The sequence below is a fragment of the Anabrus simplex genome, chromosome 8 (assembly GCF_040414725.1).
Source record: "Anabrus simplex isolate iqAnaSimp1 chromosome 8, ASM4041472v1, whole genome shotgun sequence".
In the NCBI taxonomy this organism is placed as follows: domain Eukaryota; kingdom Metazoa; phylum Arthropoda; class Insecta; order Orthoptera; family Tettigoniidae; genus Anabrus; species Anabrus simplex.
The window spans coordinates 38,994,049-39,109,837 of NC_090272.1; the positions used below are offsets into that span (position 1 = coordinate 38,994,049).

At 38.7% G+C, this 115,789-nt stretch overlaps 1 protein-coding gene across 1 annotated transcript; it reads right to left on the minus strand.

The window, feature by feature from the left end:
• Positions 1–4,022: 4,022 nt before the first annotated feature.
• On the minus strand, positions 4,023–115,453 carry Cul4 (cullin 4). The gene is made up of 14 exons (XM_067152114.2): positions 115,066–115,453; positions 85,675–85,848; positions 81,055–81,244; positions 77,943–78,131; positions 77,723–77,869; positions 68,238–68,424; positions 56,480–56,672; positions 39,347–39,483; positions 28,038–28,202; positions 23,697–23,930; positions 19,231–19,338; positions 17,886–18,056; positions 13,358–13,510; positions 4,023–5,586 (listed from the first exon to the last, which is right to left on the minus strand). Exons 1-14 carry the CDS (start codon positions 115,331–115,333, stop codon positions 5,491–5,493), a joined length of 2,412 nt encoding a protein of 803 aa, XP_067008215.1. The 5' UTR covers positions 115,334–115,453; the 3' UTR covers positions 4,023–5,490.
• Positions 115,454–115,789: the final 336 nt, after the last annotated feature.

Sequence of the window (115,789 nt, forward strand, 5' to 3'; positions counted from 1 at the left end):
GAAAGCAGTGGGAATTCCAGGAATCCAATGGCTCTACAGACTGCTCAACAAGATATGGGAGGAAAATACTATTCCAGAGGACTGGAAGATGGGCATCATTGTACCTCTGTTCAAGAAAGGAAGCCGATGAAAATGTACTAATTACCGTGGTATCACACTACTGTCTCGTGTCCTGAAAATATTGGAAAAAATAAGAGAGACCAGAATCACAGATATTGTTGAACCAGTTTTGGAAGAAGAGCAGTATAGTTTCAGATCAGGAAGGTCAACTACAGACCTTATATTTGCAATTAGGATGCTAATGGAAAAATACTGGGAGAAGAACAAGCCCTTAATTCTAATATTTTTGGACATTGAGAAAGCATACGACAGTGTACCAAGGGAAAGAATTTGGCAATGCACGAAAGAACTTCAAGTGCGAGACAGCCTCATAGACAAAGTGAAAATGTTGTATAGTGGAAATAGAAGCTGTATTCAAGTAGGATGTGGTTTGTCAGAGTGGTTTGAAACAAAGAGAGGAGTGCAGCAGGGCAGCTCATTGTCACACTTCTATTTATTATTGTAATGGATGTAGTAATGAAATCTATCAAAAGGAAAGAACATGGAGATATCAAAGCCTTCACATTTGCAGATGATGTTGCGATCTGGAGTGACTCAGAAGAAGAATTGGGAGAGAGAATGCAAAGCTGGAATGAGGAGTTTAAGAAATATGGTTTAAACATCAGCAAGACCAAGACGGTGGTGATGAAAGTGTATGGGGAAGGAGCAGAACCAATAGTCATGTTAAATGAAGCCCAACTGGACAGCGTTCCAGTTTTCAAATACTTGGGTAGCATTATATCAAATGACAACCTAGCAAAACAAGAGGTGAACAATCGAATCAATAAGGCAACACAATTTTACCACCAGGTAAGACACCTGCTGTGGGATGAGCAAATACCCATGAAAACAAAAATGACATTGTACAAGTCCTATTATACACCAATTCTGACATACAGTCTCGAAACCACAACACTGACCAATAGAGATAATTCCGGACTTCAGGCAGCTAAAATGAAATTCCTATGCACTATGGTCCAGAAAACCAGGAAAGACAATATTAGGAATGAGAAAATTAGAGAAGAAGTAGGAATAGATGATTCTCTCCTCAATAAGATTCAGATATCAAGACCGAAGTGGTTTGGTCACATGAAGAGGATGCCAGTAAACAGAACTGCAAGGAAGGAATTTGACAGAAAAGTAGAAGGAAGACGACTGGTTGGAAGGCCACGAAGGAAATGGATAGATTTAGTTAAGAACGATGTACTGCTGAGAGGTCATGATTGGGACAAGTTGGCGGAGGAAGAATGGTACAAGGACAGGATGAGATGCACATATACCACACCCGGGAAACTGGAGATGGTTTAGGATGATGATGTGTGTTTTCCAAGGTATTTGAAAAGTTTAAACTGAGAATCGATGATGATGCTTGGTGTTTTAAGGGGCCTAACATCGAAGGTCATCGACCCCAAAACAGAGAAATTTTTTTTTTGCTAGTTGCTTTACGTTGCACCGACACAGATAGGTCTTATGGCGACGATGGGATAGGAAAGGCCTAGGAGTGGGAAGGAAGCGGCCGTGGCCTTAATTAAGGTACAGCCCCAGCATTTGCCTGGTGTGAAAATGGGAAACCACGGAAAACCATCTTCAGGGCTGCCGACAGTGGGGTTCGAACCTACTATCTCCCGAATACTGGATACTGGCCGCACTTAAGCGACTGCAGCTATCGAGCTCAGTAAAACTGAGAATCAAGGTGATTGCATGCATTAATGGGTCTTAGAAGTGCCATGGCGGGAAATCGTACAAGTATAGTCACTGTACTTTTGTAATGTGGACGGAAGCAGGAGACTTTCTCCCTTCATAAGCCGCAATATTTTAAGGGCATTGGGTACTTTCCATGCAAGCACAAGGCATCTAAAATGCATACAGTACAGTAATCCATTGAATAAAGCATTTGCACAGGAGAGCCAGTAAAGATTTCTCCTCGTCTTTGAATCGTGTTTTCTTTCTTTTCATTTCATTGCGTGACGTTATGTTTGCCGGTGAGTTATCCAAGTGCATTATTTGAATACTGTAAATGCACCTTGTCAGATACATTTTCGGAAATAGTTTGTTTTCCATGGCATTTGAGAGCTTTAAACTGTGAGTCAAGGTTAATTGCATGCAGTAACGGTTCTTAGAATATATTGTGACGCCACAAGGGTTGGCATTTCCGAAGTACGTGTTGGCGGTTAATTTGAAATCACGTAATTTAAAGTCCGATTTTTGCGTCCCAACGACTTTGAATTAATGAGGTTTTACTGTATATTAGAAATGTTTGCGAAAATAATAACTGGTTCGATAAAAAGCAGTTCGGTTTTAGGAAAGGCCACTGAAGCTCAACTTGTAGGATTCCAGCAAGATATAGCAGATATCTTGGATTCAGGAGGTCAAATGGACTATTTCGCGATTGACCTGTCTAAAGCATTTGATAGGGTGGATCATGGGAGACTACTGGCAAAAATAAGTGCAATTGGACTAGACAAAAGAGTGACTGAATGGGTTGCTATATTTCTAGAAAATAGATCTCAGAGAATTAGAGTAGGCGAAGCTTTATCTGACCCTGTAATAATTAAGAAGGGAATTCCTCAGGGTAGTATTACTGGACCTTTATGCTTTCTTATATATATAAATGATATGAGTAAAGAAGTGGAATCAGAGATAAGGCTTTTTGCAGATGATGTTATTCTGTATAGAGTAATAAATGTTACAAGTCAGGTTGCGAGTTTCACAAATAGGAAAAGTCCTCTCAGTTTTAATTACGGCATTGATGGGGTGAAAGTTCCTTTTGGGGATCATTGTAAGTACCTAGGTGTTAATATAAGGAAAGATCTTCATTGGGGTAATCACATAAATGGGATTGTAAATAAAGGGTACAGATCTCTGCACATAGTTATGAGGGTATTTAGGGGTTGTACTAAGGATGTAAAGGAGAGGGCATATAAGTCTCTGGTAAGGCTCCAACTAGTGTATGGGACCCTCAAGACTTACTGGATTCAAGAACTGGAATATTCCAAAGAAAAGCAGCTTGATTTGTTCTGAGTGATTTCCAACAAAAGAGTAGCGTTACAAAAATGTTGCAAAGTTTGGGCTGAGAAGAACTGGGAGAAAGAAGACGAGCTGCTTAGCTAAGTGGTATGTAATACCAATATAAATGGTCCATTATTGGACATTATAAATTTTCCAGCTAACTCATTCCTGGTTGCCAGCGTTTTGCCCCAGTATGCTAAGTTGGGCTCATCAGTTGGTAAACAGCACACCCACCAATATGGTGGTATGTTCCGAGCTGTCAGCGAAGAGACAACGTGGAATGACATTAGTAGACAAATAAGTTTGAGTGGAGTCTTTAAAAGTAGGAAAGATCACAACATGAAGATAAAGTTGGAATTCAAATGGACAAATATTCATTTATAGGAAGGGGAGTCAGGGATTGGAGTAACTTACCAAGGGAGATGTTCAATACATTTCCAATTTCTTTGCAATAATTTAAGAAAAGCCTAGGAAAACAACAGATAGGCCTAAATGCTGATCAGTATCGTCTGACTGATACAACATTATGACCCAAAAGTAAGGCACTTATTTTTGCTATTGTTAATTCATCTGGCTGGTTGAAATGATAATTCTCTTGTGTTCCTTGATGCTAGTCCCAATGGACCAGCTTATTTGGTTAATGTGCAGCAAGTACAGAGAGTTTTGTACAATCCAGGGTGTAATAGTGGAGGATAATTTGTCTTTATTTATAGCTCAATGATGACCAATTTTTGTGACAGTATAAAAAACAGCTTTTATATCATGCTTGCAGAGGATCTTCTGAATCTTCTGCATCAGCAGAATATTCAACAACTTTAACACGTTAGAAGAGCCTTGACAAGTTCCTCTTCTTTTCAAATAATCAACAATTGTTAAGGGATACTGTGTAACTAGTTATTCTACTTTGCAAGGAATTCACAGAAAACACAAGAACTCTTTATTTTGTTGCACAGGGTTTTAACAGCAGCATCAACTAATGAAGTGTATACAAAAACTGCATTTTTTACATCATCAGCTCTTCAGTCCCATCCACATCTTATATACAGAAACAAGAGTGTAAAAAGAGTTCACAAGTCCTATTTACAGAAACTATTCAGGGTCACAGCTGTAATGTGATTTTTCCTGTCCAGCCACAACTAAAAGCAGCATGGGATCTATTGTGGCAGATGGGTAACTGTACACCAACTTATGAGATATCCCTCAAGTTGGAGAACAAACAATGGCTTAGTTTTGGCAGAATAATATCACAGTTTGCCCACTATCTTCTGAATGACTCGCACAAATGATCCCTTCAGAAAAGTTGCAAAGAAATCAAATTTAATGAAAGGAAGAAAAGAAGGATTACCTGAAACTTTTGCTAAGTTCTCCAGGTGTTAATCACTGAATGCCAGAATTATTAAGAAAGAGGCAGGCACAACAGACACATTATCAACATGGAAAAGGAGAAAGTTTCATCAAAGTGAACACAGCATGAATTAGCACGCTCAAATTGATGGCTCTTCTTCAGAATATACTGTTTAAACCAGTCCTTCTGCCCTTTCCACCTTGACATCATCTCAGTAGCGAAGCTTTATATGAATACAGCTTTCTATTCAACAAGCATTAAGATGAAGGGATTCATTTTAGAGCTTAATAAACATGGCAAACATCGGAAATGAGCAATTTCTGCCCAACTTTCTTGTTTCTCCTCCCTGAACGAATATCTTGCGTTTAGTGGACATACAGACTTTCCTTCCTCCCTGTTCGAGGTAGAAGATAAGGTGGTAAACAAGGAAGCAAAAAAGTTGTCTCCACCTAATGTTCTCCCTTTTACTGAATCCAGTCTAAAATATATTATACCGCTTGGTTGTCCTCTTTAATATAATCTTATTTGCAAAATAAATTATATCATATCCAGGTAAATAAAGAGAAATATCTCCAGATTTACAAATAAATAAAATCCAACACAATGTCTCATTCAGTGTTCCAGTAGCAGAAGTAACAACAATCTGGCGAGCATTGTTCATTATCATCTGCTCGTAGTTCTTGTTGGCTTTCTCATAAACTTGGTGATAACTTACAAATCTTTACCAGATTTATAAGTTCTACTTCTGTTTATTCAATATATATTTTTTATTATATATATTTAAAATGTATTTTTTAAGTCTACACCACTTGCACACACTACACGTGTATGTGGGGTGGCGAAATATTCTTTAATAGAATCCAAAAACCTTGCTGACGCACAACGTTTCTTCACACTCAACACACATTCACACACTTTTAATTTGAGCACTCAAAACACTATAATCTGTTTTCGTTTAATATTTACGACACAGTAATTTCTTCAGTCACTTTCAAGAAAATAGTAAAGTCGATCTCTTTTCCTACATAATTATTGTCTTAAGCAACGTAGTTATACTGATTAGGGTTGTCTTTATCGCGTTCCATATAATCCCTATCGATGAGCGATTCGATCCTCTTCTTCAGATCAGCAGGCTAGAAAGCAACAAAACAGCATTTGTAAGTAAAGTTGCTGAAAAAGCATACTTCAATAAAGGTAATCTTCATTATATAATAACATGGGTAAGTAATACTTTACAAAATCAAGCAAAAATTATCTTGTCATTATCTGATATTCAATAAAACAGTTAGGAAGTTAAGTTGGTTGAATTCATCAACCTTTAAGCTACTTTCGTTAAGGAGTGTGCTATAATGCTGTAACAGGACACCCAACTCACCTGATGTTCATTTTATAAATAATAATAATAAAATCCTGAGAAAGATTCTTGGACCAATCAAAGAAAATGGTGAGTACAGGAGACGACACAACAGCGATCTGTACCAGCATATGGAGAGGATAACGAACACGATTCGGAAAAGGAGGATTAATTTTTATGGCCATATGGCACGCATGAGCACACAGAGACAAACCAATAGGATCTTTTCCTACTTTCTTAACAAGAAAACCAAGGGACCCTGGTTTATCGAAGTTGAAAAAGACCTTCAAGAAATAGGAATCACACTTGAAGACATCCAGAAACGTGCTCCTCTCCAGAAAAAGCTCCAGGGATACAAGAGGTTCCAAGAAAGGCCAAAGTTGAAAACAGGCAAGAAGTGGACTGATGAAAGGAAGGAGGCTCACAGAACGAGAATGCGTGAGTACTGGGGAAGAATTAAAGCTCAAGGATGCAAACGGTTGAAATAACGTGGTCCACAGCAGGCCGAAACGAAGAAAGAAGAAAGAAGGAGTATAATAATAATAATAATAATAATAATAATAATAATAATAATAATAATAATAATAATAATAATAATAATAATAATAATAACAATAATAATATTAATCGTATGGCCTCAGCTACCGTGTGCAGACATTTCGATTTGACGCCATATGGCTGTCTGCTCGTCAATTTCAACGTTCGGTTTTACTCTATGCCCACTAGATGGCAGACCGAGTAAACCGAAACTCTCTTGGGCGTCTATGGCTGAGATTTTATGAATTTTGTTGGGTAAATACCAAATGTATCACCAGAGATCTTTTACATGCCGACATCATACAACATGGAGTGTCGAATAGACTTTTTTCCGCCCTTCAAAATTCCGACTACCACTACCGGGTTTGAACCCGCTATCTTGGGATCCGGAGGCCGACACTCTACCACAGAGTATTCTCTATAGAAGCTAAGAATAAAAGGGAATAATCTTGGAATCTCTAAAAATATGATCACACATGCCTATAATGGAAAAATTATCTGAAAATTGAAACTGATTTTTACAGTCTGGTATGGGAAATTCAACAAAAATAATTAGAACATTCAAACTTTTACTTAAAAATGAAAAGTATTAAAAAGCAAAATTTTAAGCGGATCCATTTAATTAGTTTTATACAAACGGGGCAATTTTTTCTTTCCTATGGAAGTTACTATATATAAACTTTTTGGCAAAAATAGAATGGAAAGTTCAACTGTAATCAATGGTTATTGGAGCAAAGTTGCCCATGGTGGTACTTATACAGTGCTACCATTTTATGAGGAAACATTGGATCATTCTGGCCATCTTCTGGCTCTCTCGACTGCTGCATGGGAAACCACATATAACTTAAGCCAGAACAAAAAATACATACAAAAATCTTCCTCGTCTGATTCTTGTGAACTTGAGAAATGTTACAACAGGAATGAAACACCTTGAGAACACACAAATTATAAATGGAAGAGATATGGATCACCAGCCAGGCAAGACCCATTTGAATTCACCTGGAAGCGCACCGATTAGCTAACTTCAGCAGTTGATAAAATAATGCTGTGAGGTATCAAATTATTTATCAGTATGACCGGCGCTCTCCTGCTCGTATGGCTGGTTCACGTAGTTTCCAACCACTCTGTATACATATTGTACCTGTAATGCCTGTGGATAAACTATAAACCTGAAGGATTTTAGTTAATAGTTGAGCGAGCAACATTCGTGCAGAGCTGACACATCCAACTCACTTCCAGCACTTATTCATCAATTTATATGATTAAAATGCCTTTATGAAACAAGATTTACATTAACAACTGGTATATTAGTGCGGTAGACTGACAATCAATCAAGAGGGTTGGGGTGTAAGTCATGGCGACTATTTTTTGCGCATGAATGCAGGATCTACCAGATAAATGGAAATATACAGATGGGAGTAGGGAGCATAACGTGTGGAATGTTTACCAGGTGTAGGATATAAAGTGAAGAAACTGGCAGCCATTAAATCCTTGTGCTACGTAACATTTATTCTGAGAGAGTAGAGTAACCTTCATGGTAAACCCTCAGAGTAGTCGCCTAGAGTGTCCACAACACGTTGCCGACGATACCAGTCACTTCACCATGGGTGAGGGAGGATGAAGGGTTCTTCGTGGTTTCACCTATGCAATGGGGCATGGCTAAGGGTGTTCCCAGGGAGCGAGGCATGTGCTGTGAATGACTGGTTTGCTTAAAGCGAGAATGAGTTATCAGGGAAGAGAAAATTAATTTTATAGATTTAATGTAAATAAGAATTGATAAGGGAAATGAAGCTGATTTCTTGCAATAAGTGGTATGTTCCGAGCTGTCAGTGGAGAGATGGCATGAAATGACGTGTAGACGAGTAAGTTTCAGTGGTATCTTTAAAAGTAGAAAAGATCACAATATGAAGATAAAGCTCGAATTCAAGAGGACAAATTGAGGTAAATATTAGTTTATAGGAAGGGGAGTTAGGGATTGGGATAACTTACCAAGGGAGATGTTCAATAACTTTCCAATTTCTTTGCAATCATTTAAGAAAAGGCTAGGAAAACAACAGATAAGGAATCTGCCTCCTCGGCGACTGCCTTAAATGCAGATCAGTAGTGATTAACTGAGATTATGGTGGAACAATTTCTTGTTTCAACTAGTTACAAGAGCCACTAAAATAAATCTGCTTTCTCACCAAAGGGTTTTTCAGAAGAATATATACCTTTGGTTCAAATTCCTTCCCATGGTTTATCATTTTTAAATCCAATGCTAGTAAAAAATGAGTGGTTAAATAATTACTGTGGAATTTTGTTTCGCAGACTGTGATGATGTAGCTTTCCATGCCACCTTATTCTGTGCTAATCTCTTCAGAACTATTGCATACCACATCTACCCTTATCTCTTTGCCATATTCATGGCTTGGTCATCCCTTACCATTCTTACTCCTAAACTTATCTAAAAAAAAAACCAATCTAAACCATCTCCTGATGGGTCTTATCAGCCTATGTTTTCTTCAGGTAAAATAGTTCTCACAACTTCTCTTAATTTGATATCGTATCCACCCATCTCACCTTCAGCATTCTCCTGTAATATCACATCACAAAAGCTCATATTCTCTATCCTGCGCTTATTTTTCACTTCCCTACAATGGCATGCTTCATAAAAAGTGTTCAGAAATATCCATAATAGAGGTGGGCAATTTTTTTGTTTTTTTCTTAAGGAAGGCTTTCCATGCTTTACAGTACATTCTGCTAACTTCTGCCTGCATAGGCTACGATACTGCCCAAGTAACAATATTCATCCATTTCCTTTAAGTCTCTACTTTGATATTTCTTCATTACCCGACTTAATTAAATTGCACTACTCTTTCTCCAAGACCACACAATTCAGGAATACCACCACATTTCAGCAGACTCAGCTAAATTGACAATATCATCTTGAAAATAACTGATTCCTGTTTGAAATATATCTTAGATTTCCTTCACTCACTGTTGTATGTAGACATATCAACACTCTTTCATATCCTTCCATTCTTTTTACTACAGTTTGATTTTCACATAGAGTTTTGATAACCCTTCCTTTTTCCTCTGCATCTGATCCTAATCACCTTCATAATCTCAAACAGTTTAAACCAATCATTGTCATCAGATCCACAAAACAAATCTGGAGTTTACCAAGATTAGATGCAGTGATGGTATAACTTCATACACTTCTTTGGAAACCAATCTAATTTTCTCAAAATTCAGCAACGGCCTTTCCATCCTTTTAAAAATAATTTGTGTAAAAGGCACTAACTAAATGTGCAGATGTTTTAACACCCGTGAACACAAGGGGATAAAAATGTTCTTCTTCTCACACGTCTTGCATACTAAATGAGCCGTTCCAGTTTCTCCCAATGCAGCAAGTAATTCTATGTGTCTGGTTCCTACTTTAGGTCCCTCCAAACTCTTGTCAATTTCTGACTTCAAATTGGGTTTCCCAGTCTTGTCAACACCAACAGCCTTTTCCAAAATGTTGCTACTGCGTCTTTTTCTTCCCCTCCTCCTCCTTGGATGGACGTAAATGTGTCCCGATTGTGGGCAGCCCTGAGTATCACTTAAGGTTAGTTTTAACCAAAATATTAAAATTGTACAAACTTAATTCACGTACATTAAGTACGCACCAGGGATGTTCAGAGAAATCATTGTCATGTACAATGTCTTAGTAAAACTCCCCCACTATGTTGGTTACAACTTTGGCAGAGGTTTATTTTACCATCTGTCATCAAATCACTGTCAATACAAATCTATCTTTTCAGCTTGGATCTTAATGAAGAATTTTTGGTTAACAACTGTTACAAATTCTAATGTGGTTTGGGAATAAGAATGGAAAACAGACTGACACGAGTTATTGTTGACAACAACAAATTTCTGTCACTTTTGTTAATGTAATGGTACTGAGAATTGCATGATATGCATTTAACTACACTTAAAGAAAGTAACATTTACAGAATGCAATACAATAATTAGTGTATCTCGTCAATATTAGCTTTCCTTCATGCATAAATTAGGAGTATTAAAATATGTAATTAGATTAAATCTGTGCTGTACTTGCATCTGCTATTTCCTACATGATCTCACTCTTCATCTATTGTGGTTATCTCACCTTGAGCAATTCATTATTTTCTTTCTGTACAACTTATCCCCATCCCATCTACCCGTTTTATTTCCTTTCAACGTCAATCAACTTTTAATGACCACCAAATCTGTTCCAGGGAAGATCTTGCATTCTTTCTCAATCTCTGCCAAACCATACTTAGGTCTATTTGATAACTTGTCTATAAGAATTAATTGATAGACAGTGCAGATTTTGCATCTCAGTCAATCATGACCAAAAGATTTTAGTCACTTTTTACATACTGTACTTTGTACCAGACCATTTATTTTTTCACAATCTCTTCATCATGTGTTAAACTAGTGGCCATACTACTGTGGTGGACATCAGCTTGGTGACTATCTTAAAAAAAAAATCTTTACTGATCATTACGGTACTATAATTTGTAAGTTACCTGATGCCTTCATTTCTTAATAATAATTAGATCACAGTATCTCTCTGCCAAGCATTTGAAGTATTTATTACAGCAAGAGGGGCAAGGAGGTATGAATGGTCCCTGAACGCACAGTAGGAAGGCTAATGCGGACAGGAAAACTGGCCACAATTTTGTCATTCAAATAAGCAATTTATCTTTGACAGGTATTGTGTACGTGCGAGAGTTGCGACAGTAATAACTGTGTCAGCGTTATTGTTTGCATACTGTTATAACAGAAGCCGGAAAAATCAAACACAGCCTAGTGTAGGTTTAGTTAAAGATGGATGTGTTAAATGTATCATTGGTTAAATGTTTTATTTTTGCTTGGAGGGATGGGTAAAGCAATATGTTCAGGTATGAAGGTTATCTCACTTATTCATAGCATCACCAATTCACAATCATTGACTAGTTTGCACAACGTTAACAATACTATACATATATGTGCATGATTTAAAGTGATTGGAAGAATATGAGGCTGTTCTTGTACAACGGAACATGTCGTTTAACAGTGTGTATTTTACAGGTGTGTTATAGTGTTAAGTTTATGTGTGTTATAATTTGAGCTTTTGACAGACTGAACAGTTTTAACCCATTCGCGTCATATGATGAGCTGTGGTCGCGTCCGGTGTTTTGGCGCATGAATCAAATGGCAAGCTTGGCTTGCAATGACACAGAACCTCGCTTACCTTCGTACATTAGATTCCCTATGCAATATAATTTCTAACAATACACACAGTAGGGACTTAGAGGCATATACTGTTGATAAACAATGCTGTCTGTATTTTTGTGTGAATAACAGTTGTTAAAGTTAACTGTTGAATAACAGTTTATTTTCATTGGTATTCGGTATTCATTATGCAGTAGAACCAGTTTTGCGGTAATGTCAATGAGAAATTGAAAGCGCTCGTAGACACTGTTTCAGATGGCAATTACAGCAATAATGACGTTTTGTAAAATGAATCCCAGTTCGAGGATAGTGATAGCAACAGTGAGAGTTACTGAAGTGAGCATAATATTGAAGAAAATGGGAGTGAAAGTTCCATGAAAGGTTCTTCCAAATGCATGGCTGGTGACACAAAGAACCGTAGTGATTGGAAATGGAGAAGAAAGACTATAATCCTGATATATATATATATATATATATCCATTTCGTGGATTCAGCGGCATTTCAGAAATACATTACTTATGAAAAATGTATAGTCTGCCCACCATCTGAAATTGCGATTCGCTCTTTTAGAAATTATTTCAAATGAAATATTTGTGCCATAGCCAGCAGTCACTCCAGGAATGAAGAATGGGTAAGTATAACCTTCAATAGCATGAAAGCGAAATTTAAGTGAATTATCTGGATTAATTTTTATTTTACGCATGTTTTTGTGTGACAGGTACGCTCAAACTACGGGCAGGCAAATTAAATCTGATTCCACAGCCAACAATCTGACCATTTATTGTGACTTGAATGGAAAACTGGTGGGAAAATTCGCTTAACTCGCTGAACAGACTATAACTCCATCTGACCAATATAATAAAAAGTAGTGTCGGCCGTACATTCAGTTTTTGTCTCAGTTTTGAGAGGGTCAACAGTGTACATGATGTGGATGCGATATCCATCATTTTATAAAGTTTTGTCTGTTCGTCACTTGTTGGGTTGGATAAACAAAAGGCGACTAGCTCATTATTCATGACGCTTGCCGATATTAAAGCAGACACATCCAGAATTTCCCTGCACTTTGTTTTATCTCAATCCGTTAAGTAGGAGCTGAGAAATAACCTTGTTAACCTCAAGAATACCCCCCTCTCAGCCAGAGAGAAGAAACAATGAGTCAGTGACTTTTCTGTGGGGTAAAGGTCCACTGTTAATTTCTTAGTACAATAGCCGGTGTGTTTTGTATTTTCTTGCATTCTGCTTGCTCTGCAGAATCCAAAATCTTATGAAGTACCCTATTCTAGCATCAGATATGTTGTTTTGAGATCTCAATTTTAAAGGTGTACCTTGTGAAAGGCCAAAAAAAAAAGTTTCTTCCCAATTGTGGTGTTATATGTTCATCGTTTCTCTACACTCCTACTCTCTTCTTTCTGAAAATATTGAACTTCTATCAACAAACCAACATGCTCCAATATTACTAAAAATATTCTGAATGCATTCTGATACAGTTTCCAGTGTTTATCAGATAGCAAAGAAATTAATTTTCATGCATGAGAAACCATGGACAAAATCTAGTTTATCAAAAAATTAACTCTTGTAATTCTGGTACAAGGAATCAGAAGATTAAATCATTTGGAACAAGCTAGTAAAGAAGGTTTGTATATTTTTCTATTTTTGAAGCACACTTTGCTTCCATAATACCACTACACTTAATCACTGAATAGTCTTGGCAAATATTTCCTGGTCTAACAGCTGCCATGGTTTCAAACTAAATTAGAGTACAATGCCTTTCAGCTCAAAATGATACCTACCTTGACTGGAAACTTCAGTTGGTTGTATAATTCACTAATGAGCAAGTTATGAGTCAGTGTTTTCCTCATCTTCATGATGCGAACAATGGCAGCATCAATTTGGTACTGCCGATCCTGGAAAACTCTTTCCTCAGTAGCTTTCTGTTCTTCAGTCTGCAATTAAATGGTAAGTAATTATTTCTTTCATTCTGAGCCTTTGAATGATCCTTAACAGTACTGACAACACACTTTAAAATTATACATTTGCAGTGGAATCTTGTAAGCACATTTCTGAAAGGACTAAAAAATTAAACAAACAACTGAAAAAAAAAGAGAGAAGCAACGTCTACAATTTAGTTTTTAGCCTGGTGATGAGATAAAAAATATTCATTGATTTAACTACACTACAATATGGCTGAGACCATTATTTGTCAATACTGCCATATCATCAAAGCCCGACACAAATGGCTGAACAGCATTCATTGCTCCTATGGCATCTGACAGCGCAGGCCCAGTGTTGATTCCGTTCCTATCTCTCTGTCATCACTTTCCTCTTTCAGCTTATCAGAAGTATGCTGACCAAGGATTTCATCATCGTTAGTGAACAATACAGTGGAACCTCAATTCTCCGTTTTTGGAGGGACCGTGAAAATAAAACATACAACACGGGAAAACTGAAAATCTGGGAATGAATGAAAACCATCAACAATTTGGCTAAACATCACAAAAATGAAATATGTGCAATTACAATCCTACAAAAAACTACTAAATCTAACCAAACTACAGCCCCAATGGGCCTTTGCTTGCCAAGCGACCGCTGCTCAGCCCGAAGGCCTGCAGATTACGAGGCGACGCATGGCCAGTGTGACAAATCCTCTCTGCCGATATTCATGGTTCTCTAGACTGGGGCCGCCATCTCACTATCAGACAGCTCCTCAACTAAAGGTAATCGTGTAGGCTGAGTGGACCTGGAAATAGCCCTTATATATCTAACTGAAAATGTCTGACTTGGCCGGGAATCGAACCAGGACCCTCCGGATGAGAGACAGGCAACTTAGACCGCGAAACCGCATGAACCTTTTTACTGCTGAGTTTTGATGACCAGGGACGAGTATTTTGAAGGAAGAAGCACTTTCATAGACACCTATTTACTGATACTATTAACAGAATGCATATCGTCCCCTTAGCCCCGCAACCCAATACGGTCAGATGCCCTTCCCGATGCAAACTTCAGTTGAGAAGATAATAAATATGAAATTAATGACGACGAATGAAACTGGGTAAGGAAGTGGAAGGAATCGGCTGTGGCTTATGAATAAGAACTGTCCCGGCATTTGCTTGGGAGTGCAACAGAGAAACCACAAAAAGAAAACTTCCCGAGGACAGCTGACAGTGTGGTTCGAACCTACTCGCCTGCCGAAGGTAGAGCTTGGCACCATAGATGTAGCATGTTAATACGCGCGGCTACTCTGCTCGGTGGTACCGTTACTGAAATATAATATAAAACTGTTGATCCAAGAACTGGTATTATCAAAATCATTTACATTTGGGGAAAAAATAATTTACCTGAGGAAGGGGTGACAATTCCGCATGAGATTCATCATTATTATTTTGTCTCGCACTTTCTTGTAGTTCAATATCGCCACTTAGATATTCTCCATCTTCATTATCAAAATATAACTCTCCAGAATCACTATTTACGAGGAAACATTCAATTTCTTTGTCAGAAAGAGATGAATGTCTACTTCAAGACGCCACGAGGCTACATGTAAGCGGAAAAGATGTTCCACTCCAACGAAGCTGAAATAACACCAGATCGCTTTCAAAACACGCGAAATGGAGTAGTATATCTTCTCTGAGCATTTTCCCGGAATCTCAAAGCATGACACTACATCGCGTTCATTTGTGAGATCAAATTCTGAAATGTCGCCATCTACCTTTGCAGTTGCAATGTTGTTCCCATATAGACTTTTCAGTAATGATATTAGATGTTGTGGAATGCCAAATTCACCACGAACCTGCCAAAGTTTATTCCAGACAACACAATCAAAAGCTTTCTTGTAGTCAAGGAAGCATATCAGCACAGGAACACAGAACTTACGAGATTTTTCAATTATTTGCCTCATATTAAAAATCTGTTCCCATGTTCCTTTTCCTGCAACAAATCCTGTTTGCTCAATGGATATGTGAGGCGTTATGTAAGACTTGAGGCGCTGGCAATAAAATCTTACTTGCATGAGATATCAGAGCAATTGTACGATAGTTGGAACATTTCCCGACTGACCCTTTCTTGTGCAAGGGGATTAAGATAGAGCTTGTCCAATATTTTGGCCATTCTCTCATTCTCCATATCCTATTACACAATGAGTGCATCACATACAAGCCATCTTCACCCATTTCTTTAAGCATCTCTCCAGAAATAACATCCAGTCCAGGGGATTTGTTTCTTTTCCAATGGTTAATGGCGTTCTTGATTTCGCTTTGTAGAATGGAAGGTTCCAATACCACTCCTGTAGACACACATCAATGCAGCAAACTTTCCTGTTAATTTTTATTCTTTCCGTCGAAATTCGGCACTATCTGGGTGATAGCATACATAACCTAAACAATGGCAGTTTACAGCTGTTTAAATAAATGTAGAGAACAAGCATGAAATATACTTAAAAATAAGGGTCTGGCTTTCAACAGCCGCAGTTATCAAAAGAATGCTTCCAGTCACTCTGGTATTACCTTCGGAAGTGCAACTCACAACATTAGCGTATGTTATCAGCTTGTGGTTTGGCACGTTTTCTACAGCACGGTTTTATTCGGAAGGAGTGGCTTCTGCTACACATACACCAACTGGGAATATCAAAGAAAGAGTGTCTCCAGGAACCATTTGGGAAGAGATTCACACAGTTTGGAGTCTAAAAATAGTTTTGTTCCAAACTATAAAAGGTTAAAAAAAAAAACGGGACTTCGAATGCTCTCAACTGCAGTGCATGGCTGACGAGATGGCAGTGAAGATGACGTCACTTGGAATGACGACATGCCGGTAGCATTTAAATCTAAGAATTTCATTTTTGTCCGTATTGAACTGAGAATGGAAGATAGGAAAACTTAAAAGGGTCCACCTAGCAGAGAAGTTGGTGGTGCAAGACGATAATTCAAATGAAAGCAGTGATCAGGTTTACTCAGGTTTACTGTGTGGTAGGCCTACTGCTCAAATGACAGAGACAAATGACTGGCCATTAAGTTCTTTTGTATCAATATTGCATAATATGATAATACGATGCCCTTATCCCTTTTCTCTATGGGGTCGAGTATGAAGCGAGACGAATCTTCGAAGCAAGTTTTGGTGACCGTATGCCCTTCCTGATGTCAAACGCTTCAGAAGAATTAATGAGATGAAATGAATGACGTGATATAAGTAAAACTGACTATATTTACTTTACATGTAGGCCTAAAAGTCGTGCTCACAATTTACTGCCTTTTTACATTTAGAAATTCTGCCTTCCAACAAAGTAGCCAGAATGTTTATATGTATAATTTATAGCACTTTATAGCCTAGAACGTCATGCATTCACTGTACAAAATTATTTGAGGTTATCGCATATTGGACCCCCTTTACTTTTTCTTTGGCTGTGGAAGTGGGGGAAAAAAAAAAAAAGGAAGGGGTTTGATACAGGAGTAAATACGGTAAATAAGTATGTGTGTGCTTTAATCAGTTCAATAAAACAGCGAGCGTTTTATTTGTAACGAAAGTGTTCACAGAACCTGACTATTAAAGTACCTAGGTTCATATCATCATCAGCTGTATCTCGAGTCCCTATTGTATGCCAGCACAACTGGATGTGGAAGGAACAAGATTACTTTCACTAGGTACTTGCTTCATCACTAATATCCAATTCACCATCACTTGAACAGCTTCTCAAATGAAAATCCAGATAGGAATTTTAAACCGTTCCAAGTGATGGATGGTCTGATATACAGTCTACAAAATCCTCCCAAAGTTGGTGTATTCAGGGATGACATTTTTTTTTTGCCACGGGCTTTACGTCGCACCGACACAGATAGGTCTTATGGCGACGATGGGATAGAATAGGCCTAGGAGTTGGGAGGAAGCAGCTGTGGCCTTAATTAAGGCACAGCCCCAGCATTTGCCTGGTGTGAAAACGGGAAACCACGGAAAACCATTTTCAGGGCTGCCGACAGTGGGATTCGAACCTACTATCTCCCGGATGCAAGCTCACAGCCGCGCACCTCTACGAGCACGGCCAGGATGACATTTTTACCAGTCAACACGGCATAACATAGTTCGCGCCTGACCACCAGTGCATCTTAAGAAACTCAAAAGAACTAAGGAATGTAAATCGAAACGGACACTGTTTTATATTAGCTGATCTCTAACTTCAATTAATATCTCATCACAGCAGAGTTATGAAGACATTAGAGTAACTTTTACATAGACAAGGGAAATTCATACCATTCCTGACATTAAGTGAATTTCTCCAAATTCCTTTCAGTTAGTCTACTTAAAAGAAAAAAGTACCTCAGAGAGGATACTGACCGTTTCTTTCAGTTGAATCTGGTTGATCTTGATGCGGAACAATTTGTTGGCAAAATCCTTATTGAACTGGAATCTATCATTATCTTCAACATCACGACCTCTAGGCGTTTTTTGAAGAACTCTAGCTTTGCCACATGCAAGGGATTGCAGAGTTCGACGTAGTTCACCATCCTAGAAAATATACATATAAAGCATAGCCATTACAAATATAAAGTAAACAACACAATAATAGAGGTTTCTTCTTTATACCATATTTATTCACCTGTAACACCAACTTTTTCCTCCTAATTTTCAAATTCAAAAATAGGGGAGGGTATAACAGATGAAAAATCACACAATATAGGTTATGTTGCACGGTTTAAAAGCAGACAAAGGAACATCTAACACTATAAGTCAACACACAAAATCTAAAGTTTACGTATACAAAAGCTTTGATTCACCCACGTCCTGCATTACCAAAGCTGACAGGTCACATGGCTAAACACTGCGTTCACGCCACAGTGTTGTGCGGAATTTAAGACTGCATAGTGTTGCAATGTGCAAAGTCTTGCGAGAAAGCAGTGAAATTTGATCACGTTATTGGTATCGTGATGGAAGCCGCTGTAACAGTAATATTCTCCTCTGCAAACTTAGTTTATTTTTTAGCATAAAGAGTTCTGACCAACATCTACTTGCTTTAAAATCCTTCCCCACAATACCAACACAATGTGTAATTTCACATGCTATCATTTACAGCGTTGCTGTCTCTTGCTTCTCTAACCCACTTCAGAACTTCTAAGCCCATATTTTCGTATTTTCCTTTCTTCACACCGCAGGAGTAAGATTTTTCTTTCCTCCCAATAATGTCTCTTTGGTTAAGCAAATAAGGAATCATACACAGCTACACATCATATTTATAACTCACCACTCCGACTGCATTTTCTGCAACATATTCTACTACATTCAACTTGAAGGATATCGTACAAAGTGTTCTCTTGCTTGTTTTCACTCCTGCTTATGTTCTGCACGCTTTCTAATTACACACTATACGTGACTGCATGGAACATGGTGCTTGGAAGCTGGAAGGGCATTGAGAAATCTAGGGAAAGGGGCAAGAGTTGCCACGGCCAATGCATAGTTGGTGCAGAAGCGTAGGTTTTACCATTAACTGGAATGCTGCACTTACTGCCTGGTCACTTAACAGATTTTTTTTTGTGGTGATTCTCCCCTCCCCAATCAAAGTTGGGAAGTGTTATACAGCGAATATTAGATAACTTCCAAAATTCTACGAGTTCAAATAGCATACAATGCTAAAAACTGATAAGTTCAAAAAGAACACTACAAGAAATATGAGAATGAAGTATACCTCAATGCAAGTGGTTGCTTTTATCTCCTCAAATGACAGATCATCTGTCTCGTTGAACAGTAATAGAACTAAAGCTTGAAACAGGGACACCATCAGTTCTTTATTACCCTGCAAGAAAGAATGCATGGAAAGTATTACTATATACACATGTTGAAACATTATCAGTAAAAAATTGTGTTACAAGGCTGCAATACGACTAGTCCCTTTCAGAAATGTTTAAGGAAAGTGAATTCAGACTGAAATGTCAAATGGTGGTAAAGTGCAAATTAATGATCATTAATTCCAGTTACATCTCAGTTGTCCAACAAATACAGTGGAACCTCGATTAATAGTCTGCAGAACCAGCGCTCATAATTTGCAGTCCTGAGAACACATCGAATACAATCTGGGTTTAAAACAAAACTATTTCTTGCTCCTTGATATATCGTTTTCCCCGGATCTATCGTTCGTTCATTTCGCTCCCAACGAAGTCTAAACCCTGATCAATCGTCATATTGATATACACACTCACCTGTTCCGTCCCCCACTAGTGGTATCAGTTGTAGTGGTAGACCTGGAGTTATCCTGTATCCATTAAGCATGAATCGGTTAATGAGAAGTTACTCGTTACATATTGGATTGCCTTCCGGGAAATTGCACATGATGTTTAATTGGCTACCGTAAATTTTACTCAACTGCACACTATGGCTTTAAGTTCTGAATGTGTACGGAGTAAGCTGAATGTTCAGTTCATTCATATTAACAGGCTGAAGCTGCTGTGCGCTCTCCAGTAACCTTTGGCTTACTTCACCGTCAGTGGCTAAGGTCAAGTGTAAAGTTCAAGCCTCCAGCTGCAGTATCCAAAGCAAGCGAGGTCAGGGATGTAGCTTGTGTTCTTACAGTACTTCACTCTACATGTTCATTTGACGTGTACAGCTGTTACTGAATTATCATATTTCGTGGATTTTCTGCGTAATTCAAAATAATAGAACATTTTAAGCAAGTCAGAACCTTGAAAGGAAGGTCAGATAAATTCTTCCGAAAAATAGATATTGCTAACTGATTGGGTTTAGCACCATCAAAATTAAATTCCACTGCGAGCATAAAAGGAGAAATACGTCACCAAACGAAAAACATGGAATGTCCATGAAGAAAAGGAAGACTGGGTAAGACTACATACAGAGAGTTGGTTGCTGTATCTTTTGCCTTGTATCAACAAGCCCTAGCGGGCATTCATGTGGATGGCAGCCTCTTACGAGAGAAAGCCCTCAAGGGCACAGAAAGAGTGAACATGAGGTATTTTTCAGTTCCTACTGGTTGGATTTCGCGCTTCAAGGAGCGGCATAGGCTAGTGTATGTGTAAGAAGGTAGCAGGTGAGAGTTCTGCTATAGATATGTCAGGTACGGAATTGTGGCTGGCACTGTTCGAGACATTTGCAACATAGATGAAACTTATCCTTTTGTCTTGCCGACCATACACTAGACATCAGAGGAGAATCATGTGATGGTGGGAAAAGAATGAACAATCACATCACTCTTCTTTTGTTTCTAACAGTGATGGACCCGATAAGCATGTGCCTATGAGGAACGTGCAAGTCATGACGTTCAGAGCGTTCCAGCTGACTTCCCTGAGTTACCGTGCAGGCTAGCGTTGCGAGTTCCTAATGTAAATAGTGAGCAGGGAGCGATAATCAAGGGCCTTTTTCCTTTATGATGGATTTAATGTGTGAATTTTACACCCAAAAGTGAATCAAATAATACCATAAAAGAGCACACTATTACAAATGATACCATAGGTGTTAAACAGGTTTGATTTCTTTTTTCTTTAAAAAAATACAATTTACTTTATGTCGCACCAACACAGGTAGGTCTTATGGCGACAATGGGATAAGACAGGGCTAGGATCGGGAAGGAAGCGACCGTGGCCGTAATGAAGGTATAGTTAAAAGGTATGATCAAATGTTCCACCTTTACAATACTAACATTTTTTAAATTTAATTATTTAAATAACATTTAAAAAATAACTGAACATGTTTCATCTATCTTGTAGAAATCATCAGCCGAAAAATTTAAAGATTAAGGACAAAGGACAAAGACAAAAACAGATTAAAAATAATTCGGAATGCCGAATGCATCAGTTAAAATGTTGAAGAATATGCTAGAATGATCTGAGCACAACACTTGAATACTGTTAAAAGTACAAACTACAGAGGAATTACCCTGCTACCACAATGCCTCAAAATATTGGAAAAGATCATAGTGAAGAGATTAAGAACAAGGAAAGAAATCAGTTTGAAGAGGAACAACAACACGGCTTCAGAGGCAACAGAAGAACAATAGACCTAATTTTTGCTGTTAGACAACTAAAGGAAAAGTACTGGAAAATAGGGAAAGATCTGATAGTAGTGTTCCTAGACATAGAAAAAGCCTATGACGGTGCTCCAAGGAGCAAAATAAGGGAATCTGTGCATAAACTAAGGGCTCCAAGTTCTCTAATTCGTAAGATCCAATTGCTATATGAAAACTGTGAAAGTAGTGTTCAAATAGGGAATGGCAGACCTGAATGGTTCCAAACAAAGAGACGTGTACAACAAGGCAGTGTACTATCTCCACTATTTTTCCTTGCACTCATGGATGTAATCATTAAAGAAATTAAAGCTGCAGAATCTGGAGATTTGAATGCATTAGCATTTGCAGATGATGTTGCCATTTGGGGAGAAACAGAGCAAAAGTCCAAAGGAAATTTGATTGCTGGGTCAACAAATTTAAGGAATATAAGTTAATTGTGAGTAAGAAGAAAATAGTAGCAATGAAACTGAGTAGGACACCCACTGAATGTGATCTTAAACTTCATGGAGAAAGAAATGAATGTATAGAAAGCTTCAGCTATCTTGGAAGTATTATATCGAACCTGAGGAGTGCCAAATTGGAAATCCAGAAGAGTGTAAAAAAGCCACGTTCTTCTATCAGGTACGAAATCTACTGTGGGACAAAGCAGTTCCCGTAAAAGCCAAACAAACAATGTTCAAATCTTACCTCCTGCCAATCATGACATATGGGTTGGAGACCTGTGTGTTATTGAAAAGAGACATCAGCAAACTGCAAGCATGTGAAATGAAATTTTTATGACCTGCTATGCAAAAAACAATAAGACAGAATTAGAAATGACTGCATTAGAAATGACATGCAAGTGACCTGTACGATGGAAGAAAGACTATGTATTGCACTGTTGAAATGGTTTGGGCATATGCAAAGGATAGAAGAGACTAAAACCCCTAGACAATACTTGGAAATTGCAGTACCTGGAAGGAGACCTGTTGGACGTCCCAGAAGAAGGTGGCTGGACCAAATAAATGGAGACCTTATTGAGAAAGGAACAACACTGCAGAATGTGAAAGGAGGGGAACTCTATGACAGGAACCGATGGAGGCATATTGTTCACAAAAGTCCTACCTGGCCTGCTGGAAGAATACCCAGATGATGATGAATAATAATGTTACTGGTTTTACACTCCCACCAACTACTTTTACGATTTTCGGAGACTCCGAGGTGTCGGAATTTTGTCCCACAGGAGTATCTTAACATGCCAGTAAATCTACCGACACGAAGCTGATGTATTTGAGCACTTTCAGAAGGCCAGCGCTCTACTGCGCTCATCCCAGCATTTTGAGGGTCCAAGCAGCTTCTGGGCTGAAGACTTAACATGCACCAGAAATGAACGAAAGGACAGAGATTTCTGTGAGGCCAATGGAGAAAAGGCTATGTAGTTATCTAAAATATATTTCAAACTAAAGAGGAATTAATTGAAAGAACGGACAAGCAGAAGGCAAGTGAAGGAATAGTATCAGTCTCAACAATAAATGGATATGCCAACAATGCGAGTGCATGTGTTCTAATCCCAGGCTTTTGGATATGATTCATTAGCCGTGATTATGGGCGGGTTGTGAACCTTCTTTCTGCGCATCTCTTTGGTCATTGAGTCACTTACTTCTTGCCTCAAGAGATCAATACATGTGTGTGTTTCTCTATCCAGTGTTGTGACTGCATGTTGTGTAGTATAATGTACAGTAGTGTGATAATGAGGTAGGGAGAAGGTGAAACATGATGTTGGCACTTAGCCTACTCCTGTAAAAAAAATACGAAGGGTTCTGCTCAAGGCTTAATTATGTCCAACCAATGGATGAATCACCAACAGCGTCCTTACTCCTTATGAGCACTGCGAAGAGGATTGGACTTGAATCCAGGCTTTTGGCATGTAATCTATCCTGCCAGCAAACATTCATGAGAATTTTTTTTTCAACTAATGGGACTCAAACTGGCAAGCCGCAATGTCAGACCATAAAGAAGTGACAAACAACCATGGCCACGAGAAGAGCTTGTGTACACCAATGTCATAATAATACTGTATTGCTACTTGATATTAGGTCAACCAACTTAAAGTAATGTAAATTGAAATCATGATCTGAACAGGCTGAACAAATCCTTACCTGCGAGAAGGAGGCCTTGAGAACACAGTGTCCTAACGTTGGCTGCCATTGGAGCTTGCGGCCGCTATGTTTACCTAAATAAAACTTTTTGAAGATGTTTTGGTACTGAACCATCTCCAGCGGTAAGTTCACTTCCATTACAGGATATGTGGGCCAATATCCCATGGTGAGGACATTCACAGTCAGGTCAATACTCGAAAGGTGCAGCGACGGGTACCGAATGTTGCCCATGTGCTGTCAAATAAACAAACTATACAGTACAAGTTTTATACATGGGAGCAACATGTGCCCTATTCCATTCCATTCCACTCACAAGATTACTGAAAGTAATAACTGAGGAACCAAACTTATTCAAGTCATAAATGTGTCCTCCAAAATGTAATTCCAAATACCAACACTTCCTTTTGTTTGTGACCTTTACTGCAGGCTTTTAAAATAGCAGCAACATTATTTATTTATTTATTTTATGCCTTTGTATGTGGCGAAGTTAGGGCTCACGGCCCTCTCACACTTAACCACAACATACAGTATATAGCCACATAATTTGGGAAAATAACACTTAACGGTCTCTAGAAACTACCTAAATTAATGGAGTAAAACTGTATTATAATTGTTTTGTTAATTATTAATGTAACCTATGAACATCACCTAACAATAGCTCTAAATAACAATAGCTCTAAATCATACTTGCTCTCATTCACACTAACATTCATACAAGCTGCTCACGTATTTAAGAGGAAAACTTGACAAGACCGTTTAAATGAGGCTATTGAAGTGCTATTACATATACTGACAAGGAGAAGTATTCCATAGTTCCATAACCTTGCCCCAGACACCTGCAATGAGTGGCTGTGTATATATATGAATGATTAACAGATATCATAAGGGTAGAAGTTGTTCTTGTATTATGTCCATGGATAGATGAGAGGAAGTTAAAATAAGAGGATAGGTATGCAGGTGTAGATTAATTCAGAAGTCGAAAAATCAGTGTCGCAGTATGTACGTTTCTTAGTTTATCGATTTTCAGCCAGGATAGTTTCTCATAATAAGGGGAAAATGTATCCTAAAGTTCAAAGAAAATATAAATCATATGGAAGAGTTCATTGCCCTCTGAAGTTCCATTATTTGTCCTACAGTTGCATCGGTTAGTACAGCATCACAGTAATAAATGATTGGAAAAATGAGAGTTTGAATAAGTTTTATTTTCATACTATGTGGAAGAATGGACTGTTTCATTTTTGCGGGGTGAAGAGATGCATATACATTTCTGCAGACACTTATGCGGTCATTTCAGTTTAATACGTCATTCATGACAACGCCTAGGTTTTTAACAGACTTCTGAAAAGGTATAGCTTCACCACAGAACATCAGAGTAGGCAGTTGTATGAATTGTAGTGTATTTAAAAGCCTAGACTGTCTCCTTATGGTTACTTGCATTTTCTTTGGATTAATTAGTAGGCAGTTCTCTTTTGCATACGAGCTAATTTAATTTAAAGTCAAGTTCATCTGGTGGATTGCACTGTCAATGCCTGAGACTTTAAGGTGCGAGTATATCTGAAGATCGTCAGCATAAAGGTGATAGTTGCAGTCATTCAAATGAGTAGAAATGTCATTAATATAGATTAAGAATAAAAGAGGCCCAAGAACAGACCATTGGGGAATGCCATGTAGTTTAGCCCTCTATTCTGTAGTCATCGTGTCTGATACAAATCACTGTCTATTTATGAGATATGAGCCCAAGAGCTGAATAGCAGAATGATCCAAGTGAAGTTTTTATAACTTAGCTAACAATATGTCTATATTTACAGTGTCAAATGCACTACTGAAGTCTAGAAGGATAAGTACAGTCAGTTTTTGTTTGTCCATTGCCCATCTAATGTCCTCCATAATTTTGATTAGTGTTTTTTTTTTTTGCTAGTTGGTTTATGTCGCACCGACACAGATAGGTCTTATGGCAACGATGGAACGGGAAAGGGCTAGGAGTAGCGGCCGTGGCCTTACTTAAGGTACAGCGTTTGCCTGGTGTGAAAATGGGAAACCACGGAAAACCATTTTCAGGGCTGCCGACGGTGGGGTGTTCGAACCTACTATCTCCCGAATACTGGATACTGGCCGCACTTAAGCGACTGCAGCTATCGAGCTCGGTAATTTGATTAGTGTAACTGCAGTACCGTGTCCTTTCTTATGGCCAGACTGTAGAGGATCAAGTACAAAATCAAGTAAAGTACAGTAACCTCTTTTCAAACAACCTCCTCAGGACACTTTGACAGGCTACAGTTAACTAGGTTTCTCCTTCAAAGAGAACACGTTTCTGAACCGAATGAGGTTAGCATTTTGTATTAGCTGTCTTCCTGTTCTACCAATTTTCACGTTATGTTTTGTGTGTAATTTAATATTGACTTGGAAGACTACAATACTGTCTACTTCAAAGAGGAATATTAAATCATAAAACTTTCAACTGTCTGACGATCAGTTTCCTTACCTCACACAACTGAACAAACCAATGTTATACAGAGTTCCCAAAAATGTGGCAAGCAAACAGGTACACTCCAAAACAACATAAAATGTTCCTATAAACGTACGTCCTATAGTCGATCGTTTACGAGATATGTTTGTTTATATTATCAGCTGGAATGGAGGGGATATTTCACATTAATTTTGAAGTCAAGAAATTTTGTCTTATGGTATCATTTCATTTACCACCTTTTCGATAAGAGTTTGATGAGTGTGTATTCCTCTAAGGACAAAATAATATAAGATTCTCTTGTTGATAACATCATGCACTGTTCCCAACACGACTCAAAACTACACTGTTCAGTAGCCGAAAATCCATCAAACTTGCGACAAATTTTGAACACTTTTACACAAAAAAATGGCTACAGCTACTCGAAGTGGAGCAATTACTAATAATTCCAATCAGCTCTACAAGAAGTGCCTGTAAAGAAAGCAGTAAGCAGCTAGGGAAGGCAAGCAATGTGTCAATGCCGAGAAAAAATTTACTAAGTGGTTGTACGCGGAGTGTGTGGGATCGATGTAGTGACAGTTAAAACTGGAGATGATAGCATACAGTCTCTACAAGACATATTTATCGTTAAAAGCATACAGTCTCTACACAACATATTTATCTTTAAAAGGAGTTGAGCAAGGAGAAGAGAGTGATGGAAAAACAGAGGCGACCAGAAAAGGCATTAGGAAACTCTTTTGAAACTAGAAGTGAATACGACAGCAAAACAGCAGCAAGATATTGTGCTATGCACAGGCCAAATACACTCAGTCAAGAGTCAACAAATGCATGCTGGATATAGTGCAGAAATTGGGTCTGGTGCTACACGATGTGCAGGATGAGTCATCACCTCCCATGTCCCCAATCAACAACGCTGTGAAACTTGGCCCATGGAGTGAGGAGAAATTCATGGAACAATGTCGCGTGAAGAAGAGCCCCTCTATATGCCATCTTGCTCTACCCAGGGACAACGTAATCGGCAAAATCGAGATCCTGTCACCCGAGAAGAGGAAGTTACTTGCACAAGCTAGGAACATCCAGAGGGAGAAAAAAATTCAAATTTCTTTGGGAAAGAAAGGATTTGATAAAATTATACATAAGTCTGGGCTCTAAGGTAATTGAAATTAAATTGTATGATGATTTCAGTGAACTGTAAAATGAAGAAGACTGTCAGATTCAGAGTTTATTACAGAATGTAAGGAGACTGAGAACCAAATTGAACTCTTTAAATGAGAAATTTTTAAATTTTATTATGATGTAATCATGTTAGGGGAAACCCCTGTCCTGCTGAGAATATTTATCTAGTAGTGATGTCTACAGACTGAACAGATGTGACAGGGCAACAAGATGGGAGGAGGGGTACTTACAGCAGTTAAAAGCAGATTTACTGTACAAAAGGCTGAGCGAATAAGGGCAAGGTTCGAGTGTGTCTTAGTGATACATCTATCTGAGAAGGAGAGGAAGAGGAAGAGGGACAACAACAACTACTATAACTATTATTTTCAAGGCTAGGGGTGGGCGGCAACATTTCCATTAACTGTGGAGTGCGTATGACAGTTCTGAAACTAAACATAAGTTGGTGGAGAGGAGTACTGAAATCTAGGCCTGGTTTTTATGAACAGCTCTGTTGTACATACTGCACAACCTGTAGTAGTAGTAGTAGTAGTAGTAGTAGTAGTAGTAGTAGTCTCGGCTACTATGTACAAACATTTTAATTTGATGCCACCTGGCTGCTTGCTTGTCAATTTTGACGTTCCATCTTACTCCAGGCCTACGAACAATGATCTGCAGTACAAATATTAAAATATAAATGAGAGATCAACCTCTGAACTACTTACTTGTTTAAAGGCTATATTGATGTCCTTGCTGAGTTCCATGTCTTTGAACATACCCTCCAGTTTGGACGTAAATCCACCACCACATTCTTGCTTCAACTTCGACAGCATACTCTTTTCTGCATCAACACTGGCTGACTTTCCAACCAACAGACGCTTGGCCAAATCCTGTAGGAGGAATTAAAACAAAAATGGGATTGCTACATTTTTTTTTTACAGTACATTCATAAACCTCTGAACAAATATAATTGTGGAGTTCTTGCACGGCAAATGATGACGATGATGATGTTATTATTATTATTATTAATAATAGCAGCAGCAGCTCCTTCTGTGGATAAGTAGTTTAGTTTCGGCCACCAGATCCTAAGAAAGCGGGTTAAAACCCAGCAGAGGTAGTCAGATTTTTGAAGGGCGGAAGAAAGTCCATTCAACACTCCATGTCGTACAACGTCGGCATGTAGAAAATCTGGTGTTTATCCAACAAAATTAATTAAAATTTAATTAAAATTAAAATGCACCCAAGAGAGATTCGGTTTATTCTGCCATCTAGTAGGTCTAAAGTAAAACAGAATTTTGAAATCAACGAACATGCTTGCATATAATGATTATTAACTCACCTACCATGTGCAGATATTTTAATTTGATGCCATCTATGCTGCCTGTGCGCCAATTTTGATGTTTTATTTTACTCTACCAGATGACAGAATAAACAGGATTTCTTGTTGGTTGATCTAAGGCCGAGTTTTAATTAATTACGTCAGGTAAACACTGGACATATCACTAGAGATACCTTTTGTGGCATATCATTACAAACTAGTCCCTTCAATTCTAACACACCAGGGTGTTCCACACCAGCAGTACACACAAAAGAACATACTGCATTGTAACTACAAAGCCACTGCATTAAAAACTTGTGAACTGAAACAGCACGTACAGATGGCTCAAAGACCAAACACATACAGTAATGACAGAACTCCTCACATGTAAACAGAATCTCGGGAATAAATAAGAAGAGGGAATGTCCATACCAAATTAAACACACAGTAGCAATGACTGTTTTGAAACTATTTTTATATCAGTGATCTTCATATTGTTATGTGCACTTCCCTTAGAGACTCAAGCGAGTAAACTTAGCTTTCGATTTCTTCAACTAGTGATATTATAGGAACAGAGCTCGAAATACTATCACAGTCGTCGTGAACGTGCCTGCTACAAATTGCAGAATGACCATTCTACAGGAAGGGCTCTAGAAAGACTCAAGTCCAAATCTTCTGTACCTTGCAGTGTGAAAGTGAAATGTACAAAGAGAGATGGAATGAAGCAGATATCCCACAATATAATTTTGGTATTTTAAATGTTCTTCAAAGTGTACAATTGATGAATACCATGTTGGTGCTGTATTGACTTTCAATAATAAAGTAATTATTCCTTCAAATGGAATGTTATATATTTTCCACCATTCAATACTTAAAAACATAAATACAGTACATTAGTACATGTTTTGGTCAATGTGAACTTCTTCAGCTAATGAATTTAATATATATTAAAAAGATTCTGAGAATGGTCTTTCATCATTAATGAAATTAAAATATTCTTAAAAAAAAAAAAAAAAAGTAATAATAAAATAGATGGATCTGAAGAGATGTTCAATATGATATTCCTTAGAAAGGGAAACATGCCTTTTAAGTGGTCTTTTGAAGTTTATTACAAAATGCAAGACTGCTTAACAAATGTGTTGTTGGGTTAAGGTGATTAAATACTGGGTGGAAAGAGGGGTGAAGTAGGAGGGATCGTGTTCTATTAAGTAATACAATCACTGGAAATTATGTTAAATAGATCTTCAAAAAAGGATATTGGTGTGTTCAGTAGTAGATCAGTTAATTTTTTTAAATTTTATACCTTTCAGGCCATTATACATTTAATCTGCAGCACTGTTCACAGGGTTACTACCACAACAGCAACTTCTTCCAAGTCATGGAGTTCGATTAGAAAATCAGGAAAGCCCTAAACAGACTTCAAACAGGAGTGAGAAGATGCAGAGGAAATTCGCAGAAATGGGGATATCTGGGAGAAACCTACACTATGAGCTATTTTATTCAATGTTCTTTGGCTCCTGTGACCTGCACACAGGAAGATGTGGTTCTGTAAGCAGTACAGTACTGGACCAACGTAGTGTGACTCATGAGTTTTACTGTTGAATTTGTATTATACTATGTATTTTAATGTTATACAGAAAATGTTCCTTTTTTTAATGTTTCCATACTGCAGCAGTGTTCTGATGCAAATAACTAATAAATAAATTAATTTAAAAAACACATAGTAACTCAGCAAGGGGGGGGGGGGGCAGGGGGGGAGGAGGGGGGATATAAAACATTTACTATATTTGTTTACCTTAGACTAGTGGTACCTCACAAAGTTTGGTGACAGTGGTTCACATTATATTTAATTTTTAAAATTTATAACATTATTATAGCAATTTTTTCAATGGCTATTAATTCATTTCAAGATAATATAACCATGAAATCAGACCATAAGGATAAAATAAACACTTAACTAAACCCGAAAGGTGGAAGTCGATGGTGCTGCAGCTGAATATTTATTATGTAAATAAACTTGAGGCTTGAACACCTGCACTTTACAAAACAATTTGCCTTTACAAAATCGGTCCTGTGAAATTAAGAAGAGCTTTGATTTTAAGTTTCTTCCTAATGTAGTTTCCTGGAGAACACTAACACTGTGACCACATTTATAAAACACATGTTTTAGGCTATTACGTTTAGAAACGAATGTAAAACACATTAACAATAACACCAGTTTTCACCAGGAAACAGGAATCTGTTCCACAGGAAAGCAACCTTTTCACTAGTGAGAACAATTTTCTTAGAAATACATCAGCGAATTCTCCTTCCACAGCGTGAGTGATAGAGACAGGAAGTACATGATCTTTCATATAAACTAAGACCGAATGCACGGTGTTTGTACTCTACGCTACGGCAGCTGCCACGGCTCAACTTATGTTGCGCGCGGCCGCCCTGCTTTAAGCATGCACACAATCTTATATGACATCTTACCTGATAAAAGACGCTGGAAGTGTTGTCTTTTCTGGGTTATACAGGCATTGCAACTGTGAGCCACAGTCTGGCTGATGCGAGCAAGTTCTTTCACTGTAATGTTTCTGATTTTATTCGTAATGTTTTCTTTCAGTTCCTCCAATGTGTGAGGATTTGTTCAATACATATTTTCTCTCAGTTTGCCCACAAGTAAAAATCACACACTGTTAGATCTAGAGAACGAGGGAGAAATAGACCAGCACTGATCACACAGTGTGCCAACACTTCCGAGATTGTAAGAAGGGAATCTTCTGCTGTATGAACAGGGACTGAATCTTGTTGAAACCACCCACTATTTTTCTTCTTTCATTAACTGATGGAAGAACGGTGTCAAAATGACATATTGGTACCTCCCTGCATTTACTATTGTCTCAAAAAACAGGCCCAATTATTCGTCTTGCACTAACAGCACACAAAACACCAATCTTCGTATCATAATGAGGGACTGTTCACACAACCATGAAGATGAAACCAGGACTTCTACATATGAGAATACAGTGTTGCAATGATAACTGTCTCACCATGTTAACAGCTGAGATTCAGACTGGCGACTGATACTTGCACGGTCAAGAACTATGCGCGTGCCTCCTTACTGCAGCTTAAGCCTCAGAGAGTAAAAATGCTGCTTCAACGGTCTTAATTTTTGTACATGTGACCCAACTTGCTGTGACAATTTCAGCATATATTTTAAACACTCTTTCCCTATACCTCTCAACACTATTTAAAAATATTTCGCTGGTTTACGTTGGAGAATGAACCACTCAGCTGGGCTTTCTATAGTTCCCTCCTGTCCTAAGCCAACAAAGCCGAAAAACCAGAGATATCTTTCCTGATTTTACTATTGAGAAAATAATAATCCGGAAAGTAAGTTGCTTCTTAATGAGAACGGGTCCTGTGAAACACTGAACCTGATGAGAAGCCGCACCTGCCTCAGACATACATGTGTGTATTAAAAAGGGGTTTCTGAAGACTTCTGTGTGGAGTGTGTTGGTAAAGAAGAAGAAATGCCACAGCTACGTTGTGCAGCCATTTAAAAAAATATGTCAACTGACTGACCGACTGCCTGCTCATCAATTTCGATATTCTGTTTTACTCTAAGACTTCCAGAGGGCAGAGTAAACAAACTCTCTTGGGTGACTTTGGCTGAGTTTTTAAGTACTGTAATTTTGTTGACCAAAGGTGTCACCGGAGATATTTTACATGCCAACATCGTACAACAGGGAGTGTCAAATGGACATTTTTCCATCAGTCAAAAATTTGTTTGCTGAGCCGACACACTAGCACTGATCCATAGAGGAAGCTAGTATATGCAACAGAAGTGATGGGTGACTGGTTCAGAAAGAGATAGAAACCTCTGAAATGTGGTGAGGTGGTAATTACTGTTAAGAGGAAGTACAACTAGGCAACTGTCATATATATAACACTAGAAAGAGAGAAAAAATGGAAAGTAAAAATGAAAGTAAAAGGAAAGAAAAATGAAAGTATCGGCCAAAGAAAGACAAGAGCCATGAAGAGCATGAAAATGAAAGGTTCCCTAGGTGTCAAATGCTCTAATACCGCCGGGGATGGGGAAAAAAACAAAACAAAACAAAAAAAAAACCTCAGCTAAGGGCCCTGTAGTCGCCAAGCCATGTTCCTAAGTTGAGAGCCCCCGGGGCTCCTTTTAGTCGCCTCTAAAGACAGACAAGGGCTACCGTGGGTATTATTCTACCGCCACCACCTACAGGGAGATGAAATGATTTCCTCTCCTTGGACTGACTCCCTTTCTAAATTCCTCTTTGCTTTCCTTTACTACCTGTTCTATATAAACATTGAAAAGGAGGGAGGACAAACTGCAGTCTTGCCTCACTCCTTTCTGGATTGCTGCTTATTTTTCAAAGCCCTCTATTCTTACCACTGCAAAATCATTTTTATATAGATTGTAGATAATTCTTCGTTCTTGGTATCTGATCCCAATCGCCTTCAGAATCTCAAATAGCTTGGGAACGCCAGGTACACGGGCTTGTCCTTCTTAATTCGATCCTCTAAGATCAGACTTTATGTCATGATTGCTTCAAGTGTTCCTACATTACTTCTGAAGCCAAACAAATCTTCTCCCAACTCAGTTTCAACCTTTCTTTCCATTCTTCTGTAAATAATGTTTGTTGAAGTTTGCAAGCGTGAGATACTAAATTAATGGTGCAGTAATTTTCACACTTGTCAGCACCAGCATTCTTCAGAATAGGTATAATAACATTCTGCCGAAGATCAGATGGTACTTCTCCTGTCTCATATTTCTTACATGTTAAATGAAATAACCTTGCCATGCTGGTTTCTCTTTAGGCAGTCAGTAATTCAATGGGAATGCCATCAATTCCAGGTGCCTTGTTCCTACTTAGGTCTCTCCCAGCTCTGAAGAATTCTGACCTCAACATTAGATCTCCCATTTCATCAGCATCCATAGCCTGTTCTTGTTCCAGAACCAAATCATCCATGTCTTTAACTTCATAAACCTGTTGGATATGTTCCTGCCATGTTTGTGCTTTCTCTTCTTTCCCCAGAAGTGGTTTTCCATCTGAGCTCTTAATATTCATACACCTAAATTTCCTTTCTCCAAAGGTTTCCTTGATTTTCCTGTATGCATGCAGCATCTGCCTTTCCTAGGACCATACTACCTTCAACATTTTTGCACTTCTCCTTCAGTAATTCTAACTAAGCTTACTTGCACTTCCTATCCACTTCATTCATTAATCGCCTGCATTCTTTTCGGCCCTCTTCTTCTTCTTTTTTTTTTTTTTTTGCATTACTGTACTTTTGTAGTTCATCGATCAGGTTTAGTATCACCCGAGTTATCCATTGATTCTTTGTTGCTCCTTCCTTTCTTCCTAACATTCCTTCAGCAGACCTAGTGACCTCATTCAAGACTGTCCATTCTTCCTCTATTGTGTTTCCTTTAACCTTTTCATTTAATCCTTGTGCAACATATTCCTTGAAACAGTCTCTCACACTTTCTTTCAAATTTTCTACATCCCATCACCTTGCATTCCTTCCTTTCTTTAATTTCTTCAACTTCAGATGACATTTCATGACCAACAAGTTGTGATCAGAGTCCACGTCTGCTCCTGGGAAGGTTTTGCAATGCAGCACCTGGTTTCTGAATCTCCACCTAATCATACTGAAGTCTATTTGATACCTTCTAGTGTCTCCAGGTCTTTTCCAAGAATACAGCCGTCGTTTGTGGTGTTTGAACCAAGTATTAGCAAGGACTAAATTATGATCAGTACAGAATTCAACCAGCCGACTTCCTCTTTCATTCCTTTGTCCCATTCCGAATTCTCCTACTGTATTACCTTCTCTCCCTTGGCCTAGCACTGCATTCCAGTCTCCCATCAGAATTAGATTCTCATCACCTTTTATATATTGTATTAAATCTTCTAACTCTTCATACGTTCTTTCGATTTCCTCGTCATCTGCTGAACTAGTAGGCGTATAGACCTGCAATATTGTGGTGGGCATTGGCTTGGTGTCTATCTTGACACCAACAATCCTTTCACTGTGCTGGTCATAGTAGCTTACCTCCTGCCCTATTTTCTTATTCATTTCTCCAGCTTGTTCTATCTGCCGCCAATGCTTTCACCTCGCTCCATGTCTTGTTAACTTCAGCAATCAACTTATCTATGGTTCTCTTCCAGGTAATCCTCGGTCTGCCTTGCCTGCCTTGTGGATTCCGGATTCCAACTCAATGCCTGCCTTGTGATACTCTCTTATGGTCTTCTCAGGGTGAGTCCAACCCATCTCCATTTTCTTCTCATTATCTGTTCCTGTATGGGACTTTGACTTGTGGCCTCCCAAAGGTCTTTGTTTGAGATAGTTTCTGGCCACAATATTCTCATAATGTACCTCAAACACCGATTTATAAAAGTCTGTAACCTTGTGTTAATGTCTTTGGTCACTTTCCAGGTCTCACTTCCATATAGTAACACAGATTTAACATTTGAGTTGAATATCCTTAGCTTCGTTTTTATACGAATGTGAGGGGATCTCCATATTGGTTGTAACTGTGCAAAAGCTCCTTTGGCTTTATTTATACGACTCACCACACCTCTAAAAGCACCTCCATCCTGGCTTACCATGCTTCCTAAGTAGCAAAATTCCTATACTCTCTATATCCATTCCATCTAGAGTCAAGTTGCAATTGTTACGATGGTTCATGCGCATTTCTTTAGTCTTTTTGTTATTAATCTTTAAGCCTACTTCTTTAGCTTCTATTTTTAAGTCATTCAGTTTGATTTCCATGTCCCGAAAACATTCTGCAAGAAGACAGAGATCATCCACATAATCCAGTTCTTCCAATCGGTTATTTAATCTCCACTGAATGCCACGCTTTCTATTCGTTGCCTCTCTCAGCATACAATCCAGTGTCATGATAAACAAGATTGGCGACAGTAGACATCCTTGTCTTTCTCCAGATTTTACAACAAAAGGTTCAGACAGCTTCCCTTTATGTTCTACTTGACAAGTATATCCATCATACATTGCCTGTGTAAGACGGACTATCTTTTGTGGAATTCCAAACTTTTCCATAACCTTCCACATTTTCCTCCGGTTGACAGAGTCAAAGGCCTTTTCAAAATCAATGAAAAGTATATACAGAGATGTCCTGATACTCAGCAAATTGTTCAACAATTAGCCTTGGTGTGTTAATCTGATCCACAGTAGACCGACCGACCTCTGAAACCTGCCTGTTCTTGACGTAGTCTCCTGTCAACGGCTATGTTTATTCTGTTCAGTATGACTCTTCAAATCACTTTTCCCCCATATGAGAGCAACGTTATTCCCCTCCAGTTATTGCAATCTGAGAGGTCACCCTTCTTCGGTACCTTGATGAGGACACCCTTCTTCCACTCCTCAGGGAGGTGTTCTTCGTTCCATATTAGTGTTAGAAGTGGCTCCATGATTTCCGCTGTTAAATCTGGATCTACCTTTAGGGCTTCTGGGATAATGTTATCTACACCGGGTGCTTTGCCACTCTTCATTTGTTTCACTGCTTGTGCAATCTCTTGTCGTGTTGGTGGTTCTACCGAGATGTCTGGATCCCCCAAAATGGTTTCAACTTCTTCAGTTCTCGATTCCTCACCAAGATCATTGAGTACTTCCATGAAGTGATGTCTCCGTCTTTCCAATTGTTGTGTCTCAGATGTCAAGGCTACTCCGTTTGCATCTCCGACTGGTTTCTGCCCTGAAAAGTTCCTCCTCGAAAGCTTTCTCGTAATGGCATATACTTCTTTGCTGTTGCCAACTCTTGCTGCTTCTTCTGCTTGTACGAACATTTAAGGACTAAATTTTCTGAAGATCTTGGTGCAAAATTTTACGTTTTATAAAAGAATGTATTGTGTAATTGTGTTTTAAAATTGAATGCAAATTGTGAGGCAATGTGCACTACCACGTGTCGTTTTCTTGAGGATTAAATAGTATTACATAACGAAAAGTTCTTGAACTTCACCTGCGGAAATCTGGTGAATTGTAATTGGTCATAATAAGGACTGTTTTAATTGGTGAATGTGGGTGTTTGGAGTAATGCGATTGGTCTCCTGTGATCGCTAGATTTCAGGCTTAGGGCTCCTCGTGACAGCGAGGCAACTGTCCGCATCTTTTGAATACTGATCACCTTAGCAGCCAGACGCGGTCTGCGTCCGTCCCGTCTCGGGACTCCAGCCTTCTGAGGTTGCCAGTCTCTCATGGTAAGCGCTATTTTCTGATGGTTGATTTAATTTAAATTCTTTCTTCTGTTTCGGCCTTTGTTTGATTTAAGTAACTTGCATGGTAATGTAACTTTTAATTTTGCATATCGGAGTTTCTCCCTAGAATTCCACATCCGCCAATTTTGGTTCTCTGAATGATTATGCCTCGATAGACAGTCCTAGCATCTTTGTTTGCGGAAGCAATTCCTTGCAGGCTTAGTGTTTGTAATTTAATGCAAATTTAACTTTCTCTCTTGAATAGCGATATTGTATGTCATATTAAAATCTTTATTTCGTTTGAGGTTGCCTCCATTCATTCTGTGTCAACTTGTATGTTAAATTCCTATCGTCTGAAGAGCCTGATCAGATTATGGTTTGTGTTTTATAAATTTATTTAAACATCCTTCGATTTAAGTGTTCTTAATTCTCATCTGCTATATCATTTGTTGTTTTGTTTCATTTTATTTTGTTAATGATTAATAGATTACTCGAGGGTGATTATCGAGAACCTTTTCTTCCCCCATAACGTCATATTTTCCCACGGACCTCAGCAGGGCTCCCGCCACTTCCACATCCTGTCCGTAGTTGTCGTTTTGAACTTCCTGTAAATTTTACCTCGCGTATGGTTTGGATTTTTGTATATTTATAAGTTAACAATTTTATTACCATCATTTTATCTACTACGATGAAATGCCCCGCTGCTACGGTGAGTATCATTACAAGGCCATATCAGTCAATCATCTAGAGTGCTGCCCTTGTAAGGTCTGAAAGGCTGCTACACCCGCCTTTTGATGAACCATTCGTTAGTCTGGTCTCTCGACAGATACTCATCCGATATGGTTGTACTTGCGGCTCGGCTATCTGCTTCCGTGGGACGCGCAAGCCTCCCCACCCCGGCAAGGTCACATGATTCGCAAGTACTTCAAATCTCTGTATGCAGCAAGATCTTGTAAACAACTAATATCAAACTTTTTGATATGTCTAACTTCTTTAACAAGGAAAAACACAGATCACAACCAAGTCAAATTCGACTAAAACAGGGTCAATTTTGTCAAGTGTGTCAACATTTTACAGTCTACAATAGCCCTGAAATCCACTGCACATACAGTAGTCTGCTGTGGGAAGTAATTTATTACCAGTAAATGGAATAGTGATAACAGTATCATATTTTGTTAATTTTTATCTTGACCACATAATGGACTAAATGTCCGGCTCCATGGCTAAATGGTTAGCGTGCTGGCCTTTGGTCACAGGGGTCTCGGGTTGGACTCCTGGCAGGGTCAGGAATTTTAACCATCATTGGTTAATTTCGCTGGCACAGGGGCTAGGTGTATGTGTTGTCTTCATCAATTTTTCATCCTCATCACGGTGCGCAGGTCGCCTAAGGGAGTCAAATCGAAAGACCTGCACCTGGCGAGCCGAACATGTCCTCGGACACTCCCGGCATTAAAAGCCATATGCCATTTCATTTCAATGGACAAACTGACATTCTGCAGTCCAAGAATGAGAGAATACAGACACTGTATTATAAAACAGAAGTAAGGAGGATATAAAATGCAGACTAGCACAAGCAAGGAAGAGCTTTCTTAAGAAAAGAAATTTGCTCACTTCAAACATTGATATAGGAATTAGAAAGATGTTTTTGAAGACTTTCGTGTGGAGCGTGGCATTGTATGGAAGTGAAACATGGACAATAACTAGCTTAGAAAGAAAGAGAATAGAAGCTTTTGAAATGTGGTGTTACAGAAGAATGCTGAAGGTGAGATGGATGGATCGAATCACGAATGAAGAGATACTGAATCGAATTGGTGAGAGGAGATCGATTTGGCTAAATTTGACGAGAAGAAAAGATAGAATGATAGGACACATGTTAAGACACCCAGGACTTGTTCAGTTGGTTTTTGAAGGAAGTGTAGGTGGTAAGAACGGTAGGGGTAGACCAAGGTATGAATATGACAAGCAGATTAGAGCACATGTAGGATGCAATAGTTATGTAGAAATGAAAAGGTTAGCACAAGATAGGGTGGCATGGAGGGCTGCATCAAACCAGTCTGTGGACTGATGACTCAAACAACAACATTATAAAACAGACAGGAACAAGATAGTATAAATACCAGTTTGTGATGAGGGAGAAACAGAAAGAAAACACGTAAGGACAAGGACAACCTCTACATCTTCATACAACGCCGCCTTCAAATAGATAGGCTCTCTGCATATCAACCCATTTCTTCTAAATCCATCTCTTCTCATCTCCGACGAGTTTGTTTCTGCTTTCCAACTTCATCCGGAGGGCAAGCTTCAACAATCATTGCAGGTCATCTTGATGTGGAAAGTGCAGCATAAGAGGAAAGCCCAAAAAAACACAGGAAAAAGGAAGAAACACAAAGATAAGTGAATGAAGGTATTAAAAGACTAGGAACATAGGACAAACATAAAAGGAGAGAAGGGACCCAATGCAGGCATTGTTATATTTATCACTTACCTTCTTATAGAATGCTTCAAATACATCCTTCCCATGAATAAATCGAAACAGGACCATAATTTTATCCAATAGCCTTTCGAGTTCTTCTTCCGTTGATTCTTTGTTACCTGCTCTCAATTTAGAATCGACAAATTTTGCTGTAAAAAGACAATGCAATTAAACTTACAGGTGCTTAAAATCTCTGTAGGCAGCAAGATCTTGTAAACAACAAATAAAATAGCTGCCAACTTTTAGAAATCAAAAATAGGAAGATTTTTTAATTTTTGGATTTCACCACATATATTGCGCCACGGGCTAAGTGAAAAAAAGGACATGATAAAAGGCATGTACATATCTACAGTTACAATGTGAATTGACCATTACATTTAAAATCTTAAACTAAAAGCAAAACAAAAATGGTTACAAGAAAATGTACCTAATCACTCATTTATGACACAATAATAATAATAATAATAATAATAATAATAATAATAATAATAATAATAATAATAATAATACAGTCGAACCTCAATATCTCGAACCTCCATTACTCGAATTTTCAGTATTTTGAAGTAACATAAATTTTCCAACCGTTTGTCCTATTCTTCACGTGTATTTATTTCTCTATTACTCGAAATTCGGTTACACGAATTTCTCGAAGCAAACATTTCCTCCCTTGAAGCAAAAAAATACTCTGTAACTCAAATTTCCTGCAACATTAACTGTGCAATATGGCATTTGTGGTCTGTGAGGAACAGTTAACAAATAAAGAACGGGTTACAGAGAAGCTGGGAATTAATATGACGGGAACCGAAGAACTCGAACTTCCAGTGATCAGAAAATCGGCAAAGCCTCACTGTTTCTCGGGTATCAATTAATTACCGGTCACATACGAAAGCAAGCCCAGAAGTCGCGGATGACAAGCTCCGTTTACGAAACTCGGCTGCGTAGTATTGATGAGAAGTTTCAACGTGAAGGGAGGAAAGGTTAACCGCAACAAACAGAAGAGACTAACTGATTTTTTTCCAAAGGTGTTTCTTGTTTCACTACTGTATGTACTGTATCCTGTCTTCCAAAAAGTTACCGTACTATAATAAGTGTTATAATTAAAGCGATGGGGTAAAATAATGTATTCAGTGAAAGCCCATAGATAATTATGATTCAATTATGTGCTATATATACACGCTCAAAAACGGTATTCTTTATATCTTGACATTTCGATAACTCGAAATAAACTTTATCTCCCGAGGTGATTCGAGATATCGAGGTTCCAACTGTATTTATATCACACCGACACACGCAACAAAACGCATAATAGTTTCCTGTATTAGACTGTAAAATGAATGGAAGTTTAATTTTATAGGTATCTCTGAACACATGGAGATAAGGTTCGTTATGTTTTTTGGCCATAACGTGAAGAGAAAATACCAGAAACTGTCACCGACACAATTCCCTGCAATACATTCAACTCATTAAAATTATGAAGCAAGAATAAACAAAAATGCACTGAAATACGCGAAATTACCACATACAAAACAGATCGGTATGTCCCATACAATATTAACATATGACTTTGACATGGGGAAGAGCACAAAACCGCTAGAAAAAATATGAGGCCTACAACTCCAACGAAATTACGCACAGAAATGATGTTAACAGTGCGCAAACCACACAATAAAAAACTCATTCTTTCGTCCTGAATAACTGAGTCGCTAGCGTGCGCTAACTTCTCTTGCTTGCAGGACGATTGCCGTCCCGAATCCCCAGCCGTAAAACACACATGCTGCTGTAGCGAGCAGGAAACACGATACACGAAGGTGACAGACGATACACTCGCGAAATAAAGCATCAAATAAATACACTTGAAAATGAGTTTGCGTAAATTACACAAGCACATAAGAATTTATCCTAGGGGAAGAGTATTGACCATACTGGAGGTTATATTGGTCAAAAATAGGAAAATTAAAAATAAATCAGAAAATCGGAAGATGAGTCAAAAAACGGGAAGTTTCCGGGTAAATCGGAAGGGTTGGCAGGTATGCATTCCGTATAAGCTGCTATGGAGTCTCTCTAGAACATTTTTCTATCTCAAAGAAACGTTGCAGTATTTTGGTACTGTATCTACAGTAGTCAACTGCCAAGCGGAGTGGGTGCACATGTGCAGCTATCTACCTGAGCTCTGCATTCCGCAGATGAGTGGGCTCGAACCCCACCATCAGCTGCCCTGGGATGTTTTTCTATCATTTCCCATTTTCACTTCCAGGCAAATGCTGGGAGACTTCCTATTCATATGCCACAGCCAATTCTTTCCTCTCTTTACCCAACTTCATTCACCATAATTTGTTTCATCTTCATTAGATCATCAAATGAGGTTGGTGACAGGAAGGATAACCAGCCACAAAAACATGTCCTAATTTCATCTTACCTAATCCCCAACCCCATATCAGGAAACGGTACTAGAAGGCAGATATACACACATGTATGGTACAGTGAAACTTAGTTAAAACATTTCTGCAGGGGATAAGGAAAAAGAACGTGTTAAGCGAGAAAACGTACTAATGAATATACGAATAAAAACTATCCAACAGGTATATGGAAACACTAACGGTTTTTTTTCGACATGAGGGCATTTTACGTCGTGTATCCGTGGGTACACTGAAATCTATAGGTCTATCTACCATTTCTAAAAATGAGAGGAAAGTATTAAAAGGTGTGAAAAAAAAAAAGAGAGAACAAATATGAAAACGTGTGCACAGGGCCAACAAAAATATCGAAATATTATTGCAGATCACGCTCTTTCTAAAACAAGTAGAATCCTTTTATTTCAGAGCACTGGGTTATTTAACATTTTCTGTTCACGCTCATAGACAACGAACTGGAGGTTACATTCGACCATGTGCAACTGCGATCTGCGAGGAAATTTTGGCCGCCATTTTGAATCAAACGAAACTTTGGCCAACTTGAGTAATCGAGTCGAAACTTGAAGGTGCAAGTTCCAACATTGGCGACCTCTGCGCACTTATGTCAGTCCACTTTCTGACAGATTTTAATTTTGACTTCATGATTAAGGAATTCACAATATTTTCCGTAACCATAACTGTGCTATCACAAGACAAATGTGCACTACGCTAGTCAATTTCACACGATTATGTTCCTAATCCAGATATAGGCTACCGTATCACGCGACAAATAATAACCACACAAACAGGCTCACTCTGCTATTCAGCGATCTCACTGTTAACCGGCAAGCAAAACCGAACATTCCCCAAAAGTGCAACTTATCATTTGAAGTTGAGGAAGGCCTTTTCCTGAGTTGGAAATAACGTTGGACCAATGACCTAGATGTTAGGCCCCATTAAATAAGAAGCAACACATGGAAATAACATTTCTTTCACAAGGGATGTCAGAATAACATTTTCAGGTCTAGGAAAAATGTTATTTATCTAAGCAGCAATAGCGAAAATTTGTGACATGATAAGCGAGGTATTTTCATGTAGATTTAATAAGATGAGTATCAGGACTTTAAATTTACGTGATAAGCGGGAAAACGCATTAATGAGGAACGTACTAACGAGGTTTCATTGTCCTTAATTGTTTCCAAAAGGACGATCGGCCCAATTTAATGTCATGAAGTGAAATTTTATGTGCTAATCTAGAAATATAACAGTTTTCGAGTCAGTCAAAATACAAAACATAACACTTTGAACAAACTAACATACCTGTAAAAAAAAAAAAGCTAATCATTACTTCAATATACAACTCTCTGTTCAATTGGAACTCGCAATACAACTTGTATTGTGATTCATACTGAACCTGGAGAATGTTCAGTACAGAATATTCAAAGTTTGCAAGCCTTCTCCTACGTATGAACTCTGTGCTTATGTCCTTTCTTTCTCTTACTTTTCTGGCCTAAATTTTAATGTTCAGTTTGGTACTCCAACAACCAAGAATTAACGTGCAGATTTCCTCCACACTGAATACACTGGCCTAATAGACTGTCCTCCACTTGGTACGCCGGTCAACAATGACCCTGTATGATAGTAGTCAAAGGATATACACACAGTACTGCTGTACGTTCTATAATAATAACAATGTTATTTGCTTTACGTCCCACCAACTACTTTCACGGTTTTCGGAGACGCCGAGGTGCCGGAATATAGTCCCGCAGGAGTTCTTTTTATGTGCCAGTAAATTTAACGACACAAGGCTGAGGTATTTGAGCAACTTCAAATACTACCGGACTGAGCCAGGATTGAACCTGCCAAGTTGGAGTCAGAAGGCCAGCACCTCAACTGTCTGAGCCACTCAGCCAGGCACCGTACGGGCTGCCAGTAATTTCAATGTGTATAATTACTAAATAAAACGCTGCAAATCCATTATCATTTCATTTTCTATTTCCAGCTTCCTGGGTCGGGTTGTGAATCAAGGACCTCCATCGCTGCCTGTCTCTCCACCACTCTTCTCCTCTTTTCAAGTACATCTTCTGGTTTTCCTCCCGTCTTCTCTATGCACTTCCACACTGAAGTGCACTGAATCTGTCCACCTCTTTCGGGGTCTTCCTTGTGGTCTCTTTTCTGTTCACTTCTCTGAAAAAGCTTTTTTTGGCACTCTCTCTTCTCCCATTCTCATCATAGACTCATACCACTTTAGCTTTGTTGTTTCTATCCTGTCTTGAAGTTTCAAGATTCCTGTCCTTTTCCTTATCTCTTCATTTCTAATTCTATCCTTTCTGGTCATGCCCTCGATACCTTTTCAGAATTTCATCTCCGCTGCCTGTATTCTACTCTCCTCTCATTTTGTTGTAGTCCATGATCCAGCTGCATAGGTTAGTATAGGTTCATAGTAGGTTGAATATAATACTTTTTTACATTTCTTTGGGACATTTTGGTTCCACAAAATACCCCTTACACTCTGGTAGAAGATAGATAGATAGATAAAGCCTTTATTTTCTGCGGCGAAGTTAGGGCTCTTGGCCCTTTCTTACACTTAACCAAGCTGTATGCTTGTTGTATTCTTTATCCAATTTCCTCAGTAATCTTTCCATCTTCTGTGATCACACTTTCCAAGAACTTGAAACTTTTAACCACTTCCAGAATTTTATCATTCAGTTTTATCTTTCCTCTTCCTTCCTTCCCCTTATCATCACTATTGGTTTACTTTTCTCTGTGCTTACTTTCATCCCAAATTTTTCTCTCTTGATTCCATACATCTACTAGTTTTTGCACTTCCGTTTCATCATCACCCCATATCACTATATCTGTAAACAACATGGCTTTTGTTGCCTGTCTTCCCAATCTCATCCAAATCCATTAACGTACATATATTCTGAAAAAACACAAAAAAAGCTACAGAATGAACATACTCTTATTCAAAATGATCATCATGTGCCGCAACACTGCGGCGAAGACGTTGAGGTCACTTATTAATAGTTGCACGAATCGTGTCCAGTGGAATTTTTTTTTAAAGCTGACGCGATTGATTTTTTTTAACATCTCAATATCGCAGTGCTGTTTTTGACGTGTTATTGCCTTGAGCTTCTGCCACAGAGACTAATCCAATGGATTGAGGTCTGGACTTCCACTAGGCCAGTCAGTAGCAACCTTGGTTGGCAACCACTGCTGCATCGTTTTGCTTTGTGTAGAGAAGGGCTATCCTGCCGAAGAATCAACAATTTCCCTTCAAACAGCTTCGAATTGATATGTGGCATCACCTTTTCCAACGATGTCTGGCAGACAGCTGTTTACTCCACCTTCGCAAAAATGCACCTCCGATGTTCCCTGCCAGGAAACCACTCACCATACTATGACAGAAGCAGGCTGATGTCCGCAATGCACACATGGCACTTCCTCTCTTGCTTCTTTGGAGGACCGTGTGTACACACGATCATTTTGCTTGTTAACGGCTCTTTCCTTCAAAATACGCAACATAGTTCGTGGAGATATATTCATTTTCATGAAACAAAACTGTTTGCTTATGCAAAGGATTGTGTCAAATCCTTGCACAAAAATCTAAACAACAACTTTTCTGCGTACACACCTATGAAGGCCCAATCTGACGCGATCAACAGTTGCACCCATTTGTTTAAACCATGCTATTGTCCGAAACATAAATCGTTCATTGATTCATTGCAGAAAAAATATCTTAGCTCGCTTTACGCAACGAAATAACACCAATATAGCGATACGATTCTCATGCAGACCCCAGCCCATCTTTTATGTTGCCTGCTTTTGGCACACAGCAAGCCGGTTACTGGCGGAGTCGTGAAGATGACCTTGTGGACGATGACATATAGCGCTGCCATGCTGCTCCATAGACAATTACAATACTACAGCGCATTTAGATTTTACTGACAGAACTTATGGCAGTACTGTATATAAGTCAGAATTAGGCTCGTAGCTAGATTGTACTACAGGGTGGCGCATAAAATGATGCGATATTTTGTTGTTGAATAAAAATCTTATTGCGAATACCTTAAAAAAAAAAAAAACCCACAAACTACACACATTCGAAAATTGTTCTAACTCAACACATGCTCAATATGGCCACCATTTCGATTTCTAACTTCATTCAAGCGAACACTGATGTAAATGATTACCCTATAGCCCATGTCTTCTGTGATTTCACTGCAAGAATAAAGCTTCTGAGCTCCATTAGATCTCGCAAACATTTTTGAAAAATATTTTCCTTTATGTACCCCCAAAGAATAAAGACAGATAAGTTGAGATCTGAACTACTGGGGAACCAAATTTGCCTGTCCTTGGAACAACCTAGAAACGTGTGAAATGACCAGTATATTGTAACGTTCATGCACGAAATCCAACACAATGTTCACAGTGTCAGGCCTTGCTCCATCTTGCATGAACCACTGTGTACTGAAGAGCAATGCAGAGGCAAGAAGTTGTTGAACAAAGTTTGTGTGGAGTATGCTCTAGTAATGCTCGCTGTTCACAATTTCTTCAAATAAAAAGGGTCAGATAAATAAGAGACTTGAAGCTACATACTGCAATCTCCTTAGAGCATGATGTTTATTTTCATGAAGCACTTGTGGATACAACCATACCACAGTAGAAATGAAAATGCGTCTCACAAGAAAGCCAAAGTAAGAATTTGTGAGCAAATATTAGCCTCCGACACTTGTGTTCATCAGTGAACTTATAAACAGGGGTCATCTTGTATGGCTACATATGCACGTCATCTATAAGAATCCGTTAAACGGAGCGTCTAGTATATTCCCAGTTGTACTGCTGCCTTTCTGTGTGACTTGCCAGGGTTCCTCTGTACAGCAACCAGTACTGCATCAATATTCTCTAGAGAACAAACAGGCTTCGGACGATGTTGCTTCAGTTCAATGCTGTTCCTTCCTGTACTAATTTCACATACAGCTTTTGAATGGTTTTGTTGCAAGGTGTCCCTTGTGTATTAAACTGTTTTGTCATAAATGCCTCTAAGTCACAACAATGCTTTTCAATCTATGAAAGAGTAACAAAAGTGCTGATCATTGCTGTGTCATAAGACTTCCCTAATAAGTAGAGTTTGTGGTTTTTAGCATTTGTGATAAATGCAAAATATGTTACAACATTTCAGTGTATGTGCCTCCACCTTATATGACCCCTACGAGTGGTTTTTAGCGATTTCGAATTAGCGATTAGATGTGATAATGGTTCAAAATGCAAAATAGATGCAAAATTCTCGGTTTTATCCAAGGTAAACACATATCTTTTTAAAAACAATGCATTTTCCCTTAAAAATAAGATATATGTGGTTATTTATTTTAGTGGAAAGAATTATTACAGCGCGTAAATCTTTCAATGTGTGGACTATCTTTCCACGGCCAAAGAGCGATGCAAAGAACGACCAATCACACAGCTTAATACAATGCGCGCGGTGATGCCTACTCGATTCATAGTTTGCGATTCAAAGGTTGCCAATATGAATTTCGAAGATAACCGAGGTCTACCGATTCAGCACTAGGGAACCCAGATATCACTTTCAAGCACACGCGTTCATTCACTTTGTGTTGACTCTTCATCATATTTGGTTATTCTTGACACAGGTGCTGAGTAGTAGCTCTGTTTTAAAGTACGCTAGCGATTTATTGTCTGTTAGCCATGGGTAGAAACGAAGTTACGATCAGTGTGCCGAGAGTTACAAGTCGGAGATATATTGATGTGCCGACCTGCAATCAAAGAAGTGAATGGAAGAAGAAAGATGTTTTGGATAAACAATACAAGAGCAAAGCCCATATGCTACTAAAGGAGCAATTTTTTCCTCAACCAGCATGTCAACAGCGTGGCGTCAAGTGTCAAGCTACAATAGTAGAAATGGACAGAAAGGCAAAACAAGCAAAATGCGAGAAACGTTCACTGAGATACTGTGAAGATGTGCCTGCAGATATACCCATCCACAAGCTGGACCATCCTGTTTTCCAAGACTACCTTGAAAAGTAAGTGTTGATTTCAGAGATATTTTTGGGCATTATTTATATTTGTGTTTAAAACACAGACACAGACACTTTCAAAAGTGAAAAATCAGGAGAAATTTTGCAGCGAATCGCAACGTATTACGACACGTACCATGTAGTCATGCAGAACATGTACAAATTCATTATAATTCAATACATTAACAATTCCATTTGCCCACATATATATATTTTTCATCATTTACATGTGAATACTAAATACTGGATATACCTGAACTGTAAGAACATGCGACTTCTCATCCTTCAACATGGCAATCCCATTACGACTAACTGTTGTTCAACACACCAGCAGCTGACTTAGCCCCCTTCAGAAACTCAGAACTAAATTTTTGCTCAAAGCACTTGCCTTGCTGAACTGATTTCAAGGTTAAAAGTTTCTCCAAAGTTTGTTCAGACAGCAAGGATCGGAACTGTGTTTTCGTCTTTGTGACTCTGCTAAAAATCCTTTCACATTCTGCACTACTATGTGGAATTGATAAAATAGCAAGCATCACCTTAGAAAGTCTGTCATATTTAAGTACACCATCAGCTGATTTCATCTGACCTTCCAATGCCCATTGAACATCAATTCTTCCTTTTGCAGGGTCTGTTTCTTCAAGCTGAAAGTTACAGAACTGGGAGTGCAGAATATCAGTTTCTTTATCCAAATGTTCCATTTCACTAGTCAAAATGTTCGGACACTTGTTAATGAAAAATCTAAGGCTAGAAAATGATGCCTTACTTATAGCAGAAATATTTGCAAGTTCTGCATTAATTAATTAAAACTTCATCTTTGAATGGATATTTGTGTACCATGTAGTCACACAATGAACAGAAACACTTTCTAACAGACAAATAATATGCGCTTTTCCTCAGACTTCAAGGTGTTCACTAAAACAAACGCAGAGTTCCCCATCATCAGATCACAATCATCCTTTTGATTTGCTGGAGTATGATAATCTACATTAAGAAGAGAGAAGGATCTTTTAATAACATCTGGTTTCACAAACCTTGTCATCACATTCTTCAATAGTTCCTCCAAAACTGACCTCAATAAGTGGATGTGCGGCATACTTGACTGAAGAGCTACGTTTGGATTCTCAAAGATATCCATAAAACTTGAGGGGAAAAGGCAAAAAGATTTATGTAAATTTGATGAAAGGAACATGAAAAGTCGTTCTTCATGTGACAACGCATGGCTCTTAGTGTCATAAGTAGTTTCATTTTTTTTAGTGAAACTGATGACTGGGTTTTCCTTTTAACTGAGGAGTGAGGTGAAATGTTATGACAATCCTTAACCTTTTCAGACAAGACACATCTGCACTTAAACTGTGCTTAGGAATTTTGTAAGTCTTCAAAGTTCCCATCTGAGAATCCTTACTCACAATTTTGCTCCTGAATAATGTAATCAAAGGGTCCCACTGAAGCAAAATCCTATCCAAACACCTTCTTAGTGATAACCATCGAGTAGGCACATACTTCAGAATTTTCCTTATCTCTGTGTTGTGTAAAGTCTGAAATTCTCTTAACTTTTCTTTCTTCTTTGCACTTCTTTCCAGATAATAAAATATATCGATTATACTTTCAACTACATTTACGGGCAAGCATGCCACACCCTTCTCGGCAGCAAGATTAATTAGGTGACAAGAGCAGCCTACGATGATTATGTTACTATTTTCCCGTTTCAAACATCCTGCCACACCATTATTTAATCCTACCATTACTGGAGCATTATCAGCACCAAGAGCTAGGCAGTTTTTTAATGGAATGCAGAACTCCCGAAAAGTTGAAAGCAAAAGATTGGCAATGGTAGCTCCAGTAGCATCCCCTTCTAAATTCAGCACAGAGAGTAGACAACTCTGAATTTCATTGAGTTCAGGCCTAAAAAATGTTACAACAATGGGATATATCTTCAAGTCGCTTTTATTACTACAATCAGTAGCAACAGAAAATGCATTCACCTGCAAAATTGATACAATTTTCGCCCTTTCTTCCATGCACATTTCTGTAATGATAGCTGCTGTTTCGTTCTAGCACACCCATATTGTTTAGCGATTTCCAAATCGGGAAACATTTTGCGAAACAAAGGTCGCGTGATCGGCACAATTTACAGGCAGGTTATGTTTTACTATAAATGATGTAAATAACGCCTCGGCATTCGTCACAGGATTTTCATCTTGGTTTTTACATGAAAAGTTCAGTTTCTGGTTTCTTTCTACACACTGGACACACTCCTTATGTTTTTTCGTTTGCATATGCTCGAGTATATCGCATTTCCTGCCATGCGCAACTGAAAAATCACACCTACATATAGTACAGAATGTAAACGTTGGTCCCTTTCTGGATTCACTCAAACACGGAAACTCTTCCCTATAAGTACTTTTAAACACTGCATCATATTTCTTTTTTTGACATTTTGGCCAAAACAAATATTAAGGCACAACACGAGCACTTCTGCAGGTCTTGCCCTGGGTAGAACGACTATGGTGAGCTACTTCTGAGATTAGGTTACTCCAAAGAGAATGTTACTCGCTTGACTCGCTTGCAAAGAGAATGACTATTATAGACAAAAGAGCAGCACATGACTGGCCAATGTGCCCCGTACTGCCATCTGGTATCATTATTAGAACTATCGACCAGCCATACTCAGCCATATATCCATAGAACGAGGAAATACGCGGGAGTTTAAAATAAAACAAAAATTACAGATATTGCTCTGAAAATCGGGAGATCGGACCCAGCGATCGGGAGGAATGATGAAAAATCGGGACTCTCCCGTTCCAATCGGGAGACTTGGCAAGTCTGAAAACATATTTACACCATCTTGAGTGGTATAGCCTACCTGACTGCGAAATATTCATAAACTAGCCTATATTCCTCATCTTCCCCCTCCCCCACAAAGACAACCACGTGGATGGTTGTTTTGAAGTATTACGACTGCTATACAGCCTTGTTGAATTTTAGGTTAAGTAAACTTCCTACCAAAAACCACGTAGATGCACGTTTCCGAGTATGACGATTTCACGTGGAATTTTAGATTAGGTTATTCAAACTTTCAACCAAAAAAAAAAAAAAAACAAACAAACAAACTTGGATGGACGTTATATTAAAATATTACAATTTCATAGACCATCTAGGATGTAAAATAATAGCTTGTTTTCATGTACATAAATGGAAGTTTATAGGGAAAAGCTTTAAAACTCATTCAGTGATTCGCTACGCCAGCACTAAACCAACTCTTAAGTATTTGTCCTTACCTCTAAACTTTGTTGTTATTATTATTATTATTATTATTATTATTATTAGCATGTTTAACGAAATTATTGGCCCCATAGGTATGTCCCAGGATCAGGAGATCCGCCTCAAGTCAGTGCCCTTAGCAGAGATTATGTTCCACATTGCGGAGATTCAGCAAGGGCAGAAGCGAATGCTGCATTGGACGGGAAGCCCATTGTAGTAACTGAAGATGAGACGTCGGACAGCCGAGGCAGATGTGCCTTTGCTGTTCTATTCGGGACGATCACACCAACTGCAGAACAACAAGTTTATTTGGCAAGCTGTTCATTTTTGGATGCTGTCAACGGGACATCATGCAGCCGAACCATCATTGATGCTCTCAAAGACTATAATACTGATTATGAAAAAGTGCTGGGTTTAGTGTCAGATTCTGCCAGATATATGGATACACGTTTCCAGGCATTACAGACGATTATTGGAGACCATCTTCTTCACTTCCAGTACTTTGCACATAAGTTGTATCTTGTGGGGGATGTTATTCTCAAGGAAATGTCACAGTTGAACAATTTGGTTTCAAAACTTACGATGGCTTTTCTCCACTGTAGGAAGTTGAAGAACTCCTATCTTAATTTTTTGCAAGGTAATTTCCCCGATTTGAATGCACTGTTGATCCCAGCTCCTGTCATCACCCGATGGAACTCTTGGTTTCGCTCAGTCCAGTATCTTGACAAGTACTTCACACCCCTGGTAGAGTTCTTTAGCTCTCTTGATGAGAATTCCCTAAATAGCAGTGGCCATTCAGTGTTAGATATGTTTAGAGATCAGGATATGCTTCCGTTGCTAGAAGTTCAGATAAAGTTTGTTTCACAGATATCTGTAAAAATTAATGCAGCACTCACAGTAATGGAGGGATCCTACCTGTATGCTCACAAGCTGTGGAATGATCTTACTACTATTTGTGGAGAACTGAAGAGATGTGCTAACGGATGGTTTCCATTGGAAACAAGTGATCTGCTAGAGAGTTGCAGAAACAATACGAAGGAAGAGGAAATCAAGGTGCAATTTAAGCAGTGTTTGCTTAAATGCATAACTAAGCTCTCGAAGCACATGGGCATGAGTGATACTAACGTGTTTTCCAAAGTGTGCAATTTATTTAATCCTGCAGTTGCAGGGCAAAATAATGCTCTGGAACCCAAATCACTTGCGTCTTTGAAGTGTAAGTTGCCACTGTTTTTAGAAGTGTCACTGTTGATCAGTTTGTCGAGGACTGCGAGGCATATCACCAACAGATGCTGCAGAACATTAGAATGGACAAAAACACTGACACTCTTCAAATGTTGATGGTACTTAATTTAACACGTTCCCTGTGGCAGTGAATTTCGATGACTTAATGTTACGTCGTATCGGCCCACTGGTGACCCGACGCTGCCTTTAGTTATCGGTTCGGGTCACCGGTGACCTGACAAATTTGACTGTTTACTCCCTAGTATGAAATCCTAAACAATGTATGTGCACTTGCTGTGTGCATTATTGTTGAGGAGACATTCCAACGTATTTACCTGTGCGACAGTGTTCCGATCCAACAATTGTGTGAAACAGAAATGACCCCGGAAATAATTGTTAGATTCTCATTCATTGATCTGTTTTTATGGGAATATGAGAGGCCTATGTTAATTATTTCCATATTATGCATAGTAAAAAAAAGTAATATCACAAAAGAGAAAGGATATAAATTCAGAACAATATTTACTAGACACAAAAACAATCCCAGCTATTTACAGTAAAAACGGAACAAAAATATAACATCATTTGCCAATACTTTTCAGAAAAGTCATCAAGTAAAATTAAGATCTGATTTCCAGACGAGATACAACACAAACACTGTCACCGTTGCGTTTTACACGTTCACTGGCACTTTTTCACGTGAGTTTCAATGAAGCACTCAATACACATTTTTGGTGCTCCTGGACACTGCACAGAATGTCGCCACCTTCTTTGTTTTGTTGTCGGTAGTTTTCTTACCATGCTGTGCAAATATCTCCTTGTAACACACTGTGCAATATCGCCGCATTTTTCTGGCTGGTCCTTCCAGTTTACCCAGTGTGTGCGCCCTGTTCCTTGTTGGAGGTGTACAAGATGTAGCAGTCCTGTACTGACAGAGAGAAGGCAAGAGATTCCTTAAAATGACAATTTTTTTTTTTCCTCCCCAGAACTGCACTTGCAAGGTAGGATCCATGCATTTACAACTGTAATACCCAGGAGAAGTTCAATGGCAAATTCCCTCCACCATTTTACACCCTTTCTCCATGGGGTGTAATATGACGGCATTTGATCACCAAGATCAACACCCTTTTTGATCTTCTTGTAGCGCAACACACATTTCAGCTTCAAAATTGGATCTCCTTTCCTGTTCCTTTTTCCGGTGTCTTCCAGAATATCACCATGATCTGGTACAGTGGATATCATCAAAACTCTCCTCTTATCCATCCAGTTAATTATTTTGACCCCCTTTTCATTCTCTGCTCCACAAATTTCCCCCCTTTGAAGACGCTTATTAACCACATCTTTGGGGAGACCGCTCTCATTAGGTCGAATTGTTCCACAGAGAAGTGTTTGCTTGTCCAATAGATTCTGTGCCAATTGAACACTTGTATAAAAATTGTCGGCGAACAAGATGCGACCTTTTCCCAACAATGGCTCACAATGTTCATGACGACCGCTTCAGCGTGACCTGTCCCTTGCAGCTTATCATCTTTCCCTTGATAAACTCTTACTGCAAATGTATACCCATCTTCCGTGCACACTTTATATAGTTTAATTCCATACTTAGGTGATTTGTTCGGAATATATTGCCTGAAAAGCAATCTTCCCCTCCATGGCACCATAGACTCATCTATTACAACATTTTTCCCAGGGTGAAGCTTCCACGGTGTGAAGAATTATTTAGTTTAATTTCCAGGTTGAACCGTGTTGTAGTTGTCTGTACATCACGTACAGTTTGCCGACGTTTCAAACACATTGCAGTATTCTTTGTCAAGGCGACTGAAATACCCCTACTCGGTCTGATGGGAGACCGATTACCTCGGATCGAGTAGGGGTATTTCAGTCGCCTTGACAAAGAATACAGCAATGTATTCGAAACGTCGGCAAACTGTACGTGATGTACAGACAACTACAACACTGTTCAACCTGGAAATTAAACTAAATAATTTTTCCCAGAGGTTAAAGCATTCTGAAAATTTTTCTGAAACAGGTCTACTAGAGGTTGCACTTTATACAATCTTTCATTTCTCTCCCTAGGGGTTTCATTATCACACAAATGCTAACAGGAGAGCAAATCTAAGAAGCAATCACGAGTCATAGTGGCTTTTATTACCTTATTCTCATGTAAAGAGTTCTTCGACCAATAAAGTGCCAGTTCAGGGACATAATTTAACCCCGTAACAAGTAATATCCCCAAACACTTGGCCATTTCTTCCTCAGTGGTATCAATCCATTTGGATAACCGCCTCCCTTTCTTTTGTGGACACTTTTCTAACTTTTGTGAAGCAAGTTCTGTTTGTTTCAGTTACCATAGTCTGCATAATTTGCTGTGTTACAAACATGTTATAAATATCAGAAGGGCTATCAAAATTAGTCACAATGTTCACTTCTGTGTCATCATAGAAAATGGGTATGCCAATGTCATGTCCCCCTACAGGACCCCACCTTGGCACATGTCATTACTTACATCGCCATTACCAACAATCTGACTTGGAGAGTTATCACTTAGCGTTTCGTCCCCATAAATAGCTGACCCACATGCTTCAGAGTCACTGTCTGTGTCAGACGACGAGTCACTATCTTGGAGGTTGTACGTAGGGTCATCATCAGATACAGGAGAGAAATCAGTCACTGTCATCACTTTGTTCCAAATAATGAACAATTCGTCCGGGACCCAGTGCTGTCCTAACGCTCTTTCTTATCCGTGCCACCAGTGTGTCAGAATGTGAAGGCTCCATGCCTAAAAAAAGGACGTGAAATTGCTTGTAAATATTATCTATGGAAGATAATAAATATGTCAATAACTACTCCAATAACCTCTATTCGCTTACCTAAGAGCAATGTAGAAAGCAGATATCAGAAGGGTGGTACTCCTTAAACAACAATCTACCATCTGCGGGCAGCAACACTCTAGGCTTCATTCACTGTAACCGCACTAAGCAATTCCCGTGTAAAAATATAGGTCAGACAACAATCGGGACTCAGGGTGACCCGAAGCGATATGAATGGAAGAAGAAAAAAACTTTGTTCGGGTCACCGGTGGCCCGATCAAAACTAACAGTATGCCTCGATCCTTTACTTCAATTGAAACACTATGTTGCCATTAGTTAATGGAAATTCGTAACTAGGACGTAGTTACTTCGCAATTTTGGGAAGTTCGCACCGACGGATAAGAGTAACGTTTTGGGGCACATCGTGACCTGAACTGCATGGAACATGTTAAAGTTTCCTTCCTTTGCCTCGGTAGCACTGCAGTGCATTGTGGGCCCCTAAGAACAGTGTCGATGTAGAGAGGTTTTTTAGCAAGTACAACATGATTGTAACTGATAGGCGGTCTTGAATGAAGGACGACACCATTCAAACAATTGGCATGTTGTACTTCAATCATCATTGAAATTCTTCTTCCTTGTAGGTCTGTGGTACTGTAATAGATGAATACATTCAGAACAGCATTTTTCACTTTGAAATTGTGTTGTAAATTTGTAAATATGCATATTTGTGCATATGTGTGTGTAAATAATTCTTGCAATCTTATGCTGACGTTTGTCTTAATTTCCATAGTGTATTCAAAACTGCACGACTAGCAATTTGTGATTAAACAGTATGATTTTACTCCCAACTGTTGTGTGCAATTTTGCAAATTATGCCTATTTTTAACAAATTTGCTATAAAACACTAAATTTGAGAAGTATAGATGCTAAAAAACGCTAACTTTGAAAATAAAAACGCTAAATGTCCGATTTTTAAATGCTATAAACCACGAACTCTACTTATAAGCCATGTTGAAAACACTAGTTCTCTAGTAATGGTATAATGAATAATGCGTCATTTGTTTTTCCACATTATGGTACTGTTGAGGTATGCAATGGGATATCTCTTGCGACTGATAAATTATACAACTGGTGAATTATTTTTTGCGCCACCCTGTACAACTAAGTTGTTATGATGATGATTATGACTTTTCAAAAGAAAAGTTATATGTCCAGAGTCAGGTCAAACCATTTTAACAAATTAAGGATGACAATTTCTAAAACCTTAAGAGACATTATCAGCTGCCACCACAGACTGATGTTCCCTGAATCATAATTATAAATACTTCAGACAATACTTTCATATTCTATAATCCTTAGGCTTAATAACTTCCTGGTTTCAACAATGGTGGTGATAATGACAAAGAAGAAATATGGAAAACTAACCTATAAGTTCAGCTGGTTTATTGGCTCGTTGGTTAACAAAATGCTCAAATGCTTCTTTCAGACTGTTGGCAAACTTCTCATTTCGCTGGAAGCAGTTACACACAATGTTGTCCATTTTATCCTTGAAGTCTAGCAGTTCCTGTACCATAGTTTTGTCCTTCTCAGGATCAATGACTATTGTACGACCTTTTTTCTGAACATAAAACAAAGCAAAAGATTAAACTCACAGTTCAAAATCTTAGGAAGAAATAAAATATTTCATAAGAACAAAATTCAAACTCAGAATATCACCATACTGCAATGACCTATATAAAAAAACAATGTCTTCAAATGCCAATTTCAAAACCATACTTCTCTTACACGTGCAAGTCCTACTGTTCCAGCTAGCAGTGTACTCAGCGATATATGTATGAAGGGAGTTCAATATATAATTCAACAAATTTTCTTTTCAAAGCAGGTTGGTTTTATTGATGATTCAAATACACCAAATTATTCCCCAATACTTTTGCTACAATACCCTATTTTTCAACACTATCTCCGTTCAATGCTATGGCCTTACGCCAACGTAATATGGGGCCCTGTATGCCTGCGTGGTACCACTCGCATGGCCGACGTCGGAGTCAACGTCGTGCTGAATCAATAACTTCCCCATCATCCAAAATGTGCTTCCCATGGAGTGCAACCTTCACTGGGCCAAACAAATGGAAGTCAGAAGGCGCGAGATCTGGGCTGTAGCGTGGATGAGGAAAACAGTCCACTGAAGTTTTGCGAGCTCCTGTCAGGTACGCAGACTTGTGTACGGTCTTGTGTTGTCATGGAGAAGGCTCACCGTGCCTTTGTCCACTGCCAGGTCTCTGTAAACATTCTGCAAGTGCTTACGAATCTCTGAGATGCTCTGTTTTTCCGCCAAAAGAAACTCAATAACCTCTCTGTTTGGTATGCACCTCCGTTACAGATGCCATTCTGAAGGCGCTGCCACCTATTGGAAATTAATGAAACCCTACGAGACGAAGCAGGAATATTCAAAGATGTCTTAACAAAATTCCGATTTTTTAAAAATCCAAAATTGGCTGAGAAATAAAATGTGTTGCATTATATATTGAACGCCCCTCATAAAATAAAATCAACAGCTGCATAATGAATCAAAAATCAACTCCTTCACTGATGGTAGCACTTACAAGAATAACATGCAAGTTTATTTTAAGGTTTAACTTTCCATGTTCTTGTAAAATAAGTAGCGATTTTCAGGTTCATGCATATGATATGCGGTCATGCACGGCATACAGAAAACAGAAGTTAGGAAAGTTGCTGTCTATTCATGTTCCTTGTTATTCCTGTACTATGAGTTACAGCACACCGCACATATATAAGAGATGCTAATTTGCTTTTGTTCCACAAATGTTTGCAGCCACTAAAGAGTCGTTATTTCTCAAGAATGTCGTCACCATGTGCTTTTTTTAAAAACCCTTCTTTCAAAGTTATTTGTATTCACAAACAATAAATATTCAGCTTTTGGTATCAATTCATGCACAGTGGCTGGTAGAGCTTTACATGGTACTGGGCGGTGACATCACAGCCTGCTGCTTACGTCACAAGAAGTTTTACTCGTCTTGCGGAAAGACACTTTTAAATATTTTTTTAATGATAGAAATCAAGGTAACTTATCACAATGCAATGCGTTTCCTTACTATTTCACTGGTGTACTTTTCAAAAAAGGTATTTTGGAAAATTACACATGTTCCCTATTGAACAAGAGTACTCCTAAGTAAGTCCATCTGAAAGAAGAAGAAACTATCCGTTCCACTTTATTCTTACATGTGCACAATTTATTACATCTAAAATACCAGAAAAGCAGCTGTGTTCTCCCCAGAAATTTTTGTCGGCCAGGTAGCAGGAATGAGTAACCAGGCGGGGAATACTAAGTAAAAAATTAATGTGATAAAATTTCGATTTATTCCCTTCAGGACATTAACAATTGTATCAGACAGGTAAACTAATTGGAAAAATGAACTATTTTAGTGTTTTAACACAAAAAAACATAACAGAGTATTTTGAACTTCTAGTTCTACTGCTCGTTCATAATCATGTAATCATGGACCACCTACTGTTTGAATGTGCTGCACTTGAAAGAAAGCATGACTTGAACTCTCATTTAAATTATTGCAACATTGCATTATCAAAACCCCTGTATCATTTGTTTAAGAAGCCATGCTGTTACAAATATTTTATTAATGTCATCCACTTCATTTTCTGTCGATTAGATTCATGAATTCATTTTCATTGTAAAACTGAATATGTATTTTAACTATAACCCTAGTATACTATGTAAAATAGGGTTCCAAACTGCTCTGGATATTCAATAATAATAATAATAATAATAATAATAATAATAATAATAATAATAATAATAATAATAATATCGGGGCTTACCACTCTGTTGCTGTCAAGTGCTATACGGGTTTATGATGTCTTGCAGAATCGAGTGCTCGCATGGGATTCCTCACTAGTACAGACACCGCTCGCACACGACACTACGTGATAGTCAAGTTAGAAACTTAAACTCCGATAAAATTGATGCAATTATGCTGACAATAATGAAGATTTATCATTGAATAAAGAAATTTACAGTATTTAGATTTTAATCTGGAGCATCCAATGACTCAAATATGTATTAATATTATGTAACTAGCACATATGTAGGTTATGTTAGCCGGGTGGTCTCTGAAAACGGCAGGGCCATTAAAAAGGTCCTAGGGAGACCACTGAGCAGTATATATCATAGAAGTCGCAGATAATCCGTTGACTTTCTTCCACTATCAAAGGGTAGAGAAAGGTCCACCAACGGTATTGAAGAGGTGGACCTTTCTCTACCCTTTGAGAGTGATCAACTGCCAATACAGACCCTAATGGAATTCATAACTTATGACTTTCTTTCAGTCAAGGAAATGTTACATACCTCCACCTCATGAATGCTATTTCTGTACAAACTCTACTAACAATTCTACTAACTGTAGCTTTGTAACATTGTCTGAAACTATTACATGAAAAGGATCAGCGACATAAAATCTTAAAAGCTATCCGTACCTGCAGCGTGGGAGAAAGAGGTAAGTTCCTCATTCAAATTGAACCAACTACCTTACTAACAACTGTTTTCTATAATCTGTATCTTAGTAGAAATTTTGAATCCATCAGATTTTTCAAAATCATTGCAATGCAAAACCTTCTTCTATCAGGAATATTGTTTTTTTTTCCTACAAGTTGCTTTACGCCACACCGACACAGATAGGTCTTATAGCGACGATGGGATAGGAAAGAGAGAGGAGTGGGAAGGAAGCAGCCGTGGCCTTAAATAAGGTACAGCCCCAGCATTGCCTGATGTGAAAATGGGAAACCATCTTCAGGGCTGCCGACGGAGTTTGAACTCATCTCCCAAATACTGGATATTGGCCGCAATTAAGCGACTGCAGCTATCGAGCTCGGTAAAGGAATACAGTAGAACCTCGATAATTCAAAACCAGTTAATTCAAAATCTCGCCTAATTCAAAGAAGCTTTCGTTCCTGGAAACATGAGCTACGGTTTTGCATGTTGTTTAATTCGAAATACGGATAATTCGTCATTCGAAGTACAAATTCAGACTTTTAATTCGAAACTGCCTTTACATTTTAAAACAATATCATGTTACAGAGTAATTTAAATTAAAAATTTATCCCCTTCATGATAGAACGCATCTTCTGGAACGTGCAGGAGTAGTTTTCCGCACTTTCACTCACTTTGGTGTGTCTATAGTGTGCTTCATAACTGCTAAGTTCGAGTGAAATCATAATTATTTTGTATTCAGAGTTTTAAGGAACGCCGAAATATCACGTTGCAAGCAGTGTGCTGAGAAACAGAATCCACGATGCCGACAGTTGACGAAGAAGCGTGGCTCATATAATCAATTTTATACGCACCGAACCAAATTGTTACCGGTAATGGTGATGAAACTAAATTGCTTTCTTTTAATGCCAAGCCCAAACTGTCTTATGGTTTTAAAGGAGGAAGTGCCAGCTGGGAAATCATACAAGGAGGGGACATCATTGTACTGTGTTACGATGCACATGGAAGCGAGAGAATTCCTCCCCTTATCATAGGAAAGTTTGATAAGCCACAATGTTAGGCACTTTCCATGCAAAAACAAATCATCTAAAAAAATGCAAACAGTACAGTAATCCAAAAAAATAATGCATTTGAACAGGGAAGCCAACATCATTTATCCTCAACTTTGTATCGTGTGGTTTTTCTTTTGTTACGTGTTAATGTTTGTCAGTGATTTATCCAAGTGCATTATTTGAGCAATGTAAATGCAATTTGTTGGATACATTTCGGAAATAGTTTTTTCCATGGCATTTGAAAGGTTTAAACCGTGAATCAAGGTGATTGCATGCATTAATGGGTCTTAGAATACTTTGTGACGCGGCAAGTATTGGCATTTCTGAATTATGACACGAGTGCCATGGCAGGAAATCATATAAGGATAGAGTGACTGTATTTACCATATTTTGTTGTAATGCAGATGGAAACGGGAGACTTTCTCCCCTCGTTGTAGGAAAGTTCGATGTTTTAAGGGCATCGGGTACTTTCTGTGTATGTACAGGGCATCTGAAATGCATACAGTACAGTAATCCAATGAATACAGCTCTTGAACATGGGAGCCAGCATGGATTTCTCCTCGTCTTTGAATGGTTTTCTTTTTACGTTGCGCGAGGTTATGTATGTCGGTGAGTTATCCAAGTGCATTATTTGAATGCACCTTGTTGGATACATTTTGAAAATTGTTCTTTTCTATGGCATTTGAAAGCTTTAAACTGTGCATCAAGATTAACTGCATGCAGTAACAGGCCTTAGAATATTTTCTGACACGACAAGGGTTGGCATTTCTGAATTGCGAGCTGGCGGTTAATTCGAAATCACGTAATTCGAAGTTCGATTGTTGAGTCCCAACGACTTTGTATTAATGAGGTTTTACTGTATTGTCCAGAAGATCAAAATACAGCAATTTCACATCCAAACTGAGATTCAGAGCAGCCATTTCGGAAAAGTTAGTAAATGTTACACACTTAACATAGAGGAACAGGAATGTTAACACTTACGAGGTCAAAGGCGAATTTCGATTTCATTTTTAAATATTCGTGAAGATTCTTTTAAGCTGAAACAGGTAGTGGGGGATCTAGCCTTTTCTGAAGTTGATTTAAAGGTTCCATTTTCATTTTAGGCTGTTATTATGATAGTCACCATTCCCTAAGGCATTTTAGACTTACTGCCAGCAGGTAATCATGCCGCTCCTAATTTGGAGAACAGACACCTTTTGCAGCCACCCCTGACCTGGGGTTAGACACTAGCTGATCAGTTACAGTGTCATTTTCTACGCTGAGGGAACCATCATCCAACCTAAGGAAAATCATCCGCCGTTGGATCACCTCAGGGGACTGAAATTTACTGTCACCCGACACTCGGCATTGAGATGCTGGCTATGTGCTCTACTCATTACCATAGCAGGGTAAGCAGTCACACAGAAGCCTAAATATTGTTTAGTAAATACATATCTTTCAAAGAAAATGTGGTCATTATAAATTTTCTCCATATTTTGTCTCATAAAACTTGGGTGCATACCTTATGCGAGGGGGCGCAGTATGCGAGCAAATACAGCCTACATGCCAAAGGGATGTGGCAAGGCCACATCATATCAATCAATAGACCTTTGCCTATGAAAGCGGACGGCTGTGGGTTCAGATCCCATCAGCATCCAGTGTTATATACTTAATACCCACTTTGAATAATTTCAAGTTACAGAAGAGCAAACGAGGAAGAAGCTAGCTCATACCAATAGGGAGTGATTGAGAATTTGATGATGATGCTTGTTGTTTAAAGGGGCCTAACATCGAGGTCATCGGGCCCTAATGGTATGAAATGAGATGAAATATGGAATGACAAATTAAAAGTCCAAAATCCTCCACTGACCAGATTTCAAAACATGAGGACGAAGAATGAATGGATGGATATGAATTTAAAACAATCAGTGGATCCAACCCACAATGCCTCACATTCACAGAGACAGACGTAAAACTGACAAAGGGACTGCTTCCATAGCACAATACTGAATCGATGTTTCTTGTAGCCTAAAGGAGTCCAAAATCCAAGTCATCGGGTCCTCATAATGGTACTTATTGCTAGGAAAGTAGAACCACGGTATTTGTCATGTTGCGGTACTAATGAAAAATAGCAAAGACTCACGCAACGCTGTTAGTGCTGTGTGTGTGTGTGCTCCCAGTTTTCGATCATTAGCAAGTGTAATAAAGGCGTAATTCGTTACGAAAATAGTGAATTTCAACTTTAAAAAGTGTGCGTTACTTACTTCACATCATCACTCTGTGCTGTACAGTTGATTTTTGCAAATATAAACAAAATTTAAGTATGGGAAGAGACAAGAGGAATGCGGCCAGCCGGGGAACCAGGACCGAAACGGGACCTTTAGCCGGCAGCGGAAGTGAGGCGACCCTAGCGGACAGCATTGTTCAGCAGGTAAGAGAAGCCCTACAGTCGAAATACATTCTCTCGGCTATCGTTGAGGCAATAACTGAAAGTGTCACAAAGGCCGTGGCTGAACAACTTAAGGCCACCCTGGACTTCAACACTGAGATTATCAATGAACTTAAAATTGATATTAAAAATAGGGAAATTGAACTGAAAGCAGTGCAGGATGAACTCAAAAGGAGTACTGATGCTTTGGAGCAATATCAACGTAGAGGAAGTGTGCGTGTGTTCGGAATTCCCGAATCACCTAATGAGAATACGGACGAACTTTCAGTCAGGTTGTTTAAAGATAAACTTGGCCTTGACATTGCCGTGCAGGATATTGATAGGTCTCACTGAGTTGGCAGGCTGGGGCTGGGAGTGAAACACCCTATAATAGTGAAATTCGTAAGCTATAGGAAAAGGGAGGAAGTCTTCCGTAACAAGCGCAGGTTAGCAGGCACTGGAATCACTATCAGGGAGGACTTGACTGCGGCTCGCACTCTCATATTAAAGGCGGCTGTAGATAAATTTGGAGTGAGAAATGTCTAGACCATACAGGGACGCATTGTTGTAAAAAGAGGGGAAACCAGACACAACATAACAACAATGGATGAACTGAACGCTCTCAAATAAATGAGCAATACCATAGTGTAGTATCTCACCATGTGTATGTAGATTCTACTGTGAAATAGCTTTCTAGTTCCTCAACTATTTCTTCATTTGTAACAAATTCGTTAAAATAGTCGTATAGCATTCACCAGTTCTACCCACACGTACAAACTCTTTCTCTTCTACTTATTTCGGAAATTCTCGCCGGCAGGTACACTTAAAGCCTGGAGCACAGCACCTTAGCTAAACGCTACTCTAGACTAACTCTTCAACTGTATATTAGTGTAATTTTATTAGTATCCTTATTTAATTATTATTATTATTATTATTATTATTATTATTATTACTTATTTTTCTATTGAAATGTTCAAACATATGCTATGTGAATTTAATTATCTGCGTGTGTCTGTCAGTGTGTGTGTGCTATCAGTGTTTGTTCCAGGAATGAGTCACCTACTCTTTAAACATGTCAGCAGCTGGTGTCCTTAAAACTACTGTTACGGTAGATGAGGCATTCCTGAGTGTCATTGATCCGAGTGTATTCCAAGACGAAAATAACCCTCGTGTACCTTCACCAACTGTCCCCAACCCTCAACCTACTGAACTGTTATTGAAACAATCTCTGTCTCAGTTCTTGCGAAGTCTACAGTGTTGCCATATCAATTCTCTCTCACTCCCCAGTCACATAGATGAAGTTCGTTCGATAATATCAACCTGTAACATGCATATTATGTGTATTACTGAAACCTGGTTATCCGATAAAATTAGCTCTAACCTTGTAAATCTAGAAGGATATACTCTCTATCGGCATGATCGCACTGCCAGACGTGGTGGAGGTGCAGCAGTTTATTGTAGAGATATATTAAATGTAGAATAATTATCAGATCATCATCTGGCATCACTCCACATACAGAATATATGTTTGCTGAGACCATAATTAACCGTCAAAAAGTATTGGTAGGAGTTGTCTATAAACCACCGAATGTTACTAATATCTCTGACCTTGAATCTGACCTTCTCAAACTAGTACCAACCTACGAGCATATACTACTTCTTGGTGACTTTAACTCAAATATCTTAGTCCTGACTGGCAAATCAGAACGAATCAGCAACCTACTTACCTCCGTCGACATGACGATCTTATCGCTTGATGCAACGAATCATGTTCATACACTTAAATACACAAGCCATACTGGAATTGACCTCCTAGTTACAAATAACCCGCATAAAGTTCTGAAGTACGGTCAATTTCCTGTACCTGACATATCAACTCATGACTTAATTTACCTGTGCTACTCTCTACGTGTACCAAAATACAGAGCTAAATACATTAGTTATAGGGATCTGAAAAATATCGATCTACAACAACTCCAAAATGATGCGTACAGTTTACCTTGGGAAGATATAAAGCAGGTGCAGGACACAGACATGAAAGTGAGAAGATTTAACTCTCTACTCATAGGACTATATGACAAACATGCTTCAGTTAGGCAAGCTAGAGTCACTCGCTCGCCTGCACCTTGGTTAACAAGCGATATAAAAGCAACAATGGCTCGCCGTGACGCAATGTTCCGCCGATACAAGGAAACAAATAATGAATTAGATTTCGAACAGTATCGTCTTTTACGTAACAGAACAAAGCAATTAATTCACAATAGCAAATTTAATCACATTAAAAATGTAACACGGAACTTAAATGCACGTGAAACCTGGAATGAACTTCGAGCTATGGGTGTTGGAAAATGCAAAGAGCCACATATGCCAACTATATCTCTCGATACACTTAACTCTCACTTCGTAACTAACCCAATAAAGGAATCTCAACCTCAAAATCATATCAATCTAAATAAAATAATCAGTGACCTTACAGAAAACGAAAATAATTTCTCTTTTCACTCTGTCAGTGTAAATGATGTAAAGCGTATTTTAAATTCAGTTAAGTCACAAGCTAAAGGAGCAGATAACATCCCAATAGGCTTTATAAAAAACATTATTGGCGCGGTCCTACCAATTATTACCCACATTGTAAACCACTGTCTCACCACCGGGACGTTTCCAACTGCATGGAAGGATGCTCTAGTAACCCCAATATTAAAGCATACCAGTACCACAGCAAATGCGCCATCTGATTACCGGCCTATTTCGATTCTTCCCCCCCTCTCGAAAGTTCTTGAACGAGTTGTACACGAGCAGCTAGTAGAATTCTTAACCAGACATTCTCTTTTTGACCCATTGCAATCTGGCTTCAGAAAGGGACACAGTACTACGACTGCACTTCTTCGGGTAACAGATGACATCTAGCAATGGACAAACGGCAGGTAACGATACTGACACTCCTTGACTTTAGTAGTGCGTTCGACACGGTAAATATAGACATACTATTATCCAAGCTACGCTCTCTGCATATCAGCCCGATAGGCCTTAATTTTTTTAAGTCGTACCTTACAAATCGTCGCCAGTGCGTAGTGGTAAACAATCAAAGATCCCAATGGGCTGTAAAATCATCCGGTGTCCCTCAAGGGTCTGTTCTAGGGCCCTTACTGTTCGTCTTGCATATTAATGACATATCTTCCACACTTCAGTATTGCAACTACCACTTATATGCTGATGATATGCAGATATACAAACACACCACTACAAACAATTTACATGAAACAGTTCAGCACATTAATTCGGATATTGAAAGGCTTACCGCCTATGCTAAAAACAACCACTTACTCATAAATCCTCGTAAAACACAAAGTATTATCATAGGAAACTCTAAATTATTACATGTAATAAGCAATATCAATCCTCCTCCAATCATAATCAATGACATTGCTGTACCGCACCTTAAAAATGTAACTAATCTTGGAATCTCCATCAATGAGAATCTGACCTGGAATGAACACGTAACAAATGTATGTAGAAAGGTTCATGCAGCTCTATATCCCCTGAAACGTCACAAGAATTCTTTTCCTCAAAAACTTAAATTAAAATTAATCCAAGCACTACTATTCCCAATTTTAGACTACTGTGATACAGTACTAGTCAATCTAAATGCTGAACAAGCTTTGAGACTTCAGCGAGCACAAAACTCATGCATACGCTATGCCTTCCAACTGCGACATGACACTCATGTTACACCATATTTCGAAACATTGGAATGGCTACGCATAAATGAATGAAGGAATTATCACCTAATGACACTTGTTTACCAAGTGCTCTCGACGAACACTCCTACTTACCTCTCTTCTAATTTTCGTTTCCTTTCCTCATTCCATGAAATTAGTACCCGTTCTGGTTCCTTACTTGAAATTCCACTAAGTCGAACGAATTCCTACAATCATTCCTTTTTAGTTACCGCATCGAGACTCTGGAATACACTCCCAATGGACATTCGGCACCTTACTTCCTCTCATAAATTCAAATCTGCCTGCAGAAAGTTTTTCCTGGTAACATAAAACTGAGTTGTGTGAGTCATTGTGTGTATGTTGTGTGAATGGGTTTTCTTCATTTTATTATTATTATTATTATTATTAATATTGTTGTTATTATTATTATTATTATTATTATTATTATTATTATTATTATTAGTAATTATCACATTAATTGCTGTACTGATATGTAGGCCTAACTTACCGGTAGTCTTAGAATTATCTGTCTGTAGTATTATTTCTTTTTAGAATTTCTATGTCTTACTTTTATGTTTACATTTTTAAATTCTGTTTATAGTGGTTAAGTGTAAGAGAGGGCCGTGAGCCCTAACTTCGCCACAAATGTAAGTCAGGAATAAATAAATAAATAAATAAATAAAAATATTACGGTACTACTCACACGTAATGAAATTCACACATGTAATATAGACCTAAGGTGTTTCGCACATTGCGGTGCCATTTACAGGCAACCCACACCTATGATGTTCATCACATACATGTACTAACCACAGAGACTTGCACTATCCTGTGGTGTTCCTCATATAGTGGGAATTAATCATAGGCAAGCCAGAACCATGCTGTCGCTCCTAAAGTGGTACTAATCACAGGTATTGTCAAAGCCGGCAACGCACTCTGTTGCTACTAATCACAAACCTATTGTGTACCTAACATAGTGGTACTACGCACAAGTATAAGCGACCCATGGTTTTCCTTGCATGGTGGTACTAATCACAAGTAGTTTCATGGTTCTAATACAATCATCCCTTGGTCGCCCCTTTTCGTAAACTCTTACGATAGACAGAGGATACTGTGAATGTATTCTTCGTCTGCGTCTCCCAACTACAGAAGGTTGTGTGTTTGGTCCGCGAGGGGTATTTTATTTTCTTCAAGTCCGCCGGCAAGCTGGTTAGGACCCCCCTATCCACCACATGGGCGTGCCACATGGGAGTATTGTCTCTCCCCCTGCTACGCCAGCGTAGTAGGTTCGTGGGATTGAGAATTTAGAAAATTAGCTGTGTTAGAATTATTTCACAAGCAATATGTTAGGAAGTCGTGGGGGGGTCTATGATAAATTACTGTATATTCTGTATAATAGCTCACAATCAGGACAAGTAGTTACCAAATGGAAGCTTCTACTTTTTTCAAAAATAGCTGAAATCAATAAGAAGTGAACACTGACCTTGATAAACGTGTTGAAATGTAGACAGAGTTCGACCAAGCCATTCTTGACTCTGGTAAAGAGACTGTAGAGTAGCGTGAGGTCAGTCACTCTGTTCTCCTCCAGCAAGCCCTCCAGCCCCTTGTGTAGTATACTACTCAGGTGTTCAGACAACAGCTGCTTCTCTACCGTGTGGATGAGCTGCCATCTGGAAAAACAGATCATCACTTCAACTTTTTTTCATATTAAAATACTTTGGTTTCTGAAAGGTATCTCTTTTACTGTACTTGGGCTCCCAATAACCATAGCACGTGTCAGCCCAAGTATGACTTTGGACGTGTATTGCTTTGCATTTACAGTTTCGTTTGCAGTCTAATATGGCTAGAATGCCATCTATTGCATACTGTTGGAATCAGGAAGAAATACTATTGCAACAGTGCTGCTCCAGTTTTCCATCTTCCTTATATGATATAACAGAAGACAAACATTACTAACCACTGTTTCTTTACACTGTGGCTTCCTCATCATGTGGTACAATGCGTTCCTCATTAAGAAGTTTTCATGCTTAGAACATTGTAAATTTGAAGTTCTGATTCGCACATCATATTAAAACTATATAAAAACGCCTTACGTATCGCGTCACGAATTTTCATTATTACTGCTTAGTACAATCACATTTTACCCAGCCCTGAAAATGTTATTCGTCATTCCTTGTGAACAGAACGTGATTTCCTGCTTGCCACAGGAAACAGGTCAGCGATAATGGGAAAAGGCCCCGAATTGCTGAACTTCACAGGGTAAACTGCACCTTCGGGGAGCAAACCGTTAGCCTCAAGGAAGTTCAGTTTTGCTTGTTGGTTAGCAATGGCATTGCTGGATAACCTGCTTGTGCTTGTATTTCGATTGCCAGTTAGAAGTCAGACTACGCTGAGTCGTACAGTGAATATTTGTTACGTGAGAGCCTACCTACGGTTTAGGAACATAATCATGAGAAGGTGACTAGTGTGGTGTATGAAATTGCTCATTAATAAAGTCAAAATTAAAGTCCTTCAGTAAGTGGATAGGCATCCACATCTTAAGCACGCAGAGTTGGCGCGAATTCACACCTTCAATTCGAGTCCTTCGGAACCAACTACTAGTATTGCCGAAGTGTTTTCATGTTCAAGATGGCGACTAAAGTCATTCCAAATGAAGAATCATACAATTGTCCTGTATTGGCTTTACAGTAAAGAAAAATATGTAATTTCAGCCAAAAAACATGTATCTTTAATGTGTTTTTAATCAACATTTAATGTACTGACGAAGGTGGACTACCGAAATCATTCCCTCGCACATGGTAGTGTGTAACCTCCGAATAATTCATGGTCAAAGAGTGTGACCAGGGAACAATGTTTAATAACCCACTTTCCTGAAATAAAACATTTTAACATTACTTTGTTTAAAGTGGCTTCAGTAATATGTTTATACTTTTATAGGCCCCAATGTAAATGTTTTTATATTTGCTGCCTCATTTTTTCACACCTTTTATTACAGTTATTTTATAAGCTCCAGTAGAAAAAAAAATTATATTTCTTCTCTTGTGTTTTTCACAACCTTTAATACTGTGCCAAGAGATAGATGCAAAAATACTCCATCCATCAAGAAATGGCAACAGATGAAAAACTATCAGTAGCTAACAAGACAACACCTTCCTTCCTTTAGTATCATTTCTCACTCTTTAAACAACTGCCGAGGATTTTAAGTGATGTCTGATTGCCAGAATTTGGCCCAGCAAGTCTACCGACAGTGGTCTCTCCCATTTAAGCACTCCAAACACCAACTGATTATGTCGAGATATGGCTGGCTGGTTTGTACGGGAAGGAGACGATTTGATGATTCACAATGTAGCCTCTATCATAGAAAATTTAAAGCAGGGCATTAGAGAGATGTGTAGGCCATCACGTGTTGGCACTTTGTTCTTGAGCGGACTGACAGACATACGCAACATCGGAACGGTCGCCAGTCAATGTGGAGTTCAACACTGACCCATCCTGATCTATATCAGCACAGGGCTGGAGGAAAGAGGACATGAGTAATATTATGCGACTCTTCACAATATCTTTTACTTCTACTTCAGTTGTTATTCTCATACTCTCCCTTTTGCTTCCACTTTCAGATCCTGGCTATACTTATATTCCCCGTGAAGAAATGCAACGGATTTTTCAAAACTTCACTCCATTTCCAAGAGCATGACAACAGAACAACATCTAACTGTCTTCAAAAAAAAAAAAATTTAAGTATTTCCTCCAGTCAACCAATATTATATTAAATATGGTTGGACCCACACTTACAACTAAATTTGTCCAAGTTTGAATCTATGTACATTTTTAACATAGATTTCCATTGTATTTTACCTTGAAGTTTTTATGTATCACTGTTTTTGTTATATGTCTTTCTCCTTAATGTTATATTAGCTGACTAGCTGATGTACCCGTGCTTCGCTACGGGATTCTCAGAAAGACTGACTTGGTGGTTTTCCTAACTGAATTCAACATAGGTCATTACAAAAACGTCAGTAGGAATGTAGCGATTGAAAGCAATGTTATCATATAAAATACTCGATCAAATGATAAACCGCACATTTTCTCCCTTTCAACGAACAGTACTACGGTGCCGATCTAACAGTCCAAATTTCCAGAGCTGGAGCAATCAGGTCGCAGACTGCCATGAACACTCCTCTGTCATTATTCCATTAAATATGCACGCTGCTTATTCCAATCAGTGTCTCAGAGTAGGGATTGAATAGCTCGAATGCTATGATGCTATTTTCTTTTGCTTTACGTTGCACCGACGCAGATATGTCTCATGGCGACGATGGGTTAGGTGAGGCCTAGTAAGTGGAAGGAAGCGGTTGTGGCCTTAATTAAGGTAAGTCCCGACATTTGCCTGGTGTAAAAATGGGAAACCATGGAAACCATTTTCAGGGCTGCCGACAGTGGGGCCCGAACCCACTATTTCCCTATTACTGGATACTGGTGAATGCTATATTTGAACCAGTGTGTTACGTACCTGCAGTATCAGAAAATGTATGAACCAGAGGAATGGCATGCTAAAGAAGAAAGTTTCCCAACTCCCCAGCTATTTCCCGCCAATGTTCAGTCAGGCTGTTATACTCGGTACGCAGTAGTAATCCCATCTATCGGAGTTGAGCGGCACCATAAGAAACGAAGAACATCACAACAAACAATGGTCAATGTAAAGTAATTGTTGATCAGTGTTAAGCGCTCTGGATATTGTAGGCCTTCTGAAATACCACTCTCATCATAGTCGCTACAGTAAAACTGAATGAAACATAAATGATCGGAAATTGTACTGTCTATAACTTTTGTTATGTAGTACCGTACTTTTCTATAGTACCAATAACATAGGTACCAGTATTTAAAATTAATTTTAGGCGCCTTCCCCTAAACTACCATTTCATCTTGGGAAAATAAAATTATTTACAGCCTAGACTGTAGTTTCTTATCCCCGACTCTATATAGCGGTTTTCATTAAATTCTGTTAACCCATTTTCTCGTGGCTCGGCGTTGATATGGACTTAGCAACAAAAATACAAATTCATTAATATCTGTGTTATCAGAGCCGGTACGGTAAAAATGTATAAGATATAAATGACTGGAAATTGAATTATATATAACTTTAGTTATATAGTATTTATCGATAGGACCGCTAATAATATAAATATTCGATAATTAAATTTAAGGCCTTCCCCTAAACTACCATTTCACTCAGCGTGAATAAAATGATTTATAGCCTAGATTGTGACCGCTAATAATATAAATATTCGATAATTAAATTTAAGGCCTTCCCCTAAACTACCATTTCACTCAGCGTGAATAAAATGATTTATAGCCTAGATTGTAGCGGCTCATCCCCCGACTTTACATTCCGATTTTCATTAAATTCTCTTCAGCCGTTTTCTCGTGATGCGTGTACATACATACATACATACATACATACATACATACATACATACATACATACAGACAGACAGACATTACGGAAAAGTAAAAAATGCATTTTCTTGTTACTGTGGACATGACCAATACAGAAATACCATTCTTTTCTAATTCTGAGCAATGTACAGACAAAACTCTTATTTTATATATATAGATGATAACCTCTAGGCTAGGTCGAAACATGTCCTATATAGCATTTTAAAAACTATGTAGCTTTCTAACAGACCATTTATGAAATGGCAAACGTGCATTGAACAGGTGGACTTTATACAATTAAATTCTTTTAGAATTTCATCTTAGATATTTAAAATCAATACGGAACCAGGATGAAGTTCATTACTTGTAAATTGCTGTACGCCATACTGACACAGATAGGTCTTCCTACTGCGAAACTGGACATTCCAAATATTGGATAACAGGAGCCGGTAAGAAATAACACTGCACTAGTTCAGTGAGAGAATCAGCGCAGAAGTGACTATTGACTCTCTATTCCAGTATGGTACAAACATATTTTACAAGTGTTTCGGGTATGAGACATGCATTTCCTGCGATCTCAAAATTGTTTGTTAGTCCACAGTGAACAAGTATTTGAGTAATAACTGCATCATGTAAACTCGCGGTGATCAGTTATGCCGAAACATTTGGGAATAGGGCAGCTGGCCGCAAGTATTGTGTGTCTGAATTCAACATGTGCTACCGCGGTAACACAGAAGTGCAGTTCAAGCGACCAACAAGTCTCGGAAAGCATGTCACGGACAAAAAAGTGGCAAATTTCCACAACTAGAGGATCTGCTAAAATATATGATTTTGTTACGCAACGTTGGATATGCCGTTTCTCACGAAATGCTGTGTTTTAAAGGACTAGAAATAGGTGCAGCACATGGAATCAGCGTCTCGGATTTGAAGGTTAGCTGCGGCTGGATGATTAATTTTATGAAGAGAAATGGACTTTCTCTTCGACGAAGAACATTATGCAAAAAAAAACGGAATGATTTCAACCAAAAAGTAATTGATTTTCATTGCTTTATGATTGAAAAGCATAAACTGAAGGAATATTTGATCTCCCAAACAGGAACCGCAAGTCAAACGCCAATTAGTTTCCATGTGGCACAAAGTCAAACAATCTATAAGAAAGGGACATTGAGTGTTATCGTACGCACTACCAGAAGCAAAAGACAACGATGTACTGCAATGCTTGCTGTAACAGCTGATGGCAGAAAGCTTGCACCTTTCGTTCTTCTAAAACAAAAAACAATCCCTAAAGTAAAATTTCCGCAAGGGATTCACGTTCATATCCAAGAAAAAGGGTGATGGATATGAATGGTTTGGGGAATCTAGCAGAGTCCCTCCTTCGATGCCCGGCCCTTCCCATGCTGGACAGTTTTCTTTCCTTTTTTGCTAGAAAGTCATTATTATGTACTTACATGAATTGTACTTCTATCAGTTCATGTTTATTTCACTTAAGGTCGTATTGTCAGCTAGTAATGGGAAGAATGTTTTCCAGTGTCGGTATGTCAAACCCAAGTGTCCAACTTACCTGATGTACCCTATTTGACTTTTCAGAAAAATCTCAAGCCTGAATTTGACGCCAAATGTCGATAACCGCAATGAGTTGAACCAATTGTGTTTATATTATATGTGATGTATCTTTTAAATGTAAACAAGCAGTAAATCATTTTTAAATACAGTAGAAGTCCGTTATAGCGAGAATTCATAACAGCGAAAAATTTACTCGCTATAGTGGATAGTCGTTATACCCGATTTTTGAATAAAAGTCGGAGGAACCCCCATACACATTAAAATCAGTATGAAAAGGCAATCACTTTGTTCAAAACATGCGTTTCCGCAGATGATATCCACACTACGGCTTACTTGTTTCTTATTTTTCGTGAAAGTGCGAGTTTAATTTCATTCTGAAATAGTACCGTATTTCTCTGAATCCAAGTCGAACACCACTTTTTCTTTCAAAAATGTAAATCAGGCTCAAAAAGGGCTTTGTAAAATCACTTTGTTGTACACTACGCATTTTAGACGCCGAACATTGGCTTTCGTTATGCTGTTTTGTTTTGTTTTTTTCGGCTGCACAATTATTCTTTATTTATGCGGGTTTAATGACCATTAACTTAAAATTGGCATCGTAATACCGAAGAGAACCCGTTGAAAATTTGCCGGCAATGCCTATTCCATGCATCTCTACAATACGACGATCCACCAGGAAAATATTCTCGCTGCCTATAAAACTGTTACTTTTATTCAGCATCAGATATAACCGGCAACCACTACGCGCACGTCCACTTGCCGGGTTCGGCCAACTTCAGCGGCCAATGGTGTATAGGCCTAATCACGGACGCTGAAGGTCAAGGAAAGAGTTTACTGCGCCACGGTATGGCCATTCTGCACTTGAGTTTTCGTGCACATATCTCACAATTTCATCTTCGACTTCTTTAAAGCGTCCTGGTCGCATTTTTTTAGCTATCTTTGTCTTCACGCTAACGTCAAATAATGGCTTTAGTTAGGCCTATGCACAATTATTCTACATTTTCAAATGTTTAGCAACCATTAACTTAAAATTGGCCTCATAATATTGACGAGAACCCGTTGTTAATTTGCCAGCAATACCTGTTCCACATATCTTTACAAAACTACTATCCATCACAAAAATGTTCCTGCTGTCTATAAAAATTTTACCAAGCGTCAGGTACAGTAGACACGTTATAACTCTGCGACTGAGTAGCCGTGGCCTTTCTAAGAATTCGAAGGCTCGCAGTTTTGATGCCATTCTGCAGATTTGAGAAACGTTTCTGTAGAAGCTAATAGAATATCATTCTCTCTTCACTATTTCCCAAGATCCAGAGGCGATCGTTTATTGCGCAAGTGTTTTGTGTATACGTGCGGGTTCGAGAGTGAAAAGAAGCAGCGTGGTTACCGCAGTAGTTTGCCAGTGGTATTCGTTACTGTTAGGCCAGGAATGCAAGACAACCCTTGATTTTTTCGCATGAAATTTGGAGAAAAAAACTACTTCTTGGAAATACGGTATCACTCAGAGGCTTCTGTGGCAAACATTTCAGGCGTTGCCTAACTGTATATGTATCATGAAAACATATTTGTAATGCATGTAGAGAAATTATAACCTCCTCGCTAAAAATTTACATGAGAATAGTCTTTCCGAAATGTAACTAGACGCGAGAAAATATGAACTATCCTCTGAAATCAGTGATGTACTCTGCCAAAATCTAAGGTGTATCACATTCTTACCTAACTTCAGCCTTTATTTTTAACGAGTTAACAACTGCTATCAGCCACGTTATTTACGCATAAATTACGAAAACGTGTTATCCTCTTTCATTTCGAATTTTCTTTAGATTCGTACAGCAGTCGACGGGTATTGCTAATCGACTCCAACGTCGCCTTCGAATTTTGACGAGAGAGCTCGCAAATGCACATAGTGAGAAAACTATAGCTTACGGTACCGAAGATTATTGATCGCATTTTGTGGCAAACATTTCAGTTTTCTTATTCAAACAGCGTCACCTATCCTAACTTATGATAAAAACCCGCTTCAAGCGTCAGTATTTAACCAGATGCGAGAAAATATAAACTAAACTCTGAAATTATTTATGCACTCTGCCATATCTCGAGGTTATCCCATTTTTGCTTAATTGCAGTATTTAGCATTAAAATTAAGCAATCGTTTATTCAGCCTTTATTTTTAACGAGTTAACAGTTATCAGCCACGTTAATTACGTATTTATTACGAAAATGTCCTCTTTCATTTCAAATTTTCTTTACGGAACAGCAGTCGACGGGTATTACTAATCGACCCCGACATTGCCTTAGAATTACATGTAATAAATATCATTTTGATCCATATTGATGATATTTGATTAGAATAATAACAGTAAGTTATTTATTAAATTGACCACCTAATCAATACAATAAGTCATTGTCTTGGATGATTTACATTGATCTATTAACTAAAACAAAAGTAATATTTAGGAAATAATGTTGAAGGTTGGTCAGGAGATCACTAAATTCCTTTTCAGGAGACAAAAGATGAAAGTCATAGGCATATGGTAGAAATGTAGAACACATTGATGAGAAGATAAAAAGTTGTAAATTAAAGGTTGAAGAACAGTGTTAAAATTGGACCTCTGTGGACCATCTCAATTTGAAGTGATGTTAAAATGTTGTGAAGAATATGAGTTTATGACAGTTGAATCAATTGACGAGGTGAAGGTAGTTTGTATGTTATGAATCAAGTGTATTGACAACTCATATTTTTTAATAAATATGACTGATCATCATTGTCATCAGAGTCTAATTGTAACTGCCAATCTGTCAACTTAATTTTTAGCAATCTTACTACTTGTTCATCACAGTCTGTTGCTTTGTCCATTTTACTTATAGCAACTTTTATGTCAATAATTTTAATACTTTCACCTTTGTAATTCTTCACATTGTAAAAAATTTTTTTTAAACCAACAATGTTATTTTGAATGAATGTTAATTTTAGTTTAAGCCTGTTCAAGACTCTTTAAATCAATTTCATCTTATATGTTATTTCAAGTGCTTATTTTTATTTCGAGGTTAAGACTATGGCTGATAATGCCTTCATACTAGGCAAAACATGTACCATTTTTAGTTAATAGATCAATGTAAATCATCCAAGAAAATGACTTATTGTATTGATTACGTGGTCAATTTAATAAATAACTTACTGTTATTATTCTAATTAATTGCCTTAGAATGTCAACGAGAGAACTTGCTAGCAGAAACAGCGAGGAAACGATACCGAAGGTATTCGATCCCTTGTAACATAATCGCTGAGGTGCATAAATATTGGTAACGGGGGGGGGGGAAATTGCACGCTTTAGCGCTCGCAATAACGGATGCGTCATTGGTAGCAGTGGTAGGGATCTCGCTGTAACCGAAGGATAATACACAGTTTAATATAGGAATTTTGAAGGGACAGCAAAGAAATTGGCATTATATCGGAGGTCTCGTTATAAGCCGTACTCGCTATAGTGGATTTCTACTGTATCTGAATTCCTTGAATAATTTACGCATCCAAAGTTCTCGCCTGTATTTTTCGTCAAAAAAGTGTGTTAATTACGAGAGAAAACATGGTAACAGCAATGACAATAGGCGAGTTGTACCAGAGTGGTGGGATATTAGCAATGATGAAAGAGTTAAAAAAAAAAAAAAAAAGTAATTGAGCAAAGACGTTAAAAAGTCCACCAAGGATCACAAGGGCAAAATATGGATGGATTTCATTATATATTGCATTTTATGACTTCAAATACATAAACATCAACTTTTTATAACTTTATTTCTAATTCCTTAGATAAATTATGCTGTTAAGTGTTCTCGTGCTATAGAAATACTGCAGCAAAAGAGCAATTTAAACAAAAATTTCCTCACTTCAGTCTCCTAGCATATTTTTTACTCAAGACAATTTCTATGTGACAAATTACATCACCAAATGTCGGTAATAAAAGAAATACTAACTTGGTGGATGGGTCGAGATAGTGAATGAGTCTCTCGGATTCTTCGTTGAGCCTCTTATCGACATGAGCGAGGTACTCGGGAACGTCAAGTTCCTGCATAAGCCTCTGTCCTTCAGCTGCGTATAACCTTTCAGTAGCCTCCAAGAACCTAAATAGCAGAAGAGGTTTTAGTAGAAATTCTACATGATGCAATACAAATACTATAAATAGAATCTACTCACTTGGTTTCAAAGGCTTCCTGGTAGATTTGCAGATCTGACAACATCCTCAGTAAGGATTTCAACAATGACTTATCTACCGTGTCTCCTTGTCTCTCCTTCTCAATGAGCATGAGCAAGCCTTCCACTGTTCTTGTCTGGACCAGAGTATTGAGAACTATGTGTTGGCGGAAGAGGTCCAGCCCCATATCCCTGAACAAACAAACAGCAGAGTATTACCAGGACCGGAAGGTAATAAGTCATTAAATTCTAAGACCATACTGAAAATTATGAATAACTGTATTTGTTGCAAAATTAATGACCGTATGCATGTTTCCACTAAATTTGAATCAATCTCAATATAAAAAATTTAAACTTCAACAAAACTTCCATCTCCTTAGCATAACAGTTTGCACTAATAGCTGCAGTCTTCACAGGCCCGCGTTTGATTCCTGGTATTGCCAGAAATTTAAGATTGGCAGGAGGGCTGGTATGCGGTTAAAAAGGTACACTGTAACTTCCGTTTTGCTTACCCGTCAATAACCACAATTCACTTACATAATCATGTCAAAATAATTAGCACACAGAACAGTATATCGTCGCTGCCGGCACAAAACCTCCTACGTGAAATATTTTGGCTTAGAACTTTGGCCAGTAAGGTTCTGTCATCTAAGGTGCAATATTGTGTGAATATTGTCAAGGCATTCTCCATTCTCGCTCTTCAGGATGTATGTGCTATTGCTCCTCCACCTCCTCAGGTGCAAGAGCAAGGAAGAACACATCATCAGTATTACACCAGACACAAGACTGTGAAAGAATGACAGAAGTTACTGTTCCAAAGGAAAGCAGGCTTAATAAGAATTGACAACTAGGAACTAGGAGGTTTTGTCCCGGCTACGACGATATATTATAGAACAAGTGTACACCTGCCCTGTGGTTACTTAGTAGTAGTAATAGTAGTACTAGCATACTAGCAATATGTGTGCCATGCATAGACCAATGTTACGCGTAGCTTGCTGAGCTGGGCAGTCTAATGCAAGTTGCTGCTTGTGCTTCTCAGCTGCCGCATACAAAGTGAAACAATAGGGCTATGCCAGATAGGTGTTATTAAACTTAATTTTTAATGGAAATGAACATAAAACTTTTATTCCATTCACCCCAACTAGAGCATATATTAAACAATGCAGTTATCTCTGCATTAAATGATGTTCCAGAACGTGTAAATTAGCTTGCTTGTAGGGTGTCAGTGTAGACCTTTGTGCATTTTCAAAGATATTATGTGTTTTGAAATGTTATGAGAGAATTCAAATGTTACTGCTTCGTTACTGGTTGTCGGGAGTCATGAACAAATGGCAATAGACCCGGTCGCTCGTATACTAAGTTACCTAATGTACAGTATGTGTAGTCAATAAAAGTTACATCCTTGACTGGAAGATTATGGGCCGTGATCCATTAATCTGCACTGTGACCTTGAGGACACCTTTGTACTTAGATATTCTTCAATAACTTCAGTATTGTCTAGCTACAGCATACTGCACACCACTATGTGCATATTCCTTGCATTATTCATCGGAAGAATGTTACTTTAAAAACGCCCATCTAGCTGTAGCCTTATCCTTCCATGAATGCATATTTCACAAAAATGATATAGAAAACACATAAAATTTAATAATTTCGGCAGGATAATTATGCAAATTTGTATTTTTACCCGGGAATATTATGCAAGGGGGTTAACACAGTACCTGACATGCTTTTAATTTCAGCAGGTAGGGAATTCAAGATGCAGTTTGGAGAGCCAAAAAATAACTGGCTATAGTTGGCTGTTACATTACAAGATATTAGAATCATTCCGTATTGATGGTTTTCACTTGACAAAGGAAACCTAATATGTCCTGCTATTCAATACATACACATCTCCATCATTAGATGGAGTAATAATATTCATACATGTTTCAACTTGTCTGAGCCATCTTCAGTGAAAAAATGTTAAAGTTATTACATAATTGATGCTAAAAAATGTGTTAAAACATAATGAAGAAAAGAATGAAAACAAATGAGACATGATGCAATTAAAAAAATAAGTGATTATGGCGAGGCTGTGGACCTCTTAGTCTAAAACTTGCAGTGCGTTACAGTTAAAAAACTAGGACGAATTCATTGTACTAAAATTTAAAATGACAGTCTGCCTTCGTTGAGTCACCATCACAAATGGTTAAGAAGGCAGCAAAAACTTGAGACTATGTTCAAGAAGAAAACAAATGCCAGGTAAAATGTATGCAACACATAGTGGAAACCGCCAATGAAGTTCAAATCCTCTCATCCTCACAAACACAGCTGAGCCAACATTAGACATGATCAGTGAGAACGGGACCGCTAAATTTGAGAAGGTCAGGCCATTCGAGAGGGCAACTATTTATTTTTTATTTTTTGCCAGTTGCTTTACATCGCACCGACTCAGATAGGTTTTATTGCGACGGTGGGACAGGGAAGGGCTAGGAGTGGGAAGGAAGCGGCCGTGGCCTTAATTAAGGTACAGCCCCAGCATTTGCCTGGTGTGAAAATGGGAAACCACGGAAAACCATTTTCAGGGCTGCCGACAGTGGGGTTCGAACCTACTATCTCCCGAATACTGGATACTGGCCGCACTTAAGCGACTGCAGCTATCGAGCTCGATGGGCAACTATTTAATAAATTTGAACTTCATTGGCAGTTTCCACTAAGTGCCACATACATTTTACTTGGCACTTGATTTCTTCTCAAACATAGTTTCTCAAGTTTTCGCTGGCCTCTTAACTATTTGTGATGGTGACTCAACGAAGACAGACTGTCATTTTAAATTTTAGTACAGTAAATTCGTCCCTTAAACGTAACCATGTGAATTCAGAGAACGTTTGGGAGATATGACTGAACAATTACTGTCTCCTTTGAAGAACACTCCTATTTATTCTATTAACACAATGCTCCTAATGCCGCTTCCACTGATCAGGTTAGTTCAATTCCTTGTAAGCTCTGGGATAAGTGGTATTGAAAGTTCCTTCGAAGTCCATCCCATGGATGCTTTCACCTTCTACTATTCTGTCCACATGGAACACACACAAATGCCCTCCAAGAAACATAAAAGTATTACAATACTTACCAGATAGAATGTATGGTAGGATTTTGAAGAACGTACGTCCGATCAAGGAAGAGAAATATGCCCCGAACCATTATCATTTGCTGACAATGAGACTGCCAACATTCATTCATTTTTTTTAAGAATATATGTCGATCCATGGACTCGGCCAGAAACTGCTCAATATTTGACTTAACATGCTTCTCAGTCAAACCTGTAAACAGAAAGGACATTGACAGTACATAATTCTTAATTTACATGACATACCTCAAGAAACACATTAATCATCATCATCATCATCATCATCATCATCATCATCATAACCACCTCTACTGTTCATCTGATTTTCTACTTTCACCTACTCCATTTGGCCAGCCACCTCCTTTGGGCCTGATACCTTTCACAAAGCTCCAGAGAGCCACTCTTTAACATCTCACTCTTATTTCAGTCAAGATTTACCCCTGAGAACCTATCAAGAACACTTCCCTGGTCTCCTGAATGCAATAAAATAATGGTGCAATGATACTATACTGTATACATTGACTGGATGTTTATTTGTGACTATATGTAGTAAGTTGTAATCATTCCCATTTCTACAATTTCTTTCATTCTGATAATACTGTGATGTGACATACACTAAACACAGAAATGTATTTTCTTAATTCTCATTTTTCGATTTCTAGTTCTGTCCCATCTTGTTTTAAACGCACTCCACTTTGCAGTCTACTACTGATTTACCCTGACATAGTATACAGGACCCACTGTGAGTAGCGGTGGTAGAATGCATCAACTGTAGTCCCTGCTTGTCACAAGAGGCGATTACGAACTGATCTTTCCGCTTTCCTGTCCGACCTCTCAAGGTCTCTTCAGACCTTGGTAACATTAGGTTTGTGAGGCCTAGGGAGACTCTCCATTTTTTCTCTGATTAGTGCACATCCTCTAAAAAACAAAGACCACCACCAGATGGAACCTTTTGATAAAAAACTGTCCTCTTCCACATTGTGTTTGTGAACTGACCAAGAAACACATTATATGTACATTATGGACTGTTATGCCTTTCAACATTCAGTCTGCAAGCCTCTGTGAATTTACAAAATGCTCTTGATCCTCTATTTGAAACTAGCTCACTGCATTAGCTTAGTTGCAACTTGATTCACTCTCACTTACTATACTATCATCCTGGAAGAATACACATCCTAAATACTTGAAAGGATGTGCCTGTTCCAGCTTTGCATTTCCAACCTGACATTCAATTCTCTTAAGTTTTTACCACTAACTTCACTTTAGTCTTGGAAGGCTAGTTTTCACATCATACTCATTGCACCTATTTTAAAGTTCCAAGATATCGTACTGCAGGCTTTCAATACAATGTGCCATTAAAACCAAGTCGTCAGCACAGACCAAACTGCTTAGTACATTTCCACCTAACTGAATCCCTCTTTGCCACTTTATACCTTTCAGTAGATGATCCATGTTAATTATTAACAACAAAGGTGAAAGATTAATTAATGTTATAACCAAGCAAGTTGGCCATGCAGTTAGGGTCGTACAGGTGAGAGCTTGCAATCGGGAGACAGTGGATTTGAATCCTACCGTCGGCAGCCCTGAAGGTGATTTTACATGGTTTCCCATTTTCACACCAGGCAAGAGCTGGGGCTGTACCTTAATTAACCTTTACCACTCGTCTGTCGGGTGAGGCCCGACATTACGATATTCCCGTTCCGGACGCATGGAATTTTATCGCCCACCACTCGTCTGCCGACTCTTAGCCGACAAAATACACGATGATATACTCTACTGCCAATTTTTGGTTCCGCGTGGAACTTTGTAGAATCCAGATACTATTCGACAGTCAGTCAAAAATCCATTATTTAGATGGCAGTGTAGCCGTCAGCTGTCAAATTACGCACATGAAAGCTCGAGCGATAATAAACAAATATGGCTGCCATGTGCTCTTCTAGTCATATGTATGTTGCATATGTCAGGCAACACACAAAACCTCAGTATTTTCGCACCTCTGCTCCTAATGAATATATCTAATAGCATTTCACGATGCCTAAAAGTGAACTGACAATGGTCGGTTTGTGTACCGTAACCCAACATGTACCTGATGCTGACAGCTGGCACAATTATAAATCAAAAGATTCGGATTTCAAGAAATTGCTGTTTACAGTGGTTTCAGCCTACAAACTACCGCGAGGTATGAAAACAGAGACTGAATATCGTTTTTCAATTGCTTTTTTAGCGATAATTTGTACACTAAATTATTAACGAAACCAATCGGTATGCGATAACGGTAATATTAATAATAATAATAAAAATGCAAAATAATTCGTCTTAAATTCCACATATTGCTTTTATTTGCTCCAGTATAGCTTGCTGTAAACGTGTATAGCCTAACTACATCATTTAAAACCAACTGCTATCTCCAAAATCGTAAAAGATTAATACAGGTCATATAAGACAAAAATGTACATTTAAAATACGAGTAGTAGAGGCAACGCAGAGAACTTTAATTCGAGGGGTAAGGGTTAAGGTCATGGCTGCTACCTTCCCAATCCTAGTCCTTTCCCACCCTTCCACCGCTGAAAACCTTTTATGTATTAGTGCGATGTTAAACAAGTAGGGGAAAACAATTCATGTTATTGGCTTTATGTCCCACTACCTACCTTTTTCGGTTTTCGGAGACGCCGAGGTGCTAGAATTTAGTTCTACATGCTAGTGAATCTACAGTTATGAGACTAACATATTTGATTGAGCACCTTCAAATACCACTGGACTGAGTCAGGATCAAACCTGCCAAGTTAGGGTCAGAAGGCCAGCGCCTCAACAGTTTGGAGTCACTCAGCCTGGTGAAGGTGGAAGTTACAGCCTTGTCTAATCCTTGTAAGTACCTTGAACCAAGAACTCATAAATGTGTTTGACAGCTTCTAATAACGTACCCTTAATCCCTAAGTGAAGCCAACATCTTTTCCTTCGGTATTCTGTCATATGCCCTCTCTAGATCAACAAAACATAAATATAACTGCCTATTCCCATACTGACAATTTGATCCTGACAGTCCCTCTGTGGTTTTCATTCAACTTACTCTCAAGCACTGATTGCACCTTCCCTTCCAAAATGCCAGTGAACACCTTACCTGGTATACTGATCAATGAAATACCTTCATAGTTGCTGTAATCCTCTTTTTAATAATATGAGTAAAACAATGAACTGGGCAAAAAATTTTAACGCCTCGATACTTGGTTTGTGAATCAGCCTTCATTCTGACACTCATTAAACTTATTACAGCCTGATGTGAAGTTTGTAAAAAACAAACAACACAGAGACCAGTTCAGTCCCAAGATAGTTACATAGTTTAATAGATGATCAAATCAAATCCTATTATTCTCAAACCAGAAGGGACAGCCTTCTCTTATTCAGTAGGAAATGAGAGAGTATGATCCCAGCCACCATAGGTATCTGCTCAGTCTTTGACCAAAAACCTCCACTTCAGATTAATCAGTCCGCTGTATGCCAAGATATAGTATTCCACAGTTTACTTTGTCTATTTTCAAGTTCAGTTCTCAACTAAGAGACTAGTAGCATCCCAACAGTTCCGCCATGCGTCACTAAAGTTGCAAAGCAGGGAAACTAGGTACGACGTATTTTCTCACTGAACCAGACAAATTTCAGAATGTCAAACCATTAAAATGTACACACCATCAGATCTACAAGTTATACCTTCACATTGTTTACCACAAGAACTGACTGAATAAGTAATTACATTAGTATAGCTCATAACTCAGTCACTTTCACACTGCCCAAGTGAATGATCAAAGAATATATTTCACCAGATATTCTTAGTACAGGATTTCTGACTGCCGCCTTTTCCATGAACATACCAGACTTCTTTGGACTGTATGAACTATTGAAGTATGACTATACTTTAGGTGCAGTGTTCTGTTTAATCATCAGTAACAGAAACAGGACAGGAAAGTTACTAGCTTCCGCTAGTACAACCAGTCTTTCACATAAGTGTGATGTGATGTGCTCTCAGTGGATTGCTTCATATTCACTTCCTAGGTACTCTGTCCGACTGGGAAGTTGGGTCAATATTTGGAACTGGATCTATTACACAGATGCACTTCATTATGCACTTTCAATTAAGCTATAACTAGACTGTATGAAAAGTCTAGAATAATCAATCACATAAATAATTGGTCCTCAAAATTAAGGCCATCACTTTCAATTACTTTAATCCAAGCTAGTTCACTGCAGATTAGATGACAGTTGTTGATTTCGTAAATACCTACAAATCCCTCAAAAATTTTCCAAATTCAAAGTCAGCAGCGATCAACCAGCAACCCTACTTTTGCTTGCAGAAATAATTTGCAAAAGCTAAATTCAAACGAGCACACCATTTCAGAATTATGAATGAATCATGCTTACAGAACAGTCTAACAAGCTAGGCAAAATAGATCCTTAGTGTAGCACTTGAAATCTTATCATTATTCAATACCTCAAGAACGAAGAGCAATGTAGAAATAACAAAGAGAAAAATGAAAATTCCAGCTAAGCAAGTAAACATTCAATGATGATTACATTCCAACTGATGTTCCAACAAAATTAGGCATACCATTTTCTATTTCAGGTTTTACTTACTAGTAAGGTTGGCATACAAGGTAGCAGCCATTTTGTGGCTGCACATATTCTGAACAGCCTGGTAAAGCTCTTCTCGACCATAACGAATTGATTTAGAAGTCTGGATGGCAATAACGGCTTCTTTCAATTTCTCCCACGTCTCCTCCTGGTAGTTATCTGGTAATTTAGGTTTTTCTGAAACGTTTAAAAAATTAAACACACACTGCAACACCCTAGATGCAACGTTACACTTACAGTACATTGCTGAGAACAGGGTGCATATATGACATGACAGGTACATACATCTCATTATATAGACTGTTATGCCATGCAGCATTCAGTCTTCAAGACTTTGTGAACAAATTAATTGCCTCTGCAATCTCCATTTGCAACTAACTCTGTGGCTTTGATTAGTTCCACACCTCTTATCAGTAAATTATTAAAAGGAGACATCATTGCTTGGTCTCCCTCCACTTCTCTTACCCTCCACAGCTGAGACCATTATTCCCCTAGGTAACCCATCCTCCTCCATTCAACTCACATGACCTCACCACCAAAGCCACTTTATGTGAAAAGTTTATTCCTTAGCCCTCATTTCCTCATCCTGGGTACCCTCCTAACATCACTAACATCTGTTTGTACCAGGAATCATTTTCACACCGTTCAGGGCTGTTATTTCCAACTTATGAGATATCTTGACTCCAACCAGCTTTCATTCCCATACAGCAGTCAGTCTGAAAACAAGCCAATGTGAAGATAGTTTCATCCGAGAACTAACTTCTTTCTTACACAATACCACTGATTAAAAATGTGAGCCTACTAGATTAGTTTTGCTGAACTCGATTCAATTTCACTCAGTACAATGCCATCATCCAGAGAGAATATACATTCCAAGTATGGTCTACTTAAAATGATCCACTTGTTCAGTTTGTATTCCTGACCTGACATTCAATTTTCTTAGGTTTCTTCCCCACTAACATTTTAGTTTTAGAAATGTTCATTTGACAGCATCAACTATTTCTTGTACAAAACTTTTTTACATCTGCAATAATCATAAACAAGTCAAGCATTGTGTTTTCGGTGAGGAGAAATTTGAAGATTAGGTCAGATATTAAACTCCTTGAAGATCATGTTAATAATAAAGCATAAACACTGGGCATGAGTAGTAACTCTCAATGTGAGAATACTATCAACATCATTGAATGGGACCAGAACTTAACGCCAGTGTTAATCTATCTGTGTCAGTGCGATGTAAAGCAAATTTTAAGAAAAGGATCAACTGTATGTGTGTCTTGGTGTGCAGTATAATCTTGTGAAGTCCAAGTGGAGTATTATGTCAGTTTGAGCACCTTCTTATTACTGCAAGTCTTATCCAACATTAATAATTTCTTGATGTGTCTATCCAGCCTTTCAGAGATCCATAATTAACAACCTTCTAAAATCACTATACTTAATAACAAGGTACTCAAACTGACATAACACACTGCTTGGACTTCACAAGATTATATACTGCACACCAAAACAATATTCCGCTTGATTTTTTAAAAACAATTTGCTTTACATCGCATCTATATAGATAGGTCTTATGGTGACGATGGGATAGGAAAGGGCTACACTAGAAGTGGTAAGGAAGAAGTCGTGGCCTAAATAGAGGTACAGCATGTGCTTGTGTGAAAATGGGAAACCACAGAAAACCATCTTCAGGGCTGCCGACAGTGGAGTTCAAACCCACTATTACCTGAATGCAAGCTCACAGCTGTAATAAAATTACTGAGATAGTTTTGGATCTCATCATTACGTACAACATTATTACAAGTGCATTTACACTACATTCATTAAAAAACAAGCTTGTAGCTTCACGTGACAGTTGATAACTTAATCATAATAGCTGTGGAACCTGCAGATATCCATGAAATCCAAACATTAGGGGCATACCTCAGTCCACTCGAAGTAGCCACAAGTTTGGCAGTTCAGGTGTCTTTATTTAAGAGAGCCAGGACTATGGGAAAATAGTCGCTAAGTATCACTGCATGGTAATAAGCACAACACTAAAGACACAAATGAATGTATGAGAGTTTGTAGGTTACCCTAAGTTGAGCAAGCAGAGATGCAGAAGGCTGATCAAACTCTTCAGTTTCTTTCATCCACTTCAGCTGGTCCTTAGTTTCTAAAGACTAAGCTAGCCACATAAGATAAAATCAATCACAACAGTGTTATTTCAATACCAATTGTCACTGTCAAAATGGAGATTATACACACATTATGCATGTACAAAGATGGAGATTATCCTCCATGTTCTTCCTGGCAGAGGGAGCAGTAGTGGTTAACTTTACAGATGGAGAGTTACCCAATTAGTATGGTACACCAGAGTCTTGTTCAACTATGGGAGACACTCATTCAACTGTGATAGGGAAGGTTCCTTGCAGTGACACTTTTCTGTACTACTAGTAAATCCTTTCCTTCTGGTAAATCAGACTGCCTTCTCCAGTACTGAAGGTTGGCCGCAATCACAGCAAAGTCAGTATGATATTCGGCTGTCATCAGTGTACTCGAATCTACTCCTGTCCAATTCTGTCAGTTTGTCAGCCAAGAGGGTTTCCTTCGACTGTGACCTCTACGTCCATCAATTTTAACCAGCATGATCAACTTAAATAGGTTTTCCTTTTCATTTCTCATAATATGCCTTTTCTTGATTGTACACAACATTCGTTCCCTCCTTATGCGTCCACCGTCCACTCACTAGAACAAATTGTGGATGCAGGACGAAGTGTGCAGACCTTTGAGAATCTGGAAGTGTTAGCTATTCAAAGAAAGGCTTGTATTGTTTGGACGTATCATTTATGGCGATAAGCAAATCTGATCTAATTCAAAATGTCTCTGGAAAAAAAAACCTCACAAGCACCTTGCTAGTTGACAGGCAAGCCTTGGCTATCACTGGAGTTGTCCCCTTCCTTCACCACTCCTTGCTGGACTATTCGTAGTGCTGTATACAAGTTTCATCACAGCTGACAAGGTGATTAAAAAATGCATCCCCCTTCATCTGCAAACCTTGCTAAGTGCCTTTCACTAACCGGCAGATGTTTCAACTTCTGTTCTTCAGTCAAAAGTCGAAAAACCCACCGGGAGCACAATTTACGGTAGCCTTTCTTCGTGGAGATTGCTTCACAGTTCCCATAACTTAATCCAACCAGAGAAGCAATTTCAGAAACTGTGAAATGACCGTCGCCTTCAATTCAGATCTCAAATTGCATTAATGTTCTCCTTTGTAATGCCTGTCCGTGGACAATGATCATGGCTGACCTCAATCCATTCATCATTAAGGATTTTTTTTGATTTGTTATGCCCAACTAAGGAGCGCGTGTGAACTTATTTAGCACAACATTTCTTCTTGTCTTCCCAAAATTTCTTCATCCTTTTGCTGAGTTTTTTATTTGTGTTCTTCTGTCCATCCTGTAGCTTGTATTTTAGGTTGATTAGCAAATATGTGTTTATGAGATTTCTGAATTTTTCTGTTTTGCACGATTTCTTCATTTATACCGATTTCCCAAAGATATTTGTTTATTTCTGTAAGCCAGTTGTTGTGATTTTTTAGAGATACTGCGAGATTTAGTATTTTCTTTGTTAACCTACTGTTATCCATCCTGATCAGGTGACCATAGAATTTTTTAATCTTCTTTTTCTAATGGTGTCTGTGATTTTTTCTGTTACTTGATAGATTTCCTGTGATTTCCTTTTCATCCAAATGCCATTTTCACATTTATGTCCTAGAATTTTCCTGAGAATTTTCCTCTCTTGTTTTTTGATGCTTTTAAATTGTGATCTGCCACCAAGTATCAGAGTTTCTGATGCATAAAGGGCTTCTGGTTTGACAACTGTGTTGTAGTGTCGTAATTTTGTGTTTTGGGATATAGATTTTTTGTTGTATCTACTCCAGATAATTTTGTATGCTTTTTGTAATTTTGTAATTCTTTCTTTCTTTGCTTGCTGATTTATCCTGTTTGGTTGTATAATTTTGCCTAGGTATTTGAATTTATCTACTTGGGAGATTTTCCCATATCTAGTGATAGAGGATGGTTGTTAATTCCTGATTTTGTACCTTCCATATACTTTGTCTTTTCGTATGAAATTTGCAGACCTGTTTTTGCTGCTATTTCATGAAGTTTTTCTACGGACTGGAGTACTTCCTGTCTGTTGTTGGTTGATGATGATGATGATGATGCTTGTTGTTTAAAGGGGCCTAACATCGAGGTCATCGGCCCCTAATGGTACGAAATGAAATAACAAAAAATTTAAATTCATCCACTGACCGAAATAAAATAAAAAATGTCATGAAGAATGAATGGATGGACATGAACCCTACAAAAAAACAAAAACAAACAAACAAAAACAGTGGATCAGACTCAAAAAGAAGGTAGTTAATTAGAGTATTACTGACCAAAGGACCATTTATAAAGCACAATGATGCTTGATGTCTGAAGGGGTGCCAAATTCATGTCTAAGGCCCCACAGAATGGTACATGTCGCGAGTAAAGTAGAACCATGGTATTTGTCATTTTGGGGTACTGATCAAAAGTAACGAAGACTCACGGTGGTCCACACAAGATGGTACTACTCACAAGTATTGCAATTCGTACAGGGAACGCAGACCTATGGTGTTTCTCACACAATGGCACCATTCATAGCCAACGCAAACCAGTAAGGTTCCTCACCAAGGTGTATTAGTCACGGGCGTCGGTATTCCCGTGGTGTTCCTCACATAGTGTGTACCAATCACAGGCAATGCTGACCCCCAGTGCCGCTCATATAGTGGTACAACTCACAGGCTACGCCCAGACTCGCGGTGTTGCCCACATGGATACAACGCACGGGTACTGGAATCCACCAGGCCAGGCTTTTTACTGCAACTAATCACAAACGTATTTCGTACTAATTTAGTGATACTACTCGCAAGTACATGCAACCCATGGAGTTCCCCGCATGATGGTATGAATCAAGAGTAGTTTCATGGTTCTAATTCAATCATCCCTTGGTCGTCCCTTGTCACCTCTTACGACAGGCAGGGGATACCGCGGGTGTATTCTACATGTGCGTCCCCCACCCGCAGGGGGTAGTGTGTTTGGTCCGCGAGAGGTATTTTATTTCCCTCAAGTCCGCCAGCAAGCCGGTTAGGACCCCCCTATCCGCCACCTGGGAGTATCACCTCTCCCCATGCTACGCCTGCGTAGCAGGTTCGTGGTCTGTTGTTGGAGAGGATTGCCAAGTCATCTGCAAAGGCGAGGCAATCAAGGTGAATTTTGTTTTTGAGAAGTCTACCAATAATGATCCCTTCAGTTTCATTTTTCAATTCTCAAACCACTTTTCCAGAACTAGACTGAAAAGTAGTGGTGATAATCCATCGCCTTGTCTGATCCCTCAAGAAGTAAGTATAAATAACCACCTAATCGATACTTTATTAATGCCTCAGGCAAAATTGAATAAAATTAAAACTTACAGGACATGTTTCGACCACTTAGTGGTCCTCTTCAGCTGTATAAATAAAGAACTGAAAAGAAAAACATTGACAATAAGCACAAATAAAAGTTCTTTGGAGACTCCTTTGATAAAAATGGAGGTCATCAGAATAGGTCATCTTGCCTCTCGTTCTTGTTTGGAAAAGATGTTGTAATTTCAAATGGTTCTGAAATTTAAAATTTAACTTTTGCTTTTGTGCCTGTTCGAGTTTGCTTGATCCATTCCCTTGTTTTTCTATCGACTTGAAATTCCTTGAGTATGTTGAACAGAGTCTGCTGGTCTATTGAATCATGAGCTTTTTGAAGTCAACAAAGGTAACTGTTTGTTTTTTTATATTATTATTATTATTTTCCTATTATGAAAAATATCAGAAACTGTGTTATGCAGACCTACGCAGGAAATTGATTATGGATTTAATACAAAAGTTCAGAACATTTTCCCTTTCCCTACAACTGCTTTTACTTAATTCTTTTTTTTTAAATCACACAATTTATGATTTACAGGCCAAAGCCTGCACTTATCAACCTTTTAAGTGCTGAGTTACCAGTTGACTTTTTGGTACCTCAGTGCTGAGTTCTTTTCTTCCTATGCAAAAATTTTTGTAGATGCCTCAATTTTTTACTTATCAGCGGGGTGATTAGCTTAAAATGTTTACAAATGTTGGTTCTTTATAAATCGAAATGCAAACGGAAAATCCTATTCTTATGTTCAATATCGTTTTGAGAGAAACAACATTACACTTTTGGTGCCCATGAGTACATCGCATGTATACACAGTAATGAGCCCAAAATAAAATGGTTTCTTAAAATCTGTAGGCAACTAATACATGTAATGCCATACAAGTCCATAAGTTTATATTTTACAATAATTTCTAAACCTGGAATGTGATAAGAGTTTATGTTTTCCACCGGTTGTTTGTTATACCAATATGTTCAACCAGCTGCACCAACTCCACTGGCACAAAAGTTTTAGAAAAATCAGTGATTTCGGGGTTGTCATCAAACACTACTTGGCTAACAGAGTCTGTCACAGTTACTTGAAAGTATGGTGCAGAAAAGTCATTTGTCCACCACGAAAATGGTGATGAAATAGCTTTTAAACTCACTTTATTTAGAAGGAGGCTCTGTTTCTTTCTCACTTAAAATATTTTCAGCACTCTCTCTATCACTCTCACTTTCAAAATCGCTTAACAATTCATTAAAATTATCAACTTCATCCTCACTTTCCGCTGTGGTTAATAACTGAAAGATTTCTTGATCCGAAATAACATCACTGCAAGAGCAACTGTAGCTTGTTGTTCCACCATGTTTTTTTACATCATAGATGAATTCCGCAGACGTCTAGAAAAAGCTCTGTAAGTTACTTCCCTAAGCTATAAGCCGTGATCAATTAGTTCTACATAATGTCCAACAGACGGCAGAACATGCCCGAGATCGAATCGGCACTCGAGAGTGAACTGGGAAACTCAAAGAAAAGTTCTCGTGCACCGCCTATAGACGGGCGTAGCACTCATCGGGTTAAAACATGAATAATAACAAAGGACACGTGTACAACCACTAACACACAAACACAGTACCACAGATTCATGGCACTTTTGACTACATGTGACTATGGAATGATTCGTTCTCGATTCTTCCACCAAGGGCTCTGCTGCTGTAACAGATAAGTACCAACTGCATTATGCACGCCAACTATCCACTATCGGTAGTGCAAAGTCTCTTGTTCATTGATGGTCCTGTGCAGAGAAAAATATAATATATATTCTCTTTGGTCTCGCGGTTATTTATTTTCAAGAAGATCATGGCGTGGCTTTAAGCTTGTTCAGTGATGTCATGTCATATGTATGAAAAAAAAAAACAAACAAAAAAACGGAAAATGAGACTTTTTCGGGGAACTAAAACTTAGGCGCCAGTAGCAAAAAGATGGTCGCCACGGATCTCTGCACCCCTGGGCTAGATCAAGTTTCTTACTTTAATTTCACGGTTTCAAGTCTCATACGTGCTTTTGTTAATACAGTACCTAGTCTAGCCATAAATACTGTCAGAAACTCTTGACTTGGATTGTAGAAGTGGTTTTCCAGTTAGCAAGCAACCCGTGCACTGAAGATGCGTCTTGACCAGTGTGTTCCCCTAAGCATGGGGTGGGATGAATATAAAAAAGGGAACTGCCATGCACAAAGTTGGAAAGTCACCAACTGAGATTTTCCAAGCCCTGAAACAGCTGAAAATCAGCACGAAGTCTGTCTGACTTACAATCCAGTGGTTTACTAAGACAGGCAGTGTACAAGATTGCACAAGGGTTGGCTGTCCCCACAGTGTGAGAACAGTCTCAGGTGAAATCCCATCCAGAAGCAGATGATAAAGGCACAGGAACTCAACATTTTATTGCAATCAATATCCAGAGACTTTCTGAAGACCTTGAGATTAGACCTTATTGGCAGAGCACTGGAATTTCCCGACACTGCAGCTGAAGCATCAGAGAAAACTGAAATCATGGCAGCTCCAGCTGTGGCAAGCCAATTCCCTTCACCACTGAAGGGACCTTTAACTGCCAGAACAATAGGGTATATGTAACAAGTTAGTGGGAAGTTCATGAGAGAGTTTCTAAGTTCCAGAGAAGTCGCCACCCCTCCTCAGTTGTGGTTTAGGAGGAAGGTGAGCTATGAGAGCCTCACCAGGCTTCAAAGAGTAAAAACAAGTGCTAGACTGCATATGGAAACAGTTCTGCACCTTCTCGTGAAGGACTAGATTAACAGCATGTTTCAGTAATGAGCCCTGGACCTTTCAGCAAAATTCTGCGCCAGCTTATAAAGCAAGGACAACTCAACAGTGGTTGCAGGCCAATGTACCAGACTTCATCTATACTGTCGAGTGGCCTTCTGGTAGTACCAATCTTACCTCCTAGACCTCAAACTGTAGTCAGTGCTAGGGGGAATGGTTTGCAAGAAAACACCCTTTGCTTGAAAGTTTGAAGCCTTCTTTGGTGGCAGCAGTGGTAGATTTCCTGACTGATACCATTTGTTCTGCGATAGACAACTGACCAAAAAGACTCCAAACCTGTGCGCATGCTGACAGTGGATATTTTGAAGACTGATTGGTGCAAACTGTGAATAATGTATGTGTCTATAATATATTAAAAGGAAATTTGAAATCTCAAACTATAATTCACATATTCACAAAATAGTTCATGAAAGTATTTATGGCTAGACTAGGTATGAAAGTGACTGAGGTACAAGCAATATCCCTGTGAAGGATGGTGTGAAAGTGCTGCTCATAGGGTTGGTTGGTTGGTGTGAGCCTTTCAGCAGGCTTGGCAGACTGATACAGAACAGCACCTTCTGGCTCAGAGAGGAACGCAACAGGGAAACAGCCTTGCCCCTTATTATCCTAGTATAAATCCTCAGCAACACCTAGGATATCTATGGCAGCTAATGGTGGAACTGTTGAGGATTCAACCAACCTTTGGACTGAGAACATAACATACATCAGTCTTCAAAAAAACACCATGCATGTTGTTTTGATACGAGTGATAAGAATGTAACTGAAGATGGAATGCATCTTGTCCAAGAAAATTACAAAGTATCTGCTGAAAAACCAAATTTTCTGATGAGTTCATTATATAATATTTCCTAACTCACTGCTAAGAAAACATTTGACTTCTGGGCAAATATGGTAACACGAAATCATCATAATCATAGGCATTCACTCGCTAGCGAACATAGAAATTTCATCCGAATGCATCAAGGTTATGGGTTCTCAGACGTCAAAATAAAACAATTTGGAATCACATGCTTTGCTGCAATGCTGGAACATCAGAACTGCCAAAGTTTCTAACTGCTGTAGAACCTGGTGGTAATTTCTTCACTGATTTTTTTCAATTTTCCCTGCAATCTCTTATCAGATTCGTGCATTCATCTTTGTTGTTCAGAATGTTGTGGGCTCAACTAAAAAACATAGAGGGATTAAAAATACAATCATAAATATAAATTTTAACATTGTAAAATTCTAATTGTTCTATTAAAGGGGAGGCACTATTTTGTAGATTTAAATTCGATCAGGTTGCCATCGACTAAATCAATACCTAAATAAGGAACAGCTGATAAAAGATTTGTAATTACAGTTGCTCCTCAAAAGGATATGAGTTGTATGATTGATTCACCCATATAATATGAAAGATAATCATAAGGGGAGTTATAAACTAGGATTAGATACCCTATTATTCCAATTGTAAATGTTGTTACTTGAGTAGTAATAGTTATGTTCTTGAAACTCAAAGAATTTGGCGGTGTTTTAGTCTTTTCAGAGGAATTTGTCCTGTAATCTTCCCCGTCGTGGTGGTGGTTTGTCTGTCGATCTTGAGTTAGAGCACATGTCAAAAAAACTAAAACTAAATAGGTTCCATACTGAAAATAAAAAGGCAACATGCTAATATTTTAAATAACAGTAGTCTAAGGGTGTGGGGTGTATCACACCAGAGTTTTGTTATGTGTTCTGCATATCTGCATCATGCAAAAAATGTACACGGGACCCTCAGAGTGATCTTAACTTGCCTATTTCCTTGGTGAGATTAAGAGAGTGGTGGTGTTAGTGATTAAGAGGAAGTACAACTGAACGACCATCTTCCCTCAACAATAATCAGAAGGAAAAGAGAAGAGGTCCAACACTTCCAAAAATTAAAATATTGGCTAAAGAAAGGCAAGGGGCATGAAGGGCGAGGAAATTAAAGGCTAATGTAAAACAAAATATAAAGGTTTCTGTCTATTCAATACTATATATTGTAATTATTTATTGTTTTACATTATATTGCTTTTCAATACGGAATAATATGAAATTTATTACCTATGAAATGAAAGACTCCCTAGGACTTGCAAACCTAACACTGTCTGGGTTGGAAGAGAATAAGAGTTGATCAAGTGAAGTCAGACAGGAAAGATGACGACGATGCATTTATTAGTTTGTGGTCCTTCTGTTCAACAAGATGGAATAATTTGTAGCCTGCATGCCAAGTCTGATGCTAAGGACAGGGTCTCTTCATTCAACCAAATTCATTCATTCATATCCTAAAGGCAAGGCCTTGTCGCTGCAACCACAGTTGTCTCTCCTCTGCTCAGCGTTTCAGGTCAACATATTTTTTCAAATTCAGCCTGTCCATCATGAAATCCAGATACTTCTTCCTCGGCCTTCCTCTTCCCTTCTTACCCAGAACTTTTCCTTCCAGCATAGTCATGAGGAATGTGTTATGTCGAAGTATGTGGCCAAGGAATTTGGTTTTCCTCTTTTCTACAGTGTTACATTTTTTCTTTTTTTGGTTTTTGTTTAGCAAACCAAACTGTATCATCTCACTGATTCAATAAACACAGCACTGCAAAAGAAAACTCTGCGCTTTCAAGATACTGTGGCTATAATATTCACAGTAACAATTACTTTGAAAGATTTTAGAAAAGATTACACTTCTGATGAACTCAGGTCAGGAAGAAGCTGTAGTGAAAAGCAAACAAGCTAGGAATTCCAGAACCTGTTCTTTCTGAGAAAAAATTAAGAGCATACAAACTAAGATACTGACCGATCCCAAGCGTTTCTGTCACTACAACTAAAACCAAACCCCCAAAGCGCAACAGCCCCGAAGGGCCTTGGGCTACCAAGCGACTGCTGCTTAGCCCGAAGGCCTGCAGATTATGAGGTGTCGTGTGGTCAGCACAACAAATCCCCTTGGCCGTTATTCCTGACTTTCTTGACTGGGGCCGCCATCTCACCGTCAGATAGCTCCTCAATTGTAATCACGTAGGCTGAGTGGACCTTAACCCAGTCCTCATATCCAGGTAAAAATCCCTGACCTGGCCGGAAATCAAACCCGGAGTCTCCGAGTAAGAGGCAGGCACGCTACCCCTACACCGCGGGGCCGGCGTCACTACAACTATTGACATAAAATCAGAATTTGATGCTAAAGCTTTCTAGAGGCATTACTGAGGTTACCGTAATAGAAGCAATACAACTAAAATTGCATAATATGTTGTTAGATACACAAAGCAATAGGTATATTCAATTTTTTTTTTTTTTTTTTTTTTTGTGTTATGAGCTATTTACAGGGCAAATGATTTTTTCAAACTATTTTACCAAAACCAATAAGATCATTACTATGTCTTACAACACAATGAATGATCATCAATATCTCTGTAATGGACCAAATTTGACCATATTGCTGATGAGTTCAGTGGTCATAATGAAATCACAGGGAGATGATTGTAGTGAAGAGGAAGCAATAGTAGTGATTATTATTTGAAGAGTAAGTACAACTGGGCAACCATCCTATCTTAACACTAACCCGAGGGAAAAATGGAAGAGATCCGACCCTTTGAAAAATGAAGGTATCAGCAAAAGAAAGGGAAAGGTGGCAAACTGAAAAATTCCCTGGCCTCACAAAAACCTAAATTGTTGGAGTTTAAAATGAACAAGAATTGACCAAAGGAAATTGGTTAGGAAAGATGAAAGCAAGTAATCTGGCAAACGTAAGTGAAACCAACGCCAGGCTCAGCCAGGAACCCCATGGTTGCTAATCCATGCTCCCAAGATTTGGTTAGGAAAGATGAAAGCAAGTAATCTGGCAAACGTAAGTGAAACCAACGCCAGGCTCAGCCAGGAACCCCATGGTTGCTAATCCATGCTCCCAAGATGAGAATCCCTGGGTTTCTCCTTTGAGTCACCATTTACAACACGACAAGGAATACCGTGCCAGAGGATGTTAATGCAGAAACTACAGGTTAATAAACATAATTCAGACTAATACTATTGGCCATCAATTCCTTTTTAAATATAAAACTGAAAAAATTTACTCCTGTTCTGTCTTCATGTCTGTGTCTGTTAGGTCATCAGCCCAGAGGCTGGTTGGATCCTCAAATAACACCACCAAAGGTTATGCGGTTATGAGGAAACCCCCAAAACCAATGGCAGCACTAAAATGAGGCGTACTAGGCAAGATGAGGAGTGAGGTAGTTTGCCATTGCTTTCCTCACTGGGTCAGAAAGTACTATTGCAGCACAACTGACCCTATGAGCAGCACCTTTCATAACACTCAGATGCACTAGTCATGCTCTGAATGTCATTACTCAGCACTACCCATACCCCAGCAACTTCCATATTGTCAGAGCCATGGATGTTGACTGGGACTTCGGTGGAAGCTACACTTTACTCTGGCCTGTGCCAAGAGATGGATGCAAAATTACTGTATCCATCAAGAAATGACAGCAGGCAGTCTGTCTTCATACAGGAATATATTTTTTGTTAAATAAATTAACTATGGTGGCAGTGGTTATTGACTTAAGGGGAATTGAAAATAATCTTCCCCTCAACTCTAATTAGAGGAAAAAGGTAGCTACTTCTGAGGATCAGTGGTAAAAATGTCGGCCTCCAAATCCCAGCAAATAATGTCGGACTTTCGAAGAGCACAAAAAAATATTAGGAGGAAAAGGACCGACCAAAGAATGAAGGTACAAGCAAAATGAAGATCCTAGCCCTTGTAAACACTGTCAGGATCAGAAGAGAATAGAAGTTAACCAAGGAACATTGTATAGGAAAGACAAAAATGGGATTAGCACTTCAGAAGGACTCCTGAACTAGCTCCATGAGAGAGCTGCGATGGGAACAGACAACGATGCTCTGTTTTTCTTAGCAACTTACGGAGGTCACCCGATAATGCTACCAACTGCTGACATAGACACAGTTTGTGAGGTGAAAATGTGGATGGATCTGTGATATACTACTACTACTAATACTACTACTACTACTTTCTTCTGGCTCTCAGCATCAGGCCAATATTTTACCATAAATGTAAATTCTTCTTAGGCTGGGTTGGTGGGTCCCCAGCAGTCACAATGAATCCTTCTACATCTCCTAACGCTAGACTCATAACATCCAACTTCCTAACGTGTGTACTTTTAATAATGTTATTTGTTTTACGTCCCACTAACTACTCTTTTACGGTTTTCGGAGACGCCGAGGTGCCGGAATTTAGTCCCGCAGGAGTTCTTTTACATGCCAGTAAATCTACCGACACGAGGCTGACGTATTTGAGCACCTTCAAATACCACCGGACTGAGCCAGGATCGAACCTGCTAAGTTGGGGTCAGAAGGCCAGTGCCTTAACCGTCTAAGCCACTCAGCCTGGTGTGTGTACTTTTAGCTAAGGGGCTCTCTTGAAGTTTCACCAAAATAAGGAGTCTGGCACAAGTTAGTGAAAACAATGCCAGACTCAGCTAGACATCCCATTACGACTCCACTCTCCCAAGTTAACATTCTCTGGCTAGATTTACTATTTTAAATTTTTTCCTTCAGTTTTTCAGCCCCGAAAATGTCTGTGCTGCAACATGTACCTTAACTCCACAAAATACGATGATATTATACATCAAATGATAGAGTTAACTGTAATTTCTTTACCTTGCCATTGTCTTAAAGGATTTTGTGATAGAGAGTTTTTTTTTTTTGCCAGTGGCTTTACGTCGCACTGACACAGATAGGTCTTATGGCGACGATGGGATAGAATAGGCCTAGGAGTTGGAAGGAAGTGGCAGTGGCCTTAATTGCCTGGTGTGAAAATGGGAAACCATGGAAAACAATTTTCAGGACTGCCGACAGTGGGATTCGAATCCACTATCTCCCGGATGCAAGCTCACAGCAGTGCGCCCTTAACCGCACGGCCAACTCGCCCGGTCACGGAGATTTTCTTAGTCTATTTGCTACCTGCTTAATACCACACTAACTCAAACAGGTTTTCAGTGACATTGGGATAGGAGATAACAGAAATGGAAAAGTTAACAATCGTGACCTTCGTTAAAGCCCAGTGTAAAAATGGTAAAAACTACGGTAACTAATTTTAGGGGCTGCCAACAGTGAGGTTCAAACCCACCATTCTCAAAATGCAAGCTTATAGCTACACAACACATATTGCACAGCCAACTCTGCTCACTCACAGAGAAATTACATTCTGCTTTCATAGATTGTAGGAAAACCTTACAATTAACACACCGTAAAAGTCTGAATCTAAAACAAAATAATTTGTTGGGGCCACTTTTGAGGGTCTTAAAGTGAGGTCCTCCATTTTGGCACTGAAATGAATGAGTTCCAAACCAAGGTAGCAGCTCCCTAAATAACCTTCACAAAGTCTTTACTTCTTGCTAACTATCCTACATCAGTAAGCCTTGATGTGCCTCACTGATTAGTTTATGCTTAAACACAACATTCTAGGACAGAAATTAGAGGTCAATTGGAGAAAGGTCTGATGACAATATTAATTCCCCCTAAATTGAATCAAAATGTTAAGAAGGGCAAAACAGGGTGCTGTGGAAATTATAGAACTATACATCTCAGCAATATCCTTGTAAACATTCCCCATGACTTATCTTTGATACAGAGATAATAAGCTGCTGCTGCTGTTTGGGTCATCAGTCCATAGAGTGGATTGATGCAGCAATCCATAGCACCTTATCCTGGACTAACCTTTTTCATTCCTAATATATCCATGCTTTGATCTACCCTTACTGTTCTTACCATTTACACTTCTGCCCAAAACTAAATGAACAAGTCCTGAGTGTATCAAAAAGTTTCCTTCTCTTCTTCTGGTCAAATTTTGCCAAACAGTTTTCTTCTCACCAACCTCGATTCAGTATCTCTTCTTTTCAATCAATCATCAATGATTTGCATTTAGGGCTGTTGCCCAGGTGGAAGATTCCCTTCTGTCATTTAATCTGCCCATCTCACTTTCAGCATTCTTCTAACACAACACATTTCAAGCGCTTCAATTCTCTTTCTTCCTGCATTAGTTACTGTCCACGTTTCACTTCCATGAAAATGCTGCACTCCAGACAGAACTCTTCAAAAATATCTTTCTAATATGCATATGAAGTTTAATGTGACCAAGTTTCTGTACTTAACAAAGGCCTTACTTGCTTGAGTTAGTCTACCTTATTACGTTCTCTTTACTTCTGCCATCATTGGTTTTTCTACTACCCAAGACAGACACGATGAAATCCAAACTGAAGAGTGTTAAGCTAAGTTTTAGAGGGTTACTCTGTGTTCATGTAACAATAACAAGCTAGCTCTATAAATAATGCAGTCTATTTCATCATATACTTGAATACAAATAGCATAGCAAGGTAGTTAATTCAAATTCACATCACTTTGAACTTTGGGGGTAGTACCATCGCCAAGGCAACCATAGTTCAAATTAGAAGAAAACACATGCAGTATTTTTGAAATTATACTGCTAAGTCACATCCCTGTGGCAGTAATAGGCACAATTTGTTTCCTGTCTCATGAGGCAAAGAATAGGCTATTACTGGTTTGTTGTTCAACTGGTGGTTAATGTGATAACTTATTTTCTATTAAGGTTAGGTATTTTTTTTTTTTTTTTTTGCTATTTGCTTTACGCCGCACCGACACAGATAGGTCTTATGGCGACGATGGGATAGGAAAGGCCTAGGAATGGGAAGGTAGCAGCCGTGGCCTTAATTAAGGTACAGCCCCAGCATTTGCCTGGTGTGAAAATGGGAAACCATGGAAAACCATCTTCAGGACTGCCGACAGTGGGGTTCAAACCCCCTACCTCCCGGATGCAAGCTCACAGCTGCGCACTCCTAACCGCATGGCCAACTTGTACAGTAAGGTTAGGTAATAAAATGAGTTTACAGTTAATATACTACAGGAAAAGACTAGCTGGGTCTCAGTGATTAGTTTATGCTTCAACACAACATTCTCTGGCAGAAACCAGAGATGAAGTAGATAAAAGGAAGAAGGGATCTGATGATATTAATGCCATTTAAATATAAAAGTATATCTGAAGATTTTTTTTTTTTTTTTTTTTTTTGCGTGTGGCCTCTAGAGAGGCCTGGTGCAGTCATTTGAGTTGATGCCATATAGAATTAATTATTTTAACTATAATGGCCAACTAATTAGCTCCATATTGACTTCATCATAATCTTACATTCAATATATAACACTTTATTCCACCCTGACAATACTTAAGCATTTATGTTACTACCATCCGTGCATGTTTCGAGAGCTCCAAATGAGTGTCGTGATGAGGGATCAACATCTTTATCATAGGATGAAATGATGATGAAGACGACACATACACCCAGCCCCCTTGCCAGGAGAATGGTTAACATTCTTGACTCTCCCGGGAAAGCCTTGGAAAATGCTAGGACCTTCCCCATAAGTGACGTGCAAAATGCTAGGGTGTTCCCAACGAGCGACGCGCAGTTCTTGTGATGCTGGGAGAAATGTGAGTCCAATTACCGCTACTTGCTTTACGTCGCACCGACACAGATAGGTCTTATGGCAACGATGGGACAGAGAAGGGCTAGTAGTGGGAAGGAAGCGGCCATGGCCTTAATTAAGGTACAGCCCCAGCATTTGCCTGGTGTGAAAATGGGAAACCACGGAAAACCATCTTCAGGGCTGCCGACAGTGGGGTTCGAACCTACTATCTCCCGAATACTGGATACTGGCCGCACCTAAGCGACTGCAGCTATCAAGCTCGGTGGGACGACCAGCAACCAAACACATCAAGATAGTGACCATCAATGTAGTGACACCAACAGAGAAAGTGGAAGAAATTGTAGATTTTACGGTCGACAAAGATATAGCATTGCTGGGAATCAGTGAGACCAAATGGAAAGGAAAAGGTGAGAGGAAACTAAAGAAAGGTTACACCCTATACAACAGTGGAGGAAGAGAAGCCACAAATGGTGTAGGTCTCATAATTAGAAAAGACCCAAAGGAATACCTAGAATTGGTGGAAAACATAAATGACACGTTGATTCAGATCGAGACTTAAAACTGGTGTTACAGATATAATTCAAAGCTATGCTCCACAAACAAGAAATACAGATATGGACGGATCTAGAGGAATACCTTGAATATCTGGAATGCCATGTAGAGGACAAACAAGTTGTGCTTAGGAGACATGAATGCCCAAGTAGGTCAGGAAGAAAAGGAGATGAAGAGATTATAGGACTATTTGGATATGGGAAGAGAAACAAGGCTGGAGATATTTTGGTAGACTTTTGTAGAAGAAATGAGCTGATCATTAGTAACACATGGTTTTGAAAGAAAAACAGTCAGAAGATAACAAGATATAGCTGGGATAACAAAATCAAAACTCTGATTAATTACATTTTGGTCGCGAAAGGTAACAGGAAAATGTAGGTAGATGTAACAGCCCTCCCAAGTGAATCTTTTGAAGAAGATCACAGAGTTGTGATAGCTAAGTTAAAGATAGGAAAGATACAAAAGATGACAGATTAGGCAGAGAAAGCTAAGGGTGTGGAAACTGCAGGAGAAGGAAATAAATGAGTTCCAGACACACATTAAAACAAGTATACCTAAGGAAGACATTGGAAGAGTCGAAGAAGAATGGGCATGCATTAAAACAGTCATGATGGAATCTGCAGAAAGACCTGGAGTCATTATACCAATTTTCAAGAAAGGAGACAAGAAGCAATGTGAAAATTACAGACGAGTGACACTGATATCTCATACAGCTAAGATGCTTGAAAGAATCTTCGATAAACGAATAAGAGACAGAGTAGAGGGAAAATTGACAGAACACCAGTATGGATTCAGAAGAGGCAGGTCCATAATGGACCCAATAATTACATTGTGTCAAATGAAGGAAAAAGGTATTGGGAATATGGAAAGGAAATGGTAGTAACATATCTAGATATTGAAAAGGCATATGACAGTGTCCCAAGGAATTTGGTATGGAAAACATTGACAGAGGCACAGATTGGGAATGAAACAATTCAGATAGTAATAGCATTGTATCAAAATTGTGAAAGCTGTCTTAGAACCAAAGTGGGTCAAACTGAATGGTTCAGAATTGAGACAGGCTTAAGACAGGGAAGTGTATTGTCTCCCTTACTCTTCATCATCATGGATAGAATTCTACATAATGTCAAGGAGATGATGAAGGGCGAGCAAGTAAAGTCTATGCTCTTTGCTGATGACATTGTAGTTTTGGTAGATAATGAAGAGGAAGTACAGACAAGTTGATATATGGAATGAGGAGATAATAAATTTTGGAGTGAAGATTAGTACTGCAAAAAGGAAGACGAGAGGTAACAGAAAATCCAGGGGAGTGATAAAAATAGGTCATGAACCTCTTGAAGTACTGAAAAATTTTAATTATTTGGGCAACATGATGTCAGAAGATGGAAGATGGCACAGTACGCTGATGACACCATCATTTACAGAGCCATTCGCAATGAGAACGACGTAAATAAGTTACAGTCAGATCTCGATAACGTGGTTCTGTGGTGCAAAATAAATAGAATGTGTATAAATGTACAGAAATGTAAATATATCCGCTTTACTAGAGCAAGATCACAGTTACAACACGAAATTACACTGTGTGGTAAAAACCTGATGCCTTGTACCTCAATAAAATTGCTTGGCATTCACATCTGCAGCAATTTAAAATGGAATAAACATGTTGAGGAAATAAGGTGTAAAGCATACAGAGTCCTGGGATTCATCCGCAGATCTCTACTGGGAGCCAGGAAGAAAGCCGTTCAGACAGCCTATCTGTCATTAGTACGGCCAATACTGTTGTACGGGCTTCCTTCCTGGCACCCTACTACAGTGGAGAACATGACGAAACTAGAGAGAGTTCAACGCCGAGCAGAACGACTAATTACTCAACACGGTCATTTAAATACAGCCAGGTCACTGCCCTCCATAACATCCCTCTGTAAACAAATAGATATTACTTTCCTGAGAAAATCCCTCGCAGGTAACATTCATATAAACCCTTTCAACCGCTTACAGCTGAACTATCGTTCCGCTCAAAGAGGTCGAGGTGTGTCCCTTTTCCCTCCATTTGCAAGAACAGCATCATATCAAAGTGGCTTCTTTAGTCGTTCTGCTCGGTTGTGGAATGAACTCCCACCGCAGATAAAAGAACTACCTGCAGAAAATTTCTGTAAAGACGTAAAACGGATGTATATATAACGAAACCCTCTGTACAAAACATAATTTATCTACTGTGAGAATGTTCAGTATGAGTGGGAGGTTGGATGAAAGTTATGGGGTCCCGAGTGATTGAGACGGTAAATGTGTATGAGTGAGCCGGCCTAGCTAAAATATATGTGGGGTTTCTAGAGAGAGAGAGAGAGAGAGAGAGACTCTGTGTGTGTGTGTGTGTGTGTGTGTGTGTGTGTGTGTGTGTGTGTGTGTGTGTGTGTGTGTGTGTGTGTGTGTGTGTGTGTGTGTGTGTGTGTGTGTGTGTGTGTGTGTGTGTGTGTGTGTGTGTGTGTGTGTGTGTGTGTGTGTGTGTGTGTGTGTGTGTGTGTGTGTGTGTGTGTGTGTGTGTGTGTGTGTGTGTGTGTGTGTGTGTGTGTGTGTGTGTGTGTGTGTGTGTGTGTGTGTGTGTGTGTGTGTGTGTGTGTGTGTGTGTGTGTGTGTGTGTGTGTGTGTGTGTGTGTGTGTGTGTGTGTGTGTGTGTGTGTGTGTGTGTGTGTGTGTGTGTGTGTGTGTGTGTGTGTGTGTGTGTGTGTGTGTGTGTGTGTGTGTGTGTGTGTGTGTCGTCATGACTTGAATGTTGAACAGGTCTTGTGAGTATTACTGTATGTAAATATGCCTATGTAAATATTTTAACTGTATATAAGAACATCATGTAGAATGTAATTGTATATTTGTATATTATAATTTTAAGTGGTGATGGAGGCACTTTTGTGTATATGGGGCTATGCCCTTTCTCCATTCACCATCCCTAAATTGTAACTACAATTAGTGGAAAATAAATAATAATAATAATAATAATAATAATAATAATAGCAGTCTGCAAGTTTCTACCAGTGTATGAGACACATTGTATAGAACAAAGATGTGCCAATGAAGTGCAAGAAGGTTTTATACTCATCCTATTATACACCTATACTGACCTATGCTTCAGCAGCCTGGGCAATGACTAAGCGGAACCAAAGTAAGATACAAGCAGCTGAAATAAGGTTCTTGAGGAGCATACAGGGAAAGAAAAGACGAGATAGAATCCGAAATGAGGAATTAAGGAGAAGTGTGAGAGTGTGTAAACTTCAAGAAGAGACTGATATAGCAAAGCTAAAATAGTTTGGACACGTGATGAGAATGCCAGGAGAGAGAATACCAAAGAGAACCTTCATGGACACAGAAACCACAAAGAGGCCTACGGGACGGCCTAGAATGAGATGAAGGAGCTCTGTTGTGGACTGTATTGCAAATAGAGGAGTTGATAGCAAAATACTAGAAGAGGGGTGCTGGAAAGATCGAGTAAGGTTGAGGGCTTTGATACACTATCCTACCCAGAGAGAATTCGGGGAAGGGAATGAAGAAGAGAAGAAGGAAATAAAAATAATTCAAACAAATATACGTTATAATATTAACTGTTGTCAGCTCCTTTTACTCAAGTGACCACTCGGAAGCAAGCATGCAGCAAGGTCAATTTTGTTTTAGTTTGGACGACAATGTCAAGTGTGATAGTGCACGTGATAAGTTTTGTGTTCCAGCTACAACTAGCTCAATAAGAATAAGACAGTTCTGGCTCGCATGGCCGTCCGTATCAATAAGATCAAAATTCCGGGTTATATACAAGTAAAAAAAAATAACCATAACAGTGTAGATACATAGAAAGATTCAGCAGGAATAAAGGAAAGAAGAAGTTTCGAGAAAAAAGAGTGACAACAATTAATAACATATTATTAATATTATAACATATTTATTTGATCATATAAAAATCAGCCTGCATTGATAAGAATCAAGGGCTTTGAAAAAGCAGCAGCAATCCAGAAAGGAGTGGGGCAAGGTTGCAGTTCGTTCCTCCTCCTTTTCAATGTATATATAGAAATCAAGGAGGAATTTGGGAAGGGGATCACAATTCAAGGAGAGAAAATCAAAACCCTGAGATTTGCCAATGATATTCTTCTTTTATCTGAGACTGCAGAAGATCTGGAGAAATTGCTGAATGGTATGGACGGAGTCTTGGGTAAGGAGTACAAGATGAAAATAAATAAGTCCAAAACAAAAGTAATGGAGTGCAATCAAATGAAGTCAGATGATGCAGGAAATATTAGATTAGGAAATGTCTTAAAGTAGATGAATATTGTTACTTGGGTAGTAAAATAACTAGCGATGGCAGAAGTAAGGAGGACATAAAATGCAGACTAGCACAAGCGAGGAAGGCCTTTCTTAAGAAAATATATTTGCACACTTTGAACATTGATATAGGAATTAGAAAGGCATTTTTGAAGACTTTCATGTGGAGTGTGGCATTGTATGGAAGTGAAACATAACTAGCTCAGAAAGCGAGAGAAAAGAAGATTTTGAAATGTGGTGTTACAAAAGAATGCTGAAGGTGAGATGGATAGATTGAATCAAGAATGGAGAGATAATGAATCGAATTGGTGAGACGAGATCGATTTGGCTAAATGTGTTCAGAAGAAGAGATACAAAGATAAGACACATCTTAAAGACAACCAGGACTTGTGCAAATGGTTTTTGAGGGAAGTGTAGGTAGTAAGAACGGTAGGGGTAGACAAAGTATGAATATGACAAGCAAATAAGAGCAGATGTACAATGCAACAGTTACATAGAAATGAAAAGTTTAGCACAGGTTTGGCTGGCATGGAGGGCTGCATCAAACCCCAGTCAAACATATTTATTTGAATTATTTTTATTTTATTGCATACATTTTGATTTTTTAACCCTCAAGCACACGCGCCAGATCTTAGGACGCAGACACACGTGGGGGTGCTTGTAAAATATGAATTACTGTATTAATTGGAGATTTTAAGATGGATTATGTAAGAATGACTCTTTCTGCGGGGATCCTGCCAGAAAGGCACAAGAGCGGGGAGTGCAGAAAAAAGTTATTTGTACATTTCACTAGGAAATAAAATGACCTGGGGTGGATTCCACCCCACACGTGTGTGTTTCGAGGGTTAATATTGTTTTTTATAAGATGACACATTTATTAAAGTTTGTAAATTAATGAAAGGTTTTAAACAAGAAAGATTTAAATTTTTTAACATTTTGAGATACAATTTTTCATTATTATTTATAGATTTCATACTAGATTGACTGATCTCAAATTGGGGCAAATATTCGTTTATAGGAAGGGGAGTTAGGGATTGAAATAACTTACCAAGGGAGATGTTAAATAAATTTCAAATTTCTTTGCAATCATTTAAGAAAAGGCTACGAAAACAACAGATAGGGAACCTGCCACCTGGGCGACTGCCCTAAATCCAGAGCAGCAGTGACTGACTGATTGATTGATTGAGACACATTTTGGAGTTTTAAAGAAATGATTGATATTTGAATAGTGTTATGGATGTCTAAATGATGTTAATGAGGCAGAATTAAGAATTAGTATTGTAGGCTATAGATGTAACAAGTATAAGGTATTTTAATGTTTTGCACCACTAATGAAGAGAACATTTGGAGCTCTCGAAACAAGTATGGATGGTATTAAAATAAACGCTTAAGTAGTAATAATTTACAAACTTTAATAAATGTGTCATCTTATAAAAAACAATATTAACCCTCGAAACACACACGTGTGGGGTGGAATCCACCCCAGGTCATTTTATTTCCTAGTGAACACTTCCTTATAGAACACTTTATTCCACCCTGAATATAAGATTGAGGCCATATAGGCGACCTGCGCGTCTGTCAGGATGGGGCTCTACCCAATGCTCAAGATGGCAAAAATACCCAGCCACTGAGCCATAGGAATTAACTAATGAAAGTTAAAATTGACGACCCGGCCGGGAATCGAACCTGGGACCCGTGACCAAAGGCCACCGTGCTAACCATTTAGCCGCGGAGATGGACAGTAAAACAAATGAAATGATCTAGCAAGTTATTTTGAGCAGTGAACCCCAAGAATAATAATTCTGAGGATGAAACCCAAACCGTTTATTACTATTAACATTATATGTCGACCTCCATAGTGTAACAGATGTCGCTGCCATCCTCAGAGACCCAGATTCGATTCCCTGTACTATCAGCAATTTAAGATTGGTAGGAGGGCTGGTATGTGGTTAAAAGGATACCTGCAGTTCACCTCAATTAAGGGTGTACCTGAAAAGAGCTGCACCACCACTGGAGGACACGAATATACATTATTATTATTATTATTATTATTATTATTATTATTATTATTATTATTATTATTATTATTATAACATGATCATGTAATAAATATAATTCAGAGTTAACTTATTCATTTAAGACTTCAGCAACATACAAGACTAATACACAATATTCAACGGTTCATTTTTCTATACAGGGTTGGCCTTCAGCCCCTTAAATGATCATTTTTCTAGATCAATTCCCATATTCTTTCCCTCTTTTCATAGTCCTCTTCTGTGGCCTATGCAAATTGTTTCTAAACTTACAACTCCTTTTATCTTGCTGTGGTCTAAGATATACACTTTGGCCTTTACCTCCAGCCACAAAGCCACAACAGTCACCTGTCACAACAAAACACACTTCCATGCTGTTGTGAGCAAGCATAATTTCTGTCTTGGTGGTACAATATTAAAACACTGTATGCAAGTAAGTTACAGTAAAAAAAAAAATAGCACATGGTATTATGTGTTCCTTACATTTAATATTTTATCAGACTTAATTTTAACTATCAAAATATGATTCAACTCCTATGTATACACAAACCATGTGGATATCTGCAAGAAACATATATCTATAGGGTTAATTGTTTCTGAGAAAGATTGATTGATGTTTGTTGTTTAAAGGGGCCTAACATCGAGGTCATCAGCCCCTAATGGTACAAAATGAGACGAAATGAGATGACAAATTAAAAGTCCAAAATCCTCCACCGACTAGAATTCAAAGCGCGAGGACGAAGAATGAATGGATGGATTGATATGTTAAAACGATCAGTGGATCCGACCCACAGTGCCTCACATGCACAGAAGCTGGCACAAAACAATAGTAGTACGGACCACGGGACTGCTTCTATAGCATGATGCTGAATCGATTAGAATATGCTCGTTCTCGAAACGGGTCCAAAATCCAGCTCATCAGCCCTCAATGGTATTTATCGCTAGAAAAGTAGAACCATGGTATTTCCCATGTTGCGGTACTAATCAAGAGTAGCGTAGACTCGCGGTATGCCATACATTATGGTAAGACTCACAGAAATTCGCACATATATTACAGACCTAATGTGTTTCGCACATTGCGGCGCCCTTGACAGGCAACGCAAACCTATGATGTTCATCACCTAAGTGTACTAACCACAAGGACTCGTACTATCCAGTGGGGTTCTTTATAGAGTGGGTACTAATCAAAGACAAGCCAGAACCACGAGTTCCTTCATCCCATGGTGTCGCTCATATAGAGCTACTAATCACAGGTACTGTAAAAGCCGTCGTGCCCACGTTTGCTACTAATCACAAACCTATTTGGTACCCAACATAGTGGTACTACGCGCAAGTAAAGGCAACCCACGGTGTTCCCCGCGTGGTGGTAATAATCACAAATAGTTTCATGGTTCTAATTTGATTATCCCTTGGTCACCCCTTTTAGTCCCCTCTTACGACAGGCAGAGGATACCGTGGGTGTATTCTTCGTCTGCGCCCCCCACCCACAGGGGGTGTTTCTGAGAAAAGTGTACCTGCAAGGAACATAATATGCAATATCATGCTGTCATTCCTTCTTTGAAAGAATGTACACCATGTACCGATACGTTGCCAAAGCAGTCAATTTTAGCTGCCTGAGGAGACAGATTGCCTCGATAAAGAATAGGCTACTTTAACGTATTTGAAACATTAGCAATCTGTACACGTACACAAAGTACAAAAACCAACGATAAAAACTTAACAGTAGTTTAACAGACCATTACTTACAACGTATTACAGAAGTCAGTTTTTATTTTATTTTACAAGTTTCTTTACGTCGCACGGACACAGATATGTCTTTTTTTTTTTTTTTTTTTTGCTACTTGCTTTACGTCGCACCGACACAGATAGGTCTTATGGCGACGATGGGATGGGAAAGGCCTAGGAGTTGGAAGGAAGCGGCCGTGGCCTTAATTAAGGTACAGCCCCAGCATTTGCCTGGTGTGAAAATGGGAAACCACGGAAAACCATTTTCAGGGCTGCCGACAGTGGGGCTCGAACCCACGATCTCCCGGATGCAAGCTCACAGCCGCGTGCCTCTACGCGCACGGCTAACTCGCCCGGTCAGATATGTCTTATAACAACGATGGAATAGGAAACAGCTAGGAATTGTACGGAAGCAGCAGTGGCTTTAATTAATTTGTGTGGTGTGAAAATGGGAAACCGCAGAAAACCATCTTCAAGGCTGCCGACACTGGGGTACGAACCCATTATCTCCTGAAAGCAAGCTGACAGCTAAGTGACCCAAACCACACAGTTACTTGCTTGGTACACACAATATGAGATTCTGAAAAGTGATCAGGATCAGATACCGAGAAAGGATTATCTACAACCTGTACCAAAATCAGTCTGCAATGGTAAGAATCAAGGGCTGTGAAAACCAAGGGGCAATTCAGAAAGGAGTGACACAAGGCTACAGTTTGTCCCGTCTGCTTTTCAATATTGATAGAGAACAGGCGTTAAAGGAAACAAAGATCAATTTGAAAAAGGAATCACAATACTGGGAGAGGAAATCAAAACTCAGAGATCTGCCAATGATACAGTTATTTTATCTGACTCTGCAGAAGACTTGAGAGAAATTACTGAATGGTATGGGTACAGTCTTGGAGAAGGTGTACCTTAAGAAATGAAAATAAATAATCCAAAACAAAGGTAATGGAGTGCAGTTGAATGAAGTCAGGTGATGCAGGAAATATTAGATTAGGAAATGAAGTCTTAGGGTAAATGTACCAATAGATGGGACCCTTGCCTGGCAATACCAATATGTGATACTCAGTCTAAATGTCGCAACACTAAGGAATTTTGACATTCCCAATGGGTAGTGCACGTACTGGCAACATTGGTGACCCTTACTTGACTACCTGAACTGATCCCTATGATCAGTGGTGTGCTTGTTTTCATGTGAAACATTATCTTTGAAAGACTTGTGAATGTATGACTCAATATTTCCCTTCTTCTAGACATATTCCTTAAGAGGTAAGTTGGGAGTTTATTGTCTTACACAACTTGTTTTATGTAGGAAGGTGAAATTTCTTACTGTATAATGGGTTGCAGGGTTCTAGGCTCTATTCATTTGATTTAGTTAAAAAGATTAATCTTAAATTGCATATGTTATGGGTGTCATCTATTGATCTTACTGAACCCAATGGTTGACAGCGGTGTCGGGCATTGGGATTTTGTTCTGTGAGGGAGCTGACTATGTTATAAGAGTTATTTTTAACATACATGGTAAACAATGTTAATTTCATTATAATTTGACTTCCAGAATCAGTAGTTGACGGGGGGGGGGGGGGGGGTGTGTCAGCCATTGGCTCGTTGATTCGTATTACATTGTTTCTCTTTTTTATCCCTAGATTCAAAATGTAAAAATAAATTTAAAATTATTCACAAGAGAACATGGCTGATGCAATAGAAGTGAGAAATGAGAGTTCTATGATGGTAGCAGCCGAGGGAGTTCCTAGGGTGACACTAATGTTTGATTTCATTGTTTGTGTGGCTAGAAATTTTAAAACTTTGAAGATGATTTCATTGCATTTTTACCCCAAAGACTGATCTCATAGCTTTTTTAATTTGAAGACTGATTCAATCAACTTTTTAACTTTAAAGTCTGATTTCACGCATTTTTGAGACTGACTTTTTATATTTTTAAAGTACTGTTTGGATATTTGCTTTACGTTGCACCGACACAGATAGGTCTTATGGCGACGATGGGACAGGACAGGACCAGGAATGGGAAGGAAGCGGCCGTGGCCTTAATTAAGGTACAGCCCCAGCATTTGCCTGGTGTGAAAATGGGAAACCATGGAAAACCATCTTCGGGGCTGCCGACAGTGGGATTCGAACCCACTATCTCCCGGATGCGAGCTCACAGCTGTGCGCCCCTATCTGCACGGCCAACTCGCCCGGTTTTAAAGTACTAGCAACTGTTTTCCTTGCTCAGCACTGTTAGTAAGGTTCTTCCTTGTAACACTGATCTAGATTAAATGTTTTTGTGTGTTTTAAAATATGTCATATTGGGCCAAGATCTATGTCATCTACTGGGAATCTTGAATTGAGGGGTGTCACCTATAGGGACCAACGCTAAAAGTGAGGATAAATTTGATCAATAGTCGAATGAAGAAAATGGAAAACTAAACCCATATTCCAGCAGGAGATAGTCCAGGGCACATACGCTAGTTTTTTGTTCAATAAAATAGCATTATGTGTAAGCACAGTTCTCATTTTGCCATTTTTTCTCTTAACAGTGTCGTCTAAAGCTACCTTTACCTTAAAGGAGATAGAATAAGTAGTAGTAGAATAAGTAACGATGACAGAAGTATGAGGATATAAAAGGCAGGCTACCACAAGCGAGAAAGGCCTTTCTTAAGAAAATAAATTTGTACTCTTTGATCATTAATATATGAATTGGAAATAAATTTTTAAAGACTTGTTGGGAGTGCATGGCATTGTATGGAAGTGCAACAAGGACAATAACTAACTCAGAAAGAAAAAGAACAGAAGCTTTTGAAATATGATGTAACAGAAGAATGCTGAAGGCAATATGGGTACAGTAGATCGAATCGCGAATGAAGAGATATGGATCGAACAGGTGTGAGGAGAACGATTTCGCAAAATTTGACCAGAAGACGAGTTATAATAATAGGACACATCTTAAAACACGTTGACCTTGTTCAGTTAGACTTTGGGGGAAGTGTAGGAGATAAGAACGTTATGGGCAGACCAAGGCATGCAAATGACAAACAGATTAGAGTAGATGTAAGATGCAGTAGTTATGTAGAAATTAAAAGGTTAACACAGGATAGGATGACATGGACTGCTGCATCAAACTAATGGCCAAAAAACAACAACAACAACAACAACACTGACAATGAACAACACAGTAATATCAAAACTAGAGAACGGTAACAAAATCATTGTGTGGACCAGTTCCCACAATAATATGTTCCTATACTGACCAACGCAAACATCCTTAGACAAGATAGCCATCCCAATAGATTTCTCCCCCTAAAATGTATAAATATTGTGATTCTATAGATACGATGATCTGCTCAAGCCAAACATGAAATAAAATACCAGTGGGAAGCAGAACATTCTAGTATTCCCACCTCCCTACACCAAATTTGCATGATTCACACAAAGTTTAACAAATGTACAGAACAAGAGTGTGAGAACAACAAAGGTACAACACAAAATAAAATGCCATATCAAAACTACAAACCTGTAACAAAATCATTGCATGGATCAGTTCATAAACCTCAATGTTCCTATACTGACGTAAACATCCCTTGGGCAAGATAGCCTATTACAATAGAGCTGTCTTCTAAAATGTAAATATTGTAGTTCTACAGGTATGATACTCTGCTCAAGCCGAATTTCAAATATAATACCACTACCAAGCAGAACATTCTAGTATTCTCACCTACCTACACCAAGTTTTCATGATTCACACCAGGTCCACATATGGAGAGAACACGAGTGTAACAACAAAATAAGTATACTGATCTACACAAGAGAATCCCACAATTTTGGCAATTGCCAATAACCATGTTATATATACTAAAAGTACAAAATAACAACACAATTATGTAAAATGTCACCAACAGTCGACACCATCCGAGAAAGAAGAGAGCAAGTGCCACGAAAAAGAGAATAAGTCAACCCACAACAAAATTACTGAAAATGATAACATAACCTGTCAAAATTACATAAATAACCATAACTGTGGATCTTACCTTTGAAATTTTTAATTACCAACTTCTTCGCTGATCCAGGTTTTGTATTAACTAAGCTAGGGGATTTGTTTACACCGTTGGGATTACTAAGAGCAGAAAAATTTGCCCTTTTCTGGTTATTCGTAGCTGTGTCCGTCATAATTTTATCCTCTAATTTTACTTTCTTAGCAATATTTTCACTGTTTGAGCAGTTCCTTTTTCTCCTTGAATTCACACGGTCCTCGCCTTGCTGGGCATCATGGACTTGGATTTTAGTAAGACTTGACATAGAAGTGCATGACACGGCCGTAGCCACACTCAACTTGTGGTTAAAACTGTAAATAAATATTCAATACTATTAATTATTTCAACTATATCATTCGCCATTCATTCACTGCAATGATCTGAAATATCTCGCTAAATGCGTCAAATAACGAGACCATTGATAATACATAAATCCACTATCGGTTAGAATATGTTTTGGAACACTAGTTGATAGTTAAGCAACGATTCCACAAGATGACAGTAAAATTTTTCATTCCTGCCCAGTCTTCTAGAGGGTCTCAAATCACACCACGTAGACACTCTAGCACGCCATTTTTACTCCAAGTAATGAAAAAAGGTGAATTGAATCAATCTTGTAATATAAAAGCATGTCATCACTTATTTTCTCCTCCAAGTTCACGAAAGACACCTTCATTGAAATTAACAAATCTCTTCCTAGGACAAGTGACAAAATCGAGCA

Bases quoted from the DNA above. Each gene is read 5' to 3' on its own strand.
- Cul4 (XM_067152114.2), bottom strand. From the start codon at position 115,333: ATGTCAAGTCTTACTAAAATCCAAGTCCATGATGCCCAGCAAGGCGAG. The intron at 81,245-85,674 runs GTAAGTAAAACC...TTCTGTTTACAG, and splicing joins CTTGTATGCCAACCTTACTA to GTTTGACTGAGAAGCATGTT. The intron at 39,484-56,479 runs GTTAGTTTTCCA...GTCTTTTTACAG, and splicing joins TAAACCAGCTGAACTTATAG to CAAAATTTGTCGATTCTAAA.